This window comes from Lygodium microphyllum, chromosome 21 (genome assembly GCF_053477565.2).
Source record: "Lygodium microphyllum isolate KBCC chromosome 21, Lygodium_microphyllum_v1.1.10, whole genome shotgun sequence".
In the NCBI taxonomy this organism is placed as follows: Eukaryota; Viridiplantae; Streptophyta; class Polypodiopsida; order Schizaeales; family Lygodiaceae; genus Lygodium; species Lygodium microphyllum.
The window spans coordinates 117,602,340-117,746,518 of record NC_141155.1 but is presented as its reverse complement, the minus strand read 5'-3'; the positions used below and the strand labels follow the sequence as shown (position 1 = coordinate 117,746,518).

The window sequence follows — 144,179 nt, the reverse complement described above, 5'->3', positions numbered from 1 at the left end:
TTTGGAGAATTGTGGTGCTGGGATCATGATTGGAGAATTGAAGAAGATGCTGATGAAGAAGAAGCAAACTCTTATATCCTTTACAAATTTGTGGTGATTTTTAGTTTGATAAGAGGTGTTAATGTATAAAGAGTTTTCCTTTCTTTGTAATTTTATATCAGAAACAGGTTATAAGTTGGGGTCGTGGTGGATGGATTATTTGTGAAAAGCTATTGAAGATCAAAGTTGAGCTTTTCAATGAACTTGTATTCCCTTTTTCCTGGGTCGCGAGGACGCTTCCTTATTAAGTGTGGGGATATGTTGAGTGTTGAAATGACTTGTTTTTTGGCTGATTTTTGTTGTTTTTGAGAGCTGAATGGTTGATTTTATGGGATGATTGATTGATTTGGGAGTGGTTTGAGAGTTTTTTGGATGATATTGATTGTGTTTTGGAAGTTCATGATGTTTGTTGGTGGTTCTGTGATGTTCTGATAGGTTCTGATGGGTTCTGTAAACCTTCTGTTTTGCTCTGTTTTGGTCTGTTTTGTTCTGATTGTCTTCTGTAAAGAGGGATGGAGTATTGATTGATGAAAAATGAGATATTGTGAAAGTTTATTGAATGGTTTATGAGAGTTTGGAATGGTTTGAGAATGAGTTATGTGGTTTTGATAATCTTCTGTAGATCTTCTGTAGAGCTTCTGTTTCTGTTCTGTCTCTGTTCTGTTCTGTACTGTAGCTGTTCTAGTACTGTTCTGTAGACTGTTCTGTATGCTTCTGTAAGTGTTCTGTGGAATGTATGTGTGACTTTGGGAAAGTTTTCTAGCCTTGGAAAGAGGTGAATACAAGTGCAAAAGAACTGAAAGAAGTGGAAGAAGTAGCTGTTGAAGACTCAAGTGAAGACTAGAGTGAAGTGACAGTAGTGAGCTGTGAAGAGACACTGTAGTGGCTCTGGTGACCCTTCATATCAGACATACCTCTTGGGAGGGGTATCCACGACCTAAGAGTGATTATTTAGTGTGATTTTGAGAGATTGTAGTGAGGATATGATGTATTATTGATGGAGAGAGAGAGAGAGAGTCAGAGATAGCCAATTTTACTCAAATAGAGTGATTGTATATGAGAGATTAAGAGAGAAGACTATGAAGATATTGAAGATGAATACTATGTGATGTATTTCCATTCAAAGATGGTGTATTCCTTTGCTTTCTTTGTTCCATTGATGGATTTTGTGAAGATATTGAAGAATATGGTTGATTCTATTAAAAACCGTGGGAGATCTACATGATGCTGCATGAAGATTTGTTGTGCCTGGTGTTCTTTTCTTCATTGTGATCATATGAAACATGATAAACAAGCTTGTTGATGTTACAAGATAGATTTTCTTGCAAGAGAATTCCCTTTTCCTTGGTGTTCCTCTTGGGGCTCCATGTTTTTGGTGCGCAGCCGGGGAAACTTGCCATCAACAAGCACCAAAAGAGGCTGAAAATGAAGGAAAGGGCATTGCCAAGAAGAGAAGAATTCAATGGATGTTTGTAAAGTTCCTTCTTCCATTGAATAGTTGGAATTTCTCATAATCAAAGCCACTTTCCACAAGAAGTTCATCCCACAATGCCGGAAACACATCACCATTATGATGCATGCTCTATGTGGTGGACAGTTTCCTCTTCCTGTTGAAGCAGCAGAAACTTGCATCTTGGTGGCAAACTATTTGGGAACAAACTGAAGAGCAGAAATAGAGAGAATGACCATCCATGAAAGATTTGGCATTCATTGAGAAGTTTCCAGAAAACATCAAGTGGGAGATTGTGAAGAAGCTTCAGGAGTCTTGGTCTGTAGAGGTTCACAAAGACAAGAAGGAAAAGAGTTGGAATTTGTTCGTGGACGCTCAACAGCAAGATATATGGGATGCTTGGTGTACTGATAATCTTCTGTTTGTTCAATTAGCAACCCACTGGAAGTTGGTAGACAGAGTGTTTTTCACAACATACACTGTTGAAACCATCAGAAGTTGGCATTACTATGATGATGGCACCACCACAATGCTCACACGTATGCATTTTGACACCTTCCGAACCGAATACCTTCCCCTGTGCAGTGGCATGAAAGCATAATTCAAGGACGTTGAAAAGAAAGAAGTAGAAGAAATGTTGGCAAGAGAGTCCTCCAGAGACTGAAGTCTTCTATTAACCCTCTGTGGAGCACTAACAACATAGTGGAGCCACACCCCTGATGAATGACGCAATAAAGAGGCAAGCGTTAGAACGAGTCCAGAGGTACGTGAGAAGAGAGAAAGCAAGAATCAGAGCCGAGAGCCAGCTCGCAGCAGAAGCCGCCTTTGACGCCCTTGCGGAACTCTTTACAGAAGTCCCAATGGCACATCAAGCCCTTCCTCCTCCTGCTGGAGTTCCACTTCCAAGCCAGATCCGTCCTAGAAATATTGATGACAGGCCAGCGAATGTAGTCCCAATGCCAGTTTTTAAGGGAGAGTACAATGAAGACCCCGATCTTCATGTAGCAGAGTTTATGGTAGCATGTGTGGCTAACAATGCCAGAACCCCTGAGCATTGGTTAGCAATATTCCCCGCCACTTTCAAGGGCGCGGCGTTTCAGTGGTATGAGAGACAAGCAGCAGGAACTTTTGGCACATGGGACGACTTGAAGTTGGCCTTCCTCACTAAATTCAGGCATGAAGGTTTTGAAGAGCGGATGCGAGAGGAATTTATGAACCTAAGTCAATCCTCTGGAGAAAGAGTGGAAGCGTATGTCTCACGAATGGAATCCATCCTGAAGAGATGGACTAACCATAATCTAGATGATGGCATTCAAAAGGGGGTGTTTCTCAAAGGATTACAACCAGAAGTCCGTAAGTTTGTGGAGCTACAAAGACCAGCCACACTACAAGCTGCAACAGAAGGTGCAAGACTGTACGATGAAGTGGAAGCTCGATTAGCAATGAATTCAGGAAGAGGAGTCCTACCTCCTCTGATGCCAGGAATGATGTACCCACCAAATGCAGTCCCAGGGACTGTTCCCTACCCCTACCAACAGATGCCCTCGGTATCACAGTACAGTGCACCAAATCCACAGTGGCCACAATCCATGCCTCAAATAGTGGTTCAACCACAACAACCATGGTCTCAACCAATTTCCTCAATGCCAAATCAGCAGCAACAGTGGAACCCTACCAACTGGAGTCAACAGCCAACCGTTCAAACAGAAGCACTGAATCAGAACCAGAACAGAGATCCCTCTGTACCAGCCCAATCCGTTTACGCAGTGATTGCAGAGACTCCTTAAAATCCTCCTGCCAGTGCCTCAGGAGGTGAAACCTTGAAGGACTACTTATCTAACTCAGTTGCAAATATCAAAAAGGAGTTGATGGATGTGATTACAGAACAACTACAGACGTTGAAAGTGAATACCGCTAGCCTATCCAATGTTGCAGGAGCAGGAAGAGATGTGATGCGGTCAAATACTTGGTGTGGTAAGTGTCATCAAGCAGGCCATTTAGCCACTGAATGTACACAAAAACCAACTATTCCTGGGGCCTTCTGTTCCTACTGTTTGCGGAAGAACCATACAGAGGACATTTGCTCTCTGAAGGAGATGCATGATAGGAGAAGGAAGGAGAAAGACGCAAGATTCAACCTGCTGGAATCCAAAATGACAACACAAGATATTGGACCCAAGCCTAGAGAGTTTGGTCCTAATTTCGGACCCAGAAGATTTCCCTCCCAAAGTTACAGAGAAAGACAGTCTAGCGGTAGTCAGAGATCAGAAGTGGAGTGTTACAGATGCGGAGAAAAGGGACACATCTCACCAAATTGTCCAAATCCTCGAAGGTCAGTGGATTACAAGCCCTTATGCAGTCGATGCAAAGGAGAAGGCCACACTGCAAAAGACTGTCCAAGCCCAGCCCCAGTGAAAAACAATGCTACTGATAGTCCGTCCAAGGCTCAAGAGCCTACCTCCAATTTAGTGGAATTGGAAGTTGCTGCCATCACGCGTGCAAAGCAGAAGGAACCACCTATCCAGAAAGAGAATAACCCTCCAGCCAGATTAGTGAAGTTCAATCTTCCACCAGAAGAACAGAACAGAACAGAGCCTAACAGTGCCGTACAGAGCCCTACAGTGCCACAGAGAGTTACAGAGACAGGACCAGAGGTCCAGGTGACAGAAGAGGAGGAAGTGCCACAAGTGGCCAAGGAAGTTCCCATGATGCCTTTGTTGGAAGAAAGAGGAAAAATGAAAATGGGTGTTGCCCCATTCCCTAATCGGTTAGAGAAGCCAGTGGATCCTATTAAGGAATACGATCTGGTCAGAGATCTAGATACCTTTAGACCAAATCTTACATTCCGTCAATTATTGATGTTGTCTCCCAGTTGTCGGAAAAGGTTCAAAAGCATACTGACAAGACGGCATGGTTTAAGGATTGCTCCCTCAACAGCAGCAAAGTCCAACAAGGCTCCAGAGCCTGTAAAAGAAGTGGTTGTGGCTAACGCCTTCCTAGATCCAGGTACTCCAGAGACTGGCCTATGGATAGAAGGCTGCTTCATTGCAAACGCACTGATTGATGGTGGTTCATTAGTGAACATTATGACGGATGTGACAATGAAGGATCTAGGCTTACAAGGTGTGCAACCAACCCAATGGCTCATCAGACTGGCGGATCAGAGTAGAATCAAGCCTTTGGGCATTCTTCCATATGTGAAGACTACAGTGGCTGGAAAAGATTATTGGCTAACCTATCTGGTGGTGAAGCCAAACTCTTATGGTACATCCTATCCTCTGTTACTAGGTAGACCATGGCTTTTTGAAGCCCGAGTAAGGACGGATTGGTTCAAAGGAACCTTGACCTTGGGTAGAGGACCCAACAAAGTGGTGCTGAAACTGTATGGTTCTCAAAAAGGACATGGATCCACCTCCTTGGAATTATCTTCTGATTCCCCTAACGAGGCTATGGATGGAACATCAGCAAACGAAGATGCTGTCAAACAGATCCTTCCCAAGAAAACAATGGCACATTCCTTAACAGTGGATACTGTAAGCCGACTTCCAAAAGATGCAAAGCCATTATCAATGGGTGAATACTTCCTGCCTGAACCAGGAATGACTTCTGAAATCACTTTTGACAGTGAGATAGAAGCATGGATGTACTACTCTCCCTGTTATATGGCCATAGCAGAGCCCGAGACAGAGGCAGAAGAGGAGACAGAGAATCTGTTCTTCTGTTACAGAGCTCCTACAGAGACAGAAACAGAAGCAGAAGCAGAAGCAGACCCAGAGACAGAGACAGAAGAGGATGGATATGATATGGACGAAGAGAATGATGAAAGTGAGCCAGAAGAATCTATCCCACCTGAAGAGGATACATTTGAGGAAGAAGTTCCAGAAGCATCAGAAGCCGACGAGCTCATGCTATGGGACATAATGGTGATGGTACCATTTGGTCTGGTAAATGGATCTTCTCATATGCAAAACCTTTATAAGACATGGATTAAGAAGAACAAGCCATTTTTCAGTAGTGGCTCCTGCCGTTCTAACCCATCTTTGCCTAAGAAAGATGATGATGATGCACCATGCCAACAAGCACCAGTCCCACCAACCCAACAGGCATCAGAGGGTCCCTGTTATGTGACATTCCTGGATATGTCATCATCCGAAGATGACTCTTCACGCCAAGAGGTAATTAATCTTGAAACCAAACCTGAAACGGCTCTTATCCCATTTCAACATCTTAAGAAGCAACCTAAGTCTCCACCAAAAGAAGAAGTTGGTTCTAGTGGGACATCAGAAGAGGACACCACTCCCTTGAAGGAGTCGGATCTATACCCAGAAGCAGTCCGCGGGACCTTCATCCGTGAATTAGAAGGTGAAAGGCAGTTAACCTTTGTGGATGCAGAAGGCACTGAACGCCACTTGAAGGTGGGTAGCAGCCTTCCAGAAGAGGAGTTGTCAACCTTGTACAACTTGTTGAAAGAAAATTTGGACATGTTTGCATGGTCCTACAAAGACCTAAAGGGGATTGATCCCACAATATGTCAACATCATATTGACTTGGAGCCTGATGCCAAGCCAGTACGGCAACGACAGAGGCGAATGAACCCGAATTATTCCACATTGGTGAAAGCGGAGCTGCTCAAGCTTCTGGAAGCGGAGTTCATCTATCCAGTGGCAAATAGTGAATGGGTTTCACCCATCGTGGTTGTACCCAAGAAGAATGGAAAATTACGAATATGTGTGGATTTCCGAAAGCTTAATTCCAAGACAAAGAAGGATCGCTTTCCAATCCCTTTCACAGACCAACTGTTGGACACAGTGGCAGGACATGAGCTTTATTCCCTTCTGGATGGATTCAGTGGATACAACCAAGTCCAAATCGCAGAAGAAGACCAGTCCAAAACAACCTTCACCACAGAATGGGGGACCTACGCTTACCGAGTGATGCCATTTGGGCTCTGCAATGCCCCTGCTACTTTCCAACGAGTCATGATGGCTACATTTCAAAATCATCTACACGACTTTATTGAGGTATATTTGGATGACTTCTGTGTCTATAGTTTGATCAGTGAACACTGGGGACATTTGGAGCAATGCTTTGACCGATGCCGGGAGTATGGGATTTCCCTCAACCCCGACAAATGCATCTTTGGGGTCTCTTCTGGAGTTCTGTTGGGCCACATTGTCTCTGCACAAGGGATATCAATAGACCCTGCAAATATTGAAAAGATTGCAGCTCTAACAGCACCCACCAACCTCAAACTGTTGAGGGGATTCCTAGGCCATGTGGGTTACTACAGAAGGTTTATAGCCCATTTTGCGACAAAGGCAACTTCCTTGCACAAGCTTCTGAGGAAAGATGCAGAGTTTACTTGGACAGAAGAATGTGACAAAGCCTTCCACACTCTGAAGCAGTGTTTGATAGAAGCACCCATTCTACAACCTCCTGATTGGACGAAAGAGTTCCATGTACACACTGATGCATCAATTGAAGGCTTAGGCGCAGTCCTATGCCAAAAGGGCTCCTCGAAGTTGGATCAACCGATCTATTATGCAAGCCGAAAAGTCACTGATAGGGAACGGAACTATACAGTGACAGAGCTGGAGTGCTTGGCAATGGTGTTTGCCCTAGAGAAATTTCGCCACTACCTCCTATCTACCCACTTTAAATTTTATGTGGATCATGAGGCCCTATCCTTCTTGATGAACAAAGCAGATGTGAAAGGACGAATGATGAGATGGCTCCTTCTATTTCAGGAGTTCGACTTTGAGGTGATTACTAAGCCTGGTCGTTCCCATGTTCTGGCTGATCATCTGTCGCATATCCCACAAACTGCAGACGAGGAGCAGGATGATCCAGACCTCCATGATGCTTCCTTATTCTTGGTAGAAATTGTAACTCCCTGGTATGCAGACATTGCCAATCTGGTGGCAACCCAACAGTATCCTCCTGGCATTTCTAGTCGGGAAAGGAAGAAGCTCATGTTAGAATCAGCCACCTACACCCTGCTAGGTGGTGCATTGTACAAGAAAGGCAAAGATGAAGTACTCAGAAGATGTGTTGCAGGAGAAGAGATTGGGATTGTTCTGAAGGCTTGCCACGACGAGCCATGTGGAGGTCACTTTGCAGGAGAAGCTACAGCCAGGAAGGCTCTGCTAGCAGGATATTGGTGGCCTACCATTCACAAGGATGCCTATGATTATTGTAAAAGATGTGATGCTTTTCAGAGAATGGGGAAACCCACGAAGACAAGTGCCATACCATTGCAAATTATTCTTCCTTTGAAGCCGTTTGAGAAGTGGGGCATTGACTTCGTAGCTCCAATCGATCCTCCTACCAGAAGGAAACAGAACCGATACATCCTCGTATGTACAGATTATGTTACAAAGTGGTGTGAAGCTAAAGCCCTAAAGCGGGACGATGGTAACAGCGTGGCCCTGTTCATGTACGAGAATATCATCACCCGTTTTGGCAGTCCCTTAGAGCTGGTAAGTGACAGAGGCACTCATTTCCTTAACAAAGTCATGGAAGAGTTAACAGAGTTGTATAAGATCCGCCATCGCAAGTCCACTCCTTATTACCCCAGAGCCAACGGCCAAGTCGAAGTCACCAATCGCATCCTCTGCTCGATTCTGACAAGAACAATTGCCGCACATCGTCGTGATTGGGACGATCGACTTACAGAGGCCCTCTGGGCATACAGAACCTCCCATAAAGCAGCAACAGGACAGACACCCTTCCAGCTGGTGTATGGAATAGAAGCTGTTTTTCTGGTTGAACTGGAATTGCCCTCTTTGAGAGTGGCTATCAAAGAGCGTTTGGGGGACGATAATTCACTGCAACGCCGTCTCCTGCATTTGGAATGTTTGGACGAAATTCGCAGGATGGCTCTACAATGCATGGAAGCCACGCAAGCTCGACGCAAGGCTTACCATGATAGCTTCATCAAGCACAAGGAGTTTAAAGAAGGTGATTTGGTCCTAGCCTATGATTCACGATTTGGCAAGTTTCCTGGCAAGCTCCAATAGCGGTGGATGGGCCCCTATAAGGTACTTGCCGTCAACCCTAATGGCTCTGTCCAAGTACAGACCGTTGATGCCTCTGATGATCCCTTTCTGATCAATGGATATCGCCTGAAGAAGTACTTCCCTCCTTGGGAATCTTGACAATTACGGTCACTTGATCTTTTCCCTCGTTGGCGCGGCACTGTACTTCTTATGATGCTACTTCTGATAGCCATTCTTCAGTCACTCCTGATGAGGTGGACGCAACCCTCTGTCCCCTCAAACTCCCCTTCCAGCCTTGATCTCTTATCCTCTATTTTCCACCAGCGACAGTGGCGAGGTTGGTTCTAACAAATGGTAGTTCTACCATTTCTTTGCTCAATTTGAAAAAAAAAGAAAAAAAAAACAAAACATATCGGTTATGGGAGAAAAGGACTTAGGTCCCTGTCATGCCGACCTATTCTTCGAGAAAAGGTGGAAACACCCTCGGGAATAGGGGAAAATAAGAAAAAGAAAAAAAAAAACAAAACAAATCTGTTATGAGAGAAAAGGAAGCAATTTCCTGTCATAGCAGGCCTCGTGCCAAGAAAAGGTGGTAAACACCCTTGGGTGAGAGGCTGGCTGTGGAAAAGGTGGTAACACCCAGCAGTCCAGAAAGTGGATTCATTAATTGATATCCCTAAGATCCAATTCCGAAGCTGCCTCCCTTGGTACGCTGTGTCCTGGGTCTCTTTGCAAAGTGACTACCTGTCCTCTAGCAGACGACATGTTCCTGTCCAATACAACGTTCGATTTGATGGCTACCTCCTTGGGTACGCCTCTTTAACAATTGATGACGCGATCTTCATCGACAAACAATAGAGTGACGTGAGCTTTCATCCTAACCGGATGGGGAAGTGAGTATGGTTGCCCTCTGTATCTATCAACAGAGAGTGAGACAGAGGGTGGGTTGAGTGTGACTGGAGTTTCTTCAATCAATTACCGAGAGGTGAGATTGAGGGACGTTACGACACTTGGAGTCAGGTATGTTCCTGTTTCCCTATGCACCCCACGGGATGGGTCTTTGCCGTCCTCATAAGCCACGCCACCCTGTTCTGTCCACTGCACTGTAAGGCTCCCTTGCCTTCCTCCTTGCACCTATGCCAGACGAGTTGGACGCACTAATGCACCATCAACTGTGCACCCTGGCATACTCCCTTTCCACCATTTCCCCCTTGTTGATTCCTCAACCGGGTATGAGTTATGGGTTTTAATCATTCTTCCGCGAGTGATATTAGTCATGGGGCGAGTGACTGTTCTTTCATTCCAATTGAGTGATTGTGAGTTGAGTGTAGTATCCCTCATCATTGACGAATTTCCTGCGATTCCTTCCATCAGCTACCTCCCTGGGTACTGCCGCGTGGTCCCTGCCATGACGAACGTGCGCTGTAAAGATGCCTTGGTCCCTCCAGCGCCGACAACCACACTGGACGTGCCATCGATACTCAACCTTGATTCTTGACGAAACGGGCCAAGTTTTTCTAACCCTACACTTTGGTTTCTTCGTGCCGGTCATGTTTTAAGTGTGGGAAAGTTAGTGGATGGTCTGTGGCGTGGTCCTAGGTCCCTGTTGTTCGGTTAACCCTATCAGTTAAGGTCTTAAGTGTGGGGACGCGTCCCTGCGCGTCTATGTTGCATACCCCTCTGCATATGCCTTATCTTGCTCATGCATGAATGCCATGACTTTTTTTTACCCTCCTGGGGTCCCTTCCACCCATCCGGTTATGTTCCACCCACTCTTGGGGCTGTTCCCTTGCAGTTTTCCTTCATTCCCTGATTTTGAGGTTTTACCATGTGCATGTACTCTACGTTCACCAAAATCCAAATCCAACCTTATAGCCCTGATCCCCCCATTGAACTGTCCATTTTTCCTTTTTAGCTACCCTTGTTCCGGTGCACGGTTTTTGAGTTATTAATTTTTGAAGCATTTTGCGCAATTTAGTCGGTTTTCCATGTGAACGCGCTTTTCTTGCTTCGAAACTAGGATTTGACATCCTAGCCCTGCCAACCGCTTTCCCCTGACATTTTTCCTTTTTGTTCCCGATACACGGTTTGTCCGTTATTAATTTTCCGATTTTTTAAGACTTTTTCATGCGTATTTTTGACATTTTTCCATGTGAACCTGCCCTATTTGCATCGGAATTCCAATTTGATTTGACAGCCGTGTCCCTCGTGCCTTCCCCTACCTTTTTCCTTTTTCCTCCACCCCTTTTTCGACTTCCGAATTTTTACTTATTAATTTTTAAATGAGTTTTCGGGAGTATTTTTGGAGTTTTTCACATGTGAGCCCCTCTTACTTCCACCGGAACTGCGGTTTCACGTGATAACCCTGTGCCACTCCTTCTTGCGGACATTTTTCCTTCTTACTGCATGATGTGATAGGATTGTCGGACACATCTTTCTGCACAGTTTTCCTTTTTTCTGCACCTCATTCTGCTACACGGATTTTTCGATATTAATTTTTAATTGCGTTTTTTGGTTCGTTTTTTGTGTTTTTTGCATGTGACCGCCCTTTACCCCTCCCGAAACTTTCGTCATATGTTTTCCATGTTTTTCCCCTGTCGTCCTGCCCACTTTTTGTTTTTACGCTATTTTGTTTTGACGTCCGGATTGGGAGTTATTAATTTTTCTTTATTTTTACGTTTTTTCTCGCGCCCGTTTTGCGCGTGAACGCGCCCTTTTTCGATTTTACGAGTCTCCATGCGCCCCGGTCGTGTCCGCGTAACCCGTCCCGTCTTCCCAGCGTCATTTCAGTCCCGTCACGGCAAATTTTTTTACCCCGCCCCGCGCACGAGCGCGGGACGAGGGTACGCGCCCTTGTCCCTTACCCCCCTATTTCCCTTGTCCCTACCCAACCCATGGGCCCCCTACCCTATTCCCCTTGTCCCTACCCAACCCCTGGCCCCCCCATGGGCCCCCTACCCTATTCCCCCCCACCTGCCCACCCCTTCCCCCCAATCGCCCGTCGTCTCTCCCTCTCTCTCTCTCTCTATGCGCCTCCTCCTTCCTTCTCCCCCGACCTCCTGCGACCTCCCCTCCTCCCTTCTCCTTCCCTGCGCGGCCGCCCTCCCTCCCTTCTACCTCCCTGCCCGCCCTTCCTACCCTCTCCCTCCCTGTTCGTTCTCTCCCTCCTCTTCTTCCTCCCCGTCCGTCTGCCTGCTCCCCCTCCTCTTCCGGAAGTCGCCGCCGTCTGCCCCTCCTCCCGCCGACTTCCTCCCTTTTCTCCCCTCTCCCTCCTCTACCGCAGTCCTTCCCTTCTCTTCCCTCCTCCTCCCCCAGCCCGCCAGCCCGTCGACTTCCTCCCTTTTCTCCCCTCTCCCTCCTCTGCCGTAGTCCTTCCCTTCTCTTCCCTCCTCCTCCCCCAGCCCGCCAGCCCGCTGACTTCCTCCCTTCTTTCCCCTCCCCCGCCGTTCTTCTCCCCTCCCCCCGCCGTCGTCGCCGCGCCCGTGGAACCGCCGCGCCGTGGAGTCGCCGCCGCCGCCCTCGTCGCGCCTCCGCCGCCGCCGTCGCCGCCGGCCACACCGCCACACCTCCCCTTCCTCCTCCTCCTCCACCTCCTCCTCCTCCCTGTACCTCCAGGTCCCCCACTAACTCCAACTAATTTACTTAGCTTAATTAACTTTCCTAAGTTTAACTAACCCCCCTAGTTAGTTTAACCCTAGTTAGGTTAGTTACCCCCCAATTAACTAACCCCCTAGTTAGTTTAACCCTAGTTAGGTTAGTTACCCCCCAATTAACTAACCCCCCTAGTTAGTTTAACCCTAGTTAGGTTAGTTAACCCCCCCAATTATTCTAACCCCCCCCTAGTTCATCCAACTGTAGTTACATGAATCCCACCCTCTCGTTCAACTAACCCTAACCCTAACTAGGTTTACTAACCCTCCCCTAGTTAGTTGACTAACCTAACCATAGTCAACTTAATAACCTAACCCCAACTTAACCTAGTTGACTAACCCCTACCTAGTTAACTTAACCTAGTTGACTAACCCCTACCTAGTTAACTTAACCTAGTTGACTAACCCCTACCTAGTTAACTTAACCTAGTTGACTAACCTAAGCAACCTTGACTAACCTGACTTGACTTGGGCAGACTGACATGACTTACCCCCACTAACCAGACTTAACTGACTTATGCTTCACTGACTTATCTGATTAATGTGATTTAAGTGATTTAATTAATCACTACATTAATTTTTCCATTAAAAAAATTCAGAAAAATTTCTAAAAATTCATTTTGCCTTTTGCCAATTTTTGGGAGTTTTTCCGCTGGCAATTGCCTACCCTATAATTTCTAAAAATTCAATATTTCCTAATTTTACCTCCAAATTGCCAATAAATGTAGAAAATTCATTTAAAAAATCTTAAAAAATTCTTAAAAATTTCTAAACACTTCTAAAAAATCCCCCCTCACCTCCCTTCATCATTTTCCATTTATTCAACCGTAAATAATCACAACTTAACACAAATATATATATATATATATATATATATATATATAATAAAAATCAAAATAAACAACCAACACAACCCAAATCCACACATCCGCTAAGGTGTTGTTATTGTTGTTTCATCAGTGATCTTTACTTTTCCTTTACTAGATTCATTTCTTTTGGGAGACTCTTTCGTGCGCATTCCTACATTACATACACACCCCTTCCAGGTATTTATTTTATGTGCTTTATTTATTTTTATTTTCCCCCTTAATCACAACTTAATTGTTAAAATGAACTCTTTATTCACCCACAGTTTCCACGCGCATTCGCGCTCAACACACATACTTTTTTTATTAAAAAGAATCAGCCATTCACTTAGCACGCGCTACGTGCGCTACAGAGGCACTTTAATTTTTTTAATTCAAATGAACCAGTCGTCACATGAGCACGCGCTGGCAAAAAAGCGCTCCACATCACCTTAATTTTAATCAATGAACTTGCATTTAGAGACCCAGTCGGGAATCGAAGTCCGGGAATCGCATAACTGCACCGTTTCACCTAATAATTGGTAATTTAATTTCTAATAAGGAACTGCCGTTTTCTTGTTAAGGTTTATCACCTAATAAAAATTCACCTATTTTTAATAATTTATTAAAATGAACCCTTCATTAACTTAATTCCCCCTCACTGCACTTATTCCCCTTTTTAATGAACCGTTTCGAGGGATGGGTATGCGCAGTCATTAACGTTATTTTCCATGGTCCAGTATTGGTTTATCACAGATATAGTTTTGATATGTGTCAGATATGGTATTGTTTTGGTTTACTGTCTTAGTTACGGTTAAGGGTACGGTATGCAGTTTTTTCTTTTATTTCCTGATACGGGGGTTCAGGGTGTTTGTCTGATGCATCGCATGAAGCTTTCGGTCGCATTTGTCTCAAGGTCATGTCAAATTTTTTCTAGGATGTGGTTTGCTTGGGGTTAGTAGGTCGTGTCACGTTTTGTTTGGTTATTCTCTTATCCTTGGTTTTTGTTTGTTGCTTTGCAGGCATTCTCCTTGATTGTCTGTGTTTGTGGTGTGTGTGTAACCATCTGAATGGCGCCTTCTCATGCTCCTCCCCCTATCCAGTACGTCCCATTAGTTAGTAGGGATTACTCTTCTCTACTTACTTTTGAGCCTCTTACGAATGCAGGACTTGCTGCTTTTGTGGCCACTCCTTTTCCATTGCTTCCGGAGGATCCGTCGTTATGTGATGAGTTCCTGGCCTCTTACAGCAAGAAGACAGGCGTAGTCCAAGGAATGTCTATGACTTTGACATCTCGAGGTCTAGGGAAGGCTCTGTCTCTACCCTTCAAAGGTGAACCTTTTGTGACCACTCGTCAGCTCTTCTCGAATGAAGAGATTCTAAAGCTGTTGTAGAAGCAGACAAGGGAAATCCTCGATGTTAAGAAGGTGATAAACTCTTCAGGAGTTTCCTTTTCTATGATTACTGATCCCGTATGGAAGACGATCTGTCAGTTCCTTCAGGACAGGTTTATGCCTGCCAAAACGCCATCCCACTATTTGTCCAAAGAGCTTTTCACAGCTTCCAGGATGGTGTTGAAAGGAGTTGCTATTGATTGGAGCACATACCTCCTTACTAAAATGGATCAGCATTTCATTAAAGTCACCAGGGGTAATGTTACCAATGTTACATATGGATCATATTTGTCTACCTTCTTGACCTATTCAGGTTTACAGAAGACTGTGCCTCTACCTCCTCCATCAGATCCAGTACCTCCTCCTCCACCTTCAGAAGAGTCAGCACCCATTGACATTGAGGATGATGATTCTCCGCCTCCCCTGGTCATACAGCGCAAACGCTTGAAACGGGTAGCGGATAAAGCCCCTTCTGTACTTCCTTCAGTACATATCCCTACTACTTCTGGCAGTGAACTCCCTGGGTATCTCACTTGTAATAACCTGTTCCGAGCACATCGAGAAGGATCTTTGGAGATCTCAGTTCCCTCCCTGAACAGTCTCGTCTCAGGAGATGCCATTCCTTTCCTCTGCAAGGATATTCAAAGTTCCATTGAGTTGTCAGTGACAGCCTGTGTTCAACAGCTGTACGCATCTTTCTATGAGGAGCTCATGCAGTCTAAGGACCAGTTGCATAAGGCAACATCTGAGTTAGCTTCTGCTAAGGATACCCTAGCAGATTTATTTAAGCAAATGGAACAACAAACCCAACTGGTTGCCATCCAAAGCGATGAGATTTCTTCATTGAAGACCCAGTTACTAGAAGCTCAATCACAAGTTACTAGCCTTTCAAACGAGAAGGAGAGGATGTCCCGGGAAGTGAAAGAATTCCAAGCTATCTTAGATGACAAGCTTTCATCTTTACAGATGGCTAATGACACAGTGGCCAACCAAGCCTCCCAAATCCAGCAGTTGCAAGATCAGCTGGCGAAGTCCCGCTCTGTTCCTCCAAGCCCTCCTGTTCCATTAATTCCTTCTCTTTCACAGCAGGACTTGGCTGCCCTACAGAGACAGGCTACTTTGTGCCCTCTATTCCAAGATAAAGTGAAAAGATTGCAGTCCAGAATGGACTTGTTATGGTCTACCTTTGAACAGTTTCAGGAATATGTCTTACCAGACCATTCTTTCTTTGTCCACTACCACTTACAGAAGTTGGTCTTCTATATGAAGCTTTCCACGATGGATTTACCTTTTCCAGAGGATGGCTGGAGTGGGGCTTGGTCTGCTGAGTTGTTGACAGAGGTAGTCAGGATGGTCTTTGAAGATTCTGTCACACCAGATACTATGTTGATGTCATACATGTATCTACGAGGAGACTTGTTAATTCCAGATGAGGTAGATATGGCATGGTATGTGGGGGATGTGGTCTTACAGGCTGTTTTGTATGTCAATCATTTGGAGTTGCGCATAGCTGACATGTTCCAAAGTTATTCCTCCAAAGTAGCTGATTGTCATGATAGTTCGTGGCATCCCATGATTGATTCGGTGGTCCTAAATCAAAGACAAAACACAACTCCTACCTTTGCCCAGAGTACTAACCAACTCAGGATGGATCTCTTAACCTATCTTTCCAAACATAATCCATTTGATGCTACCTTCTTTGATGCCTATCATAGACGATCTCTCTTGGGACCTTCTGTTCCTACCCTCCTCTGTTACCAACAAATGGCTTACCGCTATGCTATATATATTTCCCTTTGTCAATCTAATTCCACAATAATTTTACCACTTCTTTTCCAACCTTCAAATTTCCCTCAAATTCCTATTTTCACTTATTGATCCTTTATTGAGGATAGGGTATTTTCCCCTTCTCCACCCTGTCCTTCACCCCTCATTAATGTACCCTCCACATTTCCTATTTATCAGTTAACATCGTTCCTTAGTGATTCCTTACAAATTTCTGCCACTCCTTCTTTAACCTTTTCTTCTTTTTATGATTTTTCCTATCCTTCCCTTCATCCACTTTCCCTTATTCCATTACCCTCTCCTCACACTTCCATATCTCAACCACCTCAGTTGGTTAGTGACTGTGACGGGTTTGATAATCAGATTTCCAGAAGAAGGGGATGGAGTTCAGATGATTGCCTTACAGGACCGCAGATTAATTGGCCAATAATTCCAGGAGAATGGACAGCTTCCAGTCAAGCTTATCAAAACTATGTTCATTTTGCCCAACAGTATTCACAGTCTACAGATCCCTCAGTGAGATTAACTGCTCACTTTGCTTGGTACCTGGCGTATATGCATAGGCACTCTCATACTGATTCAAAGCCTATTCCAAAGTTGTGCATGAATGTCAATGTTAGCATTGATTCCCAACAGCTGGAGATATTGTATTTTCATGCCCTCTGTTTGCCTAGCAGATACCTGGTCCTGTTGGAAAGGATGTGCTGTCTCCAATTTTTTCAAAATCCTCCTAAAAACTTTGTAGATGAATCCTTATCTATGGATCGATTCCGACAACATCAATCTTTTAAGAGGGATCATCTTCATTGATGCCTTTCCAATGTATAATGGAAGCTTTTTAATGAACAACTCTCCTTTTGAAGGAGTCATTCAGATGGTTGTGTTGTGTATTAGTGTTTGTGTTGTGAGTTCATTTATGTCAAACGAACGTGGTGGTTTCCTATGGAATTTCATGTACGAGCTATGTTTTGGAGAATTGTGGTGCTGGGATCATGATTGGAGAATTGAAGAAGATGCTGATGAAGAAGAAGCAAACTCTTATATCCTTTACAAATTTGTGGTGATTTTTAGTTTAATAAGAGGTGTTAATGTATAAAGAGTTTTCCTTTCTTTGTAATTTTATATCAGAAACAGGTTATAAGTTGGGGTCGTGGTGGATGGATTATTTGTGAAAAGCTATTGAAGATCAAAGTTGAGCTTTTCAATGAACTTGTATTCCCTTTTTCCTGGGTCGCGAGGACGCTTCCTTATTAAGTGTGGGGATATGTTGAGTGTTGAAATGACTTGTTTTTTGGCTGATTTTTGTTGTTTTTGAGAGCTGAATGGTTGATTTTATGGGATGATTGATTGATTTGGAAGTGGTTTGAGAGTGTTTTGGATGATATTGATTGTGTTTTGGAAGTTCATGATGTTTGTTGGTGGTTCTGTGATGTTCTGATAGGTTCTGATGGGTTCTGTAAACCTTCTGTTTTGCTCTGTTTTGGTCTGTTTTGTTCTAATTGTCTTCTGTAAAGAGGGATGGAGTATTGATTGATGAAGAATGAGATATTGTGAAAGTTTATTGAATGGTTTGTGAGAGTTTGGAATGGTTTGAGAATGAGTTATGTGGTTTTGATAATCTTCTGTAATCTTCTGTAGGTCTTGTGTGTTAGATATGATCAATGCCCCACCCTCATTAGGTACTACCAATGATCCATGGTGCTCAAAGTTGTAAGGCCCCCATTATGAGGAGAAGCCAAGTGTGAGCCCGGACATTGGTTGAGTCCTGACTTGTATATCAGATGAGGTCTATGTGACCGGATGGCAAAAAGGTGACTGTTGTGGGTCTAATCTTTGGGTTAGACGGAGTGGTTAAGCTGGTAGCAACTCGAGGCACATTGCATTGAGTTGCGTGGTAAGGGAGTTAAAAGGGGCCCCTATTGTGGGGTCCGGGGGCCGCGGAAGCGGCCCCTGGCTGGGGGGTCCCAGGAGGCCAGCGGCCCCCCTGGCGGGGGTCCGGGGGCAGCGCCCCCGGCCCGATGGTAAAGGGAATATTCCCTGGAATATTCCCTGGCCGACTAGTGGAGGCTCATATGGTAGGTCGGTCAGCAGGCCGACCTAACGACCTTCGCGGGCTATAAAAGCTAAACCCCTTCGCAGCCATCTCACACTCATCTTTCACCCAGTCAGAGTTGTTGTTCCAGCTAGCCTTAAGCTCTTCACCTATCTTCTGTCTAGATCGCCATCTAAGCTTCATTCATTGGAAGCGCACGGGTGGACAGAGCCATCTTTGTATCAGTTGTTTGGAGTTAAAGAATTTTACTGATTCTCCTCTTATCTGTTGTGTACTCTCTATCTCTTTCTCAGATTCTGTTCGCTGCGCCGTGTAATATTTTACATGGTATCAGAGCCCAGGGGGCTCTAGAGATCGGAGAGAGTGCAAGAGGCAAAGGCTTCAACAGCAAAGAGAAACGATGTCGACTCCGGGAAGCAGTTCTGGCGCATCAAGAAGCGGTGCAGGAGGTGGTGCTGCTGTACCGGCTATTCAAACACTGAGGATTCGTCCACCAACCTTCAGCGAAGGCAAGTTAGATGGTACAAACTACACCTTGTGGAAGTTCAAAATTACTACTATCCTTGATTCTTATGAGCTTCTGGAGACTGTGCTGGGGACTGACGCAGAACCACAGCCTACCCCCGACCCATCAAATCCTAGTGTGATGATTCCTCCGAATGCAGATCTTCTACGAGCTTGGAAACGAAGGAATGCAGATGCATTGTGTGCCTTAGTTACAAGCTGTTCTGACAGTGTTTTGACTCTGATTCAGCATACAACCAAAGCGTCAGAGGCTTGGAATGTACTAAGGAGTCAGTATGAAACACGAAACCAAACAAGGATTCAAAACTTGGAGAATCAACTAGCAGCAGAGAAGTTTGCTGAAGGAGAGACGGTTGAAGCATTCATCACTCGGATTAAGAATCTGCGCGACCAGATGGCTGGCGCTGGGATACAAAAGACTAGCGAAGAGCTAGCTCGGAGGTGTCTTCGGATTTGTCCACAAAAGTTTGATGGACTAGTAACTGCCCTTAATACTCAGGTGAGACCTCAAGCTTTGACTTTTGAGGAGTTTTGTGCATTATTAATGGAGGAGGAGTTGAGGCTGAAAGCCCGAGAAGGAAGCAACAATGGAGATGCTGCATTCTCTGCCAATGCAAAAGGCAAAGGTGTTTCCTCCACCAAAAATGATGGTGACAAAAAGAAGAAGGGCGGCAAGAAGAAGTTTCAAGGAGAGTGCTTCTACTGTAAGAAGAAAGGACATGCAATTGCAGATTGTCGTGTCAAGAAGGCAGATGAAAAGAATGGTACCCTTAAAAGTAAAGGGAAAGAGACAGCCAATACGGCTGAAGCAGAGTTAGAATTATTCATGGCGACCATTGAGGAAGTGTGCTCCTCGGCGCAAGAAGAATCTACCACTGACTCTTGGGTGTTGGATAGTGGGGCCTCCCGTCACATGACCAACAAGAAAGGTCTATACAGTTCTATGCAGCCTCTACAAGAATCCATCACTGTGACGGTTGGAAATGATGCTAAATGCCCTGCTGCGGGCACAGGTACTATTTCTTTTGTTGCTGCAAATGGTGAAGTCAAAAAGCTTTCAAATGTGTTGTATGTTCCCGAAATCAGAAGAAATCTCTTATCAGTTGCTGCCATAACTGATCTTGGTCATGAAGTGAGGTTCAAGAAGACAGGTACAGAAATTATTGATAGTGCTGGCACAATTGTTGGCAAAGGAGAAAGGAGGAACAACCTGTATGAGCTAAGTGCTCTTACAGCCACCGCTGGAGTGGGCACAAGTAAGCTTTGGCATGAAAGGTTTGGACACATCGGATTTGCAGTATTGAAGGAGATGCAAAAGCAAGGTATGGTTGCTCACCTACCTACAATAACTGAATTGAAGGAACCATGTGAAGCTTGTATGATGGGCAAGCAACAGAGAAAGGCATTTCCACAAGAAAGCAAGAATAGAGCACATGCTCCTCTAGAGTTGGTGCATGCTGACTTGTGTGGTAAGATGCCTACACAGGCCTTGGGGGGATCTTCTTATTTTATGTTGATTGTCGACGACTACAGTAGGAAGATGTGGGTGTACTTCCTTCGTGATAAGGCTCAAGCTTTTGGTAAGTTTAAAGAATGGCTAATACTTGTTGAGAATGAAACAGGGAAAAGTGTGAAGAAATTTAGAACAGATGGTGGTGGTGAGTTCAACTCAAAGGAGTTTGAAGGCTTTTGCAAGAGCAAAGGTATCAAGCGTCAATTGACAACGCCTCACACACCTCAGCAGAACGGTGTTGTGGAACGCAGGAATCGCACCATTGTGGAGATGGCAAGATGCATGCTAAAGGGCAAGGGATTGCCTAACCATTTTTGGGCTGAAGCTGTTAATACTGCAGTCTACATTCTAAATCGGAGCTACACAAAGGCTCTCAAGGGAAAAACACCTCATGAGGCTTACACTGGTAAGAAACCATCTGTTTCACATTTCAGAATTTTTGGATGTGAATGTTATGCACATGTTCCAGATGAGAAGAGAAACAAGTTACAACCAAAAAGCAGAAAATGTATCTTCTTGGGTTATAGTGATGAGCAGAAGGCTTACAAGTTATATGACCAAGAGGCAAAGAAGATCATCGCGAGCCGTGATGTGGTGTTCAAGGAGGAGCCGCATACAGTGGAGGAGGAGAAGGCAAGGTCTTCCACTTTATCATCAAGCGAAGAAGTAGTCCACTATGAACCTGTCCCGAGAGCTATCCCTATCCTTAAGGAGGAGGAAGCATCATCTTCAGATGATGAGGAAAAAGTTCACCAACCTGACATCACCCCACCGGAAAAGCCATTGCCGCGCTGGGTGAAGCAACTCTATGACCACAATAATCCTATGCCTGCATCTGTTGAGGAGAAGGCAGACGGACCAAGGAGGTCTCAGAGAATAGAGGAGCAAAGGAGGGCTTCTGCTCACATAGTCAACATGGCCTTGATGGTTGAGATTATGAGAGAAGTAAAGGAGCCAACTGACTTAGAAGAAGCACTTGCAGATCCATCATGGAAGGCTGCTATGCAGGCGGAGTATGACAGCATAATGAAGAATGACACTTGGGAGCTAGTGGATCGGCCAGCAAAGCGGAAGATTATTGGCACCAAGTGGATCTGGAAGGTAAAGTACAAGGCTGATGGTACCTTAGAAAAGTACAAAGCTAGACTGGTTGCCCAAGGATTTTCACAAGTTGAAGGGTTTGATTTTCAAGAGTCATTTGCCCCAACTGCCAGAATGACCACTATTCGCACAGTACTTGCAGTGGCTGCCCACAAGAAGTGGCCAGTGTACCAAATGGATGTTAAGTCAGCGTTCTTAAATGGTGACCTCAAGGAGGAGGTGTACGTGGCTCAGCCACCAGGGTTTGAGGCCCCCCATTCTGAGAACAAAGTGTGTAAACTGAAGAAGGCATTGTATGGGCTGAAACAAGCCCCCAGAGCATGGTACCAGCGGATAGATAGGTTCTTTTTAAACCTAAACTTCAAAAGATGTGCCTCAGATGCTAACTTGTATGTTTACAGGGATGGTAAAAAGTCTGTAGTGATTGTCCTATATGTGGACGACCTTCTTATTACAGGTGACTATGAAGACATGATCAACCAAACTCGAAAGGCTTTGAGTTTTGAGTTTGAAATGACAGACTTGGGCTTGCTGCACTATTGTTTGGGGATTGAAGTCTGGCAAGAGCCAGGAAAGATCTTCATCTCTCAGAAGAAGTATGCATGGGAGATCTTGAAGGCATTTGGCATGACCGAGTGCAAGGAGATAGCTACACCTATGGAGGTGAATGTAAAGTTATCCGTTGAGGATACATCAGCACTAGCAGACATTGGGAGGTATAGGAGGTTGGTCGGCAGTCTAATCTACTTGTGTAACACCAGACCAGATATCAGTTTTGCTGTTGGTGTTTTGAGCAGGTTCTCAAACAAACCTCATGAGAGTCATTGGAAGGCTGGGATGCGGGTGCTCAGATACTTGAAGAAAACTCTTGACTATGGTATCACATACAGTTTCGGAACTTCTCTTGTGGGGAACTGTGACTCAGATTGGGCAGGAGACATTGATTCCAGGAAGTCAGTTTCTGGTTATTGTTTCTCTTTGGGTTCAGGAATTTTCTCTTGGATTAGTAAGAAGCAACCAACAGTGGCATTGTCTTCTACCGAAGCAGAGTACAAGGCAGCTTGTTTTGCTGCATGTGAGGCCGTATGGTTGAGAAGGATTCTATGGCATATGGGAGTGCAGGATGAAGAACCAACTGTGCTGAGATGTGACAATCAGAGTTGCATCGCCATTGCCAAAAATCCAGTGTTTCATGCACGCACCAAACATATAGAGATCCAGTATCACTATGTGCGTGATTTGATGGAGGATGGGATAGTGGAATTGGTCTACTGTCCAACAGAGGAGAATGGAGCAGATATCTTCACCAAAGCACTTACGAAGGATCTGCTTCAAGTTCATCTTCAGAGACTCGGCATTGGGCCGAGGAGATAGTTCACCTATGGGTGGACATTGAGGGGGGGTGTTAGATATGATCAATGCCCCACCCTCATTAGGTACTACCAATGATCCATGGTGCTCAAAGTTGTAAGGCCCCCATTATGAGGAGAAGCCAAGTGTGAGCCCGGACATTGGTTGAGTCCTGACTTGTATATCAGATGAGGTCTATGTGACCGGATGGCAAAAAGGTGACTGTTGTGGGTCTAATCTTTGGGTTAGACGGAGTGGTTAAGCTGGTAGCAACTCGAGGCACATTGCATTGAGTTGCGTGGTAAGGGAGTTAAAAGGGGCCCCTATTGTGGGGTCCGGGGGCCGCGGAAGCGGCCCCTGGCTGGGGGGTCCCAGGAGGGCCAACGGCCCCCCTGGCGGGGGTCCGGGGGCAGCGCCCCCGGCCCGATGGTAAAGGGAATATTCCCTGGAATATTCCCTGGCCGACTAGTGGAGGCTCATATGGTAGGTCGGTCAGCAGGCCGACCTAACGACCTTCGCGGGCTATAAAAGCTAAACCCCTTCGCAGCCATCTCACACTCATCTTTCACCCAGTCAGAGTTGTTGTTCCAGCTAGCCTTAAGCTCTTCACCTATCTTCTGTCTAGATCGCCATCTAAGCTTCATTCATTGGAAGCGCACGGGTGGACAGAGCCATCTTTGTATCAGTTGTTTGGAGTTAAAGAATTTTACTGATTCTCCTCTTATCTGTTGTGTACTCTCTATCTCTTTCTCAGATTCTGTTCGCTGCGCCGTGTAATATTTTACATTGTGTAGAGCTTCTGTTTCTGTTTTGTCTCTGTTCTGTTCTGTACTGTAGCTGTTCTGGTACTGTTCTGTAGACTGTTCTGTATGCTTCTGTAAGTGTTCTGTGGAATGTATGTGTGACTTTGGAAAAGTTTTCTAGCCTTGGAAAGAGTTGAATACAAGTGCAAAAGAGCTGAAAGAAGTGGAAGAAGTAGCTGCTGAAGACTCAAGTGAAGACTAGAGTGAAGTGACAGTAGTGAGCTGTGAAGAGACACTGTAGTGGCTCTGGTGACCCTTCATATCAGACATACCTCTTGGGAGGGGTATCCACGACCTAAGAGTGATTATTGAGTGTGATTTTGAGAGATTGTAGTGAGGATATGATGTATTATTGATGGAGAGAGAGAGAGAGAGAGAGTCAGAGATAGCCAATTTTACTCAAACAGAGTGATTGTATATGAGAGATTAAGAGAGAAGACTATGAAGATATTGAAGATGAATACTATGTGATGTATTTCCATTCAAAGATGGTGTATTCCTTTGCTTTCTTTGTTCCATTGATGGATTTTGTGAAGATATTGAAGAATATGGTTGATTCTATTAAAAACCGTGGGAGATCTACATGATGCTGCATGAAGATTTGTTGTGCCTGGTGTTCTTTTCTTCATTGTGATCATATGAAACATGATAAACAAGCTTGTTGATGTTACAAGATAGATTTTCTTGCAAGAGAATTTCCTTTTCCTTGGTGTTCCTCTTGGGGCTCCAGTCGGTAGACCTATTGAATCACTACAAGGATTTGAGCTAGTAGCGACGCCGATTAGCGACGGCGGATAGTGGCGTCACTATTGGCGTCGCTAATAGCGTCGTTATTTGCGTCCCAAATGCGACGCAAATAGTGATGCTCCACGGGGAAAAAAAGCGACCAAAACCGAGCGCGGCTTTCATTTCGTGTTTGCGGCTTCTGTGTTTTGAGAGCGAGAGCGAGGGAGAGAGCGACCGTCGTGAGAGAAGGAGAGGAAGAAGACTTGCTGCCACTGCCATTGTTCGCGAAGGAGAGGAGGAGTCTTTATTGCAAAGAGGAGCCGCCCCACGCTCGCCATATCTCATCGGTGAGTTTCCCTCTCTCTTTCTTTTGCTTGTTTAAGGTTTAAATCACTTTCTCTTTTGCTTGTTTAGGAGAGGAAATGAGAGAGAAAGAGAGGGAAAGGGAGAGAGAGGGAGAGAAAGAGAAAGAGAGGGAGAGGGAGAGGGAGAGGGAGAGCATTCTCTCTCTCCCTCTCCCTTTTGCTTGTTTAATGTTTAAATCACTTTATTTTTTGCTTGTTTAGGAGAGGAAATGAGAGAGAAAGAGAGAAAGAGAGGGAGAGAAAGAGAGGGAGAGGGAGAGGGAGGGGAAGGAAATGAGAGAGGGAGAGAAAGAGAAAGAGAGGGAGAGGGAGAGGGAGAGGGAGGGAGAGCGCATTCTCTCTCTCCCTCTCCCTTTTGCTTGTTTAATGTTTGAATCACTTTCTTTTTTGCTTGTTTAGGAGAGAAAATGAGAGAGAAAGAGAGAAAGAGAGGGAGAGGGAGAGAGAGGGAGAGAAAGAGAGGGAGAGGGAGGGAAAGGAAATGAGAGAGGGAGAGAAAGAGAAAGAGAGGGAGAGGGAGAGGGAGAGTGCATTCTCTCTCTCCCTCTCCCTTTTGCTTATTAAAGGTTTAAATCACTTTCTTTTTTGCTTGTTTAGGAGAGGAAATGAGAGAGAAGGAGAGAAAGAGAGGGAGAGGGAGAGGGAGAGAGAGGGAGAGAGAGAGAAAGAGAGGGAGAGGGAGAGGGAGGAAATGGGAGAGGGAGAGAAAGAGAAAGAGAGGGAGAGGGAGAGGGAGAGGGAGAGGGAGGGAGAGTGCATTCTCTCTCTCCCTCTCCCTTTTGCTTTTGGAGAGTGTTAAGATATATTGTGAGAGGGAGAGGAAATACGAGAGAAAGAGAAAGAGAGAGAGGGAGAGGGAGAGAAAGAGAAAGATAACATATATTGGAATGATAGCATATCCATGATTATGGTAATGGTATCCACTTTACTTTTTTTATGGGTACCATTAGATCGACTCCTTAAGAGGGCTAAAAATTAGTCATACCGTTTATAAAGTCTAATTAGGAGATTTAATATGCACGATAATAGACTTATCGATAATGGTATGCAATGTGCTTTGCCATGGGCCACGTACATTGGTGACTCTTTAAGATGGCTTAAAATTGGTCATGTCCTTCATAATGTCCAAGTAGGGGATCTAATTGTGATATGCATAATTCATTGTTTTTGTATTAACTTTATAGGCATAACAAATTAGAAATCATGCCAACTAGTCAACGGAAGGACTAAAAGAAAATGATACCCTAGCTAATGGTCATTATGGTACTTCATCAAAATGAACCCAAAAGTATTGTTATAGAAGAAGAATCCCTTAAATTGAGTATAGGATATTTTCTCTCAGGTCTTATGACTATGAGTAGAATTGATTGAAATAAATTTTATTACTATAGTTGATAAATTTCATAGATGGCATTAATTTTAATACGCGATCCTAGGACAAAAAAACCACATTTCTAAGATGCTTTTTGTTGAGATTGATTTATTATTAGACTAAGAGATCCTCAATGATGCTCATAAATGGATTACTTATACTCAAATCCCTCTAGTGCAGTTTTTTACAATAACGAATAATTATCTACCGGGACAAACAAATCCTTGAGCATGATACAGGGCCGAGATATAACATCAATAAATCTCTCAACTACTATGTACAATGCAAGATTTATGGTCAACTTACAACTTGACGTACATCTCCATAAAGCTATCCATTTAAGCCTCGTTTGCTGTAATGTAGATAAGATGGAAAACGAAGAAGGTCTTATTGTTCAAGATCACGAGACATATCTTAATCAGCGTATCCCATGTCCTTGCTCTCAATGCAAGTTGGCAATTAGACGAAAACGCTAATTGTCTATAGAACACGTACGACGATTTGGTGAGTTTCAATCTGAGATCATTGATCAGGAAATTGCGGATTTTCAGCAAACGGTAATTTGAAGTTAATATTAATCATGCATTGTACTCGCAAGCTAATTGAAAAACATACACAATAAGATTGGGTCTTGTTGGCAAATTTTCTATCCAGGGGGTGATGTCTCGACCTAAGGGGGAGTGCACCCTTTGCGGCCAATTAGAAGAGTTTGTGGACGTGCGATGAATGGATTGTAGGAGCCAATCCACCACTCGCAAGGCCCATCTATACCATCAATGCTAGAGGAGACAGACAACCTTCCTGACCTACCTACAATCTTGGAGCCTGAGATGGAGGCAATGATCGATGCATTGATTCCCATGGATGTCGAGACATCTGACCCACTTAGAGAGGAAGCATCCATACCATTATATGATGGGTGCCCAGTATCTCGGTTGAAGACATTGCTTGCACTCTTAAGTGTGCAAGCAAAATACGGTTGGAGCGATACAAGTGTAACCGAGTTATTCAGGTACCTTGCACATAGGCTTCATTTTTTTTTAAAACAATATTATTGCAAACATTTGTGCTTTTTCAAGGTGTTTTATGATTTTTTTCAGGTTATTGAAATATCATATATTACCACCTACAAATACCATGCCTGAGTCTCGTGGTGATGCACGACATGTTTTACAGAAGCTTGGCATGGACTACAATAACATCCGTGCATGTATCAACGACTGTATACTGTTTCGAGATGAATACGAGACTATGGAGACATGTCCAAAGTGTGGTGCTCACAGGTATCGACAGGACTTGCAAGGGAAAACCATCCCTCAAAAAGTTCTCAGACACTTTTCGCTCATCCCTCGCATAAACCGCACGTCCGGCATGGCAAGCTTGACAACGTGGCATGTGCAGAATAGGTCCACGGATGGAGTTCAACGAATATCAGCGGATTCCCGCCCATGGAGCCACATTGACTCTACCTTCCCAAGCTTTGCACGAGAGCCAAGGAATCTTCGGCTTGGTCTCGCCATGGATAGTGTGAAACCATTCGGTCTGCGCTCGACTTCTTACCGTGTGTGGCCTATAGTGCTTGTCAACTACAACATCCCTCTATGGCTTTCTACGAAGAAAGGACATCTCATCCTTAGCTTGCTCGTCCCGGGCCGCTGCAAAGTAAAAGATATGGACATGTATCTTCGTCCATTAGTCGATGAGCTTAAGATTTTGTGGGAGGAGGGGGTCACTGTGCAAGATATAAGCAGGCGCGATGGTCGGCGGTCAGCCAACATTCGAGCCATTCTCATGTGGACGATGCATGACTTTTCGGGATTGGGAGAGTGCTCAGGTGAGCAGACCTCCGTTCTCGCTGGTAATATCTATATTTTATCTCATTCAATCAAGTATTCACTAGGTCGTGGCTCGCCTTACAGGTCTGGTTACCTCAGGTTATCATGCATGTCCATTGTATGGGCCACAGTTAGACTCCCAAAGGTCACGAACCATGAAGAAGATGGTATATCAAGGACACGCCACTTTCTTACCGGAGGATCATGAACTCAGGGAAGGTTTTCTTGGACGACCTCCAACACGTATGAACGCCACAAGCTGGTACGAGCTGAAAATGGTAAACCCGAAATCACATCCAAATGGAATGCGACGATTCTTAGTTTTCTACAAGTTGCCATATTGGACCCACTTACAGGTCAACCACTTGTTGGATCCCATGCATATTTTCAAGAATGTGGGCAGCTTGCTATGGGACCACATCACAGGAAAGAGAGACACTATAGGGTCACGAATGGATTTGAAGGAGGTAAGTAAGATGGAGGCTCTTTGGCCGCAGTCGAGTGCTGAAGGGGGAGTGCAGCTTCCTCGCGCTCCTTGGGTTTTTTCTACCAAAGAAGAGCGCATTGTGAAGCAAGTAATCAAGCCTATCCGCACTCCGACGAGTATGATGCATTCTCTCAGGTCCGCATTTTCTAAAGATGACCAATTGTCGGGGCTAAAATCCCATGATTGGCATAAGATATGTCAGGTTTGTGAATAGAATGGATTGTAATTAGCGTGGGCATTTTGCAATTTGAAAAGTGGCCATTATTCATAACGCTTTCTCATTTGTGGCAGTTTGTCCTACCGATCGCGATCGCAAGATGCCTTACTCCAGAAATTCGCGGGGCCATTTACAAGTTGTCAACTTTGGTGCAATGGATCTCACAGAAAGAGATTAAGACATCCTCTATTGAATCCGCGAGGCGGGGAGCAGTGGAGACTGTCTGTCTCTTTGAGAAATATTTGCCCACTAGCATGCTCACGATACAAGTCCACCTTCTTGTGCATCTTGTGGACGAAGTGGAGATTGCTGGACCTGTCCATACGCGATGGATGTTCTTCCTGGAGCACTTCATGAAAACCCTGAAAGGCTTTGTGCAACAACGAGCTCGGCTAGAAGGTAGCATGGCGAAGGTTGGTTGGTGTCAGAGGCGTTAGTGCATATCTCACAGTGGCTACCAACAGTGAAACTAGACAATGAAATGCTATGGACGCTGAAGGACGATGATAGACTGACTGGAGATGTGGTGATTGGAAATGGGGTAGAAAAAAGAATAGATGCCTCAATGGAAGAGAATGTGAATCGCTTTTGTATGTTGCACCAGGCCTCCATGGATACGTGGCTCGTCAAGTGCCAGATTGCAAGGCAAGATCGAGAGGAAGCGCGAGCTGAATTCCGACGCAGTACGCGTCATCGACCGATTCGATATCCCGAAGGTATGGAGGAGATGCCGTGGTTTATGTCAACACGATGGTTGCATGGAGCCTTGACCGCAGCATCCAGCGAAGGGACAGAGGTCTCAATAGAGGAGTGGGAGTTCTCGAGGGGATATAGTCCAAAGGTGATGAGGGGTTTAGAATATGTCGTATCTAAATTTTATATGCGACATCTAATTTGAGTGTTTCAATGTACAGTACAAAATATATAGTGCAGCGTGGTCGCGCGGACGGCATTTTCACGTGGAGCGTATTGACAAAATGCGCTCCACAATGGACTATGGTATCATGGTAAGGTTTGAGCAAGAGAGCCGGTGACGAGCAACGGATCCAAACATGGTTGTGGATGAGATGGAGTATTTTGGGAACTTGCAAAGTATTATTACGGTGGATTACCATAGCTTCTCCATGATACTATTCGATGTGCAATGGTTCAAAGTGGTACTTGGAGGAGCTGGAGCAATAGTTCAACGAGGTTCATCTGGATTTCTCGAAATAGATTCCAAAAAAAAATGAACAGATTTGCACGACACCTTTGTGTTGCCGGCCCATTGTGAACAGGTGTATAGAGTCATTTGCTTGCTAATTGTAATACGACATGGTTTATGTCACAATGGTTTGAACTCGCTTTGGACGTGTTTGTGAACATGTAATCTTCTATCCAAACCCCCGACAACCTCGATGGTGGTATGTTATACCTTCAACTCCTCGAAGTGCGAGAGTATATGATCAAAGTGATGTTCCGGGCATAGATGAAGATAATATGCAAATAGAGGGGTCGATATTACAAGGGGTGGAGGCCGCCGAAAGCTTGGAGCCTGCATCGGTTAACAATGATGGAAATACAGGAGTCCAAGAATTTTTTGAGAACGAGGCAGACTCATTTTTTTGTGGTGACATGTCTATTGACCTTCCAGTGTATGCAGAGTTGTATCAGGAGACTAACATGGGACCATAGGATACTTCATTCTTGGAGAATTGTATTACTCAATTCGTTGTTTAGATCTTCCATAAAGGTACATAAGATATGCATTTTAAGAGGAGCTTTTTAAAAATGATTTATATTACTGTGCTTTGTATAGTTTAAATTGATTATTCTAATACCATTTTTTATTTGTGCAGGTGACATTTTCAGGATGAGTCGAGGGATGAGCGATGAGGAGTTTCAGGACATGATGGCACGCATGTCTCCAGACCAGCTCGCGAGATTCAAAGAGATGGCAGACTAGGAGCTGTCTCGTGCTTCGTCAGGGCGCTCTGCTAGATCTGCTTCAGCGCAATCAGATGCTTCAGCTTCAAGCAGACGATCTCGACGCTCACGACTTGGGCCAGAGGGAGGGACTGCATCGGGATCAGGGGGATGCTGCTATGGAGACATGGATGTGGTGTCTCTGTCTCGTCGTTCAGCTGGAGTTGCGTCACCTCCAGGATTTGTCACACCTGTGGGGACGTCTACTCCAGTTACTCCGGCTTTTGCGCAGCCGTCAGCAGGTAGCACCCCTTTTGGTGGCACCCCTTTGAGTGCCACTCCGAGAGAGGTTACCCCCGTCGGTACACCAGATGTAGAGGGGTCTCCTGGATATGTCCAGGAGTGTGGACGGAGATGGGAGAGGACCCATCTTAGGTAGACTCCTAGGGGTTATGGATATCTGGTTGATAGTAGCTCAGGAACCATCATCATGAATGATGAGGGGAGGGTGATGGCTCGCATGAGAGAGTTGTGCCAACAAGTTTTTCGGCACAACGTCCTGGATCATTGGAAGAACATACCGGGGGGGAGTAAGGACTACATAGTAGCATCCTTGCACGAGGAGTTTCGGGTGCCAGCCGCAGTAGATAGATTCTCTACGGGCTGGATGATGGATTACATGCGTGCATACATGTCACATAGATGATCCAACGCACGCAAGGCAATCAAGACTGGGGCTGCAAAGCCCGAGTGGTTAGATGCAGATGACTGGCACCGACTGAGGGAGGAGGCTACAGATTCGCCAGGACGTTGGAGTCAGCAACAGGAGGCGGCAAGGGCACGACTCGAGGCCAGAGTGGTCCATCATCTTGGGAGTGGCGGCCACAAGACATATTTGGAGGACTTTGTAAGTTTCTCTTTTGTTTTGCTTGTTTGTTTTTTTGAAATATTCTTTGTACCGACAATCATGTTTCTAACAATTAGCATTTTGTTTTCTTTGCAGCACTCCATTACAAATCGCGATCCGCAAGGCCTTGAGACTCGATATGTAGAGAGGCACGGTCTCAATACATTGATCGACCGATTGTATAGATGCGGCGACCCTGTAAGTCACTCATCTTTCTTGTCCGTAGTTACCATGAGATATTTGAATGCATTATTGTATGGTGGATTGATGTGTTGTTTCTTTTTTTGCAAAATCCGTTCGATGCTCCTTTGTGGCGGGATAAGCTTTTAGGGGACGAGGATTTGTAGCTCGCCCTTGGATCCTTGGAGCTCACACACCTTTAGTTTTTAGTCGCCTGATCTATGTAAACATTTTCTATGTATTAGTGATATCCTTTCATGATTGTACCAATCGCATTTTATGTGATCATGTATTTATTTCATGTATCAGTTTTATGATTTCAGTATACATTCTTTTTGTTTGCAAGCGCTTTGTATGCAGTAGTGCAAAAACTATTTTGTATGGCTTTCATACAGCACATAGTGCTATATGTGGCAGGGCAGCTTGCTGCCCTGCCACAAAAAAAAATCCCATGTTACCGTCGCTATTTGCATCGCAAATTTACTGCTCGCATCGCTATTGGGGTCGCTATGTGCGTCACAAATTTGTTGCATTGCTATATGCATCGCATTTGCAACGCATATAGCGACGCCCATAGCGACGTTTCTATGGCGTCGTCAATAACGATGCTTTTTGAGACGACGGGGAAAAATTTTGTTGTTTGTATTTTCGTTGCTTTAAACATCGGTATAAGTTCTATATCTTGTAGTGAATTTTGACGAGTTTGGGCTTTAACTCGAGCAATTTAGTAAGTTGATGTGGCTCGTCAGTCTTTGGAGATGGGCTAGTAGCAAATGGTTGAGGGGTGCATGTGCTACTCTTAGTCTTAGGCACCCAAATCCAATTGTTGCCTTCATAGTAGCCTTGTGAGTGCAATAGGGTGGTGGGTACCCATTGCGGCTTGACTGTTCATCAGGTTCTAAAGCTCTAATTTTTTCTCCTACATTTAGGATGTGATGTTCAAAAGTAATGGGTCATTGCGGGTTAGTTCCTGGATGGTGGGATTTGGCGTTTAGGTACCCATTTCAGTTGTTGCTTTGTAGTCTTGGGTGCATTTCCCTTGGGTTGTAAAAGTGGTCGATCTTGGTGGGGCAAGACAAATCATGAACCCCCTCCTTAGACTTCATGATAGGTAATACTATCAAAGGTGTTGTAGGCTTGGGTGGAGACATGCTACCCTTGCTGAAAGCTATTACTATCCTCACAGTATCAATGGTGAGGTGAATGTCATGTGAGTCGTAGTCAGCATTGCAATGTGCCTACTTCTTGAAAGCGCATCCTAGCAATGATTCCTTACCTGCAGTTTTGGCATTAGCTAGTACATAGAAAATCATGGGCATGCTTTCAGTCTCAATAGAGACTGCTACTTTGAATTTCCCTAGTAGAGGGTAGGATTGTCCCCCAAATGAATTGAGTTTAGCATTCGTGGGCTATAGCCAGGGCTGACCAATGAGAGTACAATGCTCATGGAGTAAGGATGTTGAATTCAACCACCTCATCAATGAGTGCATCAAAAGTGTGTAATCTTTTAGAAATGACTATGAATTGTAGATAAGTTCTACTACCTCCTTGTTTGTCTCTTTGATTTTCCATGATGGTGGCTACTCGCACTTTGACAAGTGCCTGTAGTATGGGTGGTTCATGCAATGAGTGTGTTGGGGGGTAGTACTTCTTGAGAAGATTGCTGTTAAAGAAGGTTATACCCTCTCCCATTAAAGTTTTAAACTTGACATTGACTATTTGACTAGTATTACGGACTATGAAAGGCCCTAATCCCTTGAATTTCATCTTTTACTTATGGCCTTTCACTAAGTATAGCAATATTAGGTTCCCTTGCTTGAGGTCATGCTGCTTGGCATGCTTGATAAACCAACTCTTGCGTCTTGTCTTCTCATAGAGATTAGTGCATGAGTAGCTAGGAGTCATGTCTCGAAGAGATGTTCGAGCTCTACTAAGTGTTTGGTCCATGCTTCTTTCCCTCCCCATCTCTCTTATACTGCCACTCTCAAGCTAGGGATGAGGAACTCCACTGGTAGAATCGCTTCAGCTCCGTAAGTCCACTTGAAGGGCGTCTGCCCAACTGCCATCTTATAAGCTGTTCTATAGGCCCATAGTGCTGCCATGAGTTTGTTATCCCAGTCCCTGCACAAAGGTGAGACTACCCTAGTCAAGACGTTCACTAGAATCTTGTCCATGGACTTTGTCCAGCCATTAGCTTGAGGGTAGTAGGGTGATGAGAAGTTTGAAAGCAAGTGGACAATCACTTCATTAATGAAAGGAGTGCCTTGGTGGCCAATTAGCTTGACGGGGTAGTTGAATCGTGAGATCATTTTCTCCCAAAGGAACTTAGCCGTGGTTCTAGCATCATTTTTTCTCATGGCTTCAGCTTTGGCCCATTTTGTAAGGTAGTCTATTGCCATAATGATGTAATTGGCTTGGGAGTACTGTGCCACGGGACTAATTGGCCCAATGAAGTCAATGCCCCATTTTTTGAATGCTTGGCATGCTATGACTAGGAACAACTCCATTTTGTCCTTACGAATAGGAACCTTAGTCCTTTGACACTCATCACAATGCTTTGCAAATTTAGTAGCATCGTGGGAAGAGGGTGGGCCACCATAGTTGATCTTATAGTAGCTTGTGGGCCGTAATGTCTTCACTGAAGTATCCTCCAGCAATTCCACCATGTGCTTCCATTAGCACATTGTGCATTTCATGCTCGCATATGCATCTCCATAGCATGCCATCTTGTCCTAACCTATAGAGTTGGTCGAAAATCAGCTGATAGGGTTGAATCTTAAGGATAAGGTGCCTTAGCCTAGCCTTCTCAATAGGTCTCTCTAGTACTCCATGCTCTAGGAGGTACTATGTCATCCGCCCAGTAAGGCCTCAAGTCATCTCTGAATAAATCCTTCTCGTTGGACACGCTAAAGAGATGTGCACCAAGTAGGTCATCTATAATGCCTTGTCTAGTGGTCTCTCTTGTGGGTACGCAGGACACGTGATCTGCCATGTACTATTGTTTGCCCTAGCGTACAACCATAGAAAATTCAAACTCTAAGAGCAAAAGAGCAACCATCAAGCTATGTTTCTAGTAGTGCAAGGTTTATTCAATAGATAGAGCAAGGTGCTTGATGATCACAAAGAAGGTAAAGGGCATGGCCAAAAGATAATGTCGAAACTTCTTTACATCAAATACAATGGCCAAACGTTCCCTCTCCATTTGTGGAGCAATTCATCTCTGTATCCGTGAGTTTTTTACTAGCAAAACTCACTCGATAGTCAAAGTTATGTTTACCAAGCTGGCACAAAAAATGGTTCCAAATGGCAAACTTTGACGCATCAATAAGCACATGTAATGTTATGTTTGATTTTGGGGCTCGTAAAATTGGTGCCATAGTTAGAGCCTTTTTCAACTCCTCATAAGTGCGTTGGCACTCCTCAGTCCACTCAAATACAATCAGCAGCTTGTAGAGTGGTCTAACAATCAATGCATAGTTCAGAACAATGAAGCACCAATAGTACCCTATGTGTCCTAGGAAGCGCTAAAATCCCTTACAGTTGGTTGGTGGTGGCAAGTCAACAATAACCCTGATCTTCGAGAAGTTATGGGCAATGCCATTCTTGGACACCACATGCCCTAAAGATGCATCCGTGTTTCATCCAAAATTGGCACTTTAGGGGGTTCAAAGAGAGGCCATAGAGCCTACATCTTTCAAAGACTACACGGAGCTTATCTAGATGCTCTTTCCAGCTAGAGTCCACATATAGATCATCAAAAAATACTTCTAGCTCTCACCTAAGCATGTCCTTGAAGATGGTGCACATTAGACATTGAAAGGTAGCAAGGGCGTTCATTAGCCCAAATGGCATGACTATGTATGCGAGGGAAATTTTTCAATATTGGGAAGAGATGAATACAATTTCAAAATGGCTCAAAGAAGTGGAAAAAGTAGCCTTATGCATGTCATTTGAGGTGTGCTTGGACTTGGTTGTAACATGAGAAGCCATCGAGGAAACTGTATGCCTCTTTTCTTGCTACTCTCTCAAGCATCTGCTCCGTGTAAGGCAATAGGTAATTCTTAATCGCAACATTGACTTTCTTGTAGTTCATGCACACTTGGATTTTTCCATTCTTCTTCAAGACGATTACAATGGGTGACACTAAGTCCATATGCTCAATCTCATAGATGAATCCTGCCTTCAATAGCCTATCGATTTCCTCCTTCACAATGTGAGCATGTTTTGGATTCATTGAGTAAGGTCGTTGCTTCACTGGCATTGCGTCGAGAGTCATTGGGATGTTATGTGTTACGACCTTCGGATCGACTCCTTTAAGTTCATCTAAGGACTAGGCAAACACATCTATGTACTCTCACAAGAGAGCAATAAGGTCTACCTCTTCTTGCTTAGTCAAGTTGTTAGCTATGGACATGGGTTGAGGTTTCCCCCCTTCCCTAGCCAAGTTGACTGCCTTGACTTTGCAGGTCCTATTGAATCACTCATCTATCCTTGTCTTTTTGCACCTAACAAGATCACTACTTTATCCCCTTTCTTGAATTGAGTGAAATGCTTTGGTAGGTCTTGTGGTTTCTTTTGCTATTTGACTTCCATCCCTGTTGGTTGCCTCCCTTTCCCTCCTTCAACCGTCTGTGCTTGAGGTGGATTGGCAAGTCCTCTTTGGTGTGTCTGCTCTTAGGTGGTCAGGGTACCTTTGGATTGCTCTTCAGGCTTACCTCCAATTCCAAGTTGAACTCACAATCCTCACTAGAGGATGGAGTTTCCCCCGATGGTTGCAACTCTAAGGTCGACTCTATCCTAAGGAGAGGTGCAACATTTGGTTGGACTAGCCTTGCTTGTTTGTAGTCCATCACACCTAAGTGATCTAGCCAAGTGAGATCACACTCAGTTCTAAAGACTCCTTTTCCAACTATAACTGCATTGGTTCTCTATGGCTTGGAATCTACTTTTATTTGTTCGATCATTCGGTCTTCAATGTATTTCACTCTATCATCTCGGCCTCTTTTCATTTTTATTTCAGTTAAGGAGTAGCGGTCCTTGTACTCACTATTCCTAACTGCTTATCGTCCTCTAGGTCTCTATTCTTGACTTGTTTTCCATCCATGATCAATGCCCAATTGTACCTAAGGTTGAGGTCATGCACTTTGATCCATTACCATTTCGGTTCATCCATGAGTTCTTCAAGTGGCTTGAGATTAGCAGTTGGGTGACCAACTAGCTCCCTTGTCAGATACTCAAGAATCCCTTGGAGCTCAATTTTGTTGAATGGGATGAGGAAAGGAGTGGGCATTTGTCGCATGTTAGGGTTTTTAGCCGTCATACAAAGTGTATTCATGGTAGAGTCTCACCCCTTGGAGTCTAAGATGTGGTGGCTTTATGGGGCTCACCAGCTTTTCCCGCGGCTTGCTTATAATCTTCTTCCTCATCTAAAAATGCATGGTCAATGGTGGCTAGTACGTGCATCCAATCATGCTCCTCACTTTGGGGCAAGGAATGTACTTCGTCATCACTGGTCCACCCGAATTCCTAGCTTGTGTGTCTCCTTTCGAGATAGAGAAGATGGCATCTAAGTTGGTTAGTGTGGTCATCTAGGTGTCCATCTCAATTCTCACTGCCTCCAATCTGTTGCCTAGGAATATGAGGCCATTTCCCCAGCCCTCAATCACCTGCGCATTCCTCATCCATGGTCGTGGCCCAGGCCTAGCAAGATGTCAAGTCTACTCCCTTCGTGACAATGAAGTTCACCAAAAACTCGACACCTACTATCTTCAAGGACCAGTCCTTCAACGCTCCGAATGGCTTGACTTTCATGCTACTAGCCATTGTGACATTAAACCTTGTGGTTTCCACCATCCAGTTACCCCAAACCTGTAGAACTATATGGCTAAGTACCGTGACTCCCGCTCATGTATCGATGATCCCCTTTCTCATGACATCTCCTAGTGCTACCACTGGCAAGATTGCATACAGCTCTGTGCCTTCCTAGAAAGCATTCACATGCAAGGACTTAGACACTAAGTGCAATGTAAGACTGGGTATCTACATGACTACATCATTCTTGTGCAAGTTAGCTACCTCAGGCCCGCTAGATCCCTCTAGCCATTGCTCTAATTCTTGTTATGATGAAGGGCTTTGCCTAAGCAAATCCCCCATCAATAATATTACAGGGGTTGATATCAGCATTGTAAGAGGAGACCATTGGCTTCTTGTCTCTCATTTTTCCCTACACTTTTTTGCCACTAGTCTTGAGCAGCTTGCTGATCGTTGGTGTCTGAGCCTTGTCTTCGTGGGTCTGCGTGAGGTGTGGGTGAATCTCTTGATTTTATGCATGTTGGCAAGTTGGGCATGCTTACGCTAGAGAACTCATAGATCTCATCTTCTAAGATGGGCTGGCATCCTTTAGATGCTCTTGGGCTTCTCTCACCTGCTCCTTAATCTTGTTGACTATTTCCAATTGGTGCTTTGGATCAAGGTACTCCCCAACCTTGGCACTCCCCTTCTCTGCAGTTCTTGGTGCTGAAGTCTTACCTTGTGCATCTGCCACTTGCTTCCCTCTTGTTAGTGTGGTCATGTTGTCCACTTTTAGTGTCACTTTGGTTTCGAACCTCTTCTTCTTCCTTCAACAGGTCTTCTTTCCTATCAAGGCCACATCTAGGTTTTGCTGAGTCTTGGCAGTGAAATGCCATCTTGCTTTGTTTGTGCCCTAGTCATAATGTTCAATGAGATGGGAGTGGCCTCACCATCCATTGTTTTGACTCCAAACAACCCCCAGGGCACCGAAGGTATGATGGTTGAGCTAGCTGAAGGTTTTTGCCTGGGACATTCGCCATATAAGTGAGTGATTTTACACTCAGGGCATCTCAAATCGGCCTTTTTCTAGTTAGTTTGCTCCCATTCAGGGCAATGAGATTAGATATGCCTTGGGTGACTACAAGTCCAGATTGGCTCTACCCTCCTAGGTCTCTATCCCTTCTTGGACCTAATGCCATCATTGATCTTGGTCTAAAATCCATCAAGATGGGATTTCCCTCATTGTCATATGAGACATAAGGGTTTACATATGTCTCTTCCTCGTTTGACTCCTCCACATAATGTATTGGAGGGTCACTCGGTGGATGGGTCATGAAGGGTCCAAGTGGTCTAGGTATGCTTGTAGGGTTGATCTTGATTCTGAGGACAGTCGATTTATCATCATTAGGCACTGGGAACACTAATGGAGCTCCCCTTCCGAATTTCGGTGGTCTATTCCCCAAGTAGTTGTAAAGTTTTGAATATGGTAATTGCCTCAGTAATCAATATTGCATAGCATTGTGTCCAAACCTATGTCCAAACCTACTGCAAAATTGGCACAAGGTCTGGATCTAGGATTTGTGCACTCGGGTTCCTTCCACAATGGACACATTGCACGTGAGGTCGTGTAAATATTCTAATCATTTCCTGGATCTTGGCTAGCTTTAGCTTCACGTTTTCCAATTCTTGACTAGTATCAATGTCCTTCCCTTTCTCTTGGTTATCCTGGTTGGATCTCTCACTAATGGTAGCTCTCTCTGAGGTTCGAGAGGCTACACTATCTCAACTTGTGGCTCTAGAGCTCCTCTCCTTGAGCAAGTCATATACATGTATGGTTTCTTCTAAGACCCTAGCTAGCATGTCCCTTTGCATGTCTGAGTTTCCTACCAAGGCATTGTAGAGCTCTTTGCTCCTCATTCCACTTATGAAGATTGTAGAGACCGCTTGCTCATTAGGTTGCTCTACGATTGGGATTCTCTTAAAGAGACTCCTCACGCAAGTGACAAAATCCCTAATATCCTCCTTATCCTTTTGACTTACATTCATCAGTCAAATAATGAGGTTGTCTTAATACCCCGCCTCAGAGAATCTCTAAACAAAGAGACTTGTGAGAGTACTTAAAGTGTTGCACTCTCAGCATCATCTAGACTAGTGCACCATGTCCATCCTTTTATCTTCGAGACAAAGACCGAAGGCTTGTGCACATTGAGCAGGGTTTTTTAGGCTATTTTGCCTCACACACCTACTCGAACTTCTCTATAAACTTATACGGTTGGTACTTGTCAAGTTGCTTTGCAACTAAGGGTATCTTCAACTAGCTCCTCTAATTTGGTGTGATTCCTAGTCTCTCATTAACGACAAAGTTGCTAGGGCTGCTCCATTCTACTCTACAACCATGTTGTCTATGAGTCGCTTAGTGAGAAGCTCACTCAATGTGAGATCGACTTCTAGCGCTCTTTCCCTCTCCACATCGGGTCATGTCCTATTCCGACATGCAAGCACTAAAACCTTCTGGCCCTCTTGCATTTCTATTTCCTACCTCAACCATTGAGCTTGCTACTCTTGGTTGTAAGCAATTATGCCTTGTAGCGCTCTCTTGGTGAATCTCCGCTCTTCCTCAAGGTCAGCTATAATATCCTCCGCTAGTCTACCATGATGCTCCATCTTGGTTTGTAAGTTGTAAAACGATTGATCATTTGTTGGATGTTGGATGGGAATTCTCCCTAGTTGAACTGATCACTATCATGGTTGGAGCTTGGCCTTGACATCTTGTCAGCCTCTTGGTCTTATAGGTCATCGATCAAAGTGGTCGACTCAAGTAGGGTCCAATCTCTAATCACGCCGGTCTTCTCACTCTTTTGCAATTTGAGGGCTTACTCCCATTAGTGGGTTCATTCAAGTCGCTTATCTTTCATGTGGGTTTCTTATTAGTTCAGCTAGTCCTCAAATTTAAGTGCACTCAAGTGTTCGTGGGATGCTTCTCTTTGTGCACAATGCAAAATCAAACTTTCTACTTTCTGAGTTTACTTCAAGTGATTGTCTAGGCAGTGCGTGACAGTGACAAAAACAATGTGATGTAATGCACATTTCTAGTTCGCTCCCTCAAGCATTCACTTAATAGGTTTGGTTGGGTCCTTTGAAGCATTTCGGGTGGGTGGTCTAGCGGGATTTTTCAAGGTCGCTTCCTAGCCAGCTGAGTCATGATATTGACATTTGGAGGCTCTATGAGTCGTTCTGCGTGTCCAGATGCCTACAAGGGTGTTATCTTGCCTCAAGGCTGAGCTCCACCTAGCTTGGGGAGTGTTGGATCATTCTATCTTTAGGTTATGGTTTGTGAGTTTGATTCTCAGAGGTCCAAATCCTAGAATCAGACTAGCCAATTTTGGGCCTATCTAAGTGCAAAAATCGGACTATTCGTGTCCAAGCTGGGGTGTCTGAATTGGCTATCTAACTTGGTTGTTCAACTCAAATAGTTCCCGATCCTGGCTCTCTGAGTCTAAGTCCAAACCAATGATGTCTGATCCAACGTAATATTATGGGTATCCGAGTGGATCAACTCGAACTATTCGAGTCCGAGTGTTTGACTCTAGGAATCAGACTTTGCGATGGGTGTCCAAATCTAGCGTGGCACAAACAACCCGAGAGGCATGATTTCGATTCGTCTAGCTTATGTTTGCTACCAAATGCTAGAAACTTCCAGAATCAATGCTTAGATGTAGAGGAAGATTTGTGTAAACCTGGAATAGCCAAAAACCTCTCAAGAATTGGTGCACTCAATCTCTTCTTTGCCCTGGAGCTCAAATACACACACACACTCTCTCTCTCTCAAAGCTTAGAAATTGAAAATGAGCTCAATTTTTCCTTCCTTAGGGTTCTAGACCCCCTCTCCAACACTCCTTGGATGTCTTTTCCTCTTTTTTTCCAGATTACAACCCCGCTTTCATTTGATTTAGGCTTGTTGTCACACAAAACCCTACTATGGTTTTCTTGCTTTTTCCTTATTTTTTCCTACCTAAATGCCTACAAATCCCTACAAATCACAAGCAATCACTTAATGCTAATCAAATCAACTCATTCAAACTTCAAAAATCCAAAATACTTACTTGCATCAAAGATCAAATGCCCTTTCTTCCTACATATCTACCTCAAGCACTGGTTTGGGGGAAAACCCTTCAATGCTCGATTTAGAGCGCACAAGCACTCAGGGCTCAAATTCGTTGGTCCTTGCAATGGAACCAAAATGTGGGAGCTTTTTCTCAACCACCACCAAGATGCACAGACCGCTTATTGCTCAAGCATTTCAAGCCAAATGCTAATGGCTATCTCTCACATAGTCGTACACGCTCTTAAGTCTACGAGTGTAGTGAGCTTACCTCAATGCCCGATCGAGTACCCTTCTCTCTCAAGCATGCTGGTAGCTCCACGATCTGAGATGCAAGCCCAAGCAAGCTCAATCCTTCACCTCCAAGCTCCATGCTCCATAGTCACGCACGTGAGACAAGAAAAGAGAATAAAATAAAAGAAAATAGGAGAAGATGGAGAGCTTCTCCACCATGGTCCCTTACCCTCACATTTTCTCGAGATACACAAGAATTTGAAGTAGCAAGAGTTCACCACTAGAAAAATATGAGAATTAGGAATGGAAAAACTTAGAAGATGATGAAGTGGTAATAACAAGTTTTCCTTGGGAAAAAGAAAAATAAAGTACACTACATTTCAATAAAGACTTGACAACAAGCAAAAGCTTGAACGTAATTAAAAGAATTGAGACCTAGGATAATTAATGAGAAAAATTTGGAAATATAAAAAACCATTGAGTCTAAGACTAATTTAGACATGAGTTGAGTAAAATAATTGTTTAACTACGAAGTAATTACTTTTTTATTCAATCAGAATGTTTCTTTTTAAAAACTGGTAACATCATCTTACCGTCCTCTCTTAGAATGAATGGTTGCTAACATGGCACAAAATATTTATCGCATCGTTATAAAGAAATATTCTAATTAAATCCCATGATCTAGATGTTGGATTAGAGATTGATCAATGTTGTGAATCCATAAGGGATTTGTCAAGGCTCTAACATTCAACCCAATTTTTGCCTAGCTACAAAGTGCTTGACCAATTTTTAGGTAGGAGGTCACGTGTGGGAAGTTCCCCCTTATAGTGGAGCAAGAACAAGGGGGCTCTGATAAATCTAGGTAATACTTGCTGGCTGGTTCTAAGATAGGGTAGAAATCACAGACCCATCCCTTAGTGGAGATGGGCTTGTTCTTTCTTATTTTCTTATTTTTGGCCATGTGTACTTAAGATCATCTACTCACCATGTGTGCAACTTAATCAAGTGAGCTACACCCATTTGGCCTCTCTCTCTCTCTCTCTCTCTCTCTCTCTCTCTCTCTCTCTCTCTCTCTCTCTCTCTCTCTCTCTCTCTCTCTCTCTCTCTCTCTCTCTCTCTCTCTCTCTCTCTCTCTCTCTCTCTCTCTCTCTCTCTCTCTCTCTCTCTCTCTCTCTCTCTCTCTCTCTCTCTCAACATGGATTGGGTTATAACAAGGAGATAAACTTGGGAGAAATAATAATATAGGTGTTTAATGTGCTATTGAAAAACTTCACTTTGCAATAACACTTGAGATGTTTTTATATTGTTTTGGCCTTCCTTGGAATGACAAAAGATAACCCATAGTAAAAAGTAACTCATGATGATCAAGCTTAATACATTACTCACCTAACATCTTACTCAAGCAATGGCTACAAGCTTACAACATATTGTCTTCTAGTATCAAATTTAGATACACTTCTAGATGCTAACTAGTAAGCTTTTATGGTTGCTCTGTGGAACAAGTGGAAAAAAATATGATGCTTTGTGAGAAAAAAGAATCTCAAGAGATTATTTGTCACACAAAATAAATACTTGGTGGCCAATTTATTTTTGACCTCCTGGATATCATAAAGTTAAATCTATTAGATACTTCCTTATTATTTATGACACAAACATGTGCTTATTTAGTTCTAATGAGACAAATCTTGCATCAAACAAGCATTACCATAATTTATGAAAGTATAGGGCAAGTAAAAATAGAAAAAATAACCTATTTATTGGAGAGGATGACTAACATGTCATGAAGAAAGAAAAACATTTTGCCAATGCTTTCATTCTAACAATGGGGGTGTAGGAAAAACATTAGTTGAAAACACAACAATTCCAATAATCTTGGCACAAATAGTTATGAGAATATGTTAGAATCAATTGCTAGTATATGTTAAAAGGTTGTAAAGTGTCCCTTAAACTTCCAATACAGTATATTTGAAGGGATCATAACCCTCTTAATAGTCCATCTTTTCTCTAGAAATGCAAAATAATTCCCAACAATTTAACCTATTTGCATCAAAGAATTGGAAAACCTATTCCCAAAGTAGACATTAAGTCTCTTGTCAATGCCTTTTCAAGAGAATAGCATTGGTAAAGGCAATCTTATTCTTAAAGTTAATGCCAAACTAACATCAAGGTCCATTTGCTCTAGGAATATTTGAATTCAAAACATAAAAATTTACAAATGAAAATGAAAAGGAAAAGGAGAACACTTGCAAACAAAACAACAAACACGAAGCATAGCCTAAATGTCAAAGATACATCAGTCACACCAAACAAAACACAAAGGGCTAAAACCAATATTGGTCATGGTTTTGCGCATGTTGCTAAGTTCATAATAGTATATATATTTGATGTTGGCATCTAAAAAATATAAAGAATATTATTCTCAACTCAATATCAACCCTTGACATTAAGGTCTCTTTAGTAGGAATAATATCCTATTAAATTTTTCTTATTGTAGAGGGAACATCAATGCCAACTTTTTTCAAGGATAGCATTTGACAAAGATGGAAACATCATGTGAACAAACAAAGAATGCTTATAAAACTAAAATCAAACAATATGTTCATATTATGTTGGAAAATGCATGCAATGGAGTGATTAAAACAATATGGATGGGGATGAAACCAAGAAAGTTTTAAATTCTCTAAGCTAGTGGCGTAAGGCATTGTGTTGATGCAAAGCTAATTTCATAATAAGATAATCTCAGGTAAGTTACTTATGAATATATGTGTGCATCACATGAGTTCAAAGTAAGGTATTTTTAAATGACATTTTTATACATTTTTTACATACATAAGGGTATAATATAATGGGGTTATTTACAGATTGAATAGAAAAGGATCATGTTTTATTCAAGAAAAATTCACAAATAAAGATATTTATAAATAGGCCTTAAACGCACGTGATGTACAGGATATACATGTAGTAACTTCCCCGAGAGGATAATGCACCCCATTGAATTTTGTAAGCATGATATAATAAACTCAAATAGGTAGGAAGCATCTAACATGCTCTAATAATTTAAATTATATTATCACCAAATACATCCTAGCCTGCTTACCATGTTTTTACATGATACCTCATATTTTTCACTCTCCTTTGGTAGCCCACAAGTATCCATTGAAATAGGTATGTGCATATGCTATGGAATGCATATGGCTATGTGTTTGTGTGTATGTGAGAGTACATGTGCATGCACGTGCATGTGAGAGATGGTGTGTGGAAGAAGTGGGGGTGCTTGTAGCTTGAGTATTTGGTCCAAGTTAGTGCAGCAATACGTTTGGAATACATCTTTGGTATGAATAGAAACAAAATTTCTATATATCTGTTACATGACTAGATTTTTGAGTATAGATGAGAGTGTATGGGTTATCTCTCTCATGTGATATTTTTCTATTCATTTATCCTTTCTTTCTAAAGCATGGTTGAAGAGATGGATGAGCTACTAAAAGGTATAGACTTCTTAGTAAAGCAACTATAGAGAAGTAATAGCTTCTCTATGTTATGGAATCATCCATGAATCACACACATATACACATTGGCACAAGGAGTGTCAAACATAGGTTAGGTTTTACTTCCTTTGTTGTAATTGAATAAGCACCTAAGTGTTCTCATGTCACTTGTAAGATGTTATTGAACTAGAAAGTCTTCCCTTACCTCTACATGGAGCATTTTGTTTGCCTTCAATTACTCACTTAATTGGTGATGTGTGTATGGTGAAATATAGAAAGTAAACTTTTCATGGTCCTCTTCCTTAACTTTCAAACAAAAGCATGAACAAATGAGTATTTCTAAATAACACATCTCCTCTCTTTTTAAAGAACATATCATAAAACTTTGTCACTTTCTCTATGAAATCCCTAAGTTTATGAACATATTGTAACATTGATTATACTGAAGATGTTAATCATATGATGGTGTGGTTAAGGTTTTCCAAAGTATTCTCTTAAAAAGAAATGTTTGCCAAAGTAATGCAACAAGCACTTAAGTGTCCTCATGTTAGTTGGCAACATGCTATTGAAAGAGAAAGTCTTCCTCTATCTCTATATGGCGCATTCTATTTGCCTTCAATTACTCAATTAATTGGTAAATTTTCATGGTCCTCTTCCTTTATCTTAATACAAAACTATGAACTAAAAAATATTTCTAAACAACATATATCCGTCCTTCTTAAAGGAAATATCATTAAATTTTCTTCCTTCTCAAAATTTAATGATATTTCCTTCCTAAAATTTAATGATATTTCCTTCTTAAAGGAAATATCATTAAATTTTGTCTTTTTTCTTTATGAAACCCCTATGTTTACAAACACATTGTAACATGAATTGCTAAATATGTTATTGCATATGATGACGTGGCTAATGTTTGCCAAAGTATTCTCTTAAAAAGAAAGGTTTGCTAAAGCTAACACATATTTAACTCCTCGCGATGTCTCCCAACTTTTAGAAGTGTTAAAAGTAGTTTCCTTTAACAATACTAGCTTGAATTGATGAGGGTGCACTTTCAATATAACGTTATGGCCCTTATAGATTTTTGTACTTAAATCCATTACTACTTGATATTAAATTCTATCATTGTTGTAAATTGATCTGCCAAATTTTTTTGAACCACCTTGAAATGATTCCCTTGCATCATTTGCCTTTGTATCTTGAGGTTGGTAGCTACTAGAATTAAGGCACAAAGAAGTAAACACATTTCATGCCATATGCTTAGATTCTCTTCTTCAAGTCTCCTAAGTTATGCTTAGGTTCTACCTTTTAATATTTCTTTTCCATAGAAATGGATCGAGACTTGCATCCTTTTGTATGCTCTCTCTCTCTCTCTCTCTCTCTCTCTCTCTCTCTCTCTCTCTCTCTCTCTCTCTCTCTCTCTCTCTCTCTCTCTCTCTCTCTCTCTCTCTCTCTCTCTCTCTCTCTCTCTCTCTCTCTCTCTCTCTCTCTCTCTCTCTCTCTCTCTCTCTCTCTCTCTCTCTCTCTCTCTCTCTCTCTCTCTCTCTCTCATTCAATCATTATTTTAGCTTGAGTTCTTATGACATGCATTCATGTTTTAGACAAAGAAGCTTAATTTAGATATTGTAAGCATTACATCTCTTTTTTTATTAGTAAGAAACAAACTTTGATATCCTCAAAAACCATTCACCCCATCACTTTCACTTGTAAATTGAACGAAAACTATGGGACTAAAAAGGGATATGAGATGTAGCATCCAAGCTAGTAGGGTGGATAGATCTACATATTTAAGATAAAATTTAGACAACCTCATATTCTCTCTCATCCTATGAGAGTGATGGGTTTCCCTTTGATGCTTTGAATAGGCATGTCCTCACTATCTAGATTAATTTGTAGGTAGTACTTTTCAAAATAGGGAAAAAAGAAGCACCAAAAGAACAAAAACATGAGAATTGATATTTAACACAAGAGATAAAATGAAATGGGATAAGGAACCTTCTAAGAATGATTAAAGAGATACTAGTAGCACATGATAAGATGCTAGTCGAAATGTTCTCAAATCTCCTTGCTTTTAGGTGTGTAAAGCAAATTGTGCAATCAACTGTGTGACTATCCAATGTGCCATCCCTCTATATAATGGCATACTTTATCATAACGTATACACGATATTCTTGGAGTCATATACTAGTGATACAAAATTGAGGACATATGTGGCACACAAGTGAGCATGCCCGCTCTTGGGTAATGTAAGTATTGTATGTGAGTTCATTAAGGGTAGTCTTGAAGTCAAATATTCTATAATATTAATGAAGAAAAAGATTCATTGGGTTTGGTAACATCAAGTCATAGGTCGAGAGAATATTTTAAAGACAATTTTAGAGTAGTTTTTTGAGATTTTTAAAGCATTTTATGAAGTTTTGCAACTCAATTGGAGTTCAAAATGAAGGAAAGAAACATCAAGTTGAAATTTTTTTAAAAATTATTCAAGGCATAATTCAAGGTGCAACTCACAGGTGGAGGAGGTGGGACAAAGTGTAAAGTCAACCTTATAGGAAGTGGGGTATCCACTCATAAACTTTGAGCCAAGATCATGTTCCCATGCTGAGTCACGGAGCTATATAGCAAGCTACACCTTTGCAAATTGTGAAACCTAACATAGGGGCAGTTGTTGAAGTAGTTGGGCATGAATCTACTACATCAAACATTATAGAAGAAGTCAATGATATGATGCACTACACCGATATGATCACAGAGGAATAACATCAAATCACAGGGGATGTGAACTTCCTCAAGTTAGAACTTAATGGAAACTAGAAAGCCCAACAAGGGAGACTCATCAAGGTTCAATTGCACGTGGCAAGGAGGGTATAACACCTCCCATGCAACTATCCTAATGTGAAATGTGATATATGTGGGAAGTCAATGAAAATGGCAAACACCTATACTAGAGCAAGATAAGTTCACTCTAGTAGGGAATCAATGGCTTGGACTAGTTAATCATTGTAATAATGATGGAAAATTTCAAGTGAATGGCCCTAATAAAATCTTGTAAAGGGGGAAGGCCACCATTGAGGAGATGTGTTGTGATGTTATTTTAGTCAAGACACTTCATCTTAGTGGAAATTCCAGTTCTAATTATATTTGAGCCATTAATAGATGCTAAAAAGCAAAGGAATATCCTAAGGATAACCATAGTATAAGCAAGTCTAATCCCACATTGAGTGCCATTAATAAGAAAGTTATTGCCATGAATGTTCAAGCGAGTCCTCTTAGACATGATGTTAAGATAGAGGATCCTGTTCTTGAAAACAAGTGTAAGTCAAAAGCCAAAGAGGTTGTTAAAGCCCTCAAGAGGCTTAAGGAAAGGATGGTGTGGGGGGAAAAGAAGGTAGTTTCTAACTTTCAAGATTTTGACCTAGCCAATGCCTTGGGTGATGTTTTATTGATCTATTTATCACCTAATGTTTGCAAGGAATTTAATGAAATCCTTCAAACATGTTGTATTGTTGAGCCTTTTGAGGCAATTTGGATTAGTAGTGAATGGTTAAAGCATGTTAAAAAACACTCCCTAGGGTTTAGGCTTAGATGGATAGTATTCTCATAGAGGATGTAGTAAACTCTAGCTCTTTTGTATACAATATGAGCATGGATTTATTGGAGAGACTAAGACTACCCATTCAGAATGATACCGCCACCATATTGAATATGTAAAATGCTAATTTAGGGCAACTTGAAGAATTTGTTTCCTAGGTACTATTTGGTTATTATTTTAGTAGTGAATGGTTAAAGCATGTTGCAAAGCACTCCCTAGGGTTTATGCTTACATGGATGGTATTCTCATAGAGGGTGTAGTGGTAGACTTGTGATCTTTTGTGAATAATATGAGCATGAATTTATTGGAGAGAAGAGGACTGCCCATTTAGAAGGATACCACCACCATATTGAAGATGGAAAATGCAAATTTAAGGTAGCTTGAATATTGTGTTTCCTAGGTGATATTGACTATTGGTCACATTGAATGTAGCTTAGACTTTCAGGTTATTAGGTTTTGTTAGGAGGTCGAGCTATTGGCTTAGTTGGATGACCATGGGTTTTGTAAGCTAATTTCTTGGTTGATATCGTAGCTAGCCATTTGATTGTTGGCTATGGGTTGTTGAAGAGGGTAATTATTGACACTTACCCTAAGAAACAATTGAATGAGAGAGTTGTACCTCCTATTGTAGAGTGTAATGAGCTTGAAAGAACCTTGGGTGGGGAAACATCTAGTTCAAGTGAATCTGATGAGGATTTTACCATACAAGAATTATATTGATAGTTAAAGGGCCCATTAAGCATACTAAATGGTGCTCCCTAATATTGATAAGAAAAAATAAGAACAATAAAAGTTGTTTATGTGTGGACCTAAAAGAATTGAATAAGCAAAGGGTCAAGGACTATTATCACCTACCCTTTATCGATCAAACAACTAGTTGGATAGGAGATATAATCATTTATAGACTGCTTTGTAAGCTAAAACTAAATGGCTATAACCAAAGAAAACAAGTTGACAATTGCTGTTACAATATTTGATACTTTTGCACATCATATTAGGGCATCTAGTTTATGTAATGCCCTGGGATCTTGGTAGAGGATGGCTAATAAAACCTTTGGTAATATTTTACCAAAGGAGCTCAAGGTATTTATAGGTGATGTGGGAGTTGCCCATCTCGAGATCATTTGCTCATTATATTACATAAATGTTTTGAGGTTTATTGAGAGTATTGTATTGCACTTAATCCATAAAATTGTGTATTTGAAGTGTCTTATGACTTATTATTGGGTCATATTGTCAAAGTGAATAGCATTGCTACTTTTCCTAAAAACGTAGCCACATTGTAGTGATGAGCCCATCCACTACCCCTAGGGAGATTCATAGCATTGTCTCATAAGTGGGATATTATCAAAGGTTTATTAATGCATTGGTTCAAGAGACATTGCCTTTGACAAACCTTTTGTCACATAGTCATGTGTTCAAGTGGACAAATCAAGTATGTGATCTTCTTCTAATACTACTAACTAAAATAAGCCAGCAACCGCTAAAAGTGTTTTTGCTATATTGGCATAGGCTTCATGAAAGTGCTTCTATTGCATTAGCATGGGCTTTAGAAAGTTTTCAAGGCTAATATTCAAAAGGATTTGTAGTACTAAGCTTGTCTAATAGTACTTCTAGCATGTCTATATCAACCAATCAATGAAGTGAATCTTCATGGAAAGCATTTACAGTATGATCTACTCCTACAGGACATATTAAATCCTCCATAATTGATATGACTACAATGAAATTGACTAATATTTTCAAGATCTATTGATGTGCTTGCAAAGAGCGCATCATTGTAGCTATCTTCCTCACTAGAAGGTAGATAATCACCGTATGGAAATACCCTACAAGTATAGCACGAACTCAACAATGATAATTCTTGTAACAATAATGTCTATAAAGCTAGAGTCATTGTTGATATCAAATGATAAGGTAAGTGGATGGGCCTTGGAAAATTTGGCGTAAATTTCTATGTTTGGACATACCCCTGGAGGAATGCATTTGGCCTTGAAAATCCTTGACTAACAATAGAGTGTAGCATGCTCTACTATGTATACATTGCATGTGTTGCATCAATCCAGTACACCCAAACTAACGTTAAGTAAAAATTCAAATAAGACATTCACACAAACTTCATTTTGTATTTCTAAATCAAACAACCAAGCAAGATCTTAAGTTTTAAATTCAAAATTCATGCTTAGCATCCCACAAGCACCTCACACTACTCTTGAGCTTTCAAGCATCCTTAGCCATGTGATCTTTTTGTCAGTGGAGACTAATGAGATCACTATCGAGTTCAATTTTTCAACGCTCACTATTGTCTCATGGATATCAAATCTCAAGGAGAATAAAGTCTCCCTCCACTCCCTCCCTAGCAAAGGATTGGTTAAGTCATGGATTGAGAACCTATGGATCCCAAAAGATTAAGTAAGTAAACAAGCATATGGAGGCTAGAATGTAGCTACTACACACATAAACACAAAGTTGCACACAAGCAAAAAGCTTACCTTTTGCGTACAATCATTATATTTATTCTTCACATCTACCAAGATCTCCTATTCCTTGATCAAATTTTAGTCCTTGCTAATATTCTTTGTTGCCTCTCAAATCTTTACACATACTTCTTTTTGAAAATCAACCTACCAATCTAATTATTAAGAATGTTCAATCCTCAAAATTTCAAAAGGCTAGTATTCAAAATAGGAATACCTAATAAACTAATTATGCCATGTCCTCTCTTGGTAGTGGGTACCATGACAGGGAGCTTTTTGTCTCAAGCTTCCTCTTCACCTCCAAGGTCCTAGCAACTTATGATAGTTGCTCTTGCAAGTACATTTTTATGTCATAGTCACAATCCTCAAAATTTCAAAAGGCTAGTATTCAAAATAGGAATACCTAATAAACTAATTATGCCATGTCCTCTCTTGGTAGTGGGTACCATGACAGGGAGCTTTTTGTCTCAAGCTTCCTCTTCACCTCCAAGGTCCTAGCAACTTATGATAGTTGCTCTTGCAAGTACATTTTTATGTCATAGTCACAGATGTTGGCAGCATTGGCTAATGTGTCTTTGAGATGTGTAACTATGACTACATGCTCATTCAAGCTTCAAGACGAAAATATTAGAGCTAGTATACAAGCTATATAATCCAAAAGATATATAACCAATTCAACACTTACTCATTCATGCACAAAAGGCTAGCAAGCAATGCAACCTCACTAAGCTTTGTGGGATCAATGATGGTGCTTAGAGCCCTCAAATGGCATGACTGCACGTCTTGAAATTTCTCCAATATAAGCTCCATCCAAGCCACTATGTGATGGTTCCCTTCCTAGACATAAAACATCTTGTTTGAAAAAATACAAGATTTCTTTTTTCTCTCAATTCATGTTCAAACTCTCTATCCACGTTATATCAATGCGCATCACACCTTGCACGACCTCGTTTGTCATTGTTGGTATCTCTTGATCGATTAGAGAGATAATCACAAAATAATGAAAGTGCCCTTCTCAGGACAGTAGGTCTCTCCCTCAAGTGTAATCTTCATAAGAGAGATATTGCTCCTTAGACCATGCACCCTCGTGTATGGGAACATGATGCACAAAGGGATGGGTGGACATTTCAAAACATCTAGAATCCTGCATTGGGATAACACATAACTCCCTTTCATGATCTCCATTGTGTGAATCAAATCCCCATTTGTTTGTTTGTTGGCTTTCTTGTAGGATTATGATTAGAGTGCTCTTGTTGTCTTCTAGTGAACACATTAAGTACAAAATAAAAATTCAACAAATAAAGAAGTTCAATTCTTAAATTCCAATGCATATCCCTCTCATGCAAGTGATAGATCTAGCTAGTTTATACCTTGTTGTCCATGAAATTGACATTGTCATTATCAAGAGACATAGGACTATATCCACTTTGCTCTCTGAGCCTAAACTCTTGGCTATAAGAAATTAACATGTCAATGAAAGTAAAAAATCAAAAAAATTGCATGCTTTTGGCCATACATATATCATAACTCCCTCCCATTTCTTCACTTGTCTCTTTCATTTCAGGGCCATCAAACTCAACTTACATGAAAATAATCGCCAATAAATCCCTAGATGATGACTACAATGAACTTGCATGAGCATTGTATCTATACAAACTATCAATGAAGGCACACAAAGTACTCAACACTCACAACCACTTTTCCACATGTCATTGGGTCAAGAAACACACACAAAATGCCAAACAATCATGCTTGGAGCATGTATAATGATGACCATGATTATAATTGCTCTTTACTCCTTCCTATGGCAATTGACTTTACTTCTTCCCAAGATAATTGGTCTTATCCATTTGGTTTGGCGTAGCATCATTCTAGCACTCAAAACCTCACAATCCCAATGTTAAATTCATCTACCAAAAGTGAATTTGCATGTTACATGTCTCAAAAGACCATCAGTTTAGAAGCCCACCATCAAAGAGTTTGAGTTTGAGAAGCCTACCATCAAAGAGTTTGTCCATCATAAATATAGCTTGAGGTCTCCTCTAATGTTTTGGCAAGAACCACCTCAAGTTGCTCAATTAGTTAGGCTAGTCCTTGGGCTTTTGTTATTCCATTTCCTTATTGATGAGCCATATCATCATAGAGACACTCACAAGCACTCAACACATTGCCATTTGGTTGCCTCCAATTTGGAAGAACTCTTGAATCAAAACAACCTTAATTGATAGCTCAAGAGTCTCCAATGGAATATTTCAATTCCCTAGTGACATCTACTCATTAATTGGCAGCTATCTGCCTTCAAATGTCGGATGATTATAGGGTGCCTTCAAATGTCAAATTGGCATGCCTTCAGATGTCCCATTTCAATGATAGCTTCCACCTATTTTGGTGATCGAACAACAAGTGATTGGCATGCTATGTGTTATCATATGTCAGATGGCTTGTGCCTTCAGATGTGATCATGTTCCACATTTTGATGAGCAACAAAGTGAACCATAGCCAAAAAGCCATCACATCCACATTTGGATGACTATGGATGAGCAATCAGAGTGCAACAAACCACAATATGATGACCCCATGGAGCCAAAGCACCAATGCACCACATTTTGACCCATCGATATGAGAAGCTAGAGCATGATGAACCATAGTGAGCCAAAGCGCCAATGCATCCATAGTATGATGAACCAATACGATGAACTAGAGCCAAAGCACCAACACATTAACATGTTACACAAGGAGAAACTCCATGACTATGATGGGAGGTGCTAGTATTTCACTCTCACAAGAATGGGAAGCATTGGTGCTTTCCCTGTGATCTCTACAAGATGGATTGAGTCTCCATGCTCATGATGGTTGAGTGATATCAATATGATGATCTCTACCCAACGAATCAAAGGGATCAAAGGGAGTGGATTAGAGACACTTACCATGATATTTGGAGGATTGGTGCATTGTTACTCTGAGGACATGGTCCGAGATCACAAACACTATGTGACTGTCAGCACCTTTACTTTCTCACATTTAGTCACACACTCACACACACTATACCCACACTCAGTCCTTGCACACACACACAAAATACACACATTAAACTCTAAACATTATATGCACACACACTAAGCACCACACATGCATGCGTGCACACACACACACACATGCATGCACACACGCATGCACTCATGCATGCACACATGCACACATGCACGCACGCACACACCCACACGCGCACGCGCACGCCCACGCCCACGCCCACGCACACGCACACGCACATGCACACGCACACGCACACGCACACACACACACACACACACACACACACACACATTACACACAAACACACACACATACACACACTAGTCCACACATTATTTCAAGGTACTCTAAATTATCATCTCTCTTGGGAAGAAGTGTGTCAATGCACTGTAAGAGAGTGTGTCAATGTATTGTGAGAGGCTAGAAGAGAAAACCCATCTTTGTCTAGTTTGGGGGAGCAAACCTCTACTTTAACAAGTTGAGGTAGAATTGAAGCAAGTCAAGAATCTATATCTCTTCTTGATTTATCCAAAAGTTGGTACTTGAAAGTTTGAAAAGAGAAATTTTAGGCTTGAGATATTTGATGCAAAGTTGAGTATGCAAGTAGAGCACCTATCAACTTGAGTGCAATGGCATTTTTCCCAATTAGAGTAAAGTGGAGCCTATTTGATAGTGTTTGAGCATCCATAGGGGGAGTGTAGCATTGGTGCTTTGATCAAGTCCTAGCCATTGAGATAGCGATAACAAGGAAATAGATGCCTAGCATTGTATCTAATGGTAGATGACCTTGCTTGTGCATACCTAGTGAGATGAATGATGGGTTAGAGCTACAAGGAGTAGTGCAAGGGCAAGTTGGGGGAGTGGTGAAGGAGAAAGTATGCCGAAGCAAATCATGATGGGAAAAATGAGAAAAGGGGGTCTTTGGGGATTCCTTGCATGTAGTGATATTTGGCTCCACATCTATTGTAAGCTCTATTCATGCATGTGTGAAATCATGTTTGGGCTCATAAATTCAAAACCATTAGTAAAGGGCAAAGAGTTTATTCCTCTTTTTTGGCAATCATGCCCATTTGCACAGCACGAAATGGGTACACATTTATTAGTGTATCACTACTTGGATATTTTTAAAAGGTTTTCTTTGTTGAATATATTATTGTCCTTTACTTCAATATAAGAGGCCCTCCTATACCGAAGAGGAATATTTTGTTATATATGTTCTTGTCATCATGTATCCTATGAGCCACATGCAAATACTAGAAATGGTGCACACAATAGACATTAGGAGCTATACCTTTGTTTGGCTTCTCTCTCTACATTTTGAGTCAAAATGTGATAATGGTAACATAGAATGAGCTCTAGGAATATTTTGAGCTCAATGGTAGACGCGTATCTTTACAATCCTACTATGAAAGTGTGCCTAGATTCTGATAATAAAATGGTGAGTTCACATTTTGATTAACATCTTTAGACAAAGGGTCTACATTCTCTCCATACCTATTAACAACACACCAAACATAGACCTAGATAGCAGTGCAAATGACTTATCCTTAACAACTATCTACCTCTTGACTTTCATTTGTTGGATCCTCCATACCATCTTCTATGGAGGGAAAGTAGAATAGTATCCTCAGTCTCCTTGGTTGCCTTTGAATGACTCTATGCTTGTTGCAGTGATGAATGCATCCACTATTATGCAAGTTGGTAAATTGCCTTCTCAATATGATAGAGGCAATTTCGTTGAGCTATTTGTATACCCAAAGGGCAAGCCAATGGTAGGGGTGGAGAAAATATAGGATGGTCATATTTGGGTGGAGTACAAAAATTGCACCACATATAATTTTGAAGGCATGGTTCAATGTAGCTCTTGTGCAAGACACTTGAGATGTTTTAATTTAGAATGCATGTATTATGGACACATAGAGCAATACAATCAAACACAATGGAAGCAAAAGTTATGCCAGGTGTCCTCTATTAGTCTTTTGACATAAGCAAATGGGACATTGGTGTGCCATCACTGTTCCACTACCCGAGAGTGTTTGATTGTTTGTGAGTGTTGGATATACTACTACTACTGTGAGAATATAGCCAATACCACCAGGTGTACCATACACCTAGGGTATCATAATCACCCTATTTCTAATGGGTCTTGCAAGAAGAATATAGCAACAATAGAAGCCTTGGTGAAGGATAAAGCCATTCTAGATCTTGAGATGCAAAGTGCAAGTGGAGACAAGTGTTGCAACGGACATGGTGATGGAAATGATTAAGGAGGGGGACAATGATGCCGAGGGTAAGCGTAGTGTTTAGTTTCTATTAAAGAGAGTCAATCCTCTTGTCCCAACATAAAACATGAGAATTTTTTAATAGGCATTGTCATTCATCATGAGATCGAATGTTGGTCTAACCTTTTATGCTTTCATAGGATTTGAAGGACAAAAGATACTGCAAGAATATAAAAAGGTCAATGTTAGGCCTTGAGGCACTATTAGAGTTGAAGGATTGAACAGACAAGTAGGATTCTTGTTTTCAGAGCATCTTCCTTCCAAATTAGTTGACTCACACAAAGGAGCCACATGTTTTTAAAATGTCTATTGTTGGTCCTAGAAGTGAAATAGACCTCATTAATCAAATGAGACCAGGAGACCCATAAGAGTTCCAATTTGTGCATTTTGATCATGTTTACCCACTTATGGATGGACCACAATGAGTGCCTATGTGTACCCTTGTGCATTAGAGAGTCATAAGAAGCTATGTCATTAATGAAGGGATACCCCAAGTGAGGTGTGTGTTGAGGCAGCAAAGGACAAACTCATTAGCTTTTGGAGATTGGGTCATGCAGATGAGGATAAATTGCAATCCTTGGACACTTGGATTTCTTGGTTGGAGGTGAGAGGGTTCCAATGGGCAAGATGGATGTAAGCATGCATCAATGCGGGAAACTCTTGGATATGCTTAACAAGTCATCTTGTACTTTACTTGTGCTCCAAAACTTACTACATCAGTTCTTTAAAACACTCATTGTGAAGATTATTTGGTAGCAAGACATGATGGAAAGCCTTTAAATTATACACAATAGTATCCTTGTAGGGGATGAAGAGGGGCTAGTAAGAAATCATTTTGTGGATCTAGCATTAATTGTATTGGAGGAGCAACAAATAACAATCGATATGTAGAGTGTTGTTGAGGAGTGAGCTATTATGCAAAAGAGGAGAAACGTGCATACGAGCATTGTATTGGACACTGATAGTCATAGGCTAGAGTATGAGAATATCACTATTCATTGTCCAAGAACAAGGGAAGAGCCAATACTTACTAAAGGCATGTCCTTTGAATACTTTGCAAAAAAAGATGCAAACTACAACAACTTGTTCTTCCTTAGAGTGCAATCACATAGTGATACATGCCACTCTCCTAGTACTAGGTCATATGTTAAAATAATGCATCTCTAGCCTTTTCCTTATATCATAAGCTTCTTCTCTAAATGATTTACCACTTTATCATGCACAATCCATGCATAATTCTATTCATTCTAACCCCATGAATAACATTTACATACAATGAGTGGTTGTTCCTTCATGCAATAGTCATAAGAAATTTAATACCATTGGGATTCAAACTAAATATAAGAATCATTGTCATAGAAGACAACTCTCTTCATTTCCTATTCAATCATGATTTGGGTTTGAGGTTGTAAAGAAAAGGAGTAGGAACGTAACAAGTACATAGGGGTCCTTTGCGAGCAATGGGTTAGATGTTTCTTTGTTTGATGAAGTAGCTACATTCGAGACATCATCATGTTGTCATTGAGTTCACGACCTCAATAGTGTTTTTACAAGACCCCAAGGATTATTTGCACTCTTTTTCCTTCCAATCTTCCTTGGGAGACTCTCTCTCTCTCTCTCTCTCTCTCTCTCTCTCTCTCTCTCTCTCTCTCTCTCTCTCTCTCTCTCTCTCTCTCTCTCTCTCTGTGTGACGTTTCATTGCGGAGTAGACTTGGGATTCGTTAACCAACAAACACTATGACATTTCGTGGGAGTGCTAGGCAGCATCTTTTAAATCAGACTCCTTATGACTTTTTTCCAATAAATCAATTGAAATTCAAGTTTATCCCCATGAAAATTGACTCTTTTTTGATATTTTATTAGAAAATCGGCTAATGTTATAATTTTTCCCATGAAAATGGGGCACATTTTAACCTCTTCCTTTTTTCCATTAGATGGAAAAATGGTTTGCAAAAATATAGGTGCAAGAAACTTGCAATCAATCGTGAGGCCAACCAAGAGGTGGTGTAGGCATTTAGCAATGGGGGTTTATAGCTCTCTCTCTCTCTCTCTCTCTCTCTCTCTCTCTCTCTCTCTCTCTCTCTCTCTCTCTCTCTCTCTCTCCATATTCTTACATGTGTATCAATGGAATTGCAAAATGCACATGACTCGATTTAATGTTCCCCAAATGATTTTTGCAACTATAAATGCAATTGCAAAACCTTGCACCTAGATATTACATGAACCTTTGCCAAAAGACTAGTTACCAAAAGGGCAAAATGGCTTCTTTCTTTTCCCCATGTAGGTCACAAAATCTTCCACATGAAGGTCTCCAAACGTGATTGAATCCTTGGCATTCCTTTGCAAGACACATCACAAGAAGCCCCTATTACTAGCATAGCTTTATTTAAGAGGTACCATTAGAGAATGCACATGGCTGAATGTTATGTCCTCCAACTAATTGGAAAATGGCCCCATTTTTTCCCCCATGTGGGTCAATTCTCCATGTGAAGGCCTCCAAACGTGATTGAATCCTTGGCATTCCCTTGCAGAACACATCAGAAGAAGCCCCTATTACTAGCATAGCTTTAGAAGTACCTCTTAATTAACTTTTCAATATACCTCCATGAATATGGGCTAAAATAAAATATTGTCTCCAAAAACACCACAATGGATCTTCAAACTAGATTTATAGTGATAATTTTGGCTACGAGGCCAAGAGATATCTTAGCCCATTTTGCATGTTTTTTATCATTTTTCGTATAGCCATGCACCTTATGTATGTGAAGATCAATAACATATTTATGGATCTAAAGTAATTATATGCCAATTAGTTTAGAGTACCCTTATAGCCTAGCATCATAAGCTCACTCTTGCTTGATTAACAACTTATCCCATTATCATTAGGATTTGATTGTAAATGCACAACAAGGGATCTAGAGATCTCTTATGTATAGCTTAATGGCATCCAAAAGTATTCATGTGTAGAAGGACCCCATATTAGTTAGGTTAAGCTCATTTTTTATAGTGGCAACCTATTGAGTTCTTAGTTCAATGTTCCTTAGCAATTGCTATGTAACAAGAGCTTAATGTGAGAGCAAGCATCCTTGAGAGATTGACCTCCTCATGTCAAACCCTGTAGAACAATAGCCATTTAAAGAACTTGTTAGGGATATCATTATTTAGCTCAACTCTTGCTTTTGAGTGCATTTTAGCACTTACAAATTTTTTGAGTTTGTGTGACTTGTGTTTTGGAAGAGGAGCGAAGAGCTTCATCAAAAAGGCAAGGATAATAGCAATACATTGTTTTTTTCATGTCATATAGACATGTTTCTCTTGTTAGTGGTTGATAGTCTACTTTTGTATGGAGCTCATGAACTGAGTCAAGGTCCACTTCAGAATATATCTATCAATACTACTATAGAAATTGATGTCAACTTTGATGCAATGCAACCAAAATCCTAAGCAATTTCTCTACATAGAGCAAAATAGATTCTCGACCAAAATAGAAATGGCATGTTTAGAGAGAGACAAACAAACAGATAGAATCGTATAAACTTTGTTGTCACATCTAGGTCAATATAAGTATAGTGATATCTTTAATAAAGCATAAGTTAAAGTTAAAAGGATTGTAAAAATATGCATTGTTTCTTTGTATATGTGTGTCTCTCCCTAGGTACATTCACTATATATGTCCCAATCTAGAAGCATGTGGGTGAACATGTATGATAAGGAAGTGTATATCTTTCAATAGATTAGGCCCTCCTCTTTATCAAGGAAGCTGATTAGGATTCATGCACCTTTTCAACACCATTCTCCAAGGCAAAGAAGGAAAGAGCTAGGGCATGTAGAAAGATGCACCTAGATGTGTGTGCGTGTGTGCATGCGTGTGCATGTACATGCATGCACACTCACGCATGAGAGTGTGTGCACGTGTGTGGTGACACACACACACACACACACACACACACACACACACACACACACACACACACACACACACAGAGAGAGAGAGAGAGAGTGTGTGTGTGTGTGTGTGCACTCACTCGATAATTTGGTAAATTGATATGCCTAGGATATGTCAACTACAATGGATGTTCATTAAACCATATGTTTAGTGGGAACATAACACCTCAAACTAGTGAGAAAAAAGGAGACTTTGTGATGATCTACCTCATGAAGATCAAGAGAATCAAGAGGCTATCGTAGTGATATGGGACATCAAATCACTAAGAAAATAGCAAACTTTTCTACCTCATGAAGAGCTAGAGAGCTAGATGCTACCATAGTGACATGGGTAAAAATGTATACGTGTCAATGGCGTGCTTTCCAAAGAGTCTATGATTGTGAGATTTCCATAATTGCTATCAATGCTTACTACCATACCAATCAAGGAAGTATAAATAGAATCTCAAGGTTGAGGGAACAATTCCAAATATCCAAAAAATTTCTTTGGATTTGGGAAATGAAGCCCACAATTTTAGAGTTTGTCTGGGAAGCTCTCAACAATAGGGCAACCCCAAAAAGCATGTGAAACTTCTTGTACAAGATTATGGTTAGGTTAGTAACTTCCTTATGAAGTGTTTTTACCGCTACAAGGAATGATGCCTTTTTTCTAAAATAACAAAGCTTGGCAGCACTTCCTAGTATTTCGAGATATGTTCACTTCAAACATACACTCTTAGTATTTTAACTAGAGGAATTGATTTACATGAACAAATTGGGCTTACCATACTCACAAACTACCCATAAGCAATGCACCAATCAAACATCTCTTCGACGAGCACTTTTTGAAAGCAAGCTTGTTTTTCATGTTCTCAAAGTTATGCCTCCACCATGTTAATAATTTGACAATATGCTACAAAGACAAATCAGTGAAGTATGCAATATTGATAGAGGTGGTAGTTAAAGCATACTGCAAGCTCCAATCCATCAACCCATGTTGACGATCCAAAGGAGGAATTGATTGAAAGGACATCAAAAGCCCTTTGATCTTGCACCATGTTAGTTATAATACATGCCCAAACCATACCCAAGAAAGCTAGCCACAAAGGAAAGTACATTACCTTGATCATCAACCACATCTTGTATTGTAGTAATGTTGTTTTGACAATGACATAAGCCTTCTTGGGCTCTTGCACAATTGGTGGTTCAACACGATTCTAATTCAATGAATGCTATCAAGGTAGAGGAGGAATTGTCTTGTTATTTTGTTGAGGAGTCCACTTTAACTGAACAAGAATGTGTTCCAATTTACAATAAGTTTTGTGGAAGATCAATAGTTGATACATTGTCTTCGAAATGACCAAAAAACCACCTTCCAAATGAAGTGCATGCCAATGGCAAAGATAACTGATGACATTTGTGCGCACACTTATGTAACAAAACCTAAAAGTAAATAGCTTTTCATGTCAATAGATGGTAATGTACATTCTAGATATTCAACCCATCATGCATCATATGAGTTCATCATGCATTCTAGTTCTCCATAAAATTTATATGGCTATAGATATAAGTTCATCAACACTCTTTCTAATGACGAGTAGATTAATAACTAATCCTTGGCCATTATGATGGATTGGATAATATGAAGAAATATATCAAGATGAAAGGTGGACAATTTTGAGTAATCTAACTTTTGATGCAATAATACTTGCATAAGTAAGAACCATTACCATAATACTTGCACCAAAAATTGTTATCCATCTAGTAACTCCAAGCCACATAAAACTACTGGCGATGGTCAAATGATCTAAGTATGAAAGCATGATGTGTAGCAATCACATCTAGCAAAGCATTCTAAAAGGATAGCTCCTAAGGACCATGAATAAGATAAGCCATTTTCCAACATTATTGAAGCTTTACTATCTACATAGAGTTAGAAAACAACATTATAAAATCTAGGAACGGAATCACATTTTACCAATGTTTGAATGGTAGAATTTCAACATAGTCACTATGCTTTTCCATGTACATTAGCACAATGGACAACTTGTTGTGTGAATTTTGGCATGATGTAGGCCATCATGTAGAAAAATATTGGCATGTCGAATGTGAATTTTGGCACGTTCTATACAAAAATATGCATTTGCAATAAGGACAGGGCTAAAGCATGTCGAGTGAGATGTAGGCCATCATGTAGAAAAATATTGATTCAACTCGCTAGCATATTGGTGATCAATTTGTAAACAACTAGCATCAAACTAACGAATTGTCAATCGGAGAATGATTTGCACAACTTTTGGGAAATAGATTAACCAAACTCTCTTTTCATGTTGTAGAAGTAAGATCAGCAAGCCATTTTTATTAATCATGAAATGTGTTGTCTTTAGGTAAGGCCTGATGAGCTATGAAGAAAGAGTCCACAATTAATGCATACCACCCAAGTCATTTCAACCTTCCCATCAAGTGCAAAGCCTCATCTCATTTATACGAGGTAAAAGTCTTCTCAAGGAGGCAGCAGCCTATTGAGAGATGATGGATTGAACAGTGTCATAATAGAGTCAAACTAGTTTTCACCATTTCAGTAAAAGGGGCTTCAAACTTCCACTCTTTTGATATTATACTTTTGCTAGGAAGTTTGCAAACTTTTTAAAAAATTATTTAGTTGAACACCCTTGAACAGGTGTTTTCTTTGACAATTGTAATCCATTTTTTCACTTTCCATTGAACTTTGCTAGAAGAATGTATTTAGCATGGATTAAAGTTTCTTGTTCAATAGTAGTTAACAGTCTAACTTGAGGAGCTATCATCTGGTATTCATATACATGCTTAGCCTGCTGCACTTCCAATGGTTAAAAGGCTCAAAGACTAATAATCATAAACCTGAATCACAATTTGCATGCGCTGCACAATCAAAAACCAAGCCACATCAATGACTTGGATCGTGCAAAGGAACAGTAACTTCATTACCATATGTTGAAACAAATTGCCTTGCAAAAAGCAATTATTTGAGTAGAGTGACATCCGTGCAATCGAGTGTCATCCATTGACATTTCAAAAAATAGGCCCAACCACAAAGGAGCATACGATCCAATAGCAATTGAGTGCTGTCTATTGAAAAATTTGCACACAGATTGGCCATATTGATTACTGCACAGTTAATACCAACAATCTAAACTATAACTAGGGTCATCAAAATGAACATGGTACCACGTCCAATTCAGGTCAACCACCATTTCCATTCAATTATGCCATTCCAACACTTTGCATATAGGAATTATCCATGGGCACTGGTGCAACATTGAAGTCGCAATCAAACACTCAGGTAAATTATTTGCGATAGTGCTTGGATTCAGTTACATAATTTGTGATAATGTTAGGATTCAGTTGCATCAAGCTATGTGAGAAAATAATAATGCGAGCACTTGCAAGAATGGATGGGAACCCCTTATGCTCCACGTGGAAAGACAAGATCCAGGGGAAAAAAGACTTGTCAATTTGCTATAACATGCTGAACATGATAACACAGCATTCTTTCATGATTAGATACAAACCAATGTGAATCATATAGACCAGCACCCAGAAAACATTCTATCTGACCTGCATTCTGAGGGCCATCTCGAATGCAGGTTTCTGCCCTACTTGCAACTTAGCACTCCAGTGTTTTAAGCTGATTTTCATTACCGAAGGTCTGTTTTGTCAATAGTAGGTATATAAAGAACATGCTAATATAACAATGATCACCAAACATCCGTGAGTTCAAGACTAAAAAGAGATGCTGATCATAGTTTCATGGGCACAAAGAAATGGTGAGGAAGATAATATGCTTGCTTGTTCCCAACAAATACAATAGCTCATGACCTTTATTTGAGAGCTTGGTCATCTTTTGATCCTTAGGTTAGGTAGCGTAGAAGTTCAGACGCAGTTGCAATAGCACCTCCTGTTATAGCGCCCTCAATCATTTTGTCCCTGTTGTAATCTTTCTCTCCAAGCTTGAGAAGAGCGCCTGTCAATGCACCTCCCAGTAAAGCATTCTTCTGTATCACAGACGACACACAATATATACATTGTTACAAAGCAACCTTTTTGTATTGATATTAATGTCACTGAGCTTTTGCGTGACAAAAAAAATTGTGAATTCCTGAGTAATCGATAAGCTCATGTTTTTCATGGAGATGGACTGAGGACTAGTGAATTAAGCAAACTTATGCTGTCTAACTGTCATGTACCCCACTTTGCTATAGACTCGCTAAATTGCATTGTTTCCTTCCCGGTAGCTGTTTGAAACTGTACTACAAGCATTGAAATACCATCACACTTGTAGGGACACGACAACCTGAAAAATCCTGGTGGAAGTTGTCAGTTTGAAACTATGACCACATTTTCAAGATCATATTCTATTATCCACAACTGAATCTATAAGAAGTGGAGCACCTTTAATAATGTATTTATTTTATTTAAATAATGTGTTTGTTTTCTTAACTGTAGACCTCTAGCACACGTTAAGCATGAGGACCTTGGCATTCAAAGGCAGCCTCTGAATAAAAACCACCTGTTCTAGAGAATTCCATGGACAAGGTCGGTTCTCCACAAGCCAAGGGATTGCTATCAAAGTGTCTATTTAGAGAAGCTCTTGGACATGGAGTTTGCATAAGACATAGCAACTTATTTTCAAGAGATCATGAAGAATCTAAGAAGAATTGCTACAGCCATAGTTGGCGCTTTCATGAAATTGGCACAAGTTATGCAGAATTCTTGGTTGGCTCCTCATCTACCTCAAGTTGGAGGCCAATCTAAGAGTTCCCTTGCCAAGTGGAAGGGTGCTACATCCAAGGCTATGGCCAACTCCGCACATGCCATCTTGGATGTCCATGGTCACATGACTAGGTGTGAATGCACCCTTAGACTAGGACTCTAAGGAGTTACATTAAAAAGGATTCAGAAAATCATTTGTGCGATACCTTGTGTGATCACAACAACTGGGCTCTAGACCATAATTATGAGAAACCCAGAAACGGAAAGAGAAACAAAAACGGGAATGGAAACCAAACGGTAAAAATTTGGAGTTTCGGGGAGTTTCCAGTAACTAAAGGGATGAGAAAGGCAGAAATGGAAATGGAAACGGAAACAATGAAAAGGTAAAAATGTGGTGTTTCGGGGCATTTCCAATAACTATGCTCTAGACCCATAGGCCATCACCTTCGCACATGAGATGGTGTGGCTCATGGTATGGAACACCAACCCTTGTGATAATGGAAGAGTTCAACTTTGAACACCAACCCTTGTGATAATGGAAGAGTTCAACTTTGCCAATATCGCAAGGTAGCAACTGACCAGGTTGCTGATGCTCTTAGTAGGATCCTGGATCCCCGATATCAGCACTTCCTTTAACAAAAATCCCAAACTAATTTCTATAATTCTTTGAAGGAGCTATGATGATCAAGTACTTTCTTTTGTAGGGTCTAGACACTAGTCCTAGATGGAGCTCATACATGGAAAACTTAGGCGGTCAGAACAATCAGAAGCTAGCTACTAAGAGAAAGATAGCTGAAAAATATTTCATGGAGGCTAGAATACCCTTTAAACAAGGCAAAGCATGTATGTCCATCAACAAGAAATTATGTACAAGTGTCATAGCAACTAAGAAACGCATTTCTTTCAGTTTGAAACTTACGAAACGTTTCTTAAAGTGCAAAACATTTCTAAGAGTAAAAACCCGGGGCGGGGGGGGGGAGGGGGGGCGGCGGGGGAATTGGAACCCAAAACATGGTTTTTTTGACAAAAACTATTTGGTAATGTTAAACATGGTGATGATGATTTGCAATGACTTGTGAGGGCTCAAGATTTTGAATGAGAAACTCTTTTTTTTGTGATTTTGTTTAGTTATTGAACTTTGTCAATCTAGTATCTATTCTTGTCTTGAGAGTTAATTATTATACGACTTGAGTCTCATTTATGAGTTATTTATGATATATTATGATTCATCCTCGATTTTAACATTTTGTCAATTTGTTATGAAATGAGAATCATGATGTCGCAACTTGACTCGGTCCATATTGTAGATAGGCTATTTACATGTTTATTTCAATTTTCTTTGTATGATATATATAAATCATAATGTTTGAGTTCTAAACGATAGTATAGCTTGTGCAAAGGCTAACTTTGACATAAGTGATAAGTCAATAATTGATCGTGGATATATAACGTATTATTCTCAATTGATTCTATGATCACTCAAGCTCAATTGGCCATTCTTTGTTTAAGAGCGATTTCCATAGAGGCTTAGAATCTCTTTCCCTAGTCAAACCTATTAAAAATCCCTATATAAAAAAATCTATGTTTCTTATTTTACCCCCTTTTGAAAGAAACTTACAAAATACATTTCTAGCGTTTCGTTTCTAAACGTTTCTAGCTGTCATGAGGCCATGTATTTTTGAAACCTCACTTAACATGTGGATTAATTTGTAATCACATGATTAAGTAAATGTTGCACATGTGAGATACAATTGGGGTTAAAATAAATTTACGAGCCCCAGACCCGAAGAAATCACGAGATATCAAAGGCAAAAGTTGCTGTAAGTTATGCCGCATAAGTACTTAGTAGTATCTGGTGCTAGTTGTTGACCTAGGTCATTCATTTGGCCATAAGTGTCAATTGGTGACACTAGAGAAGTGGCATTTAATGGTACCTAATACCAATCTGATAGTCAAAGATGATGCAAAGACGCTCAGGAAAGAAATTGCCTAGTCAATTTACTTATTGGCCAATCAGATTATTTTTCAAGGCACTGAAATAATTATTAGATTAGTTTCCAGTATTTAAAGGTTGAAAATTAATATTTAATTATAAAAAATGTTGAAAAAATCATTTGAGAATGCTGCCACTTGTCAAAAATGTCCATGCAAGACTGAAAAACGTCTTTAGAGGCTGGAGAGAAGCATTTTTATAAATTCAGTCTGCAAGAGAGAGAGGAGAGACTGCTAGTTTGATTTGCAGCCATTGGAGGATCTTCTGAGACAACCAAGAGCAAAAAAAGACCAATCAACAGCACGTGACAGCATCTATAGGCTATTGAGACAGGAGAGCAATAGTAAATGACTGATTTTCTTCAGTTATTTGCATCTACATGATGTTGTGGCGGGGCAACAGTTGCATTTCACTAATTTTCAATCATTCTTCGCGCCAAAACTTTGAATTGTCTCTTTTGCAGCTTTCCCTCTCATCTCCCATTCATTTCACAGCCTTGCTCCGAAGATCTCAACATTCGGACCCTTGGAGGCTAAGAAATTTCATATTTCTTTGTTGTAAACCCTAATCTGCAGCAGAAATTAGGGTTTAGTAGCAACCTCGAGAAGCATGCCAGAAATTAGAAGCACCAAGACTTGGATTAAACAAAACTAAAGCTATTTTTTAGCCTATTAAAGTGGAGGGACTAGCAATAATTAGATGTGGGGCATTTTCCATCTCCATCAACACGGGTGAAGGCCAATTGATTGCCCGAATCAAGGGGCAAATCAGATTAAAGACTTGCTGGGGATTTTGAACAGCAAGGAGAGTTGGAATACCGAAAGGGATTGGAAGAATCCCATTGAAAATCAACTTCTTCTTCAATAAAGCTAAAGAAATACCGAAAGGGGTGCCAATTTTGGGACCAATTGGGTATACATTGTCCAAGATCAGTAGGTAAATTTGTATTTTCAGATTTGCACTAATTGTCTGCTGCTGTAATTAAGTTGTAATCAGGGATTTACCACCCATCCACGGAAGGAAGACTGGTTTCATGGCTCCATTGCCAGGATACCACTCAATCCCTTGATTTGGTGGGCCCGAGGCACCTGATTGCAAGTCAAAGCTTTGTCCTAGTGCTGATTTTTACTCTCAGCTAAGAAATAACAGCAATATGTCTTCATACAATGAGATGGATTCAAGCAATGATGATGCCTCTCAGTATGAACGTTCACATGAAAATGAAGGAAATGCCATGGTTTATGCTTGGTTTTCGCTATACTATGGTTTGGTTTTGCCAAATGAGTTGAGCTCATGAGAAATGGACATGTCACATTATAATCTAGTAATGTTTTTGAGATTCTTTATGAGTCTTATACTATGTTATATTGGTTGGTAATTTTCAGCATATGTTGGGCATAGGAATGGTTGAACAGCAGTGTGCAATGTTGTGTTGACTATACTGCCCTATGGAAATTCCAATGTACTGCTTTGCTTTTGATGCATTTGGCAGTGCAATCGAGGACGATTGAAAAGATTTCAAGAGGGAGAGCTATCATGAGAACATGTATTTTTGAAACCTCACTTAACATGTGGATTAATTTTTAATCATATAATTAAGTAAATGTTGCACATGTGAGGTGCAACTAGGGTTAAAGTAAATTTAGGAGTCCGAGACCTGAAGAAATCACGGGATGTCAAAGGCAAAAGTTGAGATGGCGCAAAGACACTCGGGAATGGAAGTTGCCTAGCCAATTTAATTATTGGCCAGTCAGATTATTTTTCAAGGCATCGAAATAATTATTACATTAATTTTCAATATTTAAAGACTGAAAATTAATATTTAATTATGGATAATACTGGAAAAAACCATTTGGGAAGGCTGCCACTTGTCAAAAATGCCCAAGCAAGTCTAAAAAACGTCTTTAGAGGCTGGAGAGAAGCATTTTTACAAATTCAGTCTGCAAGAGAGAGGGAGGAGAGGCTGCTGGTCTGATTTGCAGCCATTGGAGGACCTTCTGAGGCAGCCAAGGGCAGAAAAAGACCAATCAACAACAGGTGACAGCATCTACAAGCTGTTGAGATAGGGCAGCAGCAGTAAATGACTGATTTTCTTCAGTTCTTTGCATCTACATGTTGTTGTGGCAGGGAAGTTGTTGCATTTCACTGATTTTCAGTCATTCTTCGCAACAAAACTCTGAATTTTCTCTCTCTACAGCTTTCCCTCTCATCTCCCATTTATTTCATAGCCTTGCTCTGAAGATCTCAACATTCAGAACCTTGGAGGCTAAGAAATTTCAGATTTCTCTGCTGTAAACCCTAATCTGCAGCAGTAGAAATTAGAGTTTAGCAACAACCTCGGAAAGCATGCCAAAAATTAAAAGCTCCAAGACTTGGATTAAACAAGGCTGAAGTTGTTTTTTAGCCTATTCAAGTGGAGGGACCAAGAAATAATTGAATTTTGGGCATTTTCCATCTCCATCAACGTGGGTGAAGGCCAATTGATTGCCCGAATCAAGGAGCAAATCAGGTTAAAGACTTGCTGGCGATTTTCAACAGCAAGGGGAGTTGGAATACCAAAAGAGATTGATAGAATCCCATTGTAAATCACCTTCTTTTTCAATAAAGCTAAAGAAATACCAAAAGGGGCGCCAAATTTGGGCCAATCAGGTATGCATTGTCCAAGATCAGTAAGTAAATTTGTATTTTCACATTTGCACTAATTGTTTGCTGCTATAATTAAGTTGTAATCAGGGATTTACCACCCATCCACGGAAAGAAGGTTGGTTTCACTAGCTGCTATGTTGAGGGTTGTGATGGACCTAATGCGAGACACCTTGGCATAGACTAGACTATGGCCTTGGACAATCCATATTTTTATTGGCTACACATGAAGATACTTGTGGAAGCTTGTGTGCATCAGTGTCCATGGTGTAGCCCACCAAAGTTGAATAGCACGAACAAGCAAGGCTATTACAACCTCTACAAATTCCTAATAACAAATGGACTAGTGTATCCATTGACCTTATGGTAGGATCATAGCAAACAACAAATCAAGGCCATGAGGCAATCTAGGTTATGGTAAATAAATGATGAATATGGCTCAAATTATTTCAACAAAAAATGATGATTAAAAGTCACAAATTGCCTAATCTATTGGTTGAAAAATTGTTGATGATTTAAAAAATGGCTTAGCATATCCAATAAAGACAATCATTAAGAGCCATGAATTGGCTAGTCCCTTTGTCGAGCACCTCCATGGATTATATAATTTTCCCAATGAAGGATCTATATAAAGCATATCTTCTCATCTTGCCCAACAACCTATAGTGCATGCCATCGAGCATCTATATATTCTCTCATTCATTTACAGCATTGATTCATCACTTTAGAGTTCTCTTTCTTCTCTATTTGTGTTTTGTGTCTTTCTATTTATTGCATTCTTGTTTGAGGTCTTGTGTTTTAGTCATGTTTATACATTCTGTGTTTTCTCATTGCAAATCCTAGCATCACTTCATACTCCATGGCACATTTAATGATCCCAACATTAATTGGCTTCGGACTAGCATTAATTTATTAATTAATACCTAGTCAATTAATCCCGAGTCCCACAATGTTACCACTGGACATTTAATTGCCCAATTAATGACCTAGACCCCAAACTAACATCAAGTATCCAGAAGTACCTTTATGGCATAACTTTATACAACTTTTCCCAATGTCAACTACTGTTCATTAGGGTTACTTAGGCCATCACCATGACTTAACTAACTTGTGTTTCACATGTGCACCTCACATATACACATCTTATAAGTACATGTTCTCGTGGCAGTCTTTCTCCTTTAGCATCAACACCCATGGTCAAGAGAGAATTCCTACTCTTTCTTGGTATTCTACAAGTTTCAGCACTTGACAAAGATACTTCCAACTCACACTAGAGTCGTCTAGACAGCTAGCATTATAAGGGGATACCGAGTGCTGGTATGCTCAGACAGATATATAGTTACAGCTACATGGATTACACATGGATCACCTCCCACCACTATAACACAGCTTAAATTTCCCTGACTTAGAGCTCAACCGAGCGGAGCTAAACTACATCATCAAGAGAAACATTATTCAGATACACGCAGTCAAAACATGACTAGCATCTATTAAGGATCTAAAGATGAAGATGGCTTTCTATCGAAGGCATCTTCTGCACATATCTCCTGATGGCTTTGTTATCCACCCGAGATATATGGATGCACACATATCTCATGGTATCAATGTACCATTGGATAGCTCCATACATCCTCATATACGCTACGAATAGAGACAAGTAGATACGGCATAGACTTTCTCCCCTTGGAGAACAGGGTTTGCCAACTCTGTCAACTCAAGCCAAAGACAAAGAAGCACTATATGCAAATGTCCAATGTATTATGAGATCAGAGGACACATCCATTGTCTATTCAAAGAGGGATTTGGGCCACTATCTAGGATGATGGATTTTCTCGATCAAAGATGACTTGAGCTCTTCTTACTAGACCTACGTCATCACAGTGAGTACATCTTATAGACTTGGAAGCAAATACAAGGAGCCACACACTAGCATACACTCGTAGAGTTCACTGTTCTACAAAGCATCGACTACTCCCTCCACTATAGAGCCCTCATCAGACAAACTAGCAACGCCACCACAATATGAAATCACCCTAGACACAACCACAAAGAGATACAAAGCCAGTCGCCCATGTGCAGCCTATCCATGTCCCATAAGAGACATCATCTGCAGATACAAAGCGAGAGGACACTTCCATGGCATGTTTAGAGAGGGATTCGAACCACTATCTACAGTGATGGATTTTGTAAGTGCTAGAAAAAATGTGAAAACAACAATACTTTGAACTTAACCAACTCAATCAATTATCAGCACGAAAATTAGAGAGAGAAGAGTCGGCACCATGTTGAGAAGGGAACCGGCCCCTCACCCTTTACATGAATTTATTAAAACAAAAACACAAGCACCAAGTGCTTAAACCATATACAAAAGGACTAACTTGCTACAATTCTGAAAATTAGGGTTTTGAAACCCTAATTTTTGCAAACTCCGAGCACCAAGTTGATTTTCTTCTTTAGTATTGGATTAGATCAAGCTAAGTAGAAAGTGTTTCTTGGATGAGAAAGAGATAAGATAGTACAAAGCATATGGCTCAAATTTCAGTATGAAAGCTTATTCCAAATGAAAAGAGAAGCCTCCAATATATAGGTATGGAGCACGGGTGCTCAAAAGTGAAAAATAGAGGCTACAAATAACAAGTGTTTGCTGAAAATGACAAGTGTAAAAATACATGTTTCTTCAAAATGACACATCCTATTCTAGATGCCACATGTCACTTTTCTAGAGAAAGAAGCTTCCAAACCTTCTACTCTAAAAATATCTCAAATGGTTAAGAATTTGAGATAGCTGCTGAGACAAAATTCTTCCTTGTGAAATTCTGGAGCCTTTGATACGAACAGAATTTCCATTTGAGCAACTTTCAAAAATAGTAACCTCCTAAATTTTAGGAGTCGCCAAACTTAGCTTCTAGAGAGCTTCATTATATAAGTTCACCGGTTCATGATTTGTTTCTTTGATCATGAGTATCTCGTTTCACTTTCTGAAACCACTCATGATATAGACTTCTAGTCAATGTGACTATTTAGATATAAAAGTCTTAGTCATCTGAGTTTTCTCATCAATCTGACCGCTCGATTAAACTTTTAATTTCTCTTAGATATCTCATCAATGACGATCCAAGTATAATTATGACCGCCCTTAAATAGAAAGATTAACATTTAATCATATTTTGAAACACTTAAATAATATAAATTACCTTTCAAAATACATCAGCATCAAATTAATTTGGAATCATTGAGCCAATATGTCTTTGTAACAATTAATATACAAAAGGTTTGTTTCATATATCCCAAATGAAAGATGTCTCGAGCTCTTCTTACTAAAGCTACACCATCACAAAGAATGTCTATTACACACCTAAGAGCAGAGACAAGGAGCCGCACACCCAAGAGCAGAGACAGAGCACCTATTACACACCCAAGAGCAGAGACAAGAAGCCACATACTAGCATACACTCATAGAGTTCTACAAAGCATCGACTACTCCCTCCACTTCAGAGCCCTCATCTGATCGACCAGCGGCCCCACCACAATGAGTCCCCAAGACACAACCACAAAGAGATACAAAGCTCGTGACCCATGCCCAACCGGTCCACATTTTCACAAGAGGCACCATCTGCAGATAAAGAGAATACTACACCCTCATCAAGGAACCATACCTTCACTTCTCTATGCTAGATAGATCCATAAGAGATATTTTGGGATGAGAGTGCCTCCCTAAGCAAGCATCATTTTATACTCATTAGCTATGTATTTTTTATTGTTTATTTTTTCATTTAGTTAGTCATAGCATTAGATGACAGCTATTTTGGGACTCCAGAAAATACCCTAACTTTTCATAGTAACATTTCAGTCTCATAGGCCAATTTGGCCTTTTGTAGACATTAATATAACTTTCTTTTTCTTTTGTAATATAAAACTCTCTCTCTCTCTCTCTCTCTCTCTCTCTCTCTCTCTCTCTCAAAATCAAAAAGCAAAAGCACATGTTGGTGACTATTAACCTATTGGGCCTTATCCTCTAAGAAAGCAGTTGCATTTCCACAAATCTTCCAACAAGAACAGTTTCAGCTCTTCCTCTATTCTGCCTTTAACATGTGGAATGTTTGGATGTATCATCTCCACCTAATTGGTTGGCATCAACCCACCTTGGTGGAAAGGACGGGCCTTGTCTAGATCTTTTTCATGGTCTTTTGAATCCAAATTTGGAGAGATCTTGGGCAAGCACACAAGCCGTAGCAAGTCAGCCTCGTATTTCTATAAGCTGTTAAAAGCTGAAGCACTCTATCCTCATAAGGTTCATGCCCCTTCTTGAGGCAAGATGGTACATCAATCTCCTCCAAAAGGCTTAATTGTCTTCATCTTATGTATGAACATAAACTTAAATCCTTTCTTTTTTGGACACAATAAGGGAAGCCTACACTACCTTTCCAATGTCTACCCAATGCTGTGCCAAATAGTTAAATACTCCTTTGGAGTGTAGATAGCCAAATAATGGTAGGTAATCTTTTCAGCAGGTCATCTTAATATTGAATTTGTAAGTCCATCCCACAAAAAAAGGCCTAAGATGTTTCAAACCATCAGCGGCTCTCTCTTGCAAAACCTTAGGCACCTACTCTGGACTCCTTAAAACACTTGGCATCATTTCCAAACAAGAAATGTCACTGTACAAAGAGGTTTGAGGTTCATCACTGCAGTCCTGCTGCCTATGACATTGCGTACCAGAAAAAAATAGCCTCGATAGAACAACAGAATTATGCTGGAGCTGCTACTTCTCAGATGAGTAGAGGGGACAAGAAGAGGAAAAAAAGAGCACAATAGATGAGGGATGCCAGAAGGCAGCACAGATGGTGGGAGGAGGCAATTGGAGGCAAGAAAAGGAGAAGCAGCAACAAAGATTTTGTGTAGGCACTACTGCTAGATAGGCAGGAGAGGGTTTGTTAGTTCATGGATATTTAAGACTTGAAATTGATTTACGACATCCCTTGAGCTAGAGACAATTCTATTATAGGAAAGTTATATAGAACACCAAGAATCAGGACAGTGATATATCAGATTGTTTATGCAAAGCTGCTTATAACAATGACTGACTACCATGATTCTATATATAATTTTGACTACACACAAAAACTTTTCATCCATAATAGTGCTTTTAAAGAAGAGAAAGATTAGAATAAATGAGCATTCTTGACTTAAAAGGCCAAATGCATTTAAAAATGTGCCAAGTGTCACAAATTTAATAAAATACCCAGTCACGCTTTCCACGAATTCGCTCCATTCCATATTGCATGCCAGCATAGACACCAGCTATAGCACCTGTAGTTAGCCAATAATTCATAATAATCCACTGCTCTCCTTCAACTATTTTGAATAACAGTTTTTTCCTTCCCCCAACCCACCTATATTCCATAGATTTTAGACAAACATACAAAGCCCTCAATTTGAAGAATTCCACTAAGGGTTATAAACTAAAAGTTGCAAAGATACAAAGTATGACCAATCTCATGAATTGATTTGCCATTCGACTATCATGAAAGAACAATCCAAAGTAAATCCTCTAACTAAAATCGATATGCTTTTGTCAAGCCCTTGTAAGAACCCATGATTCTGATCAAAGTAAGGACAAGTCCTTGTAGTAGCACTAAAATCGACCAGGTATTCAATAGTTAAAAGAAATAACAGAAGGGTTTTAATTGGCTATATTATGACCAATGGTATGAAGCCCATGCGGCTGCACCTTTCCTCCTCTCCTAGCACTTTGTGAATAATGAAGACTCCAAACAAAACCTCCTGTAAAGAGAGAATACACGGCCAAAAATGCCTCACTTCACTGTTATTCAAACTTGATTCAAACCTGATTTGAAAGAATGGTCTAAACAATAGCTGCCATTAACTGGGACCCTGGGATCTTCGGGCACGAGCCCTAGTGCAACAAGGCAAGCCTTTCGATATATGAGCTCGTTCATAAGTTTCTTATAGATGAACAGCGATGATCATGATGCAATCAACATGTTAAACAGATTTTTATTTCTTGCTTCTTTCCACATATATCATCAGATTGTAGAAATACTCATTTCATCTCAGTCCTGAGAAAGTCAGCATTCTTTCCATAGCTTTCAGCCCCCCTGTAGAAAGTCAATCTGATCTGCTACAGTACTCATTTTCATTCCTTCACCTAATCTGGACGCATATGTATGCTATGAAAACCTAACCTATCCAAATCATCTTGTGTATTCCTGAATGTGCTGAATCAAAAACCTCGAAGGCTGTTTTATGCAAATTTGGTGGGAAGCAAATAACGAAAAATTGAGAGGTGAAACCAGTCTTCCTTCTCCGAAGAGTGGTGAATGACCTGATTATACACTAATTACAGCGCAAAATGAATTCACATGAACGGAAATACAAATGTTGCCAATCAATTTTGGACAAAAGACTCCCGAATGGCCCCAAACACTAGCCGCCCTTGTGGTATTTCTTTATCTTGTATTGCAAATGAACGAAGTACACTGAGATTGCTCCAATCTCCTTTGAGATCCAATGCCTCTTGCTGTCATAAACAAGCAGCAAGCCTTCAAACTGATTTCCCCTTTGATTTGATAGGGGTTGGCCTTCAATTGACCCTTGGCTAGTCAAATCTAGCCAAAATTCAATTGAGTTGGGCTGGCCTCTTGAAATCTTTGAAAATCCTCAAATTCCAGCTGTTGATTTCAAGTACTTAGGCCTTAAATTTCCTAGCACGGAACCTAAGGTGGCTGATAAACCCTAATTTCTACTATAAATTAGGGTCTACAACAGCAAATGCTCCTACTATCCACCCTCAATGGCTGATATCTGCTGAAGTGGCCACGAATTGCTCAAGGAATGTCTATAGATCAGAAAGAAAGCTGAAGAAAGAGAGAATGCAGATTTCAGTCACAGAAAGTGGCCCAAATCTGCCAACACCAGCCCCTGAACAGCTTCAGAAGCTACTGCATCCTGCCAACAACGCTGTCACTTGATCGGTCAGGCTGTCACCAGCCCTTCTATAGAACAAAAATGCTCTTGCCTGCAGAAATTGAGTTCCCTCATGGTTAGAAACAGCTCCCAAACATGTGTCAACAGCAGATCACTCTCTCTTGTGCTTCCTTCAGACTTCACAATGCTAGAATGAGGCTCAGCCAGCCCCAACAGCCTTTCCCTCACTTGCATGGGAGGGTTTTGCCTATTACACTTATCGTGTTTCTCCTTCCTCCTAAGTTCTAGTGTGAATGCTCCCTTGTCCACAGGCACTTTTTACCTTCTAGCTAGAGAAGGGTTTTTTACTCATGTGAACACTTGTTTGTGGGTGTGGTACTTAGTATCTTAGGGATTGTATTTTCATAATCATTCTCACGTAGAGGATGTGACGTTCTAGCACTCTCCTCTCTTGTTGTTTACTTGTTCACTATAAGTATATGTGTGTATGAGTGCTACTGAATCCTGACTTAAGAGTGGTATTAGAGCCATATCTCTCAGCCTCCATCACTCACAAGCCGCCATTGCCCCAACTGCCAATCGAGTCTCGAACTTGATCTGCTATTTTCAGTCTATTCTGCTCGTCAATCACCACGTCAGCCTATGCGTCAACTACTCACACTTGCACCAACCAAGCTAGTCCCACACGTTGCTGCTTACACCTCCAGCAGCCACGCATTGACAATCTCGCCACTGCAGCCAACAGCCTTTGTGTGTCAACCAACAGCTTGATTCAACTCTTTGCCAATTTTGGCGCCAACCGCAGCCCCACCAAGTACCTACGATGTCATATCTACCTTATTTAAGGCCCCAACAACCTACGCGATTCGTCACCTGACATCCAATAGTTGCTTCCATGCCACACACTCTGACAACTGCACGCACGCCATCACCCCCATCAAATTGCCGTAATCAGCCCTATCATGCCACACGCCTATCAATAGCCTGTTTTCCCTCACACACCACCGTTTAGGTCGCTACCAGCTTGCACCACATCACGCATCGCCCGATAGCCACCGGTGACGATCAACGCATGTGGTCTTGTCATTTGCACAAATTATTTCACATTAAAATATTCACCTCCCTTTGGCCTAATCAACGCCTTAGGTGCGCTACTTCCAAGGATAAGGTCTATACCAAGATCTTCAAGCCTTTCTACCGGTAGCTACCCTTGAAGTGACTAAGAGAAGCAATCAGCATACAATTTCAAAAATAAAATCCAATCCTTCTCTAACTTTGACATGTTTCAAACATTCTCATTATCAACCTTATCCTCAGTAAAAACCGAGTACGCTAAAAGGTGATTTAGAAATGGCAGTAGCTAATACAACAAGGACAATTTTCCCTTTCAACTTTACATTAAGTGTATGGGTATTATCCTTATGTTAAATAGTGATCACTTTCGTATGTGAATCAATCACTACATGTATACGATGGCACCATGGCATACCAAACAAAACATAACAACCCTCAAGTGTAGCATTAAAGAACTCTTCGCTGTCCACATATCCTTGAATGTGCAACCAAATCTTTCCAATGAGCGGTGTGATAGGCTTTGCATGGCCTTTGTATGCCATTCCAACTTCACCCATGGATCCCATCTCATCCTACCTAGATAGGTTGCCATGTCTGTAGAGATGAAGTTGGCTGGTACACCATTATCAAAGAAGATCAAAGCATATCGGTCCTTGATTTTGCCCCATGCTCTGCATAACTCAATAGCATCCTCATTGGGATGATCACTAACAACATCGAGCATCAATCCAAATGAGGTTTTGGGCTTCCTACCCTTAGGATCTCCTTGATTTTCTAACTTTCCAGCTTACTGCCTGAAACAAACATTTCTTCCGTGGATGGGTGGTAATTCCCTAATTACAACTTAGTTACAGCAATAACATTTATTACAAAATTGAGAAATGCAAATTAACTTACAATCTTGATCAATGAACACCCTGTTGGCCCCAAAATTGATGCCCCTTTCGATATTTATTCAACTTGATTGAAGAAGAAGTTGATGTACAACGTGATTCTTCCAATCCCTTCTTTCAGTATTACAACTCTCCTTGCTGTCCAAAATGACCAGCTGGTCTTCAATCTGATTTGCCCCTTGATTCAAGCAATCAATTGGCCTTCACCTTCTTTGACGAAGATGGAAAATGCACAAATTCATTGATTTGTTGGTCCCTCCACCCGAATTTGACTGAAACAGCTTCAACCTTGTTAAATCCAACTCTTGGAGCTTCCAATTTCTAATACACTTCTCGAGGTTGCTGCTAAACCCTGATTTCTATTGCAAATTAGGTTTACAGTAGAGAAATCTAAAATTTCTCAACCTCTCGTAATCTCAATACTGTAATCTTCGGAGCAAGGCTATAGAAAGGCTCGGAGATAAGAGAGAATGCTAAGGAGAGAAAATTCAAACTTTATTCGTGAAGAACTAAAGAAAATCTATCCTTCATTGATATTGCCCTATCTCAACAGCTTGTAGATGCAAAGAACTGAAGAAAATCAATCATTTACTGTTGCTCCCTATCTCAACAACCTGTAGATGCTATCACCTTATTGATCTTCTCTTGCCGCAAAAGATTTTCCAATGACTGCAAATTAGACAAGCAACATCTTCTTCCTCTCTCTTACAAGCTGAACGCACTAAAATGCCTCTCTCTAGCCTCTAAAGACGTTTTTCAATCTTACATAGGTATTTTTTACAAGTGGCAGTCTTCCCAAATGATTTTTCTAGCACTATCCATAATTAAATATTAACTTTCAGTCTTTAAATGCTGAAAATTAATCTAATTATTATTATTTCGGTGTCTAGAAAAATAATCTGACTGACCAATAATTAAATTGGCTAGGCAACTTCCATTCTCGAGTGTCTCTGTGCCATCTTTGACCATCAGATTGACATTAGGTACCGTTAAACGCCACTTCTCTAGTGTCACCAACAACTAATACTCATGGCCAAATAAATAACCTAGGCCAACAACTGGCACCAAATACCATCAAGTACATGTGCAACATAACTTATAGCAACTTTTGCCTTTGACATCCCATGATTTCCTTAGATCCCAAGCTCATAAATTCACTCTAACCCCAGTAACACCTCACATGTGTAACATTTAACCATGTGATTAAAAATAACTACACATGTTAAGTGAGGTTTCAAAAATACATGTCCTCATAAAAACCCTCACCCTTAAAATCCTTGCATTCGTCCTCGATTGCATTGCTAGATGCATCAAAAGCAAAATAGTGGATTGGAATTTCCACAAGGCATCATAGTTAACACAACGTTTCGCATTGTTGCTCTGTTGCTCAACCATTCCATATGCCCAAAAAACGCTGAAAACTACCAGCCAATCATAACATAACATAAGACTTACAAAGAATCTTAAAAACATTGTCAAATTATCATGTAACATGTATATTTCTCATGAGCTCAACTCATCTGGCAAAACCAAACCATAGCATAGCATAACCAAGCATAAACCATGGCTAAAGCATCAATGGCATCATAACATATGGTGTTGTCCATAGAACTAGATACAAACCATTGAAAACTGAGCATAATCTGATCATAAACTGATCATTTGCTAATCAGAGAATTGATTCTTCGATACACCTTACTGTCCTGAAGGTGTAAAGACGTCTTCTTCTTCTTACCTTTTTTGTTCTTCTTTGGAGCATTCAAAAATCGGGTAAATTGAGAATCCTTTGCCAATTCAGCAAAGAGATTTGCTATTGTCCTCATCCAATTCTTGAACTGGTCATCAAATTCCTCTTCGCTTTGCTAATCATCACCCTTCTTATGCCCTGAAGGCCATGTATCTTGCCCAAAAGCAATATTTTCAGCTTATTGTCCATAGTCCGAGCCTTGTCCAAGGTCAAGCATTGTATTTCCTTCATTCCCATGTGAATGTTCATATTGAGAGACGTCATCACTGCTTGAGTCCATCTCGCTATATAAAGACATATTGCTGTAATTTCTTAGCTAAGAGTAAAAATCAACATTAGCACAAAGCTTTGGCTTACAATCACGTTACTCAGGCCCACCAAATCAAGGAATTGAGTAGCAATCCTAGTAATGAAACCATGAAACCAGCCTTCCTTCCGTAGATGGGTGGTAATTCCTCAATTACAACTTAGTTACAATAATAACATTTATTACAAAACTGAGAAATGTAAATTAACTTACAATCTTGGATAATGGAAACCCTATTGGCCCCAAAATTGGCATCCCTTTTGATATTTATTTAACTTAATTGAAGAAGAAGTTGATGTACAATGGGATTCTCCCAATCCTTTTCAATATTCCAACTCCCCTTGCTATCCAAAATGACCAGCGAATCTTCAATCTGATTTGCCCCTTGATTTAAGAAGTCAATTGGCCTTCACCTGCTTTAATGGAGATGAAAAATGCCCCAAATTCATTGATTTGATGGTCTCTCCACCTGAATTTGACTGAAAACAACTTCAGCCTTGTTAAATCCAAGTCTTGGAGCTTCCAATTTCTTGCACGCTTCCCAAGGCTACTACTAAACCCTAGTTTTTGCTACAGATTAGAGTTTACAGCGAGAAATCTAAAATTTCTCAACCTCTGGTAATCTCAATACTGTAACCTTCAAAGCAAGGCTGTAGAAAGGTTGGGAGATGAGAGAGAATGCCGAGGAAAGAGAAATTTCAGACTTTCTTCGCGAAGAATTGAAGAAATTTTTTCATTTACTACTGTTGCCCTATCTCAATAGCTTGTAGCGCAAAGAACTGAAGAAAATCAATCATTTTACTATTGTTGCCCTATCTCAACAGTTGTAGATGCTGTCACCTGTTGTTGGTCGGTCTTCTTCTGCCCCTGGCTGCCTCAAAAGGTCTTCCAATGGCTGTAGATCAAACCACAATATCTTCTCCCTCTCTCTTGCACGTTGAACACACTAAAATGCCTCTCTCCAACCTCTAAAGACCTTTTTCAATCTTGCATGGGCATTTTTGACAGGTGGCAACCTTTCCAAATGGTTTTCCCAGCATTATCCATAATTAAATATTAATTAATTTTTAGTCTTTAAATATTGAAATTTAATTTTAAAATTTTTTCAGTGCCTAGAAAAATAATTTGACTGGCCAATAATTAAATTGGCTAGGCAACTTCCATTCCCGAGTGTCTCTACGTCATCTTTGACCATCAAATTGATGTTAGATACCATTAAATGTCACTTCTTTAATGTCACCAATTGACACTTATGACCAAACGAATAACCTAGGCCAACAACTTGTACCAAATATCACCAACTGCCTGTGCAACATAACTTGTAGCAACTTTTGCCTTTGACATCCCGTGATTTTCTCGCGTCCCGAGGTCTTAAATTTACTCTAACCCCAATTATACTTCACATGTGCAACATTTGTTTAACCATGTGATTAAAAATTAATCCACATGTTAAGTGAGGTTTCAAAAATACATATCCTCATGACACTGCCTATTGGAACAGTCATTTTCAATGTGACCCTCCTATTCACAAATAAAGCATTTATTTATATCCATTAATTCCCTATGTTGTAAAAGTGATTTCCAACCCTTTATTTGCTATTTTAGCCTCTTTTTAGACTGATTTTTTGTTCTGTCCCTTTTCTCAATCTTTGACAACTTCTTATTTGGCTTCTTTCTACTCTCTTAAAAGCCCAAATCTTTCCCGTGCAACAAAGATTCAGCTATAGCAGTAGTCTCTACTATGAGTTGAGACATACTAGACACAATGGATTTAATGAAAAATCATTGGTTCCTTTGGGCAGGCCAAATATATACTTTTCCACTTGCTCATGAATAGAAACCGAACAATTAGGAGTGATGGGTAACAATGCATCCCAAAACCTCTTATTGTATTACTCTAAAGTCTTACCTTCCTTTGCATCAAGCTTATTCCAAGCTATCATGATATCCACCTTAAAAGTACTTGTCAACCAATTCAATGCAAATATTTGCTTGAATTGTACCCATGTCGACGGTGCTCTTCCTTACATGAAAAGCATGAACCACCACTGCAATGCATTTCCCTCTAAGAAAGTGGCTACCTTACAAACCTTATTTGGTAAAGTTTCCCTTTAAATAGGCTACATCAAGCTATTGAATAAAAGTCAAAGCTTTTAGCCAATCTTGTCACCACTAAAATACTCAGACTTCACTCCTTTTCTACCCTCATCATATTCTTTTGTTGGCCATTGGGAGTCAAATTGTCATATAGTTGCTGCTGCAGAAAGGATGCATTTGTTGTATTTACATGACCAAAAAGAGCATTTGCATGACCAATGCTCATTCCTCAAGCCCCATAAGCATTCAAGAGTGCAAATGCATTACCAAACATGCCACATTGCATGCATGCCCAATTAACAGAAATCCATTGGATTGACACTTCCATCATGGCCTTGCATTTGCACACCTTGCCTCATAAGTACTAACTATTTTTCTTCGTTACCATCATTGGGAGCTTCTTAAGAAGGCTTTAACACTATTTTTGGTGCACCTTACTGTCCCCAAGGTATAGAAGATGGCTTTTCTTCTTACCCTTGCTATCCTCCGTAAGAGCATTTAAAAATCAATCAAACTCAAGATCCTTTCCTAATTCAACAAAGAGATTTGCTACTGTCCTCATTCAATTCTTGAATTGGTCATGAAATTCCTCTTCACCTTGCTCATCATCAGCATCATTTTGACTTGAAGGCCGTGCATCCTATCCAATAGCAACATTTTCAGTTGCTTGTCCATTTTGTGAGCTTTGCAAGCATTACATTTCCTTCTTCTCAACATGAATGTCCATACTAAGAAGTATCATCATTGTTCAATTCCATCTCACTTACGAAGACATCTTGATGTAATTACTCATTTGAGCACAAAATCAACACTAGCACTAAGCTTTTGGCTTGCAATCAGGTGCCTCAGGCCCATCAAATCAAAGGATTGAGTGGTATCCCAACAATGGAACCATGAAACCAGCCTTCGTTCTCGAAGTGGGTGGTGAAATCTTGATCAAGCACTTAATTACAGCATTTAATAAATCAAAAAACTAAAACGCACACTTTACCGTAATAATTTTGGACATTGGACATTTTGTTGGCCCCAAAACCGGCGCCCCTTGCAGTGTTTCTTTAATTTGTAAATTGTATTGTTATTGAATGGAGTACATCTAAGAGGTCTCAATTTCCTCCGCTAATCTAAAAGCCCCTTGCTGTCACAACCAATCAGCAAACAGATCGGGCAATTTGCCCATTGATCTTCACCCAAGACTTAAACAATTTGGACCACAAACTGGCCAAATGTTGCTACAAATCAAATGGGATGGCTGACATCTGAAATCCTTGACAATTCCTTGAATTTCAACTTTTGATTTCAGTATATGATGCCCCAATTTGCTGACACGAGTCCCAAGGTGGCTATTAAACCCTAATTTCTGTAGAGAATTAGGGTTTACAGCAAAAATATCACTACTGTCCACCAAATCTATCTGAGAACACCTTCAATTGGCTGAGAAATAGTAAGATAGTCAAAGAACGGGCTAGAGAAGGTGAGAGATTGCTGAGGATAGAGAAAATTCAAAGTTTCCTTGTGAGAAATCCTTCAAAACTGCCTCTATCATGAGGACATGTATTTTTGAAACCTCACTTAGCATGTGGATTAATTTTTAATCACATGGTTAAGTAAATATTGCACATGTGAGGTGTAACTGGGGCTAGAGAAAATTTATGAGCCCGAGACCCAAGGAAATCATGGGATATCAAAGGCAAAAGTTACTATAAGTTATGCTGCACAAGTACTTGGTGGTATCTAGTGCCAGTCGTTGGCCTAGGCCATTCATTTAGCCATAATGTTAGTTGGTGACACTAGAGAAGTGGCATTTAATGGTACCTAACGCCAATCTAATGGTCAAAGATGGCGCAGAGGCACTCAGGAATGGAAGTTGCATAGCCAATTTAATTATTGGCCAATCAGATTATTTTTCTAGGCATTGAAATAATTATTAAATTAATTTTCAATATTTAAAGACTGAAAATTAATATTTAATTATGGATAATACTAGAAAAACCATTTGGGAAGGCTGCCACTTGTCAAAAATGCCCATGCAAGACTGAAAAACGTCTTAAGAGACTGGAGAGAGGCATTTTAGTGCATTCAGCCTGCAAGAGAGAGGGAGGAGATATTGCTGGTCTAATCTACAGCCATTGGAAGACCTTCTACGATAGCCAGTGGTGGCAAAAGAAGACCAATCAACAACAGGTGACATCATCTACAAGATGTTGAGGTAAGGCAACAGTAGTAAATAACTAATTTTCTTCAATTATTTGCATCTACAAGCTGTTGAGACAGGAAAGTAGCAGCAAATGGCTGATTTTCTTCAGTTCTTTGCAAAGAAAGTCTGAATTTTTCCTCTCCTCAGTATTCTCTCTCCTCTCATAGCCTTTCTACAACCTTGCTTTGAAGATTATAGCATTGAGATCACCAGAGGCTGAGAAATTTCAAATTTCCCTACTGCAAGCCCTAATCTCCATAGTAGAAATTAGGATTTAATAACAGTCTTGGGAAGCGTGCCAAAAATTGGAAGCTCCAAGACTTGGATTCAACAAGGCCAAAGCTGTTTTCAGTCAAATTCAAGTGGAGGAACCAGCAAATCAATGAATTTGGGGCATTTTCCATCTCCATCAAAGCAAGTGAAGGCCAATTGACTACCCAAATCAAGGGGCAAATTTGATTGAAGACTTACTGGCCATTTTGGACAGTAAGGAAAGTTGGAATCCCGAAAGGGATTCGTAAAATCCCATTATACATCAACTTCTTCTTCAATTAAGTTAAATAAATACCGAAAGGGGCACCAGTTTTGGGGCTAACAAGGTGTCCTTTGTCCAAGATTGTAAGTTAATTTGCATTTCTCAGTTTTGTAATAAATGTTATTGTTGTAACTAAGTTGTAATCAAGGAATTACCACCCATCCATGGAAGGAAGGTTGGTTACAATCTCCTTCCTTGCCTGATCAGCATTAAATGCTATCACTTTGGTGCCTCGAACCTACTATCACCTACTCATAAATGTTGTGATCTGCTATCCTTGGAGCATTTAATGTTGTCATTTGATTGTTAAGGTATCCTGGCAGCCGTCGCCTACAACCAATGGCCTCCTACAACTCCCAAAACTTATCAAAAAGCTGCAGCAGCTTCCTTCCTCTCACAACCAACCAATGAACTGAATTTGCCAAGTGACTGTCTTCTAATCCCATCACATTCTTCTTGAACAAGTTGCCTGACAAATATTTCCATTTTATCCAGTACCTTATCTCACTACCTAGATTACCAATCTCTACAAGTTTAAGTGACAATTCTTGCATTACACGAGGCTGTATGATCAAGTCCACAAGAAGTTCTCCACACACATCCATTCAGAAGGACAAGAGTTGATTGCCTCTTCTTCAAAAGGAAAAACCAGCAATGGCAAGAACTCGCAAGATGCGAAGGTATACCAAAAGAAGGGTGACACAACTTCCTTTGACGGTACTAAAGAAGCACAACCCCTTTGGTAGCAATTTCCTAAGCAAAATATGTTTTGCATACACTGCCAAAGACGTGTGGACAAGGAGTGTTGTAAGAAGACCCGAGGTCTTCCACCTAGAAAACCACACCAAACTGTTGCGACTACCTCCACTCTAGTTGGTCAGTCTAGAGGGGCTACACCTCCCACTGCTCCACTATCTGCCCTAGCAACTACAAGATATGTGGCACGTGGACAGTCTCATCAGCCTTTTCTCCTTCACTACTCCTAAAGGATTGGCTAATTGGTCTACTAGTGACTCGTCTATTGTGCTTTCCACATCCATTCTTAGGGCATTTACTATACCCTCTAGGAAACCTTTCCTACCTCGCCATGCACGATGGTGGCCATACACTTGGCCTTTTTCTTTTTTGACTTCCGCTGCATACTTACATACTCATTGCATTACACTTAGCTTTACTTTCCTTTATTTTCAGTATTGTTTTTGGAGCATTTCACTACTCACCTTTGCGCTTACACATTTTTATTTCTTTTACAAGGTTTTGTATTTCAATGTAGGGCTAACATAAAGGCTTGCACCAATCCTTAAGCTGGAGACAGGAGTTGCCTGCCGTTCTTTTCACAGTTCTATCTACTTGGAGTTTCACTCTTCTACCAATATGGAGGCTTCTCCTCCCATGGAGGATCGTGCAGCATTTCTCTTGATGCTATCATGGCGGTGTCTTCAATCCTTACTCTTCCAATTAACATCCAGGTTGAGAGGCAGTTCCTAGCCTTCTTAGTATTCTACAAATTTTAACACTTGTCTTCGACATCGGCCCTTCTTTTTCTTCCCCCCCCCCCCCCCCCCGGCTATACCTTCTCCTATGCATTATATCATTTCATCATCTTGTACTAGGGCACTTGGGCAAGTGAATAATTTTCCCACAAGGGACATTGCCCAAGTGACACATGTTGCATGAGCTTTCTTCAATATGTTACATACTATATATCTCGTTGTGCAGAACACCACTAGACAAATCCTAAGTTGTTTCCATCGGCAAATTACACCACCATTATTCTTTCCATGCTACTTCATCACCTTTTCCTCATCATCAACATCCTTGAGTGGTTGGGTAAGCTTATATTGTTTTGTGATGTGTTGGATGGACCATCCCTTCTCCCATTTTCTAGGTTACTATTACTTAATCAACCACCACCACCACCCCTAAAATTAACTTTCCACCAAATTTTTGAAAAAAGTTCAATGTGGTTCCATCCGCCTTTGTAGGGCTTGGTAGGCCACAAGGCAGTCAACGAGCATCCTTTATCCAATGCCCTGTTCTCTCTAGGGTGACTGCTTGGACTCCCTTGGTAAGATAATCATCGCCTCTATAGTCTTGGTAGGCCACTAGGCAACCAATGTGTATCCTTTGTCTAATGCCCTGGCTGCTTTGGGGTGGAACGCCCTGGGGTAACCATTGCTAGCCTTCCCTTTTATTTTCATTTTTGGGCTTGAGAGAGGATATTGAGCTAAAACACACTATACAACTTATTAACATTCTTAAACAACCCTAAATCATACTTAATTAATTAATGAAAAACGCAAATTTGGTGTGCAAGAGTTTCAATGGTCCCTTGAAACCCTAAAAGTTTTTCGGCACCCTTCAACATCTATAAGTAAACGGACTGCCTACCGTTTAGCATCCCAAGATGGTAGTCAAAACCCTAATTTATGTTGTAAACTAAGGTTTACAGCAAAGGTCAACTGAAATCTCTTTCTTTGATGGCTCAAACTACTAGAAAATGATGAGATAACTTGAGAGATGGCTAGGGGATGAGAGAGAATACTATAGAGAGAGAAATTTCACAGTTTCATCACAAGAGACACTGAAAATCTACTGCTACCCTGCTGCCCTGCTCAAACAGCCATGGAAGCTATCACCTACAACTTAAGACCACCAGAAAGATTGCTACATCCTCATGTATACTATCATCTGCACCAAAAGGACCTTGGGCTTCTGTCACCTGCTCCTGGAGGGCTCTAAATTGTTGTCACATGCTGTAGAACTGATCCTGGTGGCTGCAAATCACATCAACAATCTCTCCTTGCTCTCTAATAGCCTCCTCTCTCATAATGGCTAGAATAGACTTCTATCAGTCCCTAAAAACGTTTTTGCCACTGGCATAGATAAGTTTTGCCAAGTGGTAACCTTCTAATCATATTTTTCAGTATTATCTAGCTTATTAAATTAACTTTTAAAATATTAATTTTTAAAAAAATGATTTAATAATTATTATAGTACTTAGAAAAGTAATTCCACCAACCAATAATTAAATTGGCTAGGCCAATTTGTCTTCCAAGCATCCCTAAGCAATTATTAGCCCTTAGACTGGCATCAATTAATTAATTAATTAATGCCTAGTCTCTAATGTCACCACTGACATTAGTAGCCAATTTATTGGTCTAGGCCCGAATCTAAAATCAAGTATCACCTAGTGCTTATTAAACATAACTTATTACAACTTTTTTCTTTCACACCCATTGCACCCTCAGGGTCCTTGGCATGTTACCATGAAATAACTGTCGTGTGCATTACATGTGCTAAACAACCTTACACATTTGATTAATAATTTAATCAAATGTTATTAGCAAAATTAAAACATCTCAAAATTTCACGTCCCCATGACAAACCTCCTCTTGAAATCCCTACAATCATCCTCAATTGCACCACATTGTATTGAAGGAAATGCATATTGCACTGGAATTTCCATAAGGCATCACAATCACAACATTAGCCATTGTTATCCAACCATGCCACATACCCCAAACCTTGCTGAAAATTTCCAGTTAGCATGAACATTAAATAATACTAAGAATTAGTCCAGAACTGTTGCTAGAAACCCATTGGATGCATCCATAACTCATGTTTCTCAACTGTTCTGATTTCACAACTATAGTAAAGTATACTTTTAGCATAAACCATGGCTCTATCAATGGCATTTACCAACATGTTGTTGTCCATGAAACCATCTATAAACCATTGAAAATTGATCATGAACTAATCACTTGCTAATCTGAGAACTAATCACAAACTAATTGCAAAAACTGATCAATAACTAATGCAAAAATTGATGTAAAACCGATCCCAAGAGGCACCATAGACGGTTTTTAAATTGATCAAAAAATAAGCTGAAACTAATCAAAAAATTTGTCTTAAAATTGAGGCAAAAGCTCATGCAGAACTGATCATAAACTAATGCTAAAGTATAGTTTCAGTGCCCGGTGAAACTCGAACTCATCTGCATGTATCTCACAGTGACTAGAACACTGAGTCGTAACCTCATGGCAAACATACTATCAACACACTACCTTGGATGCATGCTGAATATATCCGAGATTCACTACATATGAGAGCTGTCCACAACTGGTTGAGTGGAAGTGTTACCGCCCCCTTGAGCATCATGCAATGGTTCTGACCCCTACCCTATTAAACCTGACTGAGCCTAAACTGAAGTCAACTCTAACTGAAAGACATCCAGGTAAAGTTGCAACAACTGAGAAAAGTCTATCAAGTCATCCTCTTTCATCCACTTTGCATCTATTGGTGAAACAATGTTAATTCTTCACCAAGAAGCATATGGAAACTTTACCTCTTAACTTTACTTACCTCCAAACCTCCACTAGGTTGTTCAAGGCTGTTATTCCCCTTAAGCATTGCGATGCTTTATACTTTTACATTGTTGCAATTCCAACTTAACTAATATGCAACACTGCATCCAATTGACTAGTCCCCCCATGTACACCTGACATGCTAGGAGCACCAGATACACTCGGAAACATTTTTGTTTGCATACTTCGAACCATCGCAATGTGACTGTGCATCAACTTCTGGAGGCCTAAAAGGATCATCAACAACTGACCTTTAAATGGGTTATCAAATTTCTCTTCCTCTTGTTGATCATCAACTTCTAGAGGCCTAAAAGGATCCACATTTTGGTCTAAACCAACATTATCAATTTGTTATCCATGTTGCATGCCTTGTCCAAGATCAAGCATTGCATTTTTCTAGACACTGTGAATTTTCAGATTGAGAGGCATCATCCTTGCTTAATCCCATCTCACTATCTAAAGACATTCTTATTGTAATCCTCCAACTAAATACAATTTCAGCACTAGAGCAAAGCTTCTAACCTTCAATCAAGTACCTCGGACCCACCAAGTCTAGGGAATTGATTGTATCTTGGCAATGGAACCATGAAACCAGCCTTTCTTCTCAGATAGGGTGGTAAAAAACCTAATTAAGCACTAATTATAACAAGCATAAAATTCACATAAACTGAAAATGGATACTTTACCAGTTTAATCTTGACATTGGACACCCTATTGGCCCTAAAACTGGCACCCCTTGTGGTATTTTTTAATCTTATATTACAAATGGAAGAAGTACAACTAAGATTCTCTAATCTCCTCCACTAATCTAAATGTCTCTTGCTATCAAAATTGACCTGCAAGCCTCCAAACCAATTTGCCCCTTGGTTTGCTTGGGGATTGGCCTTCACCCTATGCCTTGAAAGACAAATTCAATCCCAAATCTGATATTGGTTGGCTAGAGTCTTGAATCTCCCTGAAATCCCTCAATTTCAACGTTGGAATTCAAATCCTAGGCCCTCAACATTGAGCACACATCCCAAGGCGGCTATCAAAACTCTACTTTTGGCTGTAAATTAGGGTTTACATCAAAGATCTATCGAAATCTCTTCCTTTGATGACTCAAACTGTTGAAAAATGTTGAGATCACTCTAGAGATGGTTGGAGGATGAGAGAGAATGCTATAGAGAGAGAGAAATTTTAGAGTTTCATCGCAAGAAACATTGAAAATCTATTATTGCCCTACTCAAACAGCCATGGAAGCTATCACCTACAACTTAGGACCACAAGAAAGATTGCTACATCCTCCTATATATTCTCATCTACACCAAAAGGACCTTGGGTTGTTATCACCTACTCCTGGAGGGCCCCAAATTGTTGTCACATTCTAAAGGACTAATCCCTGATATCTGCAAATGACATCAGTAGTCTCTCCTTCCTCTCTAATAGTCTCATCCTTTCTCACAATGCTAGAATAGACTTCCACCAGCCCCTGAAAACGTTTTTTCCACTTGCATGGGCAAGTTTTGCTAAGTGGCAATCTTCTAATCCCATTTTTCAACATTATCTAACTTATTAAATTAATTTTTAAAATATTATTTCTGAAAAGTTAATTTAATAATTATTCTAGTATCCAAAAACTTAATTCCACCAGCCAATAATTAAATTGGCTAGGCCATTTGTCTGCCAAGTATCCCTAAGAAGTTATTAGCCCTTATACCAACATTAATTAATTAATCAATGCCTAGTCTCTAATATCACCACTAACATTAGTGGCCAATAAATTGGTATAGGCCTAAATCTCACATCAAGTACCACCTAGTACCTGTCAAAGATAACAATCACAACTTTTTTCTTTGACACCCATTGCACCCTCGAGGTCCTTGGCCTATTAACATGAAATGACTACTATGTATATCACATGTGCTAAACAACCTTGCACATTTAATTAATAACTTAATCAAATGTTATCAGCAAGATTAAAACATCTCAAAATTTCACATCCCTATGACAGTATCCATGATCTATATCTAAGAATGATAATAAACCTTTCACCTCAAAATCAGAGTCTTATGGACAAAATGTGTTTGCTATCTTTGCAGATTTCTTATATGGTGGAGTGCTTGAGGCCTTGGCATCTAAGGTGAAACCCGAGTAAGATAAACCTTCAACATAAGTTTTTTCCATGGTGCAAATGAAGATTTCCACCTTGAACATCCATGGTGTTTGGTCTCACAACAAACAACATGATATGTGGTGTGTTCTGTATAAAGATAAATGAGACCTGCTTTCTGACGTTTAGCATGAGAGTCATAAGGAAATTGGCAGGATTGTTCAATGCCATGGATTCGAGTTGTTTTATGTTGGGTCACTATAGTGAAGTATTTTGGTATGATGATGATTAATCATATAAAATTTTAGCCTATTTCGGTTAAACGTGATGTATTTGGCAGATTTATGATCGTTGAAATCACACATGAGGGCGAGCTTTTATGGCTGGTTGGGGTTTATACACACAATGATGTCTTACATCAGTGTGATTTATGGAGACAGCTGAAATTAAGCTTTCCCTTGTTAAAGCTGGTCTATTGATGGCCCATGAGGGTGTTCTCTACATGTGTGTGGAGCCCTCCCATTGTACGTCTAGATATATGTAATGGATGCACCCAAAGGTCTTGGTTAGAATGAGTTTGTATCGACAATCTTGTGGCAAGATCTTTGACTTGGCTATGTTCAACACATGGGTATATTTTTCATTCTGCACAACATCTAGCGAGAATGGAATTATATACATTATGCATGATGATAGTTTCTTTGACCTTGGCTATGTTCATCAGCCGAAACAGGTCAAGAATGTAGACAACTGCCTAGACAGCAGGCTGAGACAATCTTTCAATGATGGCCATGTCCTCCCTACAAGCAGGTAGAATGATAGCAACTGCTGATAGATTAACACCAATTCCTCCATATGGGGTACGAGCAGCAGTCTTGAAGGTAGTAGGCTGACGGCAAAGGACTGGAGTGAATGAATGATCACAGACGAAGAAATGCCCAACAAAGTGTGTAACGTATCCACCTGTTATCTTCAGGACACGTCCTAGCAGTCCATCGGAAAGGATGTCTAGTAAGCTCCGCCCAGCACTCCCATGGAATGTTACGGGGTTTGCGATTTAGGACTTTCCATGTTTGCCATGTAGCGGAAGTATTCTGGCTGTTCCCACTTAGGACCGACCTGAATCAGGGTTTTCCCTAATGGTCATTTTCTAAACGGCAACTAGCGTCGAACCCCAAGAGAACTACTTTACGCAGAAACACCAGGGTCGAAGCGGATTCCCGCTGCACTTGCTTCAAGGAGAATGGGAAACGAGAGGGATGCAAGGCTCGACCTCTCTGCCATAAGGCATAGTCTCATTCCGTTCCCCTAAAACAGCATAAATCGTGATTATTATAACTTAGACTCTAGGTCAGTGCCCTTGCTGTTCGTGTCCTTTGAACGATCTTCTTGCTGTCCATCATGATTGAGAAAAGTTCCCGGCCAACCGGGACCACCCATCCGTAGGACGGACCCATGGCCTCATCCACCACACTTTCCTCAGGTTTGTTTTAGTTATTTAATTACCAACCACATTTAGTTGGACATGCATCAATCAGCTTCCTTAATTAGCCCGTTAGGCACTGGTTCCTTCACGTAATCATAGCACTTGACATAAAAAAACAATGTCAAACAAGTTTCTTTTCAACAGCTTATCATATTTATCTTTGAAATACATTTATAAAGTCCAGCCCGTAGGCTTATCCATAATCCGCTCAAAGGCTATCCAGCAATCCACAGGGATTACTAATCCAAGATTCCGCCCGTAGACTAGTATGCGGACCTCAAGATCCAATCTCGAGTCACGTTGGCCTCTTGTGCAGGGCCCAGAAGGCGAGGGATTTACGGCCAGAGCCCCGCTCAACGGAGAGATCTCTCGCGGCGGGTTCGGTCCACCTTCTCGGCGCGGTTAACAACCCCCTTGGTTAGGGTCAAGCAGGCAGTCGAGGGTAACTAAGGCTGCCCCTCCCTTCAGGCCTTCAACCTGAAGCATTAGATATCTTTTCATCCATTAATTCCTTGAGCAAACAAAGCAAACAGTGCTCTCTAAGCTGTTACAAGCACAATCATTTCCAGTGGTCGTTATTTGGCCAGCTGCTAAGGAGTAAATCCTTCTTTCCGAATGCATCCAGCACTCGATCCAGGATCAATTGCGACTTGGCAAGATTCCCAAGGGTTTATTTGTTAGCCCTTATATCCTTGGGTTAGGACCGTACCCTATTAACCCAACTTAACCAATACCTTAAGTTCTATTAGCAGTAAATATGTTATTCCAATTTACTGATTGGTCTTTTTCTTCCAAGCAAATATCTAATCCCCATATCTTGGTCACTTTACCCAAGAAAGGTACTATATCAAGACGATTATTCATCCTCTTGCAAGATAACTTGCGTAAGAATCTGCCAATCTCAGTCAAAGGAATTGGCCATTCCCTTGTGATCAAATCACCAGATCATGCGACTCCACAACTTATTGCATGAGTGTCGCATCAAAAACCATGGGACTATTCTACCCATCGAATGGCGTCTTCTAATCACGAAATCGTTATTAGATAGAAAACAGGTTAAGGTGTCTTCATAACAATCTGTTCCTGATTGCATTAAGCCGACATTGTTGGTCCTAGGGTTCCAAATTCAAATCGAGTTTCATCCTTTTAGCGAGTGATCCTTAGGGTAAAAGCCCTAGATCGTCTCTCGCAAGTACGTCCTATTGTCCCTACATTTCGTGAATGTGGGCAAGTCTTTAGGTATAAGAGTTTCAGCTTTGGCAATAAAAGCGATTAGGTCACGTCCTCAACATGCTAAATCCCAGTTAGCACTTGGGATATGTTGCATCAATTTAACCATTCCTAACGAGTCCCTCGGGGTTTAGGTGTTTAGGTTAAACCAATTTACTTGTCTACTCTTGAAGCTATTTACAATACCATTTTCGTAACCACATGATTCATTGCTTACGTATGAGTAGATTTACAAATCCTAACTTTTTTTTTTAGATCAAGGCATATGTTAAGTTATGGCATAATTCCAATTGATCCTTTAATAACATGCATTCAAGATTCATGCTACTTAACTTTAGGGTTTTATGTGAACCATGCAACCTTTTTCTAACTTCTTTTCTAAATGAGATAATCGTACGCTGAATGAGCATTACACAACCCTTCGTAACTATTTACGTAGTTGATTGAGGTTTAAGCCAATTGACTAGGGTTTAATCTACTTCACGCAACTTAAGAACCATTTTCCACGCCTTGCAAATTCCTACAAATGATTAGCAACCTTCTTTTAATGAATCATTTCGAAGGAAAGATGCCTAATAATGCGACATGCAATTTATTTTTTCCATGCATAATTGAAGTGTACTATCATTATTTCAACTTGTAAAGATGGGCATTAGTTAATCTAAGTTCGTTACTTTCCAATGCATAAAAACCACTTGCAAGAAATGCATAGAGATCTTATGCTCTTCTTTTTCATTCATTTAATATAAATAACCGATTCTTTGATCGAAGTTATTTCCTTTAATTTAGCCAAGGTATTTCAATCGAAAAAGTGCATCCTAATTTTCGTGAATGAATCATGCACAATTGAAACATTACAACGTAAACAAAATTAGGAAGAAAACTTGGACTTGTGGTGAAATGTCCACATGGATACTAGGAGATGATGCTCCTGCGTTTGCGCCTTCTGCCTTCTTAGGAGCCATCGCGAATTCGGCCTTTTCGTCTTGAACGCAGATTTATAATCTTGGCTGTCTCCTTCGCACGCAAAACTTCCTTTGTGATTCAGCTTCCTTGATTAATTTCTCTATCTTTCGGAACCGGCTTTAGAAGGCCTTAAAGGCTGCCTCGACAAAGTAGGGAATGTATTTGAGAGGGAAGGCTTTTAAAAGGAGACAAAATTTATAAGAACCAATTGGGAAGGCTCATGGAAGTCCAAGGGAGATAGTTTTAAATGGGCTTTGTGAAATGCTAAAAGGGGGAAAAAGGTTTACTTCCCGGGGTAAGTCGAACTTTAAGGGAACTTGGGTGGGAATTTCAAAAAGAAGGGACTAAGGTGGAAATTTCGAGGAGAAAGGGGGCTTGGGTAGGAATTGCAAGAAGAAGGGGACTTACACGGAACTTGCGAGGAAATGGGTGCTTAAATCTCGGTGGGGGGGGGGGGGGGGGGGATACGAAACCCACTTAGAGAAGGCTTGTGGAAGCCCACAAGAAGGGGGGCTTCCTTAGGGGGCTTTAGAAGCTAAGAAGCTTCTAAAGCTTCTGGGGATGTCGTGGAGATCCCACGTGGTGGAAGAGGAGATGACTAGTTACGAGGGCTTGTAGCCGGCAGCAATGTGGACGGTGCTAGGGCGGCCTCAGCTTCAAGCGGCGGCGTGGAAGCAGCAATTGGCGGCTTTAATCTCCCTCTCAACGGCAGCGTCCCGGCTCTTCTCAATCTCTTCCTTCCTTGGCCTGGGCAGCGTCCCGTTCTATCCCTCCCTTACTCACCCCCCCCCCCAGGGGATTTTTATAGGGTGAAGGAAGGAGGACCTCCCCCCTCCCCCCCCCACGCGGCCATTTGCATGGCATTCACCCTCCCCAAGGCAGCTCAGTCATCGCGCCTCCCCTCCCTCTCCTCCAGCACGACCGTCAGCTGGGGGAAAGAGGGGATAAAAAAAATTTGTCATATTTCCAAAAATTATCGTTTTGGCCTCCTAAGAGGAGGTTCTTATGAAGAATGCGGATTTCTTCAAACCCTTGGTCTCGTTTTTGCCAAGGATACGTCGAGTAAAAGGTCGCACTATCCGTATATCCAATGCTGGCATCGTCCTTGCGTGAGACTCACAAGTACGTAATATTTTTTTAGCAGGAAATATTACATTCTCTCCCCCTTGGAGGAATCGAGATGTCCTCATCTCGAGATAAACTGGGAATATTGATGGTTGAGAGTGCTTTCATCTACCCAAGTGGCATCCTCCTCGGGATAATCTTTCCACTGAACGAGGCATTCTCTCAAGGTTCTACATCTCAGTTGTCTCTCCCTAACATCTAAGATCCTGTCAGGCCGTAGTTCAAGGACTCCTTGACTAGGCATTACAACTTGTTGGTCATCAAGTACATGGTTAGGATTAGGTACATACTTCTTCAATAGGCTGATATGGAATACATTATGAACCTTTAGGTTCTCAGGAAGTTGCAGTTTATAAGCATCAGGTCCTAGGCACTTAAGGATCTTGTATGGTCCACAATACTTTGGACTTAGCTTTTTGCAATCTCCTAAGGATAGAGAACTCTTCTTTGGACGTACGCGAATAAAGACCATGTCTCCTTCCTTGAAGATTCTATCTTGACACTTCAAATCCGCGTATGCCTTTTGTCTATCCTTGGCGGCTTGGATGTCATGTCTTATTGACTTTATTTGGCTATCCATCTCTTCCAATATCTGCCTTGAAGCTTCAACCCTCAAGGTTGGATCTGAGAAGTTTAGGGAACTTCGACAATCATGACCATACAATGCTTGAAAAGGGGTCATCTGAATGCTTTGTTGGTAAGAAGCATTGTAGGCAAATTCAACCAAAGGCAAGTATTGAATCCACCTTTATGGCTCACGACAGCAGTGTGTCCTTAATATATCCTCAATGACTTGATTGACTCGCTCTGTTTGGCCATCAGTTTCGGGATGGTAAGCTGTACTAAAACAGAGTTGAGTCCCAATGGCTTCAAAGATAGCTCTCCAGAAGTGTGATGTGAAGAGAGAATCACGATCACTAATGATTCTTCTGGGTAGCCCATGTAGCTTGAAAATCTCCTTGATAAACAACCTTGCAATGTCTGAGGCTTCATAGTTTGTTTTTACAAGAATAAGGTGTGCAACCTTAGTAAGCATGTCAACTACAACCATGATGGAGTTGTATCCTCCCTAAACTTGGGGTAGGCCAACAAAAAAGTCCATATTGATGAATTCCCATTTCATTTGGGGAATGTCGAGTGGTTGTAACTTTCCTGGCATTTTGACATGTTCGGCTTTGATACGTTGACAAGACAAACACTCAGTGACATATTTGAGAACGTCACCTTTAAGCCTCTCCCAATAGTAGCTCTTCCTAACTGCATTGAGAGTCTTGGCATAGCCAAGATGTCCTGAGAAAGAAGAATCATGAGCTTCCCACAATATCTTCTGCTTAAGTGACTGGCTTGCCGGTATACATACTCTCGTTCTATAGTAGACAAGTCCACTATTGATAGAGAATTCATGATACTTAGCCTGTAGCTTTTGGTCCTGATCCTTGATAGAGATTTCCCTTAGCATCTTTTGGTAGGCTGGGTCGTGGCATGCTTCCTCTCTAGCTAGCTCAAGTATTGGATTGTTCGGCATGGACACCTTTGTGGCTAGAGATCTAGCTATTGATGGATTTTGCAAGATTAATGAGTTAAGGAATGCCTTGCGATTGAGTGCATCGGCAACTACATTCACCTTTCCAGGTCAGTATTTGATTTCAAAATCATACTCCTCCAGTACTTCAATCCACCGACGTTGCCTTATGTTGAGCTTGTTCTGGGTAAAGATCCACTTGAGACTCTTATGATGAGTCACTAGAGTAAACTTGTTACCCAACAGGTAGTGTCTCCAAAGCTTTAGGGCATGGATGACAACTAAAAGTTCTAGATCATGGGTAGCATAATTCTTTTCATGGCTCTTCAGTTTCCTTGAAGAGTATGCTACAGGATGACCTTCCTGCATGAGCACACATCCTAAGGCAAGCGTGCTAGCATCAGTTACTACCTCAAACTCCTTACTGAGGTCTGGAAGTTTTAGGATAGGTGCTAATACCAAACTTTGCTTCAATCTATCAAAGCTAGTTTGTTCGAGAGTTGACCATGCAATGGATGTTTGCTTCTTTAGTAAATCTGTCAGAGGTGCTACAATCAAAGCATAGTTTTTTATGAAGACCCTATACCATCCTGTTAATCCAAGAAAATTGTATATTTCTTTGACAATTATTGGTATTGGCCATTCCAACACATCTCTGACTTTGGCTGGGTCCACTGAGATTCCTTTCGCTGATACGATGAATCCCAGATATTCAATCTGACGCTTGAAGAATGCGCACTTCTTCATCTTAGCATACACTGTACAGCTTGTGTGCCCTCATTGTCTCAAGGACAATCCGAAGTTGGGGTTCATGATCTTCCTCCTGTTTGGAATAGATTAAAGTGTCGTCGAAAAAGATGAGTACAAAGTCGTCAAGATATGGCCTAAAGATATCCTGCATTAACCTGTTGAAGATGGCAGGCACATTCATAAGCCCGAATGACATAACTAGAAACTCAAAGTGTCCATATCTTGTGTTGAAGGCCGTCTTTGGGATATCTTCTTCCTTGATCCTTATCTGATAAGGACCAGACCTGAGATCAATCTTGAAGAAGATCTTCGCACCCTGAAGACAATCAAGAAGCTCATCTATTCTAGGAATAGAATACTTGTTCTTGACAGTTGATTGATTCAACCCTCTGTAATCAATACACAGTTGAAGTATTCCATCTTTCTTTTTCTGGAACAGTACTGGAGCTCCCCATGGTGAACTGCTAGGACAGATATAGCCCTGATCTAGCAGTAGCTTGAGTTGTTCCTTCAGCTCAATTGCTTCTGGTATAGACATTCTATAGGGTCTCTTCGCAATTGGCGCAGCTCTTGGTACTAGCTTGATCTCATGATCCACTTCTCTTTGAGGCGGGAGTTTTATTAACTCTTCAGAAAATACGTCCGCGTATTCCTTTAGCCATGAAGGCCCTTCACTAGACTCATGCTTCTGATCTAGCTTGTTGAGCTTAATCAAGTAGACAGGTAGTCCTTTTCTGACTCCCTTTATGATCCGAGATGCTTTGACCAATTGGATTTTTGGATTTCCAGTCTCACCTTGAGTTGTCACCGATTTCCCTTCAGAGTTTCAAAAGGAAATTTGGCCCTTTCCACAATGGATGTGGGCGTCATTAGGTTTAAGCCAATCCATTCCGAGTAGACACTCATGGATACCTAGGCTCATGACTCTGAATTTTACTGAAGTCGCCTTTCCTCCCAGAAAGAATTCCACCTTAGCAGTTTGCCTAGTACAAGTGACCTCACGACCATTTGCTAATTCCACAAGCAAGATAGGTGCTTCTACTGTGGCTATTCCTAATCTTTTTGCACAAGCTGGTGAGATAAAGGAATGTGTACTGCCACAATCAATCAAGGTCTTGAAACCTTTACCTTGATAGTTCGACGGTGTCAAAATCACCGAGAACTGGCGATTCGGCCCTTTCTTGTGAAGAGCGGCATGGACTGTCGCCCTTTCAAACTCTGCTTTCATGGTCGGATCTTCTTCTTCGCACATTTCCCTGTTGGCAACGCAGGCGGTTCTTTCTCTTCCTCGGGTAGCGGCTCCCTAGCCACGGCCAGTTCCTTGGAAAGGTACTTGGCGATGTCCTCCTCCAAGCTTGGGACATTGCCTCTTGAAATGACCGGGCTCGTTACAATGGAAACAACGGAGGTTTCGGCCATTGCTTTGGGTAGGAACAAAGCTGTTGGCCTTGTTAGTCCTTGCCCTCTTTGTTTATCCCCGATTCTGACCTTGAACTCTCTTCATTTACGACCTATATGCTCTTTTGTTCGGGTCCCTATAAGACCAAGTTTTGTTACCTCTTGGTCTAGCCTGCACCTCCTGAATTATAGGCGTAGCTCGAATGAATGCGTCCTGAAGATCTGATGGGTGCATAGAATCGAGACAGGTATTCACTGGCGGGTTTAAACCAGCGCAAAATTTTGACACATGCTGTGTCATGTCCATCAGTGACGCATACTTAAGAAGTGAGACGAATTTAGAGTAGTATGCGTCAAGAGTGAGTCCCAGCTATTTTAGCTCATAGAACTCATTCATTTTCTGCATGCGATACGCAGGTGGTAAGTATCTTCCTCGCACAGCTTTCTTCAGTTTTTCCCAAGTAACAGATCCTTTTGCGATCCCTTGATCTCTGCATCATTGTTTCCACCAAAGCCTAGCTTCGCCGGTGAGCTTCAGCTTGGCGAGCATAGCCTGGTTGGCGGGTGCAGTACCGGCTGCTTCAAAGTAATCCTCCATAGATTCAATCCAAATTTCAGCACTCACTTGGACAGTTCTGCCTTTTCCGTCAAATTCAGGCGGTTTAATCTGCTTAAGAAAAAACTTCTTCTCCTGGATTACAGCAGTACTTGATGTAGGAGACGAACTGGGAATCTGTACCTGGGGTTGAGCCTGGATAAAGGTTTCTTAATTTTATTACTCGTTAATCGTTATGATTTATATTTCATACCCAATTCAACTATCAACCAAGAATCCTAGCCACTTAACTTTTTATCAATTCTCATCGACAAAACAGACATTGATAAAAAGAAATCTTATTGCATTCATATGGACATAGCCCTTTTGGAGTATAACATTTCCAGAGATGATAGATCAATTGTTTACATTTAGTTTGGGGAGAATAATGTTATATTACATTCATCTACAAGAACTGGATAATAGTATGGTTTCGGGTCATGGATCTTCAAGAATCGGTAAGTCTTTGGAATCCATTCTTCTCATAGAGCCCCAACACTTTGATCATGTCGGCAAAGATTATACGGGTCACTTCCTCGTATACATATGAGTTCAACTCAACCCTCCAACCTCGGATATGTAAAGTTGAGTTTACGTGAGCCTCCACAAAAATGAACAGCTTCACGATCTTCAAGCTTTCCAACCACTTGATCCTCTTTAGGTTGGTTTGAAGGTATGCAAACCGGTGGGCAGCTATATAGTAGATTCCTGAGGAACCCGTACATCTTCGTTCCACGTACAAAGGCGATGGATTATAGATACGATCTAGGATATTCATCATCTCAACCCTTTGTCAATAATCCGGGGAATGCATCGTAGTCATAAACATGACTCGAAACACTAAGAACTTGTTCCATGCTTCGTAATTCTACAAGACAGCATCGAGAGTAAGGAAATGTTCGAAACAGCAACATTTGCTTTACTTTTTTTTATTAAGATTTCTTACAACAAATCCTTCGTTGATTCGCTCTGATACCAACTGTAACGTGTCCACCTGTTATCTTCAGGACACGTCCTAGCAGTCCATCGGAAAGGATGTCTAAAAAGCTCCGCCCGGCACTCCAATGGAATGTTACGGGGTTTATGATTTAGGACTTTCTGTGTCTGCCACGTAGCGGAAGTATTCTGGCCGTTCCCACTTAGGACCGACCTGAATCAGGGTTTTCTCTAATGGTCATGTCCTAAACGGCAACTAGCGTCGAACCCCAAGCGAACTACTTTATGCAGAAACACCAGGGTCGAAGCGGATTTACTCTGCACTTCGTTCAAGGAGAATGGGAAACAAGAGGGATGCAAGGCTCGACCTCTCTGCCATAAGGCATAGTCCCATTCCATTCCCCTAAAAAAGCGTAAATCGTGATTATTATAACTTAGACTCTAGCTGTTCGTGTCCTTTGAACGATCTTCCTGCTATCCATCATGATTGAGAAAAATTTCCGGCCAACCGGGACCACCCATCCGTAAGACAGACCCATGGCCTCATCCACCGCACTTTCCTCAGGTTTATTTTAGTTATTTAATTACCTACCACATTTAGTTGGACATGCATCAATCAACTTTCTTAATTAGCCCGTTAAGCACTGGTTCCTTCACGTAATCATAGCACTTGACATAAAAAAACAATGTCAAACAAGTTTCTTTTCAACAGCTTATCATATTTATCTTTGAAATACATTTATAAAGTCCAGCCCGTAGGCTTATCCATAATCCGCTCAAAGGCTATCCAGCAATCCACAGGGATTACTAATCCAAGATTCCGCCCGTAGACTAGTATGCGGACCTCAAGATCCAATCTCGAGTCACGTTGGCCTCTTGTGCAGGGCCCAGAAGGCGAGGGATTTACGGCCAGAGCCCCCCTTGGCACCCAAGCGTCCTCCTGCTCCAAGCAACGCTCAACGCAAAGACCTCTCGCGGCAGGTTCGGTCCACCTTCTCGGCGCGGTTAACAACCCCCTTGGTTAGGGTCAAGCAAGCAGTCGAAGGTAACTAAGGCTGCCCCTCCCTTCAAGCCTTCAACCTGAAGCATTAGATATCTTTTCATCCATTAATTCCTTGAGCAAACAAAGCAAACAGTGCTCTCTAAGCTGTTACAAGCTCAATCATTTCCAGTGGTCGTTATTTGGCTAACTACTAAGGAGTGAATCCTTCTTTCCGAATGCATCCAGCACTCGATCCACGATCAATTGCGACTTGGCAAGATTCCCAAGGGTTTATTTGTTAACCCTTATATCCTTGGGTTAGGACCGTACCCTATTAACCCAACTTAACCAATACCTTAAGTTCTATTAGCAGTAAATATGTTATTTCAATTTACTGATTGGTCTTTTTCTTCCAAGCAAATATCTAATCCCTGTATCTTGGTCACGTTACCCAAGAAATGTACTATATCATACCGATTATTCATCCTCTTGCAAGATAACTTGCGTAAGAATCTGCCAATCTCATTCAAAGGAATTGGCCATTCCCTTGTGATCAAATCACCAGATCATGCGACTTCGCAACTTGTTGCACGAGTGTCGCATCAAAAACCATGGGACTATTCTACCCATCGAATGGCGTCTTCTAATCACAAAATCGTGATTAGATAGGAAACATGGTTAGGGTGTCTTCATAACAATCTGTTCCTGATTGCATTAGGCCGACATTGTCGGTCCTAGGGTTCCAAATTCAAATCGAGTTTCATCCTTTTAGCGAGCGATCCTTAGGGTAAAAACCCTAGATCGTCTCTCGCAAGTACGTCCTATTGTCCCTACATTTCGTGAATGTAGGCAAGTCTTTAGGTATAAGAGTTTCAGCTTTGGCAATAAAAGCGATTAGGTCACGTCCTCAACATGCTAAATCCCAGTTAGCACTTGGGATATGTTGCATCAATTTAACCATTCCTAACGAGTCCCTCGGGGTTTAGGTGTTTAGGTTAAACCAATTTACTTATCTACTCTTGAAGCTATTTACGATACCATTTTCGTAACCACATGATTCATTGCTTACGTATGAGTAGATTTACAAATCCTAACTTTTTTTTTTAGATCAAGGCATATCTTAAGTTATGGCATAATTCCAATTGATCCTTTAATAACATGCATTCAAGATTCATGCTACTAAACTTTAGGGTTTTATGTGAACCATGCAACCTTTTTCTAACTTCTTTTCTAAATGAGATAATCGTACGTTGAATGAGCATTACACAACCTTTCGTAACTATTTACGTAGTCGATTGAGTTTTAAGCCAATTGACTAGGGTTTAATCTACTTCACGCAGCTTAAGAACCATTTTCCACGCCTTGCAAATTCCTACAGATGATTAGCAACCTTATTTTAATGAATCATTTCGAAGGAAAGATGCCTAATAATGCGACATGCGATTTATTATTTCCATGCATAATTGAAGTGTACTATCATTATTTCAACTTGTAAAGATGGGCATTAGTTAATCTAAGTTCGTTACTTTGCAATGAATAAAAACCACTTGCTAGGAATGCATAGAGATCTTATACTCTTCTTTTTCATTCGTTTAATACAAATGACCGATTCTTTGATCGAAGTTATTTCCTTTAATTTAGCCAAGGTATTTCAATCGAAAAAGTGCATCCTAATTTTCGTAAATGAATCATGCAGAATTGAAATATTACGACGTAAACAAAATTAGGAAGAAAACCTGGACTTGTGGTGAAATGTCCACATGGATGTTAGGAGATGATGCTCCTGCGCTTGCGCCTTGTGCCTTCTTAGGAGCCATCGTGAATTCAGCCTTTTCTTCTTGAACGCAGATTTATAATCTTGGCCGTCTCCTTCATACACGAAACTTCCTTTGTGATTCGGCTTCCTTGATTAATTTCTCCGTCTTTCGGAACCTGCTTTAGAAGGCCTTAAAGGCTGCTTCACGAAGTAGGGAATGGATTTGAGAGGGAAGGCTTTTAAAAGGAGACCAGGGTTATAAGGACCAATTGGGAAGGCTCATGGAAGTCCAAGGGAGGTAGTTTTAAATGGGCTTTGTGAAATGCTAAAAGAGGGAAAAAGGTTTACTTCCCGAGATAAGTCGAACTTTAAGGGGACTTGGGTGGGAATTTCAAGAAGAAGGGACTAAGGTGGAAATTTCGAGGAGAAATGGGGCTTGGGTAGGAATTGCAAGAAGAAGGGGACTTACATGGAACTTGCGAGGAAATGGGTGCTTAAATCTCGGTGGGGGGGGTACGAAACCCACTTAGAGAAGGCTTGTGGAAGCCCACAAGAAGGGGGGCTTCCTTAGGGGGCTTTAGAAGCTAAGAAGCTTCTAAAGCTTCTGGGGATGTCGTGGAGATCCCACGTGGTGGAAGAGGAGATGACTAATTACGAGGGCTTGTAGGCGGCAGCAATGTGGACGGCGCTGGGGCGGCCTCAGCTTCAGGCAGCGGCGCAGAAGCAGCAATTGGCGGCTTTAATCTCCCTCTCAACAGCAGCATCCCGGCTCTTCTCAATCTCTTCCTTCCTTGGCCTGGGCACCATCCCGTTCTATCCCTCCCTTACTCACCCCCCCCCCCCCCCACAGGGGGTTTTTATAGGGTGAAGGGAGGAAGACCTCCCTCCCCCCACACGGCCATTTGCATGGCATTCACCCTCCCCATGGCATCCAGCGTGGTGCTCAGTCATCGCACCTCCCCTCCCTCTCCTCTAGCACGACCATCGGTTGGGGGAAAGAGGGGATAAAAAAATTTGTCATGTTTCCAAAAATTATCGTTTTGCCCTTGTAAGAGGAGGTTCTTATGAAGAATGCAGGTTTCTTTAAACCCTTGGCCTCATTTCTGCCAAGGATACGTCGAGTAAAAGGTCGCACTATCCGTATATTCAATGTTGGCATCGTCCTTGCGTGAGACTCACGAGTACGTAATATTTTTTTAGCAGGAAATATTACAAAGTGACTCTATTTATAGAGGATTTTGGTGCACTTCCACTGTTGTTCCAAAATAAAAATAAATGTTTTTTGGGGGTGGGTGTTTTAAGGAGAACAAAGCGAGAAGTAATGCACTGTAATTTATAATTATTGCAAACCCTAATTTTAATGGCTCGACAGGTAACAACACGTCGAGGTGATGACAATGGCAATAGCAAGATCACCCCTGATGATGGCAATGGTAGAGGAAGGCAAGGGCTAACAGTTGAAGGCTTTGATTGGGATAGATCCATGATAAAAGAGTGGCCACACACAAGTATTCTTTTATAGAACACACTTTGAATCATTTGTTCTACCAAGTCTCTTTAGTTTTGTATTTACATAGAATTAAGTAGAAAAAATTTGGGGTTGTATGAAAGCCAAAAGAATTTAGCCCATAATATGAAATTCAGTTTTAGGCTAATTCTGAAGAAGTTTAACAGAATGCAAACTGTAATTCAAGACCATCAGTAATGATTTATGGGTGAGGCAAGGGAACAATTATCATAGACAAAAACTCTAATTTGATCTGTTGAAGAACTTGGTCATATTGGACAATTGGATACATGAACGCAATGCATAATGTCAGGGAAATCATGTGGTCTAATAAAATCATCAACATGAGCTACAAAAGCATAAGATTTGAGCATAAAAATAGCCTTTTCTTGACAAGCATTGCTCTTCGAAAAGCCTTTTTAAAAGCTTGGATACTAATAGAAAGAGGCAAACTATTTTAGAGGTGAACAAAGGATGGCTCATGGACATAATCAAAGTTTGAATTGGCAAATAAATGTATTGGACACTTTGTGAATGCTCTCTCTCAGGCACCACTTCCTTGGGCTGATACCCTAAACCGGTTAAAAATTTATTGATGCTGTTTGCCCAACTTCTAATTCAATCAAGGACACCAAGTTGGAAGAACCTTTTACTGATTTTGAATTAGATGCTGCACTAAAACATTGATAAATTGAGCATGTCATCATCAACAGCTATCAAAGTAACCGAAAAATGGTCTTGTCAAATTGGACCAAAGGAGCAACTGTATGAAAACTTCTGTGTTGCTGCCTAATTATATGTATGCTATTGATCTATAAGCTAACTACTAAAATACTTGTTTGCAAAAGGCATCTTGAATGCAAGGCTACATCCTAGGCAGCGTGGATCTATGTCTAGGCGGCAGATTAATGATAACATTGCAAATGCCCTCATTGTCTTTGAGGGTACTAAGTATACTCAACAAGGAGAGAGGATGTCGCAAAAGAATGTGATCAATGCAATGGGACTTCATACCAACTATAACATTGAAACTAGGCTTTGGGCATAAATTGGTCCATGTCATTTATTGGTTGCATCATTGGCAAGTCTTTGTTGGCAGCCCAGACGCTGATGCAAGTCTACAAGACAAGGATGTCCATTGAGTGATTTGTTTATGGCATACCAACTATTATCTTGAAACTAGGGTTTGGGCATAAATTGGTACGTGTCATTTATTGGTTGCATCATTGGCAATGTATCATTGGCAAGTCTTTGTTGGCAGCCCAGATGCTGATGCAAGTCTACAAGACAAGGATGTCCATTGAGTGATTTGTTTATGGCATTGCCACTCGCCCATTGTTGCTATACATGGACATACTTATTACTTCTGGCTGCAGCAATGTTACATAGGATGCAATTACCACATGTAAAGCCTATACCCAAGCATATGCTGATGATTCATTTTCTTAGTTCAATGCCTAACAATGCATGCTGATGATCCATTTTCTATGCCTAAAAATGACCGCTAGGATATCCAATTTATGATGAACACTTTATTTGCAATTGGATTGGTAACAGGACTGACCAATAACTTTGCAAAATTCAAGTTCTCGCCTTTGAAGCAATGTGATTGGCATGCTTTGCTTTGGCCATCCCAGCATAGATCTTGCAGCAACATGAGATTGTTAGATTCTATTGGATGAAATATCACCATTAAGTAACAAACGGATTAGGTCACACAAAAACTAAAGAAGAAATCTGAGTATTGAAAGCTCTTCGCTTGACCCTCACATGTAAGGCTTAGGATTGTCCAATTCATTACTATAGCCTGAGTGCAAATTTATTTGTCACTCCTTGATTTGAGCACACAAGCATATATATGAGTTTCTTTCTCTGGCAATTGAACTTCCTTTGGAAGACTCGTACAAATTGCAAGGCTCCATGATTATTGAGGATGGACTTGGTAGGTATGCTAAAGATGCATGAGGGCATGAATATATGCAATATTCACTATCATGTGTTGGCCAGGAAAGCTACCTTGCTGACTGTTTTCTTTAAGCAAAAATAAGCTTGGGCAATTATGTTGGCTGGCATGTGTGATAATATAAAAATTGAGGCATATAGCCATTTGATTGTGGACCATAGGAAGTGGTTCTAGGTGGGTGGTGCCGCAGCAGCTATGGAGTCAAACATGGTAGTTCAGGAGTAGGGGCATATCCATCTAGAGACAAATGTAGCAGGCTGGACCCTAAATGACAGCCCCTGATGTTAATGCAGCGGTATATTGATGTCGACCAGCAGCTGAGATGTTCACCAGTAGCAATAGTCAATCGTGTAACTGGGAAGAAGATGATGGGGATAGAATAGCAAAGACAACATTGATGAAGGCTAACCCAGCCAGTGATCCCCTTTCATAGAGCATTCCGAGCCAGTAATCCTAATGAAACATAGAGATTGGTTGGGGCTCTATGGAAAAGAAATCAGATAATAATTTGAGATTAACTTTAGGCTAGGATTTAAGGTCGTTTACGGCCCTTCTTAGGCCCAAACAGAATCCCAAGGGGCATGAGAAGTAGATTCTTCTTACAGCCCAAATGGAATCCTAAGGGGCATGAGAAGCAAACTCTTTGACCAACCCAAAATCATGTGTCATGAAGAATGCCTCTGGGTCTATTAGGATCACAAGGTCGTGGATATCTTCTTTTGAGCCACTTGTGTTTTGTTTCCCTTGATTAACTCATATATACATGTTTTAAGCTGTTATAAAGGGAACCATAGTCATTACAAGAATGTGCTAAGGAAGAGCATCAACCGAATCATGCAAGTTAGAAAATTGATCTTGATGGACAGGAAAAAGCCACAAACTGAAAAGAGCAGGTCAAGGTGATAAACAAGTGATGATCAGCAACAATGAAAACCTCACAAATAGATTGGTGTAAGCCCAGGGCCTCGCGCCCCCCCCCACCACCACCAAAAACCTACTCAAATCAAACTTCCTTTGAAAGACTCATACAAGTTGCAAGGCTCCATGATGTAAGGTATGCTAAAGATGCATGGGGGCATGAATACATACAATATTCACTATCATGTGTTGGCCAGGAAAGCTACCTTGGTGACTGTTTTCTTTAAGCAAAAATAAGCCTGGGCAATTATGTTGACTGGCATGTGTAGTAATATAAAAATTGAGGCATATAGCCATTTGATTGTGGACCATAGGAAGTGTTTCTAGATGGGCAGCAGCTGTGGAATCAAACACGGTAGTTCAAGAGTAGGGGCATAACCATCTAGAGCCAAACGTAGCAGGCTGGACCCTCGACGACAGCCCCTGATGTGAAATGCAGCAGTATATTGATGTCAACTAGCAGCTGAGATGTTCACCAGTAGCAATAGTCACTGATCTAGCCTTCTAAGCTGCATTAGCTACTGCCTAACACCTTCAGGGGCTGCCTACTACATTTCAAAATCCGTCAAAGTACATCACACTCTTAAACTCATACTCTCTACCCCAATCCCTGAGACACAAGTTCAAGGTTCAATATTCACCTTGCATAGTGTGTTTGCTGCATTCTTTCATCTTCTATGTTCATTGTCTTTGTGTTACCCTAACCCTAACCACATTTCTTTATCAATCGGGTTTGTATTTTGCAATCGAGCATTTTTTTTTCAATGTCCACCATCTTACACCTCATGGCAATAGCTAGAGAGAGCCAATTGAAAACATGTCCTACTTTAAATTTAAGAACAAAAGGCACAAACTAGAGGAACATGACAACTAATGTCAACTACAATAAAATCGAAAAGATGATCACGAATCATTTTTGAATCATAAAAAGCTACTCAGATTTTCTTTCCCACTCTAGTTGGTGAAGGACCATTACCCCATTGAACTCCTTCTTTGCCCATGTTCTTTACCTGTAAGAAAGAACCTAGTTATGGTTAGCAATAGAAGTTTCAACAACATATAAGTTTTTTTCTAGATGCAAAGCCCTAACATCCTAGAAGCCTTGATTTCTATCTTCTATAACTAACTTTAAGATTCAAGATAAGGTTAACCTAGCTAAATTGTTTCTATCTTATGTGGAAATGGGGCCAATACATTTGCTCTCTATTAAAAACTTACACTTGAACTCCTAATTATTAATGCAACAAGGTGCTTAGTATTTTGACACACATTCACATGTGTGTTTCAACCCCTTAGCATAAGATTTTAAATGAACACAAGCAAACATTCTCAAGAATAGTAGCCATGATTGGCACACTATAATAAGTTCATTCTGTCCACCATCCTTGGGTCACTTGAGCGTAAAATTCTTTTAGCTTGCAACAAGTTCAATGGCAAGGTTCAAGGCACACTTTCACCAATACTACAATGATACAAAAAAGACGATCATCCAAGGTATACCCAAGGTACATAAAGATGTGGACATCACCTTAAGACCAAATGAGCTCACCCCTGAGAATTGAGCCCAAGGGCCAACAACATATTGTGCCAAGCTCATATTGCAAGGACTACTATCCCACATCATCAATCCACACTCTCTTAAATGTATAGATGGAGTTGCCTAGGGTCTAAAGTCCAAGGGTGGATCTTACAAGAGATGCCCAACAAAAGGGCCCGAAGTCCTTTTTATGAGTCCTTAACTGCCCTAGCCTTAGGATATAACTCACGCTAGAAGACCCCTTAACTAGCCTAACTTTTAATACATTCACACCTAGTGACCAAATGGTCAATGATCAATAGACATGCTACCATAGCCCCATCCAAGATGTCCAAGGATGTAACACTTTCCCCCATATGCATGATTGTTGTCCTCACCAATATCCTCGAGGACAAAGGTGAAGAAAGTGTCTCTTAAGTGAGCATACCAACACCTATGTGACCTCTACATCAAGCCATTCTTCCACTTGATTGACTATTTGAGATAAATGATCGACAGAATTGCTTAGTCCTATAGTCAAGAGCTAACACGGCTTCAAGTGGAATGTTACAAGTCACATGCTCAAAGTACAGGGCTTCCTCAATTAGCATAATCAATTGACCTTGCCCCAAGCATCTTTCAAACAACTTGCATGGGACACCAAATGAACAACGATATCCTATGATAAATCCATGAAAAAATATGCTTAAAAAATCTTTTGGTAATGTTAGGTTAGGATTCAGCAACACGTGCACACTCACAGTGGAGGAGTAAACAGCAAGAGAAAAGAGAGTGCTGGAAGATCACATCCACTATGTAAGAATGATTATGAAAATACAATCCCTAGGGTACTAAGTACCACACCCACTGAAGGGTGTTCACACAAGGAAAAAATCCTTCTCCAACTACAAGGTAAAAAGTACCCATGGATAAGGGAGTGTTCACACAAGAACTATGGAGAAACATAATAAGTAAAACAAACCCCCTCAAGTGAAGGATGTGAATGTATACAAAGAATAAGCAAATCAATCCCCAAAGGAGATATCTTAAAAGAAGAAAGGAAGATGTGAATAAAATGGTAGGTTTGTAGGGGTATTGAATTTTTCAGTACAAAAAAGTATGGGCGAGAGAGCCGAATGAGTTGAAAGATTCATGTTCAGTTCGGGAAGAGATCATAAATCTTCGAAAATCAAAGTCTTATGATCAACTTTCATTGATCAATTTATTAGAAAATCATGAAAAAACAATCCACAGTACTATTCGAGATGTAGAGGAACGATATGAGGACGCTATTGAGAAACTTAGAAGAGCCAAAACTCCCTTCCAACAAGCAAAACTAAAAGCCAATGAGATGAAAAATTAGAAGTAAAAATTTTACTATTTGATTTGAAAAGCAATGAGCCATTGAACAAGTTAGGCAACAAATCTCTCATCTTGCTTCTCATTCTCATAGTAAACATATAAACATGTTACCCTGTCTTCAAGGGAGGAGAACTTTCACCTTCATGAAGACCTAGTTCGCTCATTCTGCCATCCGAGTTTGGATGGATGGGAGAAGACCACACAGCTGTGACCTAAAGTTGGTTTTGCACTGTGAACAAATTGCACTATCCGATCACAACGATGAAAGCAAGGGTAGGAATCATTAAGATACCAAACCATCCGATGTAAAGATGGTTTTCAGCTCATCATCCAGTCATAGAAAAGGCCCCATAGGCTTGCACTTTCACGTCTTTCTAAAGTTGCGGTCATGGTAATTTTTGGTTTTCAAAACAATAAGTGATTCCCCAAGCGAGTGTGCTTCTTAACTTATACTATATCATGAAATTCTATTTGTGTCAACTAATCTTGATTCTTCAACACGCAGAAAAATAAGGAAAGGTCTATTGATATTTTGAACACCTTTCTCATCCTTGTTTTGCATTACGTATTCAATCTTCAGTAAGAAAGAATTGCAGAGTTCTCTTATGTATCTCATTGGGAAGAGAAATGTAGATCATCCATTGACAACCAAATCAATATGGATTCTCAGTCCCTATAGAAACCAATATCCTAATATGACAAATGGGACTGCAATATTTTGTCCATTGTGGGATTCTTTTCATGAAATGGAATTTTTGGAAGCGAATCAAAAGATTGCGAGTGACACAAAAGAAATGAGCGAGGAAAAATGAAATTTCTTCTCGATCAAATCCCCTTGGGTCAAAGTTGAAGCTCAGTACATTTGGATGAAGCATAGAGGTTTTATTCTCAGTTCGCAACCAAAAAAAGTTTCCCGAATCGTGACAATTGCTTGGAGCACACAAATCCCTCGACGTATGTCGCAATTTGTTCTAGTTCCACAATCCATCTCGTATCAATATTTCTCCGATGAGTTTCTCACCTTTGATAAGGAAAAGGCATTCAAGAAAGAGACTTTCAGAGTATAATCAATCATTATCAATCTGAATTTTCTTTGAATGACGAGGCGTCGTATGAGGTGGGAATCTCACATGCAGTTCTATATAGTAACACTGGAACTAGCTATCTGTTGACCATTCCACAACTACACCCAAAAAACCTAACTTTGCCTTACATAAAGTTTGGAGAGTTTTGTTAACCTTTTAAGTTTGAGATAACAACTTATATACCAAGAATTTGCCATAATTTACAAGAACATTCTATGGTCCATGTGAGGGGCAAAGAGTGAAGGACCTACCCGGTGTAAGATATCATATTGTTAGAGGAACTTTAGATATTGTAGGAGTAAAGGATCGTAAGAAATGACATCCTAGTACATTGCACAACACGGTCGTGACTTGTATCATCACGACGATTCCGTATCAATTGTTTTGATATGTCAAACGCATAGCTGAACTGAGAATGGAAGTATTGACACGGACTGAAGCCTGCTATGGCAAAAACGGATTATTATCCATCTATTTGTGTGAAACAATTTGGTGTCCAAGGTCTTACACTTTAGTAGGTTGAGTCTCACCTGGACTCCCACTACGAAGATCTTCAAATGTCTTTTCTCTTTTGGAACGGGTTCACACTACCATTACAGAGATTCCCTGAAGATTTTGTCAGCATTTGGTAATCAAATAGAGAAACCTACGGACATTTTGAGTCAAATGATTGAAATGCAAGATTTTCTCTTTTCTATTTCTAGACTTTGATATTTCTCTATTCTTAGAGAAATGATAAGTAGATAGTCCTAGGGGAAGGAAGAGAAAATGGATACTCAATGCCTAACGAGTCAATATGATTTTTTGAGATACTTTCAAATTACTTTGATATGTTCTATTCAATCATATGGAAAGCTGCATACGATGAAAGCCGTACGTGCAGTTTAAAGGGAGATCTCCAACTAGCCAGAAGATCCATCCTATAATATGGAGTCAAAAAGCCAAAATAAAGTCTTACGTAAAAGACAATTGGGATAGGAGACGAAAGACACATATACAAACTCATGTTACATTGGAGCGTCATAGTAGCGAACAAAAAGAGAACCATGGAATCGGATCCAATTTATTGGAATCGATTGGTAAACATGTTGGTTGATCGAATCATGAAGGATGTGAACCTGAAGCCCTACAAAAGGCTTCAAACTTCTCTCTAGAGAGAGCTTTTGTAAACACATCTGCCAAGTTGTCCTGTGTAGGGACATAAACCAAGTCAATCTCCCCTCCATGGAGCCTTGCTCTGACATAATGATAATACATCTTGATGTACTTAGTGCGAGCATGAAAAATTGGATTTCTCGCAATTGCCATGGCACTTTGACTGCCAGCATAGACAGGAGTAGGTGACTATGGTTCCGCACTAAGATCGATCCATCTAAGCCATACACATTTCAATGTAGCTGTAAATGATGCCCTGTATTCAACTTCACAACTAGATATGGCTATTATAGACTACTTCTTGCTCAACCAAGAGATGCACGAATCATCAAACATGAAATAGTTACCACTAGTGGACACTCCTATATCAAAACATCCAATCCAATCATTGTATGTGAATGCATGCAAGCAAAGAGAAGTGCCTTGTATGTAGAAGAGGCCCAATGTCTAAGTGCCTTTAAAATAGCAAAAGACACGTTTGATTACTTGCCGATGCGTACTACTAGGACTGTGCATAAAGTATGCCAACTGAGAGACCCCAAACTGAATATCCGATTGCGTATTACACAAATACAATAGATAGCCAATAGCCTGCTGATAGAGAGAAGCATCAAATGGATCTCCTACATCCTTAGGGGTAAACTTGTAGCCTATCTCAACTAGACTCATTGTGCTTTAGTGCGAAGTTTATAAGAATTAGGACATACAAACTTAGAAGAAGTATTAAGTAGTTACACTAAGACCTCGTTCCATCTTATTCTAAAGTAAAATTGAAACATAAACATTAAGCTTAAAGTAAAGTTAGATGCTTTTCTCATATCCTAAATCTTTTAATAATCATGATTTGCTTAGTATCATGTAGTGTCAAGCAAATAAGATTGTGAGAGATAAGAAAGATCGAAGCTCAATTGAGAGTACACAATTGGCAGTGAAGAGAGTGTGAGAGTGAAGACACGGCTCACAATACAATAATCAAAAGAGTAATGTACAAGTACAAAGTACAACCCTTAAATCTTAGGGTTGTTAGTGTATGTTCACACCCAAAAGATGTAAAACACAATAAGTGCCCAAATTGTGTAGCATAAGTATATAAAATAAAAAAGAATATAACTAGGAAAAAAAGCCTCACATAAGGAGAGTAAAAAGTGTCCCAGTGTCCTACCAAGGATCACCAACACTCCTCTGTGAGCGTAGGCGTGAGTCAAACCCAACAACCCCCCCTGGAGTGAAGAGTGATCAATATACAAGGATCATCCACCAAAGGGGATCAAATTTAAAGCATTGCAGAATGCTTCAAATTTGTCACGAGAAAGAGCTTTGGTAAAGATATCTACCACATTACTAGTGGTAGGCCAGTAGATAAGGCTGATATCTCCTGCATGTAGCCTCTCTCTGACAAAGTGATAGTGGATCTCTATGTGTTTCATACATGCATGAAATACTGGGTTCCGTGTTGCCGCAATGGCACTTTGACTGTCAGTATACAAACGAGTAGGCTCCGTGACAAATACATCAAGATCAGTCAACAAATGTCTCAGTCATACACATTCAACTATGGTATTGAAAGCTTACTTGTATTCAGCTTCACAAGACGATGTGGCAATAATGGATTGTTTCTTACTAAGCCAAGAGATGCAAGATGAGCCAAGAAATAAACAATTTTCACTCGTAGAGTGACGTGAATCAAAATCTAAATCACTATAAGCATATAGTTGCAGTGGTCCCCCCTTCGCATAAAGCAATCCAAGAGTCCTAGTCCCCTACAAGTAACGAAAAACAAGCTTCATAGCTAGCCAATGTGACATGCTAGGCTGTGCATATATCTGCTTAGGGCTGAAACTGCAAACTCAATATCTCGCCTTGTGAGACATCCAACTGCTGGAGCATATGTATGGATATCAAACAAATCATTGTCATCATGCAAGGACAGCTCGAGTCCAGTCTCCATTGGTGTGTAAACTGGCTTGCCATCCTGTACGCCAAACCTCTCAAGAAGTTTATGAATATATCTGGACTGTGACAATCCAATGCCTCTAACATCATGAATCAACTGAATATCCAAATATTAGTGCAAAGGCCCTAAGTTTGACATCTTTGCTACAAACTTTGCTTGAATGCTGAAATCAGCATGTGTCCCTATGAGCAAAAGATCATCTACATAAAGACAAATGACCAGCAAGGACCCCTCCTCTTTACATACGTAAAGAGTAGACTCTGATAAGTTGTTAATGAACCCTTGGCAAAAGGCATTAATTTTTGCATACCAAGCTCGCAGAGCTTGCTTCAAACCATACAAAGCCTTTTTCAACTTACATACCAAGTGTTCAAATCCCTCAACTGCAAAACCAATGGGTTGATATACATACACTTCTTCTTGAAGTTCCCATGTAAAAATGCAGTCTTAATATCAAGCTGGTGCACAGTCCAACCATGATGGGCAGCCAAAGCAACCATAGACCGAATGGTAGTCATATGAAATGTAGAAGCAAATGTCTCCTCATAGGTCAACGCCTTTCTTTAGTGCGTAGCCTTTGGCCACAAGCTTGGCTTTATACTTGTCAATGGATCCACCTACATTTCTTTTCAGCTTATAGCCCCACTTTGTACCAATGGCTTTCTTCCCAACAGGCAATGTCACTAAATCCCATGTTTGATTCTTTATGATAGAATCAAATTCAGCTTGCATTGCTGCCATCCAATGCACACTTTGCTGGGCATCCTCAAAACATTCAAGCTCCTCATCATCAAGTGTATGTGCTGCCATAATAAACTCCATCAGGTAGACGAGCTTGTATTCTAGTACAACCAACAATAGGAGCATCCAAATGACTATCTTTCATAGTCTACAAATACCATCTAGGCATCTGCCTAGCTTCCTAATTGTGTACAAGCTCCTATTGAATCTCAAATTCAGCATCTTGCTGAATATTCAAATCAGCCATTGACTAAATTTCCGCATTGCTCAATAAAGCAGTTGGCTGAACATTATGTTCATTACTAAAACTCCAACTATATCACCAAAAGAAATGGGCAACAACCCTTCAAAGACATCATTGGCAGCCTGATATGTATCAAAAGCAGCAAGGGATAATTCTAATTTTTCATCAAAAACCACATCCTTACTGACAAATACTTTCTTGGAAACAAGATCATACAATCTATATCCTTTGCTCTCACTGTTGTACCCTACAAAAATGCATTTAACAGCCTTGTTGTCCAACTTCTTTCTTAGTACTTTGGGAATATGAGTATACACAAGATGTCATGAGAACATGTATTTTTGAAGCCTCACTTAACATGTGGATTAATTTTTAATCACATAATTAAGTAAATGTTGCACATGTCAGGTGCAACTGGGGTTAAAGTGAATTTACGAGCCTAGGCCCGAAGAAATCACGGGATATTAAAGACAAAAGTTGCTATAAGTTATGCCGCACAAGTACTTGGTGGTATCTGGTGCCAGTTGTTGGCCTAGGTCATCCATTTGGCCATGATGTCAGTTGGCGACACTAGAAAAGTGGCGTTTAATGGTATCTAACACCAATCCGATAGTCAAAGATGGCGTAGAGACACTCAGGAATGGAAGTCACCGAGCCAATTTAATTATTGGCCAGTCAAATTATTGGCGTAGAGACACTCGAGAATGGAAGTTGCCTAGCCAATTTAACTATGATGCTGCTGTAAACCCTAATCTGAGCAGAAATTAGGGTTTAGCAACAGCCTCGGGAAGCGTGCCAAAAATTGAAAGCTCCAAGACTTGGATTCAACAGGACTGAAGTTGTTTTTAGCCTATTCAAGTGGAGGGACTAGCAAATAATTGAATTTGGGGCATTTTCCATCTCCATCAAAGTGGATAAAGGCCAATTGATTGCCCGAGTCAAGGGGCAAATCAAATTAAAGACTTGCTTGTAATTTTGAATAGCAAGGGGAGTTGGAATACCAAAAGGGATTGGAAGAATCCCATTGTAAATCAACTTTTTCTTTAATAAAGCTAAAGAAATACCAAAAGAGACATCAATTTTGGGGCTAATCAGGTGTGTATTGTCCAAGATCGGTAGGTAAATTTGTATTTTCAGATTTACACTAATTGTTTGCTACTGCAATTAAGTTATAATCACGAATTTACCACCCATCTACGGAAGGAAGGCTAGTTGCACAAGACACCCAAAAGTACAAAAATGGCCAATTTAAGGTTTACGTTTGTTCCAAGCCTCAAAGGCGTAACATTCTTTAATGCCTTGATAGGGCACCTGTTCAAAAAATGGCAAGCATACATATCTGCTTCCATCCAAAAACCATATGGCAAACTCTTAGCGTTTAACATACATCTAGCCATCTCCATGAGTGACTAATTCTTCATCTCGACAACCCCATTCCGTTGTGGAGTATTATACGCAATAGTATAGTAATAGACAATGCCTTTTTGCTTCAAAAAATTATTCAACATGGAAGACATTCCCCCCCTTGGTCCGAACAGAGAGTCTTAATCCTACAACCACATTGATTTTCAGCAAGTACAACAAAAGCCAAAAATGCATCATACACCTCTGACTTTTTCACCAATAAGTAGACCCAACAAAAACGAGTAAAGTCATCAATGAAGATAACGAAATAATAGCAACCACCCAATGACTTTGTCTGCATAGGTCCACATACATCCGAATGCACAATCTATAAGTGGTTGCCTTAAAAGCAACATTACGAGAAAACGAGAATCGATGCATTTTTCCCAAAATGCATCTCACAAATATACTCAGAAGGTCTCTCCAAGAGAGGTAAGCCATCTAGCATCTGTGTGCACTACATAAGCATCAAACTGCCATAGTTGACATATCCCACGCGAGCATGCCATAACTCTGCCTGTGACATAGCAAGAGTGAGAGTAGACGCTAAATAGACCGGTTGATCAACCCAATAAGCATCTAGCTCATAGAGTCCATGACATAATGTGCCAATCAAAACCAAACTCAAAAATTATTTATCCCTAACCATACACTTATCATCATCAAATGTGACCTGCATACCACACTTTGCTAAAAAAGAAATGGACAACAAATTCTTCTTCATGCCTGGCACATATAATGCATCCCGTAAACGCAGAGTAGAGCCATCAATGGCTATCAACACAAACTTCCAATACCTCTAATAGGGTAAGATGCATTGTTGGCACACTACACAGACTTACCAACAGGAGCTGCAATAACAGAGGAAAACAAATCCATGCACGATGTAATGTGTCTAGAAGCAGCACTGTCAAAGAACCAAGTGCTAGCATCCTCAATAGAGCTAAATACTCTGTCAGCCCAAGAAGAGTCATAATTGCAAGTGTAGAAACAGTAATCACAGTCTACAACAAAAGATGCGGACTCAGTAGGAGTAGAAGGTGCATCAAAAACAGACATCCTTGACTCCTTCTTCTCCTTGGCTATGCGCTTCTTACATTCTGTGATGTACTAACCTCGCTTCTTACAATAGTGGCACTTGCCCTTCTTGGCTTGCATACCCCCTATTTTTTGCTACTGTGTGAAGTACTTGAACTTCCAGAACTCTACGGAGCATTTTTAGACTAGCTTCCCTTGCCCTTCTACCTCGCCATAAAAGCCTGTTCAGAGGCTATTACATCCATCCCACTATTCTTTCTTCTTTGCTCTTCTTCTAAGAGCTAACCAACTGAAGGAAAGTAGTGGCTGCAGGGAAATTCTCATGGTGAGATTTAGGGCCGTATGAAAGGCCAAATAAGAGAGCGGCAACAAATTCAAAGTAGTAGAGATTAACTATGCATCTGAATAATACTCATCTACATTCATTAGCTGCTTACAGAAGTCTTGAGTTTTGTTCAGAAGATCCTGCATGGAATCACCTTCATCCACCTTCACATTCTCAAGCTCTTTCTTCAAGAAAGAGATGCGTATCTCATTTTTTCCAGCAAACATCCACTCAAGTGTCAGCCATGCTTCTCATGAAGAAGTTGTAGACCGAATGTGCAAGACTATAGACCGCTTAACTACCAATGCAATCAGTGACAATGCTTGAGTGTCCCATGTGTCCCAAGCCTTTTGTATTCCTGATCTCTAGGAAAGTGGTTGAGCTAAAGCGGACCTTTGACCACATCCTCCTAGAGGAGGTGTTGCAAGAGCCACAACTTCAAGATAAACTTCTTCATCACCAACATAATCCCAAAGATTTTTTGCAATCAGCACATTTTTCATCATGAAAGACCATAGAGAATAGTTGTTACATCCAATCTATCCTCCTTGGATACACATCACTCTATCCCTAATTTCCCATGGTAAATATCACCTAAGAGCACAAGAGCAAGACCTAAAACTAGACCAACCTGAAAATCTAGGAATTTCCACAAATTACAACAAGCATCATGTTGTAATTAACAAATATGATCACACTCTGTCAAAACTATCCAGTGCACAAACAGTGCTCGGCAACACAATAAATGCAAAAGCTCCAAAATTTTGTTGTCCAAAATGCACAATTTTAGTCTACTTTGGACTAAACTTGATGTACATATGCCATGTTTGCACCGGACTAAAAAACCCAAAAAAATTTGCCCGAATTTTGAGAAATTTCTGCAATAAATGTGTCCTAGACATGTCCAGGAGCAAAAATAGCTTGCTTGAGCAAAAGCTCCTATCTGAAATTCAAAATTTGAATTTAAAAAATGGATAAATGTCTCCTTTTACATCTAATGTTGGCTTTGAGCCAACTGGCTTAGTGGTGAGATGCTGGAGGAGACCTGGAACAGGCGATGCAGCTGCAGTAGGTGGAGACGATGGCGGAATTAAAGCAAAAACAGATAGCACTGGAGGGTGGACCAGGCAAGCGAGGTGGCTGCCGCTCTGGACCAAGGCACATAGGTAACTTGAGCAGAAAGCGCAGCCTACTAGAGCAGGAGGCGCAGCCTACTGCGCTGGAGAGCAGGGCGCACATGACGGACTTGGCGCTCGCTGTTGGGCAGTGTAGGCAGCTGGGGGCTGTCCTGTAGGTGGTGCCGTTGGCTACACAATGGCGGAGGCAGCAACTGACCAAGCTAGAGCTGAGCAAGAGCTCAGCAAGTCTAGATAATGTTGGTATAGCTAGACCTGAGCTATATCTGAGCTCTGATACCAAATGTGAAAGATGGGAAAGATCGAAGGAGCTGGTCCCATTGTCCTACCGAGGATCACCGACACTCCTTTGTAAGCGTAGGCATAAGTCAAACCCAACAAAGACTTGGGACATTCATACCATGTTTAGTGCAAGTGATTTTGGATAGGCTTGCAATCTTGCATCTGAAAACAGTCAAGGTGTTGCCCAATGTACTTAGATTGTTGCAAAAGATTACCCCCTTTGCTTACAATAAACTATATCCCAAGATAGTAGTGTAAATAGCCAAGATCTTTGACATCAAAAAGCATGCTGCACAAGGCTGAAATCCATCTCTCATGAGGCCCAATTAGCAACATATCATCCACAAAAAGAATGAGAATCAAGAGATCATCCCCATCTTTGTGGACACAAAGCATAATCTCAGTGTGTGAATTCCTCAAGCCAAGAGCAATCAAATATGTATGTATCTTCTTGTACCACGCCCTAGGTGCCTATTTCAAACCATAAAGGGCCTTATGCAACTGGCGCACTTTGCTTTCTGAGCCTTTCTCAACAAAGTCGAGAGGTTGTATGACATAAAACTCCTCATGTAAATCACCATTCAAAAAAGTAATTTTCACAGCTAACTAATGCCAATCAAAATAGTGGTCATATGTGAATTGGGTGCAAATGTCTCATCATAGTCAATCCCATGCTACTGAGCATACCCTTTGGCAACAAGACGTGCATTGTAGTGGTCAGCACTACCATCAAATATTGTGTTTTAATTTGTAAACCCACTTTATGCCTATACCACACTTGCCAATAAGCAAGTCACATAAATCCACTGTGTCATTTTTTTGGATACAATCCAAATCCGATTGCATAATTGTCATCCAATGCTCATCCTCTTAAGCATCATGTAAAGAAACAAGTTTCTCATTGCATGTAGTAGCTACAAGTACCTACGCAACCAAGTTACCCTGTGCATGGCGAGTAGCTACTCTAGTTCTACTAGGAAGTGAAACTAATTGTTTGCTATCCTGTAGTGTATCAACCATCTAGAGGCTGTTTTAGCTTCCTAAATAGCAATCCTCTCATTGGCCACATCATCGTTAGCAATCGCCTGATCAATGGGCTGAAAATCAAGTTGTTCAACATGTGTTTGCTGCTGATTTTGCTATTGTAAACCCTCAATAGGTTACTAAAATTGACCAAAATCAGGTGCACTTTACTGAAACGATGGCAACAAATGGTCAAACATATCCATAGGCCCTGCATTGGGCTGATTTTTGTAGTCCATGAAGGGCTAACCAGCATGTTCAACAAATACCACATCTATACTATACAAGCGACACCCTTTACTTTTTGCATTGTAGCCAATAAGAATGCATTTGATAGCCTTATCTTGCAATTTATCTCTTCATGATTATGGCACCAAACCATATGCCAAATAACCAAAGACACAAAAGCGTAACACCACTAGTTTCCAATCATTCCAAGCCTCATAAGGCATACATTCAGCTAATACTTTAGTGGGACTGCAATTCAGCACGTACACTACACTTAAAATAGCATTAAGCCAAAACTTTGGGGACAGCTTATTGTGTGAAAGCCTACGACGTGCCATCTCCATCAAAGTCCAATTATTTCTTTCAACCATATCATTTTGTTGAGGTGGGAAAAATGTAGTACATTGATGTTTAATGTCCCTTTCTGCCAAAAAAGGGTTAAACTCTCGTGATATGTATCCTCCCCCGCCCCCCCCCTTTTGATCTATACGGAGTGTAATCAGCTTGCATCCACTACCATTTTCAACCAAGACCAAGAAGGTTTTAAAGCATGCAAACACTTTTGATTTAGACCTCAAAGCATATGCCCAACAATGATGGGTCATGTCACCAATGAAGGTAACAAAATACAAGTATCCTTCAATGGATTTGACGTGTATGAACAAGCTGTAATTTTTTATAGATCCACTTTTGGGAAAACAAAGCACGATGTATTTTTCCAAATATACAACTTTCATATACATTATCAATAGATGCTTTTAACAGAGGGAGATCCAAGCATCATATTTTTGCTTCTCAAGCAAAGCAAACTATCATGATTAAGATAACCAAATTAAGCATGCCATAATTTTGTGTCATTCATAATGGTGGCATCAACCTATAACACATCCTCTAATGCTCTCCTCTCATATAGATCCAGCTGATATAGGCCATTGTACAAAGTGCCAATGACAACGAGGGCACCCCCTTTACTATAGTCATTTGCATTACATCCATCCATGTGGAATTTAACCACAAATCCAAAACATGCAATGGCTGAAACTAAAGGCAAGTTTTTCTTTATCTATAGACACACACAAAACGTTTTCAAGCATGATAGTATTCCCATCTATTACAACAATGGAAATTACAAAGTATTATTTGCATATACAACTAATCTCCCATTTTGTACATTCATAGCAGCCAGAAACGTTAGAAACGTTTAGAAACGAAACATCAAAAGCGTGTTTTGTTAGTTTCTTTCAAGAGGGGGTAAAATAAGAAACGCGGGTTTATTTATATGGGGATTTTTAATAGCTTTGACTGGAGAAAGAGGTTCTAAACCTCTGAAACTCTCTCTTAAACAAAGAATGGCTAATTGAGCTTGAGTGATAATAGAGTCAATTGAGAATAATACATGATATGTTACATATCCATAATCCATTATTGACTTGTCGCTTATGTCAAAGTTAGTCTTTAGACAAGCCATACTATGGTTTAGAACTCAAACATTATGATTCATATATATCATACAAAGAAAACCGAAATTAACATGTAAATAGCCTATCTATAATATAGACTCAGTCAAGTTGCAACATCATGATTCTCATTTCAAAACAAACTGACAAAACGTCAAAATCAATAATGAATCATAATATATCATAAATAACTCATAAATGAGACTAAAGTCGTATAATATTCAAATCTCATGGCAAAGTCCAATAACTAAACAAAATCACAAAAAATCTGTCTCTCATCCAGAATCATGAGCCCTCACGAGTCATTACACATCATCATTATCATGTTTAGCATTGTCCTTTAGTTTTTGTCAAAAAAACCATGTTTTGGGTTCCAACTCACCAAAAAAATTAAAAAAGTTAAACGCCCATGTTTTTTACTCTCATAAACATTTCATACTTTAAGAAACATTTCGTAAATTTCAAATTCAAAGAAACATGTTTCTTAGCTGCTATGTGTACATTTACATATAATACAAACAAGTCATGAAAATATGTTATATGCTTGGAGACACCATTGTCAAAATATCATGCATAGGATAAGCCATTTGTATAGAAAAGAAGAATCATTCGAACAACGCATAACAAAAGCATAAGACTAACCAATGTCCAAACTTGCCAAATGTGTTGTTGCATCCTTTACACTTGCTGAATTTTCAGCAACAATCATGCATGATTGCTTCCTTTTTTCATTTACAATCCTCTTTATGTATTCCTCAATAACATGCCCCTTTTCCTACAATAATTGCATTCCTTTTTCTTAGCACCCTCATCCTTGATGCTTGAAGAGTCCGTCGAAGAAGCTAGTTTGCCTTTGCCCTTTGAGTTTGATGGCTACCATGACTTCCCTTTGTTTCTATGGCTAGTGGCAAATGCTTGATTTTCCATGCTTATGTTAAGAGTAATTCACCTTGTGATTACTCTTCTTGCAATAACAATGACACCAACGCATCAAATGTGTATGCATCATCATCTCCTTTTGCAAGTAAACAAAGTGTAGTAGCAAAACTCTAAGTGTCACATAGGCTAGCCAAAACTATAGAAACAAGAGAGGGGACAACTTCATTCTCTTGTGAAATGTAACGACATGTGACATGTCTCCTTATGCCATTATCCCTCGAATAATCTCTGAGCTCATTGGATATAAACTCACAACCATTATCCAATCTCAAATACTTAAATATATGTTTCAAGTTGTTTCTCAATCATGGCTTAAAATTTCAAGAACTTGTCAAATCTTGCACTCTTGTACTGCATGAAATAAACGCATGTCATGCAACTAAAGTCATCAATAAAAGTGATGTAATATTGTGATCTTCCACTCAATGAAACATTCTAATAAGGTTCCCAAATATCTTGATGAACCCTTTCCAAAGGATACATGTTCACTCTTCCTCTCTTTGGAAATGATCGCCTAGATTATTTACCAAACTAGCAAGCCTCACAAACATGATCATAAATCACATATCCAAATTGTGCCAATCCACAAACTATCTGTTTAGAATGCATTTGCCTTCAACCTTTGTAGATTTACATGCCCAATATGCCTATGCCATTACTCAATATCTTTGTTTTGCCTATGGCCACTCTCAACATACATAGATTTTTGTATCACAGGTGTACCTACATCCAAGGCAAATAATCTTCCTTTCTTCATTCCTCTTGCGATTAACCTACAAGGTCTTCCATTAAAAAAAAACTTCAATAAAACATCCAAACTTATTGAACCGAACTTATAATCCTTGGTCAGCCACTTGATCTACTAATGTAAGATTTTTAGTAATGGTAGGCACATAAAGTACATCACCATATTTGTTTTCAATACTCTCTTTAGTCACCAATGGCACACTACCAATATGTGTAATGCTATCCATAGTATTATCATCCATAACTACATAATTGTCACTATGTATCTCTTCTTTTATATCAAACCACTCTTCACGATGACTCGTGGTTTGTAGCACCTGAGTCAAGAAAGCGGTCATCATCTCTAGATAGGTATGTCATGCTGCTCACCATATACTTCATACCAAATGATGTCCTCTAGAGGATGGGCCACCTCTAGACACATAACCTGTGCCTCCATAGCCACTTGCATAATGATTGTACTGAGTCCTTCCATGACCTATAGCCAAGCTATTTTGCTTATGAAAGCAGACCCGCTCAAAGTGACCATACTAACCACAATAATGATATGTGACATCTCTCTATAAAGGACTAGAGCATCCTCTACCACGTACACAAGCTCTTCCCTTGCCTCCACGCATGAAGTCACTACGTCCATAAGAGCCACAACCACAGAAAAATGCATCTCCTCTACCATATGTAGGTCCTCTTCCTCTGGCATTACCACCATGTCTATGTTGATGATGCCTTGACCCTTGGGTCCAAATGCAGCTTGGGAACGTAGTTTTAAAAAACTTTAACTAACGTATCCAGATTCCCAGCATGGTTAACCATTATGATAACACATCAACGACATATGAGATAGTAACTATCTAACAAGATATTGAAGTGTCAATGAGATATGCAGATTTCCTTGTCCATGTTTTCTTCATGAGTTGTACAAGACAGTTCTTGTGTATGTGCAAGCACAAAAAAACAATGGAGAGCAAAAAACAACATGGTTTTGTTGTTGAGTTGGACAAGGAATGCAGATTTCCTTGTCCATTTTTTCTTCGTGAGTTGTACAAGACAGTTGCTGTGTATGTGCAAGCACAAAAAAACAATGGAGAGCAAAAAACAACATGGTTTTGTTGTTGAGTTGGACAAGGAATGCAGATTTCCTTGTCCATGTTTTCTTCGTGAGTTTGACAAGGCAGTTGCTGTGTATAAGCAAGCAAGAAAAAGTAAAGGAGCAACTAGGGTGAGACAAGGGACATACCATGTGTTTAAGATCATGCTTTGTGACGCTCTCTGAAAAACATAGGTAAAAATGTTGTAAAGGCACATCAGTAACCGCACCTTTCTACTGTACATGGAGAGAACATACATCTATACTATATATTCACCAAATGTGTATCATCAATTTATATGTGCTTCACCCCAAAACTTGCTTAGGAAAGATTTCATTCATATTTGAGTGTACCTTTTTTCAAATTCACGAAAATGCTCTGTGCAGCTGCATGAGCAGCACCAACCTGCAACACATAAAAGACAGCAAGCTTAGAAATCAAACTCCAAGGCAATGTGCACTTGGTACACCCAATATTATTCCCGGCTACAAGCACATAAGTTGAGCTCTGAACAGCGCCAGTCGTGCTCAAAAAAGTGGAAATATATGGGCAAAGTACAAGCACGGTACTCAAACAAGAGGGAAGCATCCAAACACATCAATTTTTATCACAGTAAAGATCTAAGACTTCACCCCTCCTATCTTCAGGAAGCCATCCACAGTCCTGTTTAAAAAGGGATGGCCCATGTCAACAATGACATCCACTGTTGGAGAGTTAACGTGAGCATAAACCCTTCCTCGCGGCATTTTGAAGCCTTATATGACGCTGCAATAGAAGATTCGAGAAGCTTAGCCACAATTCACAGAGCCTATTAACGGAGCTTATGATTTCAGGTTCAATCAATCGAAACCAAATTTGTGTAAATGCGTTGGTGCAGGCTGTCGACATGAGGAGACAGCTAGAAAATGAAATGACGCTCGTCGAGTGTAATCTCAGCCATGTTTCTAATGGGAAGGTGCCTCGCAAGGCAAAAACATTACACAGAAGCTGAAGAACCCAGACACACAACTCGGAACCGCCGAACTACCAACCAAGCCCTGCTTGCCACAAGACTGTTCGAATCGCTGTCAGAAATGGGCGGTACTTCGAATCTCGATGATGTTATCGACTTCTTTTCCTCTTTTTTTTTGGGTGGCGCGGGGGGCTGTATGATCGTTGTGCATGTGATATTGTTAAGCCTCGGCCCTCGGTCGCTCACCGGCCAGCTGTCCCGAGTAGGTGGGCAGACCACACGTCCCAATAGTCCTAAGATGCAAAGGATTCTTATTCTAAGGGATGGGATGGGATCAAATCTATCTATTTTATCTTCTATTTTATATATTATTAAGAGTTTTGCTTTAGGGATCCTCAACCACTCAGAAGGTTCCCAAGCAGCTTATTATGTAATACAGGGAATAGGAGTTTGGTATTTAAGAAATAAAGATGTTTTTTTTTACAGGATGATTGGGGGTTATATTTACTTTCTATCATCTCCCCCTCCCAATTGAACCCACTCATTCTCTCTCTCTCTCTCTCTCTCTCTCCAAATTGAATAAAATATATATTCATAGAAAGGGAAAAGGTGAGTCTTTGAATAAGTATATGTAGCTCTTTTTCTCTCTATATAGAGACATGAATTTCCTTTCAATCAGGCCACTAATGTTTCACGTGCACTTCGACCGCTACCGCAGTAACTTCACTCGACAATCCATTTCTCCTCTTCCTCTCTCTCTCCTCTTTTCCCTTTTGTTTCTAATCTCTCTCTCTCTCTCTCTCTCTCTCTCTCTCTCTCTCTCTCTCTCTCTCTCTCTCTCTCCCCCAACTCCCTATCTAAAAATTTTCCTCTCGTTTTCTCTCTGTATTTTATTTTAGTTTATTATTTCTCTCTCCTTTTTTTCTTTTTTCTCTCTCTTCATTCTCTCTTTAAATTTTTTTCTCTTTTATAAATTTTATATTTCCTCTCTTTATAATTCTCTCTCTTGGTTTATATTATCTCTTCTTCTTCTCCTTCTCTCTCTCTCTCTCTCTCCCCTTTTCTTTTTCCTCCTCTCCCCTCTCTTTTCCTTCTCTCTTTCTCCTAATTTTTTCCTTTTTATTCTCTCTCTTTTAAGTTTTGTGTGTGTGTATGTGTGTTCTTCTCTCTCTCCCTTCCCCTCTCTCAAAGTATGTAAAAAAACTGTCAAAAATTTAACTTTTAAAAATATTTTAGAATATTTAATTTATAAAGTGAGATTTTAAAAAATATTTAATTAAAATTAAAAAAATTAAATTAAAAAGTTTAATCTAACTAAAACAGACGAACGAGAGAGAGAGAAACTTTTGATTTAAAAAGGGGAGAAAGAGACCTCTCTCTCTCTCTCTCTCTCTCTCTCTCTCTCTCTCTCTCTCTCTCTCTCTCTCTCTCTCTCTCTCTCTCTCTCTCTCTCTCTCTCTCTCTCTCTCTCTCTCTCTCTCTCTCTCTCATAAAAGTGACGACGATATGTAATGGCCAAAGAAAGTGAATATGCTAGAGACTTTGAGAAATGTCCAAGGTAAGCATAGAGAAAATTTCAAACCAAACGGTCAAGTGTTACGAGGGATTTTACAGATGCTAACATGCTATCGTATGTTATAGAACTTTACATGCATAAAGGGGTACAGCCCATCAAATGTGATGTACATATGCAGCCATTTAGAATAAGTGAATTCTCCCATGAACCAATAATATCAATAGCATAAGAGCTTAACACAAGATAGCTAATGGAAAAGCATGTGATACTTTATAGTTGAATGCGGAGATGTTGAAATTGACAACAAAGGAGACGAGACTGTTTATGTTGCCTGTGATACATCATGCTTTTGCATATGGTTTTCCCCAAGAATGGCAAGAGAATTGGATACAACCATTATATAAGGGAGGAGATCACAATTTGCTCACAAACTATTGCACAATTATGGTCAGTTGAGCCATGGCAAAGCTATTCAATACTATCCTGGAAATACAATTGAGTAAATGGGTAGAAAGAAATAGCAAATGAGCTTATGGACAAGTAGGTTTTCACACTGGTCATAACACCATAGACCATTTGGTTACTTTACGCATGCTTATGGATGAGAGTCATCTCGAGGGAACAACCTTATATTGTTGTTTTGTGGATTTTAAGAAGGCTTTTAACACCATACCAAGGGTCAACTTATGGCAATGAATTCAAAAATTAGGGGTCCCAAATGATCTATGCATGGGAATTTACAGGATATATCAACGAGTGGTGTGCCGCCTCAGAGGTCGCAACGGGCTGTCACAAGTATTTGAGAGTAATATGGAAGTCAAACAAGGTTGCTCGCTCTCCCCTACATTATTTTGTTTATGCAGTGATAAGCTAAAGGAAATACTTCTCACGGCTATGAATGAAGAGGAAGCCAAAAGCCTGCATATTGGTATGTTTGCCATCTTGCTCCTGCTTTATGCACATGATGTGGTCTTCTTTACATATACTAGGGAACATATGAAGCAATTCATGGGGATTCTTGAATGGTTTTGTCAAGATAGTGGTTTGATGGTGAATGTAACAAAAACAAAGCTAATGGGTGTACACACCAAGCAATCAAAGACCCCACCAAAAGTACATTATGTGGGACAATCTATAGAGGTAGTATCTACTTTCAAATACTTGAGGATTGAGATGCATATAGACCACAGATGGCATACATGTGTGGAGCGACCATTAGAGAATGAAAAAGCAAGTATTATCACTTTGAAAATGATGGTAGGCATACAGATACTAAACGCTAGAAAATACGATGTATGATTTTTTATGCATATGTTCTACATATGGTATTATATGGAGTGGAAGTGTACAGGGGGAGCATCTCCTCATCTACATGGAACGACATTGAGAAGTTGCAAAAAGCTTTTTTTCGTAGACATTTGAGCATCAAAAGCACCACACCATATGTACTTATGCTTTTGGAAACTGGCCGTCGGCCAAGTGAGATACATGCTATGATCTGAGTACTGAGATATGCCACCCGAGTACGTCAAATGGATGACAATAGGCTCCCAAAATGGGCATGCGATGCTAGCACACACCTACAGAAAAACATGGAAAAGTAAAGTGCTCTCAACAGGATGGATGATGGTTATGCGAAAATGGTTTAAAGGGTGGGGAGTGGATAGATATCTAGATATGGCATCTGAATATATATGCATGGATGCATTTCAATCAAACCTCTTATAAGTGTATCAAGAAAAACATCAAAGCAAGGAAACAAATGGCAAACTTGCTTATTACAGTATGCATATCTATCATTCATGTTGGAAATCCTACATGCAGGTAGAGGCACACATGCAGTCATACATAGCCAACCTGCTCTCGGTGGTATTTAGACGGAGTATTGTACAACTTTGAACTCAATTGTACACTTTATTGATCGAGACAGGTGCATGGAGTGGACAGGCAAGAGAGACGAGGTTATGCAAGCTGTGTGGACTACAGAGTGTAGAATCAAAGGAGCACATAACCAACATACTTTGATATCCCTTTACAAGGGCCACTTCACCAGTTTCTGACCACTACTCCTATATCGAAGGTAGAGGCTCTCATCACCCACATGTTACACTTTCGGGAGAACCACGCTACATATATCATTCTTTCACCGTAGCTACCCTTTCCTACAATGGGGGAGGAGAATCAGTGTATATCTGGAAAGGTCCCATGGATCATAATTTGGCCTTACGTGGACGATAATAAACTACTCTACTCTCTCTCTCTCTCTCAAAGTATGTAAAAAACTATGACAAAAAATTAACTTTTAAAAATATTTTAGAATATTTAATTTATAAATTGAGATTTTAAAATATATTTAGTTTAAAGAAGAAAAAAAGTTTAAATTAAAAAGTTTAATCTAACTAAAGCAACGAACAAGAGAGAGAGAAACTTTTGATTTAAAAAGGGGAGAAAGAGACCTCTCTCTCTCTCTCTCTCTCTCTCTCTCTCTCTCTCTCTCTCATAAAAGTGACAACGATATGTAATGGCCAAAGAAAGTGAAGATGTTAGGGACTTTGAGAAATGTCCAAGGTAAGCATGGAGAAAATTTCAAACCAAACGGTCAAGTGTTACGAGGGATTTTACAAATGCTGACATGATATCGTATGTTATAGGACTTTACATGCATAAAGGGGTACAACCCATCAAATGTGATGTACATACATAGCCATTTAGTGCTATGCTCACTTTAGAAACATTGAAGGCGGCCCTCAACAAGATGGCTAATGGAAAAGCATGTGGTACTTTGTAGTTGAATGCGGAGATGTTGAAATGGACAACAAAGGAGACGAGACTTTTTATGTTGCATGTGATACATCATGCTTTTGCATATGGTTTACCCCAATAATGGTAGGAGAATTGGATACAACCATTATATAAGGGAGGAGATTATAATTTGCTCACAAACTATTGCACATTTATGGTTAGTTGAGCCGTGGCAAAGCTATTGAATACTATCCTGGAAATACAATTGAGTAAATGGGCAGAAAGAAATAACAAAGGAGCTTATGGACAAGCAGGTTTTCACGCTGGTCATAACACCTAGACCATTTGGTTACTTTACACATGCTTATGGATGAGAGTCATCTTGAGGGAGCAACCTTATATTGTTGTTTTGTGGATTTTAAGAAGGCTTTTAACACCATACCAAGGGTCAACTTATGGCAACGAATTCAAAAATTAGGGGTCCCAAATGATCTATGCATGGGAATTTACTGTATATATATCAATGAGTGGTGTGCCGCCTCAGAGGTCGCAACGAGCTATCACAAGTATTTGAGAGTAATATGGAAGTCAAACAAGGTTGCTCGCTCTCCCCTACATTATTTGGTTTATGCAGTGATAAGCTAAAGGAAATACTTCTCACGGCTATGAATGAAGAGGAAGCCAAAAGCTTGCATATTGGTATGTTTGCCATTTTGCTTCTACTTTATGCAAATGATGTGGTCTTCTTTACATCTACTTGGGAACATATGAAGCAATTCATGGGGATTCTTGAATGGTTTTGTCAAGATAGTGGTTTGACGGTGAATGTAACAAAAACAAAGCTAATGGGTGTACACACTAAGTAATCAAAGACCCCACCAAAAGTACATTATGTGGAGCAGTCTATAGTGGTAGTATCTACTTTCAAATACTTGGGGATTGAGATGCCTATAGACCACAGATGGCATACATGTGCGGAGCGACGATTAGCGGCAGGAAAAAGCAAGTATTATCACTTTAAAAATAATGGTAGCCATACAGATACTAAATGCTAGAAAATATGATGTATAATTTTTTATGCATATGTTCTACATATGGCATTATATGGAGTGGAAGTGTAGAGGGGGAGCATCTCCTCATCTACATGGAACGATATTGAGAAGTTGCAAAAAGCTTTTTTTCGTAGACATTTGAGCATCAAAAGCACCACACCATATGTACTTATGCTTTTGGAAACTGGCCGTCGGCCAAGTGATGTACATGCTATGATCCGAGTACTGAGATATGCCACCCGAGTACGTCAAATGGATGACAGTAGGCTCCCCAAACGGGCATGGGATGCTAGCACACACCTACAGAAAAACATGGAAAAGTAAAGTGCTTTCAACATGATGGGTGATGGATATGCGAAAATGGTTTAAAGGGTGGGGAGTGGATAGATATCTAGATATGGTATCTGAATATATATGCATGGATGCATTTCAATCAAACCTCTTATAAGTGTATCAAGCAAAACATCAAAGCAAGGAAACAAATGGCAAACTTGCTTATTACAGTATGCATATCTATCATTCATGTTGGAAATCCTACATGCAGGTAGAGGCACATATGCAACCATACATAGCCAACCCGCTCTTGGTGGTATTTAGATGGAGTATTGCACAACTTTGAACTCGATTGTACACTTTATTGATCGAGACAGGTGCATGGAGTGGACAGGCAAGAGAGACGAGGTTATGCAAGCTGTGTGGACTACAGAGTGTAGAATCAAAGGAGCACATGATTATGGCATACCTAACATACTTTGATATCCCTTTACAAGGGCCACTTCACCAGTTTCTCACCACTACTCCTATATCGAAGGTAGAGGCTCTCATCACCCACATGTTACACTTTCGGGAGAACCATGTTACATAGATCATTCTTTCACCGTAGCTACCCTTTCCTACCATGGGGGAGGAGAATCATTGTATATCTGGAAAGGTCCCATGGGTCATAATTTGGCCTTACGTGGGCGATAATAAATTACTCTACTCTGCTCTCTCTCTCTCTCTCTCTCTCTCTCTCTCTCTCTCTCTCTCTCTCTCTCTCTCTCTCTCTCTCTCTCTCTCTCTCTCAGAGTATGTAAAAAACTATGTCAAAAATTTAACTTTTAAAAAGCTTTTAGAATATTTAATTTATAAATTGAGATTTTAAAATATCTTTAGTTTTTAAAAAATTTTAATCTAACTAAAGCAGACGAACAAGAGAGAGAGAAACTTTTGATTTAAAAAGGGGAGAAAGAGACCTCACACACACACACACACACACACACACACACACACACATACACATAAAAGTGACGACGATATGTAATGGCCAAAGAAAGTGAAGATGCTAGGGACTTTGAGAAATGTCCAAGGTAAGCATGGGGAAAATTTCAAACGAAACGGTCAAGTGTTACGAGGGATTTTACAAATGTTGACATGCTATCGTATGTTATAGGACTTTACATGCATAAAGGGGTACATCCCATCAAATGTGATGTACATACACAGCCATTTAGTGCTATGTTCACTTTAGAAACATTGAAGGCAGGCCTCAACAAGATGGCTAATGGAAAAGCATGTGGTACTTTGTAGTTGAATGCGGAGATGTTGAAATGGACAACAAAGGAGACGAGACTGTTTATGTTGCATGTGATATATCATGCTTTTGCATATGGTTTTCCCCAAGAATGGCAAGAGAATTGGATACAACCATTATATAAAGGAGGAGATTATAATTTGCTCACAAACTATTGCACAATTATGGTTAGTTGGGCCGTGGCAAAGCTATTGAATACTATCTTGGAAATACAATTGAGTAAATGGGCAGAAAGAAATAACAAAGGAGCTTATGACAAGCAGGTTTTCACGCTGGTCATAACACCATGCTTATGGATGAGAGTCATCTTGAGGGAGCAAACTTATATTGTTTTTTTGTGGATTTTAAGAAGGCTTTTAACACCATACCAAGGGTCAACTTATGGCAACGAATTCAAAAATTAGGGGTCCCAAATGATCTATGCATGGGAATTTACAGGATATATCAACGAGTGGTGTGCCGCCTCAGAGGTCGCAACGGGCTGTCACAAGTATTTGAGAGTAATATGGAAGTCAAACAAGGTTGCTCGCTCTCCCCTACATTATTTGGTTTATGCAGTGATAAGCTAAAGGAAATACTTCTCACGGCTATGAATGAAGAGGAAGCCAAAAGCTTGCATATTGGTATGTTTGCCATTTTGCTTCTACTTTATGCAAATGATGTGGTCTTCTTTACATCTACTCGGGAACATATGAAGCAATTCATGGGGATTCTTGAATGGTTTTGTCAAGATAGTGGTTTGACGGTGAATGTAACAAAAACAAAGCTAATGGGTGTACACACTAAGCAATCAAAGACCCCACCAAAAGTACATTATGTGGGGCAGTCTATAGTGGTAGTATCTACTTTCAAATACTTGGGGATTGAGATGCCTATAGACCACAGATGGCATACATGTGCGGAGCGACAATTAGCGGCAAGAAAAGCAAGTATTATCACTTTAAAAATGATGGTAGCCATACAGATACTAAATGCTGGAAAATACACAATATGATTTTTTATGCATATGTTCTACATATGGTATTATATGGAGTGGAAGTGTGGTGGGGGAGCATCTCCTCATCTACATGGAACGACATTGAGAAGTTGCAAAAAGCTTTTTTTCATAGACATTTGGGCATCAAAAGCACCACACCATATATGCTTATGCTTTTGGAAATTGGCCGTCAGCCAATTGAGGTACATGCTATGATCTAAGTACTGAGATATGCCACCCAAGTACGTCCAATGGATGACAATAGGCTCCCCAAACAGGCATGGGATACTAGCACACACCTATAGAAAAACATGGAAAAGTAAAGTGCTTTCAACAGGATGGGCGTTGGATATGCGAAAATGGTTTAAAGGGTGGGGAGTGGATAGATATCTAGATATGGCATCTAAAGATATATATATGGATGCATTTCAATCGGACCTCTTACGAGTGTATCAAGCAAAACATCAAAGCAAGGAAGCAAATTGCAAACTTGCTTATTGTAATATGCATATCTATCATTCATGTTGGAAATCCTACATGCAGGCAGAGGCACACATGCAGTCATACATAGCCAACCCGCTCTCAGTGGTGTTTAGACGGAGTATTGCACAACTTTGAACTCGATTGTACACTTTATTGATCGAGACAGGTGCATGGAGTGGACAGGCAAGAGAGACGAGGTTATGTAAGCTGTGTGGACTACAAAGTGTAGAATCAAAGGAGCACATGATTATGGCATACCTAACATACTTTGATATCCCTTTACAAGGGCCAATTCACCAGTTTCTCACCACTACTCCTATATCGAAGGTAGAGGCTCTCATCACCCACATGTTACCCTTTCGGGAGAACCACGTTACATAGATCATTCTTTCACCGTAGCTACCCTTTCCTACCATGGGGGAGGAGAATCATTGTATATCTGGAAAGGTCCCATGGGTCCTAATTTGGCCTTATGTGGACGATAATAAATTACTCTACTCTGCTCTCTCTCTCTCTCTCTCTCTCTCTCTCTCTCTCTCTCTCTCTCTCTCTCTCCTCTCTTTTAATTTTTATATTTCCTCTCTCGATAATTCTCTCAGTTTCCCCTTCTGTCTCTTTTCTTCTCTCTCTTCCTTTCCCCTCTCTCTCTGCCTCTCATTTTAATTTATTTTCTCTCATCTCCTTGTTCTCTCTCTTACATTGAACATAAAATTATCTGTCTCTTCTTTCCCCTGTCTCCTATTTTTTCCTTCTCTCCCTTTCCTCTTTTTTCCTTTTTTTATTCTTTTTATCTATCTCTCTCTTCATTCTCTCTTTAAATTTTTTTATTTACAGGTACTACCTGTTTAAAGAGCATATGGTTCATCGCCATTGTTACAACGAAGTTATTTTAATGGTTAAAAATATGCATGCATTATATACACATACTCTAAAAACATCCATAAATGTGCATACACATGTATGCATGCACACACATGTAAATACATATGAGTGAGAAAAAAAACGGAGACAAAGAGAGAGAATAGATACATACTTATATAGCACACATTTACAAATATGCACACGCGCACATATGCAAACACAAATACACACACACACACACACACACACACACACACACACACACACACACAGAACAAGAAAAGGCAAAAAGAAAAAAATGTAAGTATGTGTGTATATATCATTCATACATGCACACACACACATCCATACCCATGAATACACATTAAGCATTAACTATATAATCAATTAATTATAATTATTATATGTAAGTATATATATAATTAATTATATATGTGTTATTTTATATTATTATTATATTTAATTTATAGTAATAATAATAACATGATATAATTGTACATTAATTCTAGCATATATGTATCATTATATTAATAGTTATTTAATATATATAATCAATTATAGTTATTAATATATTTATATAATAGATTATATATCGATTAATGGATACTAATATGTTAATTAATTGTTAATGAAATACGCATGACATATACATATATAATAATTTGTGTGTGTATGTGTGCATTATATGCTATGCATGTATGTTTATATATAACTATAATTTATAGTAGTGATTAATGTATTATTCTTTTAACACTAATTATTATGTGTATACTTATCTTTTATATATTATTTTTATTAATTATAATTATAATAATTATAATATAATTATAAATAATTTTATGTAATTAGTTAGATCTTAATTATCAATCTATCAATTAATTATTAATAAAATATGTATACTTGTATTTTAATTAATATCTTAAACCTATATAATTATGTATATATATCATTAATGATTAATTATGTGAGAGAGAGAGAGAGAGAGAGAGAGAGAGAGAGAGAGAGAGAGAGAGAGAGAGAGAGAGAGAGAGAGAGAGAGAGAGAGAGAGAGAGAGGAGGAGGAGGAGGAGGAGGAGGAGGAGGAGGAGGAGAGGAAGAAGAAAAAGAAGTTATCCTCAATATAGTTTACGGGTTGTCAATTTATATGATGTTATTGGCTCAGTATGTGAGAATAATATGCACACCATGATAGGCTCAATGTGAATAGAAATCACCATTCGATGTGTTTGTCTTTTAGAAACTTTGAGAAATGGTCATAAGGTTTCATCAAAGATATAGTTTAGGTTTGATTCTCTTAATGTTGGTCTCTCACTCAATACACATTAGTGAGGAGCCACATCCACATATACTGCATTTTTGCACATTCAATATTGTATTAATACAAGTTGCCAAAGCTTTCACATCTCGGACTATGTTTCTTATATCAACCTCCCATGAACCCTCTTGCCACATGAAATGTGCTTTTGAACCTTAGTGCTTTGCATTGAGAGAACACCCATTTGGAGCATCGAGAGAATTAGGTGCGAAGCTATTATAGAATTATATTTATCATGGTATTTTTTCAAATTTATAAGATTATATTCATCATCGTATTTTACCAAAATTTATTGTGGATCTTGTTTCTTTGCCACATGATCCATGACTTATCGCATGAAGCGCGCACATGTGATATTAGTTGCATTATGCATGGCAGGATACTAAAGTGTGTTGTGTTGTGGTGAGCATATAATTAGATAAAGTTAAGCAAAATTATTATTTTGGAGTGCGCAATTTAATGCATGAAATTTATGTGCTCTACAACATTGAAAACTAAACTGTAAATTATCTAACTCTCTCAAACATATGACCTAGCATTGGACCTAAGGATGCTCTTAGGCTTGCTACTAAGGAGTCTCTTAATGATCAAACTATTAGGTCTATGTTGGCTACAATGGAAAATATCTTACAAATACAAGAAGAGGAAAAGGTCAATGATATGAGAGTGCAGGCTTGTCTTAGGTAGCTCAAGATTAGCGACTTATGTGTTCTTTGAATCGGTGAAATAGAAGTGAGTCCAAGACCTCATTGTAGAGGGATGCCCATGCGGTAAAACATACCAAAGACAAGAGAATTGATGCGAATAAAGGATAGTTTGGCTCCAAGGCTACGTAAGGTCCAATTTAGCTTTATCCACAAAGGGGTCCATTCATGAAGCCATCTTGAATTTGATTCTTTTACTTGATTATGCTTTTGCTCTAGATAGGGAATTTGTCATGATCAACCTTGATCGTTACAAAGCCTATGACTATCTTAGATGGGATTTCATTCATCATGACATTAAGAAAGTTGGTGTTTTGAGCTACTTTTTGCAATATGGTGAACACCCTCTTCTCCAATGCATCATCAAGATCATGGATAAATAGCTATCTGAGGAATTCTTTCATTCTTTGTCAATCATTATGCTAAGGATGTCCCTTGGCCTCTCTATTATTTGCTATCATTTTTGACCATTTACTCAAGAATTTGAACTTGCAAGTTATTAATACTTCACTTGCAAGTTTATGCTTTGTTTGTAGGGGTCTATTGCTCCAAAAAGTGAGCATTGACAAGATAGAGCTATCGAGGCTCTCCCAAAGAGAATATCCAAGTCTATTCTTTAAAAATCAATTTGAAAGATATTGGCTTGGGAAAAATAATAAGGTACATTGGATGTCCTATTGTCCAAGGAGTGACCTCGAAGCAAAGATTTCAATGGTTGGTACAAAGGATTTATGGAGGCTCGAGTACTAGATGAAGATTCCTCTGTCCTTCTCCAAGAAACTTGTCATTCTAAAGCAAGTCTTGCAGTCATTTTTGGTTTTTGTGGCCATGGTGATCTCATTTGCTAAGTGTGTGTGGGATCACCTTGAGAAAAAATTTAGATGCTTCATATGGCATAAGGAAGCACAACAAGCAACATGGCACTTTGTCTCTTGGTCTCAAGTTTTGTCAAGCAAAAAACTAGGTGGACTGGGAGTGCAATATCTCTTTGATAAATCTAGCAAAAGATATGGTCAATTTACTAATGAGAAGATGAAGATCAAGCATTCATTTGTAGTGCAACTAATGGTGAAGGTGAGAGAAGAGCTTCTACCATAGTTGAAATGGGCTTATTTTACACTAATCAATATTATTTTACACTAAGTCCTTACTCCCAACTTCTTACAATCCATCCCATCCCAAAAGTTTTTGTCCTAAAAAACAAACCTGAAAAACTAGAAAAGAATGGAGAGAACAGAGTTCTACTTTGTTTTTACAGCTTTACAAATGGAAAAATGAATGAAGTATGACCAACTATATAGACTAAAATTGAAGAACAAGAGTAGGCCCCAACTCTGTACATGATCTGGAATATTTCAAAAGTATATTGAATCATAAAATCTTCAACAGATAATCTCAAAATGAAGTAGACAGCTTGATGTGTAAACAGACCCTGCTGGACCAAATCTGCCGTAACTTCTAGTAGAAGTATCCAAATGAAGCATGCTATATATCAAAACAGAGCTCTTGAAGAGTACTTTAAGGCCATGTAGATAGCTTAATTCTGAAAATTAGGGACGATAAAAAATATTCTAAACAACGTGATGTCCTGATCCTATCTGCATCATCACTAGCTCCATAATCAATAGGCTTCAGCCACCAATGTATCCCTTAAGAAAGAAAACTCATCCAATATAGAATTAGGCCTCCAAGAAGATTCCTCAGGTGGTAAACCTCTCCCTTTGATCAAATATTCCGCGATAGAACGAGATCGAAGCTTCTTCTCACGCTGACCTATAACAGCCTCTGGGATATACTGAATAAGACCTTCTTCATCAATAGTGGCAGCTCATCAACTATATCCACTGGATCACCATAAAAAGGCTTGAGCTGACTAACATGGAAGACATTGTGAATCTTTGTGGAAGAGGGAAGCTCTAATCTATATGCCAAGTCTCAAATTCGCTTAAGGATCCGGTAAGGGCCATAAAACCTATGGGGAAGCCTATTACTAGATCCATCTTTTAATGTAGAGTACCTGGACTTGGGCACCTTCAGTAAAACCAACTCTCCTTCTTGGAACTCTAAAGGCCGCCTCTTCTCATCAGCATACATCTTCATTTGGTCTTGAGCTTTCCTAAGATTCATCTTGCATTGCTGAAGAAGGGTTTGCATTCTTTCTAACTCTTCCTTCCCTTGAGGATTAATCCTTTCATTAAAGATGACAGTGGGTAAGGGCACCTTGTAACCATACAAAGCCTCAAAGGGTGAAACTCCAATCCTAGCGTGGGTAGAATTGTTATAAGCAAACTCATCCAAGTGTAACCAAGAATCCCATGAAGTTTGGACATCATAGCAGAAATGGCGAAGATAAGTCTCCAACCATTTATTGAGTCTTTCTGTCTGTCCATCAGTTTGTGGATGATAGGCCGTAGATGGAGCCCATTTAGTGCCCATAGATGTAAATACCGCCTGCCACTCATAAACTTTGAGTCTCTATCATGAAAAATCACATGCGATAATCCATGTAGTCTAAAAAACTGCTCCATAAACTGACTGGCCACTTGAGAAGCAGTAAATTGAATCTTGGTTGGAATAAAATGGGCTGCCTTGGTGAGTCTATCTACCACCACATATATACTATTCCATCCCTTCTTGGTAGTAGGCAAGCCAGTAATGAAATCCATAGTAATATGAGTCCATTTACCTGTAGGAATAGGTAATGGTTGTAACAAACCTCCTAGCTTATGGGTGATGTCCTTATTCTGCTGACAAGGCATATACTTCATGACAAAGTCCTTGACATCTTTCCAATAGAAACTTTTGTTGATCTTGTCATAGGTCTTGAAAACTCCTTAATGTCTAGCTAGAGGTGAAGAATGTAGTTCCTCCATAATTTTCCGTGTAAAAGAAGAGGTAGAAGGAATAACAATATTGCCTTTCAACCAAATAAGGCCATTTTTGAATTGATAATGCGAGTTTTCTTCCATAAGACCTTGCTATAATTTCTAGAAAATATGGCTGAATTCTTCATCCAGAAGATAAGCCTCCTGTAATTCATCAATCCAATCACTATGCAATTCTGTCATAGCTGAAACTTTGCAAGCCCACATACGAGAAAGAGAATCAACCACTATATTATCTTTGCCCCTTGTATGAGTGATATCAAAATCATAATTTTGTAATGTAGCTACCCAACGACGCTGCTTAGGAGTAAGATTGGACTAAGTAAGGAAATACTTAAGTACCCTGTGATCACTGTGTACTCTGAATCGGCTGCCATACAAGTAATGGTACCACTTCTTAATTGCATGCAAGATAGCCAACATCTCTTGGTCATAAACATTCATGGCCATTTCTTTATCTGTAAGCTTACGGCTCTCAAAGGTAATCACTCCATGCTCCTGCAGCAAAACAGCCCCAATGCCACAGCCACTAGCATCACACTGTATAGTAAATTCTTTGGAAAAGTCCGTGCATACTAAGATAGGAGCAGAGGTAAGGAGTCCCTTTAACTGGTTGAAGCTACTATCTACAAGAGCATCCCAAAAGAAAGTCTCCTTCTTCAACCTATCAGTCAAAGGAGCTGCAATGGTTGCGTAATGCTTAATGAATCGGTGATAGAATGAAGATAAACCAAGGAATCCTCTAAGAGAGGTAGTAATAGTAGGTGTTGGCCAATCTTTTATACATTGCACCTTCTTGGAATCAGCCTGTATTCCTTTTTCATTGACAATATGTCCCAAGTATTCCACTTCAGTCTGCATGAAAGAACACTTCTTCTCCTTAGTAAAAAGCCTGTGATGTCTCAATGCATAAAAAACCCTCCTCATATCTGCCAAGTGATCCTTTAAAGTATTACTGTAGATTAGAATGTCATCAAAGAACACGAAGACAAACTGAAAGAGGAAAGGCTATAAAATCTTATTCATCAGGCTTTGGAAGGTAGCTGGAGCATTTGTAAGCCCAAATGGCATCACTAAGAAATGATAGAGCCCACGATCAGTCCTGAAAGCAGTCTTGACTTCATCACCCTCTCACATGCGAATCTGATGATACCTTGACCTCAAATCAATCTTCGTAAAGAATCGAGTCCCCTTAAGCTCATCAAGCAAATCATCAATCCTGGGTATCGAATACCTGTTTTTCACAGTGATCTTATTAAGATTCCTATAGTCAATGCACATTCCGAAAGATCCATCTTTCTTTTTGACTAACAAAATTGGAGATGCATAAGGTGAATAACTTTGTTCAATGAGTCCCATCTCAAGAAGTTCCTTGATTTGCTTGGCTACTTCCTCTCGTTCACACTTTGATAATCTGTAAGGTGTCTTATTGATTGTCTTTTAGTTGGGTTCCAAATCAATGGGATGATCTACTACTCTCTTGGGAGGTAATGAAGTAGGTACCTCAAATAAATCCCTACACTTCTCAAGAAGAGCTATTAAGGCTGGATGGTTTACTGAATTATTGGGCTGATCTTGCATCTCTTTATTCAAATGCAAAACAAATATTTGTGAGCGCCTTTTGTACTCCCTTTTGAGTTGTTGAATGATAATAAGCTGAAAATTTGATCTACTAGGAATTTCCTGTAAATGGATAAGCTATCCATTGAAGATAAAATCCATATACAACTGTGAGAAATCCATAGTGATCTTGCCTAATGTCATCAACCAATCACAACCGAGTACAATGTCTATAGGCCCTATTTCTAAAGTGATCAGGTTTACTTTTGCTTCAAAATTTTCAGCTAGCTATAAAGAAACCTGTGGGCATATCTACGTGCTGATTTTCTCTTCACCATTGGCCATTTAAACTCTAATGGGATGCTGTAGATCTGTGGGAATACAATTCAGCTTGTCCATGATGGACTTATTCACAAAACTATGAGTACTGCCACTGTCTATCAGAATGAACACTGGCTTTTTACAAATGTTTCCCTTCATACGGAGTGTATTAGGGCTCTTAGATCCTGTCCAAGCATCCATGGAAATAGAACAATTAGTGGTAGCAAGCGGCTCATGACAAGTCCCATCTAGATCAAAAGGAACACTTCCACCTGGATCAAAAGGAAAAGAGTCAGCTGGATCATAGAAATACTCTTGCC

The 144,179-nt window shown here is 40.4% G+C and overlaps 1 protein-coding gene across 1 annotated transcript; it reads right to left on the bottom strand.

The window, feature by feature from the left end:
• Window positions 1-63,928: 63,928 nt before the first annotated feature.
• Window positions 63,929-128,158, bottom strand: LOC148018476 (outer envelope pore protein 16, chloroplastic-like). The gene is made up of 7 exons (XM_087661365.1): window positions 127,900-128,158; window positions 127,552-127,684; window positions 127,273-127,324; window positions 127,069-127,100; window positions 110,172-110,205; window positions 75,050-75,117; window positions 63,929-64,453 (listed from the first exon to the last, which is right to left on the bottom strand). Exons 2-7 carry the CDS (start codon window positions 127,663-127,665, stop codon window positions 64,310-64,312), a joined length of 444 nt encoding a protein of 147 aa, XP_087517491.1. The 5' UTR covers window positions 127,666-127,684; window positions 127,900-128,158; the 3' UTR covers window positions 63,929-64,309.
• Between the last annotated feature and the right edge of the window lie 16,021 nt (window positions 128,159-144,179).

Coding starts and splice junctions, on each gene's coding strand:
- LOC148018476 (XM_087661365.1), bottom strand. CDS start 127,665: ATGCCGCGAGGAAGGGTTTATGCTCACGTTAACTCTCCAACAGTGGAT. Junction 127,101..127,272: donor TTTCGTGAATTTGAAAAAAG/GTACACTCAAAT, acceptor TATGTTTTTCAG/AGAGCGTCACAAAGCATGAT. Junction 75,118..110,171: donor CAAAGAAGGAGTTCAATGGG/GTAATGGTCCTT, acceptor GGCTAACTACAG/GTGCTATAGCTGGTGTCTAT.